Raw genomic sequence first — 144,179 nt, 5'->3', positions numbered from 1 at the left:
ATAAGTAACCAAACGCGCTCGCTATCGTTACACAATCAATCATAAGATTGATTGGACGCTTTAAGTTATCTGTATACGGCAAAATAAGCCTAAAAGCCCCACAAACCTATAAAACAGGAGAAAAGATGAAGCAACGAAACCAGTGCTTCTGCCTACTACAGCTCCGCTCGACAAAATGAAGGAGAGGCACCAGGCTGCGTGCGAAGTGGGTCCAAAAATTAATGTCTGTTACATTAAGAAAACTTAAAGCTTTAATAAAAATAATATATACATTCGTACCTCGGTACTCGAACTCATTAGAACTCGAATTTCTTAAAAGTCGAACCAACCAGTTCGAAAAAATTACCTAGCACTCGATCTGAACCTCAGAAGTCGAACCAAAAGATAACTTGTACGCGCGGGGAAATGAGTCGCGCGGCACGGCTCTCAGCGGAAACAAAGCGTAACGCTTCAGTCTCAGCCTCGCATTCGCTGTGAATTTTTGTTGATAGTGCTTTTTAAAAATATTACTATTAGTGTTATTCGTGCATTTTTTCCAATGTTCATATTGTACACTCAATTTTTTTCTCATTTTTAAAATGTTTTGCTTTTGTTCCTGCATTAAATACAAACCATTAGTACAGTATGACTCAAGGTAGTAGAGCTGTGCCTGGGTTTATAAAAAGGTGTCATTGTGTCATGCACTAAATCAGGGAAGCATGAGCAGAGATGGGAAATACGGTATTTAATTACAGGAAAAGCAGACAAACCGCAGATGGACAATACAATGATCGTACTAGGGAAACTGAAACGCGGACTCAATACAGAGGACTAATGACAAGAACCAGAAACAGCTCATAACACGGGGATTTCACACGAGGTTAACGAGGGGGCGTGGCTCACGGAAGAAGCGGACGGGGCAGGACACATTGTTGTTTTTTTTAAAAAAACTTTACACATTGTTTGGATATATTGATTTTCTTGCTTTACAAATTACTGTTTTGATAAATGAGCTTAGATGTGTTTAGTACAGTATATACTATTCTTGTTTTATCCTGTTCATTTTGTGTTTAAGTGCTACAAAAAAAAAAAAAAAAAAAACATATTTACGTGTAATTTTTTGGGACCGGGAACCAATTAATTGGTTTTCCATTATTTCTTATGGGGAAAATTCGGTCAGAACTCGAACTTTTTAGGATTCAAACCTGAGCTCTGAATGGATTAAGTTCGAGTTCTGAGGTACCACATACTGCATAAAGTCATTCAGGTAAAATACAAAATCTCCCAATAATAAAGTGATCATACATTTTATGTGTGTCACAATAGCTCAGGTACGCTTGTGCAATTGTCTAACGCTGCCATATTGGTGCATTGCCAGTTTTTTTAACTGCAAATTGTATATTACATTCTAATACTTGCAGAGGATGAAAGCTAACATTGACAACGTGTCTTAAAAGAGGGTAAAGATACAGTAAAGATAACAAAAGTTTCAAGCAAGCATGAAAGTAATGCATAATCAGGGATGTGCAATTTCTGAGGTATATATTTAAAAAAAAGTATTTTAACTGGAAAATTGTATTTTATAATTCATATTTGACTTATTGTGTATAATTGTTTTTTCTAAAGACTTTGATCAGTGTTTTTGTATTTTGTAATATACAAGAAATACTATATGCATGGTAATGTCCATCCATCCATCCATTTTCCAAACCGCTTATCCTATTGGGTCGCGGGGGGTCCGGAGCCTATCCCGGAATCAATGGGCACGAGGCAGGGAACAACCCAGGATGGGGGGCCAGCCCATCGCAGGGCACACTCACACACCATTCACTCACACATGCACACCTACGGGCAATTCAGCAACTCCAATTAGCCTTAGCATGTTTTTGGACTGTGGGGGGAAACCGGAGTACCCGGAGGAAACCCCACGACGACATGGGGAGAACATGCAAACTCCGCACACATGTGACCCAGGCGGAGACTCGAACCCGGGTCCCAGAGGTGTGAGGCGACAGTGCTAACCACTGCACCACCATGCCGCCCCTGCATGGTAATGTCATGTGTGCAAAATATTTGTGCATACAAAGGGCACAGAGCCCCTAGAATGGCACAGAGCCACTAGAAGGGCACAGAGCCAGGCTGAGCACCACAGCGCTATCCAGCCCATGACTGCCGATGGTCACATTCCACCAGAACCCCCCCCAACACTAACTCCCCGGGGAACTTCCAAGCAGCAGAGCAGATTCCAACAACCGAGGATCATTTACATTTACATTTACAGGATTTGGCAGACGCCCTTAGCCAGAGCGACTTACATAAGTGCTTCGAGACTCTGCAATGAATTTCCGATGCTAGCTCAATAAGGACCCAAGCTATGAATACTATCTCTGAGAACTCCATTGAGTAGTGTGTCACGACCGGTCGCGGAGGTAAGCGGCGATCGTGCGGTAGGGCGTGGAAGGAGCAGGCAGGCAAGCGGGATAACAGGAAAACGGGGGTTTAATGAGGTAACGGGGAGCAGGAGACATGTAACGCCACTAACATCAATGACAGACCAGGCAAACTGGGGAGACCAGGACTTAAATACACCAGACTGAATGACAGCAAACGGAAACAGCTGGGTACAATTCGGGAAACACACGTGGGTAAGCAGGGGGCGTGGCACACAGGAGGAGCGGACGAGCCGGGCGTGACAGAACCCCCCCCCCAAAGGCGCGCTACACCGGGCGCGCCCAGGAGGAGGCGAAGGACGGGAGAGAAGGAGGAACACGAGGAGCAGAGACGGGAGGAACAAAGGAACGAGGAACGGAGAAAGGAGGAAAGATGGGAGGAGGAGCAAACAAAGGAGGGACCAGGGCAGGAGAGAAGGGAGAGAAGGCGGGGGAACAAAGGGGAGCCCGTGGGAGCCCCAGCGGGCGACGGGCAGCAGCCGGAGGGGCCGCAGGCGGCCGGGAGGCCGGAGCCGGAGGGGACCGAGAAGGGGCTGAGGAGGCAGGGCGAGGGACCCGCGGAGGGGCCAGGGAGGGAGCAGGAGGGAGCACCAGGGAAGGGGACGAGGGAGCTGGAAGGGGCCAGGGCGAAGGCAAGGCGAGGGGGGGAGCCGCTGCAGGCGGCGACGTCCTCCGACGGGCCGCAGGTAGGGGCCCCGCAGGCGACCGAGGAGCCGCCGTCGGGAAACCCCCAGGCGATCGACCAGGTACCGGAGGGGGGAGCGAGTCAGGGCGACGAGGCACCGGAGAGGGACTCGCAGGCGACAGCCGACCCGGAGGGCCAGGACCCGCAGGCGCCAACCGAGCCCCAGCGCAGGCGAGGCAGGGCGAGCCAGGGGGCAGGGCGGGCGGGACCCCAGCCCTGCGTCTGTGTCCCCTCCCTTTACGGGACACAGACATGACCCCAGGTCGGGGTCGAGTTCGCCGGGGCGAGGGAGAAACTGTCCCAGGGGGAGAAGGAACAGGAGCACGGTCAGGGCTTGGAGCGCGGTCAGGAACAGGAGGTGGCTGCAGTGGGGGCGCCGGCCCGGGAGCTGCAGGTGGCTGCAGTGGGGGCGCCGGCCCGGGAGCTGCAGGTGGCTGCAGTGGGGGCGCCGGCCCGGGAGCTGCAGGGTGCTGCAGTGGGGGCGCCGGCCCGGGAGCTGCAGGGTGCTGCAGAGGGGGCGCCGGGACAGGAACAGGAGCGCGGTCAGGAACAGGAGCGCGGTCAGGAACAGGAGCTAGCTGCAGTGGGGGCGCCTGCCCGGGAGCTGCAGCAGGCGGCTGCAGAGGGGGCGCCTGCCCGGGAGCTGCAGCAGGCGGTTGCAGAGGGGGCGCCTCTGCAGGAACTGGAGCGCGGTCAGGAACAGGAGCGCGGTCAGGAACAGGAGGTGGCTGCAGTGGGGGCGCCGGCCCGGGAGCTGCAGGTTGCTGCAGTGGGGGCGCCTGCTCGGGAGCTGCAGGTTGCTGCAGTGGGGGCGCCTGCCCGGGAGCTGCAGCAGGCGGCGGCGGCTGCACGGGAGCGGGGTCCGCCGGCAATGGCGGCTGCGCGGGAGCGGGGTCCGCCGGCAATGGCGGCTGCGCGGGAGCGCAAGCCGCAGGTGGAGGAAGCTGCGCAGATCTAACGGACAGCGGCGATGGCTGCTCCGGCTGCGCAGGTTGCAGAGGCTGGCGCTGCGCTGTTAGCGCAGGCAGAACTGGCACGTCCTGGGAGGGGGAGACGGGCGCGGTCCTCTTCGGGACCCGGGGTATCGAGTCCCTTACGGCCCTAATACCTCCCCAATTAGCCAGGTGTTCGGGCCGGTGATTATACCGGTACAGGGGCGGTAGTTCATCCGGAGCGAACGGCTCCAGCTCGGGAAACGAGAAAGGAAAGTCCTCCTCGTCGCTGCTGGAAGCCCCGACTCTCACCAGGAAGTGGACTCCCCTATGGAGCGGGTCAGGGACGGAGCCCTGGACGAGCCCCTCTCTCTCGTCCTCAGCGAGAGACCAGGAGTCGGCGAGGGAGCATGTGCCCAGTCGGATGGGCTCAGGCAGGGGCTTCCCTCTCCTCTGCTTCCTCCTTTTCCGGTCTGTCATTCTGTCACGACCGGTCGCGGAGGTAAGCGGCGATCGTGCGGTAGGGCATGGAAGGAGCAGGCAGGCAAGCGGGATAACAGGAAAACGGGGGTTTAATGAGGTAACGGGGAGCAGGAGACATGTAACGCCACTAACATCAATGACAGACCAGGCAAACTGGGGAGACCAGGACTTAAATACACCAGACTGAATGACAGCAAACGGAAACAGCTGGGTACAATTCGGGAAACACACGTGGGTAAGCAGGGGGCGTGGCACACAGGAGGAGCGGACGAGCCGGGCGTGACATAGTGCAGAATTTTTTTTTTTTTTTTTAAAACACACCAGAATAAGAGTCGAGAAAGAATATAGAAGTTCTACGTCAAGTATTTCTGAAAAAGAAATGTTTTGAGTCGTCGCTTGAAGACAGTCAAGGATTCAGCTGTTCGGACATCTAGGGGGAGTTCATTCCACCAATTAGGTGCCAGGACAGAGAAGAGCCGAGATGCGTGTCTTCCTTGTGCCTTGAGGGGAGGAGGGATCACAGGAAAGGAAAGATTCTGGCAGGAAGAAGAAGATCTTGTGGCCAAAGGTTAAAAATGTAGAAGTTTGGAGAACAAATGTGTTACAAATGAAATATCACATTAAGCCTGGGTAATTTCACCATTTTCATTACAGGGATATTTGTGAAACTTGTATTTGAAATAAATGTATGTGTTACAGCTTAATCATTTTTTTCATACATTATTTTGTATTTTCAAAATGTCTTTATTGTAAACTGCACAGCATGTGCCGCTGTGAGCACTATCCCCCGTACAGGGAGTGTGGAGAAGAAGCCTTTAACCTGGGCAGGAAAAACATTGTTTGTAAGTCGGTATTAATGAAAGAGGACCAATTTCAGAGGGCTTTAAGGTGAAATATCTAATAAAAATATTTGAATATTCAAACAGCATACAACTCAGTACACGAATTCAAACAATTTCATTTTAAAGAACTTTTTAATATCAGAGCCAATTGCCATGTGGCCACAAATATTTGAATTATTGTTTATGATTATAAATGCCGAATACCTTCCTGGAGCCTTCGATTTAGCATACACAGTGCCCTCTACAGGATTCTGTTGAAACAGCATCTCTTTCAACCTCGTTAACAAAATGTGCGTCTTTTTCACAAACCGTTTTTCTTTGTAAGTCCTAAAATCTTCCCATAAATGAATGTATGAATGCTTCTCGTCTTTTTCAGTCACACAGAGCCTTTATAAATGAGCTCCCCGATGAATCTGTTTACATGAAAACATCTTAATTGCGTTAAGGCATGTAAATGTAGCCACCTAACAAAAGGTAACATCATGACTTAGCAGACTGCATGTTCCTCATGTCCTCTGTATGGATAAAACCACAAGTAAAATACCTTGTAAAATAATAGAAATATAGATGGTGCTGAACCATGCTGAACAGTGGAGTCATAACAGAGGCTGTGCGTTGTGTTCAGTCACCTTTCACTGTAAATCACACATGGGTTCACAATCTATTGTGTCTGCTCTGAATCCCTCAGGGCTGGAGTGAAAACTCCATTCACACTAACATGGTGCCAAGGGGTATTGGGTATATTGTGTGATAGTATACATGTGTGACGGCCTGTATTCTGTTACTCATTGTTTGCCCTCTTCATAGATTTCAACACTAGGATTCTTGGTCAGATTGGGGTATTTTCTTTTTGTTTTCCGTTTGTTTGTATACCAGTGGCTGCCTCGATTGATCTGTCTGACTAAGATTTGATTGGTCTGGGGTGGTGGTGTTCACACTTTCACCGTGTGCAGTATATTTGTGTGGGGATCAGTGTGGTGGAGCACAGGTGTGTGTGTGTGTGTGTGTGTGTGTGTGTTAGTTTAGGGGACTCCATTCCCCCTTTTGATCAACTTCACCGGACACCTGTTTCTTGCTTGCATTTTGTCAGCCGGTGGTCAAAGGCTGGTTGCTGGTTTATTTTTTAAGGTTATTGATGCTAAAGCGCTTGTCTTGTTTCTTTGTTTTATATTTTCAACAAACTGTTAATAGTACAAACACGTCCAGCTCCATTCAGTAAATGAACTTGTGTGCTCTTAATTTAGAGTAATTTTTCCTGTGGTGAAATTCCCCAGGTGGTGAAGTCGTGTCCTTGTACTACTCACCACTCTCTACCACAAACATTTTACCCTAAACCTAAGCCTAACCTAACCCTAGCCCTAATCTTAACCCTAACCATAGCCCCAAACATCATGCCCTGCCACCTCCCTGACGTGGCTCTAATAAGCCATGCCTGCTGCTCGTTGGTCTCACATCTCGTTCCATCCCTCATGTTAAACACTCCCAGCTGCCTCCAGTCTGTTCCCTTGTTATTCCTGTATAAGTGCTTCCTGGCCCTGTGTTCCCCATTGATGTGGTGCCCTCCATGTTGCCCGTTCCCTAGCCTCCCATCTTGATCCCAGTAAATCCCGGTTTATTGTCTGACATCACCTGCTCCCAGAGTCGTTCATCCAGGCACCCGACAGAATGATGGAACTCGACAAGCCCCAGTAGATTCCCCAGGTCCCTACAGCCGATCACTGCTGCTTGTGTCAAGCATACCTAATGTCACTGGTTCAGGCCGCAGTACATCTTTCCCCAGAGAGAATGGCCCATCTCTGACAGAGGGCATAGCCGCCCTCTTCCCGGACTCCCAGGTGGAGGGTGTGACAGCTATAGCAGAGATCCTCAGGGCCCTCTGGAATGGAGTGAGTGTGCTGAACCCCGCAGCGGTGGGGTGCTCTGGAGAAAAGGTGCCCGCCGACTCCATGTCGTTTGCCGTAGGGCGACCTGCCTCCTCATTGTCACTTGAAGTCTGACAACATGATGCTTCTCCGGGATTTACTGTGGTCCCCATGTTCGCCAAAACATGCTCCCCAAAGCTCTCCAACACAGAAGAACAGGCTTCACTCCTAGTTCTATGGTTGTCAGAGTGCTGGATCACAGTAGAGGTCGGACTTTGCTTCAACATGGTTTTATAGGAAGTCTGCACACAATACAGATGTTTCCTACCGTCCTTCGTTCCATTTAAATGTGGAAACGTTTTGTCAGCTGGCTGGACAAGACCCTACTGCCTCTTTAAATAGTACACATAGTAGTGAGTAGTGGTGATTTAATGGTTAGGGAAGCGCACTCGTGATTGAAAGACACTGCATCTACAGCATCTGGCCCAGGAGAGCCAGCCGTTGCAGTCGTTACATCCGCACTTAAGGCTCCCGGCCCAGAAAGGGCACCCCAGGCCACACCCACAGTGTCCAACACAGGTGAGGCCTTGGTTGCCTCTAGGCTTCTCATAGAATCTGACACGGTTCCCTGGTAACCAGCCGACACCTGCCACACTGCTCCATAATGTCAGGCCAGCATCCACCTCTCTGTCCCCTGATGCCTGGCCAGCACCCACCTCAATGTCCCCAGATGTCCAGCCGGTGCCCAGCTCATCTCCAGCCGGTCTGCTCGTGCCCACTTTCTATCCTGACGTCCCACCGGCACATGCCTGCAGGCTGCCACCAGCCCAGAGAAGATGGATCCAGAGGATGTCCTGCTAGAGTGCCCTGGGTCCTGATATGTGGGTCCCTCCTTCATCCCAGACTCCGGTTACTCTGGTCCCAGTTTCTGGGTTGGTCACCAGTATCAACAGGAGCCCAAGAAAGCGGCAGGCAGAATGTCTGTCTCCCAGAGAGGGTTTGCCAGTCTCTGCTCTTGCCCTGTATGTCCCTTGTCATCTTCCTGTTCCTGTTCTGTTGTCTCCTTGCTGCTCTACTGCTCTGCGGTTCTCTCATCACCTCCCAACCCCTCATGTCCTCCTGCCCTGCTGGCCCTCCCAGACCCTCTGGTCCTGTGATTCGGCAGAGTTCAGCCTCACCTGGAAAGGGGCCTAGGAGGGTCCCCAGCCCCGAATCTTCGCCTGGCTTCCCCGGATGCCCCATGTTATTCCATTTTGTGCCTCAATGTTTGTCTTGTTGCTCTGTCCCACCTGTATCTCTCCTTGTCTTCTGCATCCTGTGCCCCTGTTCTTGTTGACCCTCCACCTGTCCGTCCTGTTTTGGGGTCTGACAGGACTGCTGTACCTGTGGTTCCTAGCTTTTCCTTTATCCGCTCCATGTCCTTAGTGGTGTCCTGCAACTGGTCTTATGTCTGGTGTTGCTGTCTGTCCAGTGTTCTGTCTAGTCTTGTCTGGCCTTGTCCTGTCTACCATCTGTTCTGTCGTCCCCTGTCTAGTCCAGAGTCCAGTCTGGTTCCATCCCTGTTGTCTAACCCCTTTGGACTTCATGGCCGGAGCGCATGCTTTTGGTAGGTTGGGGGGGGGGGGGGGGGTACTGTCACATTAAGCTATGCCATTTTTATCCACTATGCTTGTCCATTTATGTGTCAACGCATGTTCTGACCATCCATGCACTCTGCCTCCCCACATTTCCAGGTGCTGCCCGGGGGGGGCACCATCTGAGCTGGAGTCCTGGTTCAGTCCCATGGAGGGGTGACACTGCGAATTGGACCTGCTAACTGTGTCATCCTGGGTGCAGCCTTCAGTGCCACCCTACACAGGCCAGCGTGGAGAACAGGCTTATTGACAGGCTTTAATCACACCTCACACCCGGCCTTTAGCAAGCAGCTCCACTCTTTTCTGTTCTCAGTAATATTAGTCTGCCTGGGGGGGTTGGGCAGCCAGTTGTCCATGGACCCCCAGAGGTCTTTTTTTCTCCTTACTTGGGGTTTTTTGGTTCCTCTCCTCCGTTGTCATCTGGCTTTTTATTTAATATCTTTCTTTCCTTCTTCCCGTTGTGTATTTCTGTCTTTAATGATGTTGTAATGTATCACTACACATCTATGTAAAGTGCCTTGGGACGACTCTGTGAGGCGCTATATAAAAATGTAATTAAATATCCCGCCTCCTCCCTGACGTGGCTCTAACAGGCCATGTTTGCTGCTTGTTGGTCTCACGTCTCGTTCCAGCCCTCGTGTTAAACACTCCCAGCTGCCTCCAGTCTCTTCCATCATTAGTCCTGTATTTAAGTGCTTCCTGGTCCTGTGTTCCCCAGTTTGATCACTGATGTTGTGCCTTACGTGTTGCCTGTTCCATAGCCTCCCATCCTGATCCCAGTAAGTCCCTGTTTGTTATCTGACAAACACCTGCTGCACGAGTCTTTCATCCCGTTGACCACGACACCAACCACCAGTCATGTCTGTGGAGCCCAGAAATACCAGCCTAGCTGCACTAGTGCCCAGGCAGCACCTTGACAGCGGCATGTTTGCAGTGTCATGTTTGCCTCACTTGTTCACCACTTTCGGTAACAGTATCTGCTAAGTACTAGAACTGTAATCATATGTGAGTGAGTATGTCTGCTTTGAAGGAGCAGAGATCACAGCTCCTTACTGTAGGTACAGGGCACAGAAACAGGTAAATCCTGTAAGGTAACATTCTTAACGTCAGCATAAATTCCAACACAGTTCTGGAATATGAAGTTCATAGTCAGTCATAATTTTGTAGTATTATAATGTAACTTTTAAATAAATCCTAACAGTATGTGTGATTGTGGGGGGGTGTGGGGTCTCGGGGTGTAACCTCTGTCTCTGGGCTTGTTTCCTGTCCCTCCTGCTGTATGTGTGAAGTCTGCATGTTCTTCCAATGTGGGCTTTCTCCTCCTACTTTGGAGAACATGAAACTGCGATCAGCCGATTGGGATCTCTAAGCTGCCCTTAGTGTGAGTCTCTATGTGTAAGTTTGTGCTCTGCTATAAACTAGTATCCTGTCCATCGTGTCCCCTGCCCTGTGCCACCTGGGACAGGCTCCAGGCTCCCCACGCCCCTGTACAGGATAAGCAGTCATGGAGGACGGCTCCACACTGTTCCAAAGAAAGGGCGCTCCAGCTCCCTTCAGGACTTCAGACCAGCTGCTCTCACTTCACACTTCCAGGCTTGTGGGTGTGGTTCCCACTCCTGGTTCTGCATGTACAGCTTGCATGTTCTCCCCATGTTCCTGTGGGTTTCCTCAGGTTTCTTCCTGCTGTCCAAGATCATGCAGTTTGGTGAATTAGTGTCACTAAATTGTCCTCAGCATGTGAGTGAGTGTTTGCCCTGTGATGGACTGGCATCCCATCCAGGGTGTCTCTGCCTTGTGCCTTGTGCTTCCTGTGATGTGTGTGTCCCATAACCCTGTACTGGATAAGCGGTAATTGGAATTAGTTGGTATGGGGCGCCGTTTGTAAAGGTAGCAAACATTTTTGTACTCGCCACTTTTTCAACATTTAGTGCAATTTTCTGACATTTAGCTAGAAGTCAATGGTGTTGTGGATCATCAGGTTTTTTTGCTGTGTAAATTATGTTCAAAATTGTTCATCATATGTAAATATAAAAGGTTTGTCTATATATAAATATTAAATGTAAATGTTAAATATAAATGTAAATATCCATCCATCCATTTTCCAAACCGCTTATCCCATTGGGTCGCGGGGGGTCCGGAGCCTATCCCGGAAGCAATGGGCATGAGGCAGGGAACAACCTAGGATGGGGGGCCAGCCCATCGCAGGGCACACTCACACACCATTCACTCACACATGCACACCTATGGGCAATTTAGCCTCAGCATGTTTTTGGACTTTGGGGGGAAACCGGAGTACCCGGAGGAAACCCCACGACGACATGGGGAGAACATGCAAACTCCACACACATGTGACCCAGGCGGAGACTCGAACCCAGGTCCCAGAGGTGTGAGGCAACAGTGCTAACCACTGCACCACCATGCCGCCCCATAAATGTAAATATAAATGTTAAATATAAAACTTAAATATAAATGTTAAATCTAAATGTTGAGAACGTATGCAAATTAGCCACGCTCATTTGCATAAAATGGGTGGTACCGACGAGAGCGCAGGTTAGGGCTGATGCGGGACAACATGGCGAATTCTGCTCACTTAGAGGCCATAGAACGTGCCGTTTTGGCAGGTGTTCGCGCTGCGTTACATGGTATTGCTACACAGCCGGGAGCAACATCATGTACACCTTCCACTGTGACATCGGGAAGCTCTGAATGTACATTTAAGTTTTATATTTAACATTTATATTTATATTTATATTTATATATAGACAGACCATTTATATTTATATATGATAAACAATTTTGAACATAATTTACACAGCAAAAAAACCTAATGATCCACAACACCATTGACTTCTAGCTAAATGTCAGAAAATTGCACTAAATGTTGAAAAAGTGGCAAGTACATAAATGTTTGCTACCTTTACAAACGGCGCCCCATAGGTTGGATACTTTTTTGATATATGATCTTTCTGTTAGTGGGGATGGCTGAAGCTGGTCTATTAACTTTTGGCTTAAATATGAGACTAGTGTTCAATGAATATCTAGAATAAATTTTCATTATTAGAGTATGGAATTATTTTGGATGATAAAAATTTTCACTCTGAACCTGGTCACCTGACTCTCCTTCCTGACACAAATACACTCCTAGCACAAACACACAGAAAGAAAAGGAAGAAATGACATATATGTGCTACACACTTTATTTTCATGAATATTATATATAGAATAATGTAAAAATCAAATCTGTGGATTGACAGCACTTGTCAAAGCTTGTTCTGTCTAATTTTGACACAGTTTGTCTATAACTGCACATCCCTGCATGTTTCACCTGAAACCATATGATCCCAAAAATGTTTCTAAACAGACACAGAAATTCATTCTCAGTTGATCTACTCTCTTATACCTTTATACATAATTTCTATCTACTGTACAAAATCAAAGAGTAGGATTATAGTTTGTATACAGAAAAACAATGTTAGTAGCTGTTATTCTCATAAAAGATAAATAAATGTTCGCTTTGGGTACAGTTTATATAATGTACTATTTTGTTCATAAACTCCAGCTCCAGTGTTTGCCCAGTCTGCTCTTCTCAGTCTGACCTCAGCCCAAAACCACACCTGCTGCAGCCTGACAAGCAGAAAGTTCCTCCCACTGTCACACACAGACGACTGTGAGAGAAAACTAAACTGAATCCTATCAGTGTTCGTGGTAAAATGGCAGAAGCCAGAGTTGCAGTGGATGTAAACGAGTTCAGTTGTGCAGTCTGTCTGGATCTACTAAAGGATCCAGTGGCTATTCCCTGTGGACACAGTTACTGTATGAGCTGCATTAAGAGCTGCTGGGATCAGGAGGATCATGTTGGAGTTTACAGCTGCCCCCAGTGCAGACAGACCTTCATACCCAGACCTGTTCTGGGCAGAAACACCATGCTGGCTGAAGTGGTGGAGAAACTGAAGAAGACTGGACTACAAGCAGCTACTCCTGCTGACCAGTATGCTGGACCTGGAGATGTGGAGTGTGATGTCTGTACTGGGAGAAAACACAAAGCTGTCAAGTCCTGCCTGGTGTGTTTGGCCTCCTACTGTGAAACTGACCTGCAGCTTCACAATAAACTCCACCATGCAAAACAGCACAAGCTCATTGATGCCATCGGCCATCTGAAGGACAAGGTTTGTTCCCAGCATGACAAACCCCTGGAGATCTACTGCCGTACCGACCAGCAGTGTATCTGTTATCTCTGTTCGATGTATGAACACAGAGGCCATGATACAGTCTCAGCTGCTACAGGAAGGGCGGAGATACAGGTAAGGCTAATTTAAAAGAATTTCCCCAAAGGGATCAGTGAAAGTATCAATTATTGTTATTATCTAAAAGTTACTTTTAAATAAATGGATTTTGTCTTAACACATGTTAGTGTAATTGCTACGAAACACTCAGAACAAGTCTGGTTCGGTAAAGTTGTCGTGACCTGCTTATCCGGTCTTACTAGCAGGGTTACTAACTTGTCGGATTTAAGGTAGTCTGGGAAAAATGTAGGTGAACGAATATGAAGTCAATTTAAACTGTGGTACCTTAAATCCGACAAGTTACCCCGACAAGCCAGTAACCCTTCATAGTACAGAAGAACTCACTAGGGCCACAGTAGTACAGGCCACTGAAGTCAGAGGAATCTACAGAACCCTGACCTCAGAATTCAAGATGGCCGTGCCCTTTATCAGCAGAAGCTAAAGCTGTACTTTTATACTGTTTATTAGCACTTATGTCTTATTTTTAGCTCATTAAATCAGTCATACACACAGTATTGTATAGCTGCTATCTGTGGAGGTGTTGCTACTGTATGGTGTTTTTGGGTGCAAAATATCATGGAATGTGTTGTTACCAACTGATATTGCTAACAATGGCTAACAATTAGCCAGGCTGGAAATGGGGCCCGTTTCAGCCAGTAGGATTTCTTGCTTAGCCAGACAGCTTGTCGGGCTAAATATAAGTCAATGAAGAAAAAGGCCATTTAAACTGGGACACATTAAATCCAACAAGTAATCTGGCTAAGGAAGAAATCTTGCTTTTTGAAACCGGTCCCTGGTTTTGCTAAATTGCTCTCCTGGCTGCACTGGAACGTGTTTAACTCGTCTGTGACGTCATTCCCAGCTCCGAGTTCCGACCTCCGAGGTAAATGGAGCTCAGCATAAGAGTAGCGGCTCCATCACCTCAGAAACAGCCTCCGTCCTGGGATTTTAATTTCACACACTCCAGTGTGTAGAGTTTACTGAGAATGGTGCAGTAAACATGAAACCCCCAGAGTGTGATAGTTCTGGGGCAGCCTGTGGCTGAGTGGGCTAAGCCTCTCTGCCTATGATCAGAAGATTGTCAGTTCAAGCCTGGCCTTGGTTTATCTGGGGGTCCCTGAGCAAGGCCCTTAGCCCCCAGCTCTCTGGGTACTGCTATGGGTGGCTGTCCTTTGCAGCCAGCTGGCTCTCACCGACAGAGTGCCAGTTGTGGGGGGGGGGGGAGTTTAAAAAACTGTTTAAAGAAAAAAGAATAAATTTGTAGTTTTATAGTGTATTTTCACAACATTACATTGTCTCAAAGCGCTTTAAATTATCTCTGCTCAAAGTCCCCAGAGAGACAGTCAGAGGTGACAGTGGCAAGGAGAAACATAGGAAGAGACCTTGGGAGGAGCCAGACTTAAAGGGGGAGCTCGTCCTCCAGGGGGCTGGCAGAGAGTCAACAACAACAACAACAACAAATTTATTTTTATATAGCGCATTATCACAACATTACATTGTCTCAAAGCGCTTTACAGTATCCTCACCCAAAGCCCCCAGTGAGTAAGCCATAGGCGACAGTGGCAAGGAAAAACTCCCTAGAAGGAAGAAACCTTGAGAGGGACCAGACTCAAAGGGGAAGCCCATCCTCCAGGGGCCGGCAGGGATAGTCAAATAGAGAGAGGAGAGCAAGGAAGATAAGCCAATGCCGAAGCCGAGTCTTCTTCCAATTGCCAGGCAACCAGAGGTAAGGCAGCGGGTCATACATGGAAGATCAGAACGGCGAGCTGGATGCAGGGACGTCACTGGTGGTGGTCGGGTGTGCTGGATATCTTGATAGATTGAGGTCTCCAGGCATCACCCCCAGGAGGAGTAGGGGAAATAAAATGTACAATTAGGCATAGTAGAGGAGGCTATTGGCAGTGCTAAAAGCTAGGTGAGTACAATATGAAGTGCAATCTGCAAGCTCCGGCAGATATGGCTATGGCAGCATCAGTAGGAGGGCGAGGCAAGTGGGAATGCCGGCATGGGGAGTCCCTGAAATGTCAGCACTCCAGTTCCACAAGAGATTGCAAAGCTAGAGTGACAGCACTGACAATCCAGTTCATCCAAAGCCAATGGCACCGATCCCCACCCAGCTCTACACCTCACACTACAGGTCTGACTGGGAGTGAAGAGTTAGCTAGGGCTAGAACTAGTGTCCCTATACGCTAAACTAAACAGGTGTGTTTTTAGTCTGGACTTGAATATTGAGAGTGAACCTGAAACCCGCACATCCGGTGGAAGACCATTCCACAGCAGAGGAGCTTTGTAGGAGAAAGCTCTGCAGCCTGCCGTAGCTCTTTCTACCCTAGGCACTAACAGATATCCCATGGCTTGAGAGCGAAGCAAGCGTGGAGGGTTGTATGTGGTCAGCAGTTCACTAAGGTATTCTGGTGCAAGGCCATTTAGTGCTTTATAAGTTAATAGCAGTATTTTATAGTCAATTCGAGACTTAACTGGCAGCCAATGAAGAGAGGATAAGACCGGTGTAATATGATCAAATTTTTTAGTGTTTGTTAGAACTCTGGCTGCAGCATTCTGTACCATCTGAAGTTTATGCAAGGATCTAGAGGGCATTACAGTAATCCAGTCTGGAACTTACGAAGGCATGTATTAGTTTTTCTGCATCATTAAGTGAGAGCATCTTACGAAGCTTGGCTATGTTCCGTAGATGATAAAATGCAGTTCTAGTAATACTTCTTATGTGAGCATCAAAGCATAGATCTGAATCGACAAGAACGCCAAGATTTCTAACTACCATGTTAGGTTGTGTAGGAAGGTTACCAACGTTGAGTCAAATGATAAAGATGGCAAAATCCTAATTTATAAAGCATAAATTTTAAACGTGGGGTGGTGCAGTGGTTAGCACGGTTGCCTTACACCTCTGGGACCCGAGTCTCCGCTTGGGTCACATGTGTGTGGAGTTTGCATGTTCTCCCCATGTTGTCGTGGGGTTTCCTCCGGGTACTCCGCTTTCCCCGCACAATCCAAAAACATGCTGAGGCTAATTGGAGTTGCTAAATTACCCGTAGGTGTGCATGTGTGAGTGACTGGTATGTGAGTGTGCCCTGCAATGGGCTGGCCCCCCATCCTGGGTTGTTCCCTGCCTCGTGCCCATTGCTTCTGGGATAGGCTCGGGACCCCCCGCAACCCAGTAGGATAAGCGGTTTGGAAAATGGATGGATGGATGGATGGATCAGTGAAAGTATCAATTATTGTTACTATTAAAACACCTTCAGTCAAAAGCTCCGGTTCTAACATGCGTCTCCACGTCCATCTTGACCATCCGTTTGTAACTGGATCTCACTTTCCAAAGTAACTTAAATAAGCACGTAAATACAGTCGAACCTCGTTACTACGTACCCCGGATACAACTTTTTCACTTTTTCAACGTACAGGTTTCTAATTCCCGTTTTTAGCCTATGTATTATTCCAATAGCAGCCATTGTTAACAGCGTACAGCGTAAACTTCGATACAACATCCAAATTTCTAGAGAAAATACGAAAACTAACCATCGTTACAACGTGCAGCGCTCTCCCCGCCCACCACAACTTGTGTCGCTGCATCTACCTATATCTACCCGATCTTCGCCCGACAATGCACATTTGTCTATTGCGTTGCTTGGCAATGCTGGCTTTATTCCGTCACGGCCGGACTCCGGTAATAACAGCAGGGCGCCCCGTACGTTTTTCCTCTTGTCATTCAGCACGTGTCAAAATGTCTCCAAAACGAAAGCAGAAATAATTAATTTGACCAATATTTCATTAATATTTTCAGGCCAAATGCCAATTTGGATGCGAATGTTTATTTTAAAAATCCATTTTGACCAGCCGTTGTGTATTTTCGTTGCCGTTTATCGCCGGCCGGCACTAAGTAATCGTGAGTAATTTAAGGAAAATTTCAAGGATCCAAATGAGCTTTGTTGAATTATTTAACAAGTAATAATGTGTTCGTTTGTTTTGTAGTCAATTTAAGGGTCTGTTCTATTAAAGTTTGATCATTTACATGGATATTTCGTGAGTTCTTTCATCCATCTTGCACTAAGTGGTTACAACGTTCTGTGCTTATAACGTACATGTTTTTGATATCCCGTCTTGTACGTAGTAACGAGGTTCGACAGTAACGTACATATGCAGAATCTGCTGAACATTAAAAGAAGGACAGGAAGAAATCAGAAGCTATTAGTACATTTTATGGTAACAAAACCGCCTGAGATGTTTGTACGGAACACCATGATACTCAAAATAAAATAAATAAGTATATCAAAAAATATAAATAAAATGATGAATATTTCAATAATGTATCCTTTTATTTTTAAATAATTTCATAAAAGGTATTATATTTCATAATAACACTTGCCTTCCATGTATAATTTTAAAATTTACATATCGTATTAAGTTTCGTAATAATGTTGCGATATTCATTAGACAATCATTATTATAAAATAATATTTTCACAATAAAGTTTAACTTTTCACATTATCCACATGCATATTTATACTGCATCAAGAGGTGTTTTGCAGGATTGGCACTGCAGCCACCGGATAAAACTCACACTGTTCCATTGGGACTGGTGTGGTGCTGAGGTGTCACCCACTGCACGGCTGCACTCAGGTTCTCATCCCTGAGGTGGTTCGTCGTGTGGTGGGTGCGGTAAGGCACTGTACTCAGTGTGTGCTCCTTACCTCCGTACCTTACCTTACCTTACCTTACCTGCATCAACACAGTACAAATGTACATGTTAAAAAAGGTCTTTCAGTACTAAGAAATACGTAGATTAATACTTTTCTATTCAAGGTTAAAGGGCTCAGCCTTTAATGCATTGTGTTGGTTGCCATAGGATAATATTTTGGCTTTTAACGATAACCAGTGAAGCTCAAAATTTATGAAAATATTAACAAAGAGGTTCATTGTTTTGTCTGATATGCTGAATTATATGTCTGACTTGGAACAAGTGAAGTAAAAGTAGTCAGGGCTGGAGTGGGACTGAATATCTAACCAGGAATTCAAGCCCCCGGACAGCCCAATATAAAACTACATAAACAATTACACTGTTATTATATGTTTCTATTCACACATCCATTTCTAGGCTACTGAACACACAATCTTACCTACACACTTTAATTTTACCTTCATGTCATTTTTACCAGCACATTTCACTAATATTAATAACGCGTGGAGCAGCTTTGACATAAATAATGAAGCTTCGTCTCAGTGCCTGTCCTTGTGTCTCTTCCCCGTGTGGCCAGCAGCCATCGCTGTCCATCCCCTTTGTCCTCTCATTGTCTTTGGCCCTAGTGTGTTCTTCCTTTTCCCCACATGGCTGCATTTGGCTCATTGGGATGAGTGTGTGACATAGAGGCTGGGACCAGCTGGTCATGGGTTTGAGGCAGGTCAGGAACCAACCTCACCTCTTTCATTTAATTATTGCTTTTCTATTCTTCCCAGTGTTTGTTAGTTCTCTGTTCTGCTTGTGAAGCTTGTCCCTTGTTTTATTATGTTCCACATGTTTCTGTACTTTCTAAGTATTGAATTCCTTGTGTGTGTTTCTTACTTTCAGTGTTTGTGGGAGTTTTCCTAGTCTTGTGTTCATTAATATAAGTTACTGCACTTGTTGCCTGTTTTCCTTGCACTGTTGTTATTGGTTAATTGTCTTATATGTCACATCTGCTTCTTTATTAGTTCGGTACAGCAGCCTGAGCATTAGATTGGCTACAGAAACCTGCAGTTTTATATCTTGGACCCAGCAGTGTGGCCAGTGTCATTATGCTATGTGAGCTCTGTCTTCAGAGTGACCAATGCAGCTCCAACTGGCTCTGGGAATTTTCCGGCTCCCAATAATACATTCGATAGCTCAGTCTTATCATTTATAAAATGGCATTTGACTGCTAAATAAGCTTCCATATGTATGGATGTCCGCATGTCAGATGTTAGTCTTACTGCTTTGGCCTTTCTCACCTCTTCCTTTGCTTTCTCTTTTTCTATCTTAAATGTTTCTGTCACCAAACCCTTTCATGTTTGCCTGTATGGGAGAATGTAGGTTGGATCCAGGATGCCCACAAACTCCCTAAATCCAGCGTTATCCACTATGGTGAAGGGTTGTGCATATTGACCAAAGCCTCATCAATCATTTGTTTCTTGGTCTCCATACTGGGAAAATTATACAGATTATTGGGTAATACCCTCACCCAAATCTGATATTATGTATTCATACAATTAAACTGAACCTTGGACACAATAATGACTAATAATTGTTGTGTTCGCCGAAAAGCGGGTAGCGCACGGACAGGCAGGCAGGCAGGATACAGGGCAGAACTCGAGGTTTAATCAGCGAACGAAGCACGAACATCGACTAACATCAATGACAGATCAGGGACACAGACAAGACTTAGACTTAAAAAGACAGGATCAAATCAAAATAACAAGACACAGCTGGGTACGATCAAGGAAGCACACGTGGATAATCAGGGGGGCGTGGCACACACGAGGATATTAAATATTAAACCAACATCCCAGCAGATTCTAATTTTTCAGTATTGCAGGAGAAAAGATGGAATAGAATAGAATAGAATACATCTTTAATGTCCATCAAATTTACATCAGATGGAAATTCATCTTTGACAGTGACGAATTCAACACACAATACAAGCAACACTATACACAATGAACATATGTCAATGCAACTAAAAGTATCAGTCCAGTTTACTCCAAGCGAGAAAGTTAACATAAATAAATGCATTTAAAACAAAATACATAAGATACCAATAAAATAAAACTAGCTGCTAATAAATTTATCTAAGAAAAATAGTCTTTGTTCAGGATGGTTACAGCCAATGGGATAAATGACCGCTTGTAGCCTTTTTTCCTAGCTAATGGGACTACAAGTCTCCTGCCTGATGATTGGAAGGTACAGTGAAGTGGCTGAGTGAAATCTTGATAGACCTGTTGTGCCTTTTTTGTCAAAATCTGTGAGTACAGGTGGGAGAGTTGATGTTGTTTATGTCCAATGATTTTCCACTCTTCAGTTTCTCCTCAACCTTGTCTTCATAATTCAATTGGGCTTTTTTATTAATCGTCTAGTGTCCTTTGTCAGCTCCTTTATTCTTCCTAAATCACCCTGCATAAAAGATATTTTCTTCACATTTAGATGGTATTTAAGTTTCTTACTAACCCATGGTTTGTTATTTTGGTAGATTTTAATTTCTTTTGTTCCAATTACTGAGTCCACACAAAAATTAATATAGCTAGTTACGGTGTCATTTAATAGTTCATAATTGCTCTGACAGTCCTTATCGCTTAGAAACAAATCCCATTCCGCTGCCTCAAAACAGCCCCTCGGTATGTCCACCGAGCTTTCTGTCCAGGCTTGACAGTGCAAAACAGTTGGTTTAGTTCTCTTTAAGGATTGTCGATACTTTGGTAAAAGGTGGATGACGTTGTGATCTGACAGTCCCAAAGGTGGGCGGGACCGGGAAGCATAAGGACCTTCCACGTTCCCGTAACATAAATCTATAGTTCTGTTCATTCTTGTAGGACATGTGACATATTGTTCCAAATTAGGCAGTAATGCAGAGACATCACATCTGTTAAAATCTCCCAGTAGGAAGACGGGATCATCAGCAGAGTAATGTAGAGCCTTATAATACTTAGCAGCAATCCTCTCTGCCGCGAGTTTAAAGTCTGGCCTCAGCACATACATCAAGATCACTGTTATCTGACCAAACTCACGAGGTAAATAATACGGTCTGAATGAAACAGTCTTTAATTCATAATGAGTGGTGCAATCAATGTCACGTACCGTGAAATTTGTTCCCCAGCTGTAGTTTATGAACATACACAGTCCACCTCCAGTTTGCTTTGCCGTCTGTATTATATCCCGGTCACAGCGAACTAGAGAATATCCATCTAAACTGATATTATTGACATCCTCGTTCAACCATGTCTCAGTAAAGCAGATCAGGTTAGCCTTGCTGAAATCCCTATCGTACTTTATCAGTGCAGCACGTTCATGCATTTTGTTCAGTAGTGAGCTCACGTTGGAAAGAGTTACTGTCGGAAGGGGGAAGCGGCTTCCACGGCGTTTAAGCCTGTTCCGAATCCCACCTCCTTCTTAATGCTCCATCGAGGATAGATTATTCCAGGAGGGCTAAGGGGAAATTTCGGAGGTCCTTTGAGGGAATACCGGAGATTCAGTAGTTCCTCCCTGGTATAGACACGAGCGTTGGATACCGGATCGCCATGCCTCGAGTAACACATTTCTCCTCCATGTCCGCTTACAATATCCCAAACTATTACAAGGGCAAAAAATAAGTATAGCAATCTTAATCAGCGTATTGTCAAATATAATTATCATGCAAAGAAGTAGACAAACATACACAATGTCACTGCCGCGGGTCAGCACTCGCGCATGCACCCCTGCATTATTGTTGTTCAGAATACCGTTTACTACACAGTGGCCCATTCTCAACTGACATGCGATCTGACATCAATCTAATAGGACATCAGTTGAGTAGCTGGTCCTGCAGAGCAGCCCAGGACACATTCGCCTTCACATTGCTATAAGAATGTAGCCATATGCAGCCCAGACCACCTCCCAATGTGGGTTGAGTGATCGGATCTCAATGCATCTTCAATGCATCCTGGGTAATTAGCGCTGTCCACTTGTGATTGGATCACCCAGGACGCATGTTAATACCAGGTGGAAACAGGACCAAAGGGTCTATGTCCATTGAATCATACCCACAGTCAATAAATCATTAATGAGTATCCATCCATCTATCCATCCATCCATCCATCCATCCATGTCCTAACCGGTAATCCAGGTCAGGGTCAGGGGGAGTGCCTGGAGCCTTTCCCAGGCAGCATAGGGCCCAAGGCTGGGGTCCACCCTGGGTAGGATGATTAATGAATGTGATCTCAGCTAATGAAACAAACTTGTTTTGTCGTCTTGTTTCCTATCTGTAGAAACAAATGGGTGAAACACAGAGGGAATTTCAGCAGAGAATTCAGATGAGAGAGAAGGAGCTGCAGGAGCTGAGAGAGGCTGTGGCCTCATTCACAGTGAGTATGAACCTGAGGAGAAGATAACAGCTGGCTTGTGATCATATTGAATCTTCTTTCAGATTCAACAGATTGCAGATTTACAGACTTGCGTGGATTAATCAAATTAATGCTGCTGTGGGTTATTCTGGGTCAGTGGGATAAAGTTGCTAGATTACAGAGTTTAACCTAGTGTTGCAGCAGTAGTAGCTTATTTATTTAAAAAAATACCATAAAAGGCCCATCTGAGAAAAATGCAACTTTTCACAACCCAGCATAATGCAAATAAACACTAAAAAAGTCACCTATTAAACTGAGACCTCATGGTGACAACCAACCTGCCCCATACAGCCACCAGTCTCTGCCAAATCCCTGCAGCTGACAGTGTATGAGCTTAATGAGTGATCATTTCCAATCAGTGCTGGCTGGGTTTCAGTACCTGAGCCATCCAGCATGGTGACGCTCCAAACCCCAGTCCTGTGCTGATTTTATACCTCCTGTCAGCTCACAAAGTCTCAAAAGGGGCCAATTGTAATTTACCGTCCACTGCTCCCTGTATTACCAACAGACCTCAGCACAGTCAGCAGTGGAGGAGAGCGAGAGGATCTTCACTGAGATTATCAGCTCCATTGAGAGAAGACGGTCTGAGGTGACAAAGCTGATCAGAGATCAGGAGAAGGCTGCAGTGAGTCAGGCTGAAGGAGACATGGAGAGACTGAAGCTGGAGATTGATGAACTGAAGAGGAGACACTCTGAGCTGGAGCAGCTTTCACACACAGAGGATCACATCCATTTCCTCCAGGTAACAGAACAGCTACTTTGGCAATAAGAAAACCAGAGTATTCAAATGGATGCATATTGTCATTGGTATTTCAACTAGTCTGTCATTGGTCAGATATTAATGGTTCTGTTAATTAGATTGCAATACACATTTGTATTGATGAAGCTGTTTAATCAGACTGTGTGTCTGTAGAGGCGCCAGGCTCTTCCTGTCACTCCTGAAGCTGGATTTGGACCCAGAATCTCTGTCAGTCCAAGATCTGATTTTGGGAATTTGAGGAAGGCGGTTTCTGAACTGAAAGATCAACTGGAGAATGTTTGCAGAATGAAAATGGCAGAGATCCATCACCCAGGTTAATACATTTTCTAGTCTGTTCATGTTAATATAGACCAGGGCTGGCCAATCAGGGCTGTCTGTGGGGTTTTGCTGGATTACTAATTAGAGGACTGATTGGCTGAAGGGTCTCACACCTGGGGTTGAACAGCTAACCAAAAGGTTACCCCAAAGACCTACGTACACACTGGCACTTTGCGGGTAAGATTGGCCACCCCCCTTCCTGATGTAGACCATGCAGAGAGAGCATGCAGTGCAGTCAGCCTCACATTTGTGTGACCAAGTCAGTTTGTTTTCAATAAGTTTAAATCTTTGTGATAACTGGTGAAAGAGCCTCACATTCTACCTGCTGCAAAACCCAGATTACATGAAACATGTTTCTTCTACATTACAAAAACCAAAAATATGTATTATGTGTAATTTACCATGATTTGCAGTTTGTTAAAATGCCTGTTATTGTCCCTCATAATGATAATACCCTACTGCTGTTATCTCCACAGTGAGTGAAGTCCATCTCCCACAAGTAAATTCCTTTTACTCACATCCCTGTTTCTATCTGTCTCCTTCTAGTTACCAAAGACACTGTCCTACCAGTATTAGTGCCCAGGACCAGAGCAGAATTCTTACAATGTGAGTCTGTTCACACACTCGCTTCTCTCTCCCTGTATGAGGTGGACTGTGTTTTATTGTGTTTTATTGTGTTTTATTATGTTTTATTGTGTTTTATTATGTTTCATTTTCTTCTGCTAGTGGAGCTTCTCTTTCTCTCTCCCGCTGCCTCCTGGTCTTTCACATTTACATGAGCTTTTTATCTCAGTAGACTTTGAATCCAATTGCTAAGTAAGGCAAGTTTATTCAGGGTGCTTTTCCACTGCACCAGGTACGGTACTTTTGGTTCTTTCCCTTTTCCATTGACTTCCGGTCAAGTACCAGTACCAGACGTTCCAGTACCAAAAGCACCATTGGAGCTGGGATACTTTGTCAGTACTTCGGAACTTTGGTGTGGGACTTACAAACACGTTCATTGTTCTCTTCTCATATGTCATTGCTTAATTATACTGCAGTCATAAAGCATTCTAAACACAGCTATTAATATTTATAAAAAAGCATAACATATTATACCCATCATTATAATGCTTTATGAATGCTTTATGACACACTCAACTATAAGGCACTATAGATACCTTCATAATGCAATACAAAGCATCCTTAATGCTTATACCGACCATTTTAATGCATTATGAAGGTATTTATAGTGCATTAAAAATGAGGGCTTCTTAAATAATTCATTATGCATAATAAGCATGCCCATAATGTGTTATGCCTTTTGATAAATATTTAAAGCCATGATTATAATGCATAACAATGGATTATTATTTGTTGTGAATTTACTAACAACATGGCCTTAAGTGTTCCAGAGATTTTATAGTGTTCCGTAATCTGAGCAAATGGAAGCATGTAGATGTTGAACAAAGAGGCTCAGTGAGGATTAGAATTGTAATTGGTGATCAGTGTTGACACACCACAGCACACAGTGTACAACACCGAAATGTGTCCTCCGCATTTAACCCATATGTGACATGGTGACATAACAAGGGGCAGCTAATTCAGCGCCCAGAGAGCAGTGCTTTGCTTAGGGTCCCTCAGTGGTGCCTTGCTGGTCGGGGATTCAATCCAACAACCATTAAGCCACCACTGCCCACTGCCAATAACGGACCCTTTAGAAACTCCACATGTAATTTCTGTTCATTCAGATTCATAATTACCCTTCTGACAGAAAGTAGTGCCTGACTTGTAAAAATAATTCAAACCCATTAAATAAGGCGGCTGCTCCACCTCCTTCCCTAAGTGCTCTAGTCTCACTGATAAAGGGCAAGTAGGAGTAGCTGGTTTGATCAGGGCTGCTGCATAGTTTTCATTTGACCCCATTTCAGTTTAAAGCATAAAAATCAAGGTTTATCTTGATAATAAAATCAGTCATTAATAATGATTTTCCAGCCACAGACCTGATATTCAGTAAAGATCAGTTTAACGTATTAAACACATTGTCTGACCCAGTGTGTAGGTGACACACAACTGGAGTCAGATGAGAGAGAGTAGCTGTGGGCTTTGATGCACTTTGTTCCCCCTGAAGTCAGTCAGAGCAGGAATGGCTGACACTGGGACTGCTCCTCACTGCCTAGTGTGGGCTGTAGCTACAGCAGGGGATCCAAACCAAGTAAGTGGGGGGCGGGGGGGTTAGGGCCCAGTCTGTCCTAGATGTCATCATGCACTGTAATGCTGAAAGCTGGGAAACTGCCCTTGCTTTGTTTGGATAGCAGGAACTTTTGGTATCACTCAGTAACAGCTCATCAAGGCCTTTTATCTGCATCCTTATCCTGTGTGAGCTACGGTATCTATGGGCAGTGAGGTCCGGGGCAGGGGGGGGGGGGGGGGGGGGGGGCTTCCTTCCTTTACGTTTGCTTCATTAAAATTGTCCTAAGATGGCAATCACAGTCTTCCCCAAACTGGTTGTGACACTGAACATCTCCTAAGTCTGTGCATTAGGGCCATGACTTCACACGACACGCCTACACCTGCGTGCGTAGTTTACATCTATCTGGAGGACTGAAGGTCATGTCCACCAGGGGGCAGTGCGAGAAAACCATCTTGGTCGGTTCCTTCGTTTCCAATCTCACTTGTTAGTATGAGGTTGTGGCATTAAATGTTGTACAAGGACGAGGGAGTCAAGAAGGCGCTCTGACGAACGCGCTTTGAGTAGAGCTGCAAACCGACTTGTTTTGTTTACCGTGTAGTATGAACTACATGCAGTTTTACTACTGTCTGGTTTTATTTAATCATCCAGTGACTGCAATAACTATACATAGTCATGATGACAGGCTGTGAAAAAAGAAAAAAATGATGGAAGAGATTAAACAAGAGATAAAACAGTAGCACCTTTTCAAATCAGCCGCAAACTGATTTTTGGCTTATTTCTAATGAATTAGGAAATATTTAAACAAACATTATACCTTCACCATTTTCTGACCACCGAGCCATTGACATCCATGTATCCATATTGTCATCGTCTATCCATCCATCCATCCATTTTCCAAACCGGAAAATCCTTACTGGGTCGCGGGGGGTCTGGAGCCTATCCCAGAAGCAATGGGCACGAGGCAGGGAACAACCCAGGATGGGGGGCCAGCCCATCGCAGGGCACACTCACACACCATTCACTCACACATGCACTCCTATGGGCAATTTAGCGACTCCAATTAGCCTCAGCATGTCTTTGGACTGTGGGGGAAACTGGAGTATCCGGAGGAAACCCCATGACGACATGGGGAGAACATGCAATCTTTGTCATCGTCTACTGGATATAAAATATCTTCAAACGGGAAATTAAACAGTTCAATCTTGAAAAATAAAGAAGCTATTTTAAATACAGAATGAATAATTGACTTACACTAGAACAGACCCAATACAGAAAAAAAGTATTGCAATAATAACATGATGTAACTAAATTTGTCAGAAGGTTTAGTAGTGACTTGGCGTGAATTGGAAGAGATGAAGAAAACTAAATTATAAATCAGATTTACTGCTTTAACCTGCAAACCAGTCAACCGTCTTACTGATACAGAAAATAATGTAGGAGGTGACTTACAGAATAAATTGGATGATTATATATAAACATAAGGCAGAAGGAGCCTTTGTTAGATTGTGGCAAAAATGTGCCTTGTGCCTTGTGGCTTGAACAAGGTGAGCAGAACTCAGCCTATTTCTTTAGGCTGGAAAGTCAGCAAGTCAGGAACAACTGCATTATGCGGGAGAGGATTTATGGAAATGCTGCAGATGACATCAAGAAAATTCTGCTTTACTTTAATAATTTGCATGTCATTAGTCTTGATTGAAGATTTTTGATTTCTTCTCAAACATCATGGGAATAACTGATGCGGATCGTGAACTTTGTGACGTCCCAATTGATTTAACTGAGATGTCTGCAGCAATAAATTACTTAAAAAATAATAAATCGCCGGGAACAGACAGTCTAACCTCAGAATTTTATAAACCTTTCACTGAAAATCTTGCTCTTTTCTTACGGCAAATATAAAATGAGAGCATAATAAACTCAGTACTTCCTGCCAAATTATGCCAAAGCATAATCAATATAATTTTAAAACCTAATACAGACTTTCTTTTAGTTGATAATTGGCATCCAATATAAAGTTCTAGCTTTGATTCTAGGCAAAAGTGTGGAAAATGACTTTGAACTGTATTTGCCCTCTCCCTCTCTTTCCTTCATTCTTTTTTTTGTCCTTTCCTTATTCTTTCTCTTCTCTTTTCTCCCGCTTTCGGCTAGTATAAAAGTATATGAATAATTTCATCATGCATTACCTGCTGCGATGGGCTGGCCCCCCATCCTGGGTTGTTCCCTGCCTCGTGTCCATTGCTTCCGGGATAGGCTCCGGACCCCCCACGACCCAGTAGGATAAGCGGTTTGGAAAATGGATGGATGGATGGATGTTTAATAAAGCTGGGGAAAAATGTTGTACAATCGCAGCCCCCACAGTGAGCTGCTAATTTTGTAGCCCTGCTGCAGCATCTCTAAACAGACACTCCTCACTTAACCACCGAGTTCCAATCCTACAACTACGTCCTTAAACTAATCCAGAGTCTTTTTTCATCATTGCTGAAGACTTCAATCAAGCAAATCTGAAGCCAGTTTTACCCAAATTCCTCCAACATGTGAACTTCCCAGCTAGAGAGAATCTGTCTGGACAATGTTCACACAAACGTTTGTGAGGCCTACAAGGCCCTTCCCCCCCCACCTCGGCTACTCAGACCATGTCACTGTGTTCATGGTTCCTGTGTATAAATCCCTGATGAAACACAACAAACCAGTCAGTCAGAGTGTGGCCAGCTGGTGTATATAAACTCTGTGATCGATGACCACGAGAGCCGACCAAAGGCCCTGGATGACGAGGGAAGTGCTCACATAGCCCTCACTCTGCCTCATCACTACCTTAACCCCCCCTTTACCCCATAACTAAAGGCCACAGACCGACCCTTAAGCGCTGCACTGCACTTAACACTTTGTCACTCTGACATGGGGGCAATAATAAGAATCCCCATTATTCTTTGTCTGCCCCATCATTCTGCTTCTATTCCTATTTTCGGTAGTTAGAAATATTAGACGTGTTACTGCTGTTACTACTATTATCATACACTGTTTTGCACTGTGAACTCAGGCTGTTACAGTGTGCATGATGGTAAATTCAGGTCTAACTGACTGCAGAAAAAACATCATATTTTTAATATAGTTCTAACAATATTGCACATTACTGTATATTGGACAATCTACTCCTCTTCCTCAGTTGCACTGTCCTGTAAGTCCTTTGCACATTGTCTTGTCTTGTTTTCTATATTGGACTAAGTTTATGTTTACACTGTGGGCCCTGAGCTTCGCCATTTCATCTCTCTCTATACTTATATATGGTGCAGATGACAATAAAGTTCAATTTGACTTTGATCTCGGAGTCTTGATCACGGTGCAGCAATTTGGAAAAAGAGGGAACTGAGCTGGAAGGTGAAGCTTTTAATTTACCGGTTGATCTACGTTCCTATATAATACTACATTATATATAGATTATGTTATATATTAGATAAGTGGCAAAAAAATCGATGGATGGATGGAACTGTATGAAAAATAATGCTGCTCATGAAAGTAGGCAAGTAAGAATTTCAGGTTAGAATTTCATTGTACCTTGTACGCATGACACTGCTTTCTTAGAAACTTATACTGCCATTGAATTTTGAAGATGCTGTACAAAGAAGGACACAATAGTGTTCGGAATATTTTTTTCTTGTCTGTGAAAATATACAGCTCTTCTGGACACTCATTCTTAAAAAAATCAAATGCTACTGTAATACTATCTGTACCGTAAGTAAAGAAAATGTTCCGTGACAAAACGTGACCATACTGCCACCCCAATTTCTGGTGGTACTGCACGTCGCGCATGCGTCTTGCTATCCTCATGTAAGTGCACAGAAGAAGCCGGAATCAACACAGAAAACATGTGGCGGCCAGACTGGTACCTCTGCACGCACGTACAAGTGGACGTGTTTGTGTAGACTTTTATGATGCATTTTACTCCTCCGCGGACGACCGCCTGCCGCACTCCAAATTCGTCTTTAAACGCCAACATAGATTATTTTGATGAGGATTGTTGTAGTTTGCATATACATATAAATGTGTATGCATATGTGTGTAGACTTGTCCCGAATTGAAAATCTCACGCCAGCCAGTTGATCAAAGTTGGCAGCCCCGTGAACTGTCGCTCTGAATTTGTAAAACGTAGGGAAACATAAATAGACCTCGCGACTGTGGTACGTGTGCAGGGAATATCAGAATTACTACTAATAATACTTAAATAGGACACGTGCGCATGTGCAAAGTACACAGCTTGACCAGAGAAATATGAACGTTTCCATGTACGCATACGCGGTGTAATACGCGAGTGACGCGCTTTGCGGAGAACCAGCCTAGATGCGTCCGCGTTGGGAGCGTCGCGTCGGCGCGCTGCTGGAGAGAGTTGTGTGTCCAAAGTGGATTAAAAGAAATTCATATTGTGGTCTAAAGAGAAACTCACTTTTAGTGGTAATCTTTGTCGTATGATTTTATGGTTAATATGTTTGATGAATGCTGTTTGTAATTTTATTTACCTGTAATTAAGGCCATTAGTTTAACACGCGCATTATTTTGGCGCGTGTTCCCGCCGGCGTCGCGCGGGCGTCCAACATTTCCTGAGGTATTTCACATATTTGACTTTTTATATTTTATGTATCGTACAGAATAATAGAGCGCAGGCTAAAGTGCAGTTGGGTCCCCAGCGAGTCTCTCAGCGCGGCGTGTCTCACAGCGCAGGGGGCAGCCGGAGCGCCGCAGACTCGGGCAGCTACATGAGTATATTGGGAATAAAATGTGTGTATTGGAGCGAGTTCTGTGTTAGTGAGTGTGTGAGGTGTGACAGTGATAATGATGGAGATGCTGGGCTTCGTCATGGGATTAATCGCTCTTCCTCTTGCCTACAGACTCCTGCCAGCTGACGCTGGACCCCAACACAGCAAACAGACGCCTGTCTCTGTCAGAGGGGAACAGGAAGGCGACACGGGGGGCAGAGCATCCATATCCTGATCATCCAGAGAGATTTGACTTCTGTCCCCAAGTTCTGTGCAGAGAGAGTCTGACTGGTCGCTGTTACTGGGAGGCTGAGTGGAGTGGAGTTGGAGTCTGGATAGGAGTGACTTATAAAGGAATCGGGAGGAAAGGAGGGAGGGCTGACTGTGGGCTTGGATTCAATGACAAGTCATGGAGTCTGTTCTGCGATCCTGAGAGTTACTCTGTCTGTCACAATAATAAAGAGACTGTCATACCCATAAAGCCCTCAGGCCCCCGCAGAGTAGGAGTGTATCTGGACCGGGCGGCTGGTACTCTGTCCTTCTACAGAGTCTCCTCTGATGGACTGACCCTCCTGTACAGCTTCACCTCCTCATTCACTGAACCCCTCTATCCAGGGTTCGGGGTTAATTATACAAACTCCTCCGTGTCGCTGTGCATGCTGGGATAGCTCACTGTGTGCTGGAGGAATCATTTTTACCGTATCAGAGTGTCACATGTCGCTGCTTCTCCGTGGCAAAAAGGTAAAATCTCTGCTTTATAACCAGTATAACCCTTTTTACTCTGTCTGCAGTGTGACGTAGGTTAATAAAACAAGTAATTGGGTTCTGTAAGCTGAACAAACATGGAAAATTACTCTTTTTCTCTGACTTATGTTCTATGTTGTCTGTAAATGCACCTAAACTGCCAAAACTAATTCATAGTACATGCAGTTGTACCAATAGAGTGAATTCTGATTCTGAATAAAATAAAATGTAATGAAATCTAAGCCTGATGAGTGGGGGGAGCTTTTCCCCTCCCCTCTATATGTATATTTTATATTTCTGTCTATATATTGTATTTGCTACCTGTACACTGACAATAAAGGCTTCCTATTCTATCCCATTAATGTCCCGGTTCCGCGCTGCCCAGAACGTAACTGAGTAACAGACTTAATCCGCGCTCTCTGCTCACTGAGCGCAGCAGCCTGATATCGCAGCGGCGACGCTTTGGCCAGCAGGGGGCGGCAGACGGCAGACAGTTTATTAACTCAAAACCTACAGCGGTCCTGAGGTAACTTAGTAAAGATAATAATATAATCAAATTAATCATATATTAACTAAGTAAACATAAATAACATAAAATCTTAATAAGGCACGTTAGTACAACAACAGAAAAGCACCTGATCATCAATGAAGTAGTGTAGGTGATTACCAGTTACCAGAAAAAACACATAAGTCATGTTTCATTAGGAATCCTGAGATATATACAGTACTGTGCAAAAGTCTTAGGCAGTCATAGGAAATGTTTAAAGCTATTTATCTGGGTAGTAAATTTATATTTTCTCAGTATGAAAAAGAAAATTTAATATTAGAACGTGCAAATTATGTGTAAAACAAAAAAACTAAAAGTAATTTCTTATGTTCTCAAAAAAGTTACTGATATCTTGTTGGATGGCTAGATGAACACCAATATGGTTCCTAAACCTCTCCTCAGGTTCACCTCAGCCATTTCATGTATTTGTTAAATTTCACCACCAGCTCACTTAATTAATTAATGAAACTAGTTTTAAAAAGTCACTGAGGCATTGATTAGCTATATGAGGTGAGCTAGTGGTCATGTCAAAAAATACATGAGTATATTGAAAATACTGCCAATACTGGGATGACTTTAGGAGTGATTTTGAAATGGTTAAGGGCAAACAGTTTGACAGACATAATATCATAGGTTTAAATCAACATGGAGATCATTTTGCACAGTACTGTATATATATATATATATATATATATATATATATATATATATATTAGTTCTTTTTTTATTCTACACAGTTTAAGAATAAGATTATCAGCCACAATATGACCCACAATACACTCACAGTGGCACTGCAGTAATACAGATATACCCCTGAACACAATAGGAAAGTGGATTCTGACTCCCTCTAGTGACGAGCTCCACATTCTGTGCTGCTGCCTCTGCTGGCGGCGTGTTTGTTTCTCTCCCCCCTGTCTAATTTAGACGTGGTGCACTTGTTCCCCTGGGGGTGGGTGTATAAGGTGGGTCCCCGGCTAAGGGGGGAGGAATCGATCCTGTGGCAGCCACCACGCCGGCTTCGGCTCTGCATCAGTGTTTCATTCTCCTTTTCTGTTCTGTTCTCTCCTGTTTGTGCTCTTTGTTAATAAATCACCCCTGACAATCCAACCATCTCCGGTCTGAGTCCGTTTATGCTGCGTCTGACAGCAGCCGGAACAAAACACTTACAGAGACTGAAATGCATGAGGGTTTACAGCCTATATGCACAAGCATTTCTCTCACATCTGTGATACACTTACAGACGGTGACACACATGCAAACAGGGAGATTTATCCCTCTGGTGACAGAAACACAGACATTTTTGTCTCCAAAAGCATACAAATTATCACAGTTGTGTCCAGTTACTGTGACACACGTGTGACACGCATGTAAACTGTCCTTTCACAGTCACAGGACTGACTATCACTGTCATTCCTCTGGGCAAACCCCTAATCCTAACCAAGGTAACCGTATCTTTTATCCAGCTCTAACCTGAACCATAAGTAACCAAACAAAATATAAGACTTTTGGCTAAATTCATTGTTTGATTGCATTCATAGATTTTTGTAAAATTGAAGGTTATATTGCGAAGAGCTGAAAAATGTTCCCACACGCTAAAAAGTAACCGGTTTTGACACATTGTTGGGATGTTTGTTCCTCACAAATGCAGTAAATACAAACCCCTACACACACACATTCACATACACACTCTGAAAGTCCACATATTTCATTCCATTCACCCTATTCATGTACACCATCGCAGTGGCCAGCGTCCAGGCAGGATGTTCACCAGACTGAGGAAATCCCTAATTTCCATTTTAAAACTAAAGGCAAGTAAACTGCTGATTCTATTTCCACCTGCACTCCTCGGTATTCTAACATTTTTGGTGCAAAACTGATATCTTTCTTTTTTCTACATGTCTCCACCAGGCTGTTGTAAGATCATCCCTGGGTGCATCAAACTTGTGGACCACTGCCTGCAAGGGAGCGGAAATTGACTGGAACCCTGTCATAAGCAAAGTTTGAGCCTCATAAATTTGTTTAGAATCAATGTTTCTAATTAAATAGTTTAATTTCTGTGTTTTACTTGTATACCACATACATAAAGCACAATGAGCGCTTAAAATTTCAATTCACAGGGTAAAACGTCAAATAAAGTGTTTTAACAGAATATTTCATGTAATTTCAAGGTCACAGCAAAGTTGCCCTGCAGCCTCATCGGCAAAGAGCAGGAAACTGATGATGTTTCAATGATCCGTGTGTTGGCCAGTGAAACTGACAATGTACTGTATATTGGGAAATTTTTTAATTTATTATAAACACAGTACTGTATATTAATCTGCAAAACAGTCTGAAACTTAACTGAGATACAGAGGTTATACACTGATCAGCCATAACATCATAATAGGTGAAGTGAATAACATTGATCATTTGGTTACAGTGCAATCTGGCTGTGGGGGGGTTATATTAGGCAGGAGGTGAACGCTTTGTCCTTGAAGCTGATGTGTTGGAAGCAGAAACAATGTGCAAGTGTAAGGATGGGAGTGACTTTGACATGGGCCATTTTGTGATGGCTAGAGAGCTGGATCATAGTGTCTCCAAACCCCCAGCTCTTGTGAGATGGTCCTGCAGTGGTCAGCAGGTTCATGGTGGGGCCCAGGCTCACTTTTGTGCCAAAATAGCCTTGACTCGTCAGGGCGTGGATTCCGCTAGACCTCTGAAGGTTTGCTGTACTATCTGGCATGTAATGAGCCTCCGTTACCCGTTCACATATTTTCCTTCAGTTTTGGAGATGATATGAGTCATCTAGCCATCACAACTACGCCCTTGTCACTCAAATCTTTAGACTTGCCCATTTTTCTGCATCCCAGTATATACTACACATTGTTTATTTGCTGCCTAATAGGTCCCACCCACTACTAGGTGCCACTGTTGCCAGGTAATCAATATTATTCACTTCACCTGTCAGTGGGCGAAATGTTTGATATATAGTTTCAAATATCAGTAATTTAACCAAATTCCAAAATAATAAATGTGGACTGGAAATAATGGAGGCTATTGCTTGTGAGGAGTGAATTGAACTTAATTTTGAACAATGTTTCAAATTGCTACATACCTGAAATGTTTGTGGTTTCTTGTAGAAAGAACAGAAGCACTTGAGGTTTGCCTCCAGGACATCACACCTCCATTTAAGCACCTTTACAAAGTAAGTAATTTCCTTGAAATATCATAATTTTTTTTTTTCTGGACAGCTCTAAGACTGGGTTTCCGTGGGACATTATAGGAATTAGGAGTAATTAAACCAATTTAGTGAAAATTATGCTCTTACATAGCATTAAAAATGGTTTAATTGACAAATAAGGCCTTAAATGGCTTTAAAAAGCATTACATTTTATTGTCATGTGCACTAAACATTTAATATACAAACAGGACCATTTGGCTAAGTTCTCCAGCCTGTGATTGGCTGGTTTGTGATGCATTTATAATGCTTGTGGGTATCACTGTGCTCTCAGAATGGAGTTACAAATATACCAGTGTAACATATACAGTGTTAAGGGGGAATTTGCTTCTTGGTTAATTAGTGACAATTGCAAATGTTTTGTGTTGATTCTTCAGCTTCATATTCAGATTCGCAGATTCATCAATTCTACAGAAGGGGAAGTAAAGTTTGTGCTATTTAAAAGCCAGACATGTTAAATTACTGCAGGACACATTAACATGTCCACAGTGCCTGTTGTATGAGACCATCATGATTATTAAAAATATACACTGTGTTTCAAAAGGACCTGTGGGAGTAAAACTGAGAGTTAGCAACACACACCTTGCTTATACCTCTATACCACTGTGAGTCCACACAAGTTAATGTAAAGAAACATCAGCTAGTTTCGGGGAGCACATTTTGACATGACCATGATTCCATGTTTAGTGAATACTTTATGTATAGAACATAATATGGACTTTCTGACACCTACAGAAACCCTGTAAGAACAAGCAAAAGTCTATATAAACTTTCACCAGCTGTTTCGTTTTTTTATCTCATTTTTATCTCATACATCTTACTGACTGATCCGAATGTTAATACATTTTGATGTACAAGTTGTAGTAATTGCATGTTTGAACAACCTCTGTCCTCCTAATATTTTTCCTTCTTTACCGTTATAGGCAGGAGAAAGAGTGAGGTGGAGGTAACAACACATAGATGGGTCAAGTAAGCAGCAGGAGCAAGGAGCAGAAGAGGAAATAGGAAAGAAGAATGGAGAGGAAAAGAGAGAGAGAGGAGAGAAGACAGATGAGGAGGAAAAAGCAGTGGAAGAAGGAAGCAACAAACGTAAAGGAGGAAGAGGCTATGAAGACGGAACTTATAGCCCAGCGAAGGCTTTCCAAGCCCAAGGGGGCAAGCGGCCGGTAAAAGGAAGGAAGCAACAAATGTAAAGGAGGAAGAGGCTATGAAGACGGAACTTATAGCCCAGCGAAGGCTTTCCAAGCCCAAGGGGGCAAGCGGCCGGTAAAAGGAAGGAAGCAACAAACGTAAAGGAGGAAGAGGCTATGAAGACGGAGCTTATAGCCCAGCGAAGGCTTTCCAAGCCCAAGGGGGCAAGCGGCCGGTAAAAGGAAGGAAGCAACAAACGTAAAGGAGGAAGAGGCTATGAAGACGGAGCTTATAGCCCAGCGAAGGCTTTCCAAGCCCAAGGGGGCAAGCGGCCGGTAAAAGGAAGGAAGCTTTTCTCATTGTAATTCATTCATGCATGATAATAAAACGATACGTTTATCATATTGGTTTGTGATTTATTATGCTTTATTTTTTACATAAACATTTCAGCGCACAATTAAAATGAAGTGGTGATATAAGGATATTTTAAGTGCTTAAAAACTTAAAACAGTCTTAAATAACCACCTTAATTAATAAACATTGATGGGTGAAATTATGAATTTTTAAGGTTTACGGACCCTTGTAATAATATTAAACTATCCCTTTATTAGAATTAAGGGGAGATTTAAGTAATTTTAAGTAGTAAAGGAACCTTACAATACTCTTAAACTGCCCCTTAATTAATCAGAATTAAAGGGCAATGTTATGTTATTACATACCTTGAAACAATCTTAAATTGCCCCTTAATTCATAAAAAAACACTAAAATAATATAACTCCCCAGAGAGCACACATGCATTGGTACTATGTCTCCGCGATGCTTGAAAATCCATCGGCAAACATCTGTGTTGCAGAAACATCGCTACCGAACATTTGATTCCATATTCCCCCGATGTCTGCGCCATGTATTAGAACAGCGACGCGATGTTAATGTGATCACTACCTTTAGCCCACTGTTATTTACCTTGATTATGTTATTATACAGGGCAGGTCAGGCCGGGGGAGCAGGCGCTGATGTAGTGCGTTGCCGCACCAACCACAAGTTCAAACTGCTGGAAATCCCGGCCGGCGACCCCCCAGGCAGACACACGGTCCAGTCCCACCCTTATTATAATTACTTTTATATGCAGTAATTGGTAACTAATAATTTTCAGTAACTTGCACAAGGTTGCTGACTAGTAACGTTACCTGTTGGCTGAATCCGAAATAGCTGTAGTGCTACGATGCTGGATTGTTACAGGGACTGTGGTAAAAGCAAATGCAGATCCCTCTATTCTGATTGGGTTAAAAATCAAATGTTTTACCTCAGATTTCATCCATTTGGTGATGTGCTCTTTATAATATGCCATGTTTTCCTAAAAGATTTTCTAAAAAGAATGGCAAAATAGCGCAGCGCACTGAATTGTAATGCCTGTATTTTGAAACGTATCGTGTTGTCAGACTCTCCGATACACAGCTCTATGGTCCATACAGAGGAGATGAGGAACATGCAGTCTGCTAAGTCACGAAGTTACCTTTTGTTAGGTGGCCACGTTTACAGGCCTTAATGCAATTAAGATGTTTTCATGTAAACAGATTAATCGGCGAGCTCATTTATAAAGGCGTCGTGTGACTGAAAAAGACAAGAAGCATTCATACATACATTTATAGGAAGATTTTGGGATTTACAAAGAAAAACGTTTTGTGAAAAAGACACAAATCTTGTGAACGAGGTTGAGAGATGCTGTTTCGACAGAATCCTGTAGAGGGCACTGTGTATGCTAAATCGAAGGCTCCAGGAATGTATTCGGCACAGTGTTGCCAACTTAGCGACTTTGTCGCTAGATTTAGCGACTTTTCAGACCCCTTGACGACTTTTTTTCAAAAAAGCGCCTAGCGACTTTTGGACAAACCTTAGCAACTTTCCAAATGTCGCCAGTACTGTCCTGTAAGCGCGAGGTCTTGCTTTCCCGGTACAGTTACTCATCTCCCTGTGTCTGCCCTGATCAGTGAGCGCTAGCTCCGGCTTAAAAATGATTAAGCTGTAGCACATACATTTATTTAAAATACAAGTTTCACAAATATCCCTGTGTAACCGGTGATCGCTAGGGATGACGTCATCCACGGATCCCGTATCCGGCGGTATGTATGAGACGCTGATTAGGTAAATGGGGGCGGTTCATGATGGCGTCTTAATTGGGTCAAAACAGCGGTACACCCAATGAATTGGGATCAGCGTGGATAAAAGCGGTGGGAAGCCGCTAGTGGGGGAGGTTCGATTGCTGCCGCGATACTTCTGCGAGCGACGGAAATGGTGGTGAGCGGCTGGTTCCGTGTCCCGGCTGCGGCATAAGGCTGGGTTCGGGGTGACAAGTGTGTCCGGGTCTATGCTGATGCTCAGGAGCTGGTCACTGCTGTTTTGCCTGTGTTTGATTTTGTTTTGTAAGATTATGTGCGTTGTACTGGCATTGTTGTGAATAAGGGGGGGGGGGCGTGGTTATCGGGGCTAACTGGGTGCTGGCTGGTATAGTAGGAAGACTGGAGGGTAGTTTAGTCTCTTCCCCATTTACAGCAGAGAGCCAGTGAATGTGGTGCTGGAGTTTGGGGGTTGGAGGTTGTATTCTTGCACTGCATGGAGTGAATGTGGGGTGAGTGAGAAGTATTAACTCCAGGATGTGGTTTGCTGTGATTTTGATATTAACTCCCACTTGGATATGTGTGCCCTTGCGGTGTATGTGTGTGGTGTCTCCCCTTCCTTTTTCTTCTTCCAGGTAAGCACCTTCCCTTGCTGGCTAAGGGGTTAAGGCGTGATTATAGTATTGGACCACCAGCACCTGGGTTTTGCTCTCAGCCCCGTTTGTCTATGTTTTAGTGGTGTCATATGCTGGTAATTGTTTACTGACTGGGAGGGTTCATTTTTAAATTATTGTTAATAAATTGTTTTAATTCTGGGATATGCGTCTCTGTGTGTTCATGCAAAGGGAAGTTGTGGGGTTAATTTGAAGTCCTGAGGGGCAGGGCCTCTGGTGGCGTAGTCGGGGTTACGTAACCTTGCAGCCCAAGGTTACAATCTGGCGTAGTCGGCAGGATTCTGCATCTTCTTACCAGAGACAAGTATTCCAGTTTTTGGCGTGTTATTAGTGGATTGATTTGAGATTGGTAGGCAAAACAGCAGTGGCCCATCGAGGGACATTACCTGTACCAGCTGGGGCTGGAATTGTGTTATATCCTGCAGTGTGGGGAGGAGCCATGTCTGAAGAGGTTTAAGGACTTGGTGCAACAGCTGCAGGCCGAGAATGAACATCTTCGGCGGGAGCATACCACCGTACAGCCAAGCACCAGCGGGTCATCGGCGAGGACTGACGGGCATTTGGTTAACACTGGGATGGAACGGTTGTATATTCCCAGGGAGCGGAGGTGCCCGGTGTTTCGGGGAACTTTTGGGATTGGGGTGGATGAATGGTTGGAGGAGGTAAAGGCTAGCGTGAGGGCCCGACATCTGAATGGATTGGAGGAAGCTTATTTTATGTATGATCATCTAGATGGGGAGGCTAAGGCTGAAATTCGGTATCGGAGTAGGGCTGAAAGGGAGGACCCTGCTGTGATCGCTGCCATTTTGAAGGACTTGTATGGTTGTGCTAAGTCCTATGTTGAGTTACAGGAGGGTTTCTTTTCACGTAAACAACATGAGGGGGAATCATTGCAGGAATATTCTCATGCTCTTTGTTCATTGATGGATAAAGTGTTACAACGTGCTCCTGATTCTGTCCCTAATTCAGATTGTTCATGTTGTTGCGTGATCAGTTTGTGGAGTATGTGTATGATCCAGCTCTGCGTAGGGAGTTGAAACGTTTTGTCCGCCAGGCCCCCCAGTTGTCCATGCTTGATGTTCGGGCCGAAGCCATCCGATGGGAGCGGGAGGGGAGGCCCAGTGAATGTGGGAGGGGTAGGAGTCATTCTGTGCCCTCACTGTGTGCTATGCATTACACTCGACCCCCACCTAAGGTTGAGTCTTTACCTCCTGCACCTACTGGTGTAGAGTTAGCAGAGCTAAAGAGAATGTTGCTAAAACACCAGGAGCAATTGAATTTCCTGACCAAAAGTGTTTCGGCCCTATCAGGTTCGCAGCAGCCGAGGGGCCCGAGTCGCTCCGGTACTGTTATTTGTCGTAGGTGTCAGCAGCCAGGCCACTATGCACGGGAGTGTGATAATGAACGGGTTGAGTTGTCAGGTTTCCGGGTTTCTGCTGGCCAGGCCGGTGTTGCGTCCCAGCCTCCGGAAAACTAGGCCCCTCCAATGTGCTGAGCCACTCATTGGAAGGGGGCAACATTGGCTCCTGACGGCCTACCCCGGTAAGTCAGGCCATCTCCTCATTGGTAGGCCAGTGCCCTACAGTAACTGTTAAAGTAGGGGGGTAGGGGTGAAGTGTTTGTTAGATACAGGGTCAATGGTGTCAACACTACCGGAGAGTCTCTTCCGGGAGCATATGCAGGGCCAATTGAAGGAGTGTAATTGGTTGCATTTACAGGCGGCAAATGGTCTTGAAATACCCTATGTGGGCTATGTTGAGTTGGCAGTTGAGGTTTTGGGTAAACATCTACCAAAGAGGGGCTGGTTGGTGGTTAGGGATCCTCCCGGGTCAGGTGGCTCTAGTACACCAGGGGTGCTGGGGATGAATGTGATCAGGGAATGTTATACTGAATTATTTGTCCAGCATGGTTCAGCCCTCTTTAATGGTTCCACCATTAGCCTAGAGGCTCAACGGTGGAAGGAGGCGTTCCAGTTTTGCCAGCAAGCTCCTGTTAATGATCCTCCCTCCAGGGGATTGGTAGAAGTAAGAGGACGAAAGGCTATTTATATACCTGGGGGAACAGTTACATTTGTGGCAGCAACCTGTGCCGAAAAGCTGGGTGGGGCTTTAGGGGAAGTTTTATTTGAGCCCGCCAGTGCCGCTCGGCAGCTTCCAAGTAGTTTGTTGCCCCTTCCGGCTTTCCTCAGAGTAACCAAGGGGACTGTGTATGTTCCCATTTTGAATGTCAACAAAACTATGGCCACTCTTTATCCGCGCTGTCCAGTGGGTATAGTGACACAGGCCCAAGTAGTAAGTCTGCCTCCCGGGGTGACAGAGAAGGTGGGGCCGGTAGATCAGCCCCTTGGGGAGGGGAGTACCTTGGGTGGGGTAACCCTTTCTGTGAATGCCCATATGGGTGCTTACCATTCAGTGTTGGAGCAAATTCAGGGACTTGACCTGTCAGCATTGTCCTCAGTAGAGCAGGAACGTGTTAGGGGTGTGTTGAGGCAATATGCTGGAGTGTTTTCGTCATCGGAGGGTGACTTGGGATGTACTACGCTCCTATCACATGATATTCCCCTTATGGATGATAAGCCGGTCAGACAAAGGTTTAGACGTATCCCCCCGTCGGATTATGAGGCTGTGAGGGCTCATATTCATCAATTGTTAGATAGTCAAGTTATTCGGGAAAGTTGCAGCCCCTTTGCCTCTCCCATTGTGCTGGTGAAAAAGAAGGATGGCCGCTTGAGGATGTGTGTGGATTATCGGCAGTTGAACAGCAAAACCCGTAGGGATGCATTTCCCCTGCCTCGCATCGAGGAGACATTAGACTCTCTATCCGGGGCTCAGTGGTTTTCCACTATTGACTTGTCGAGTGGATACCATCAAATCCCTGTAACCGAGAGTGATCGTCCGAAGACAGCTTTTTGTACCCCCTTTGGGCTATTCGAGTTTAATAGAATGCCCTTTGGGTTGTGTAATGCGCCTAGTACATTCCAGCGATTGATGGAATGGATTTTTGGGGATCAGAATGGGCAGTCTTTATGGTTGTACTTGGATGATATTATCATCTTTTCCTCTGATGCAGGTGAACATCTGAAGCGTCTGGAGTTGGTGTTGGGACGACTACAGAGGGAGGGAGTGAAGGCTAATTTAGAGAAGTGTTGCTTTTTTGGGAAGGAGGTGCGCTACCTTGGCCATCGGATCTCCCGTGATGGCGTCTCTACTGACCCGGAGAAGGGGTCTGCAGTAGCAAATTGGCCTAGGCCAAGGAACATCCAGGAATTGCGGTCTTTCCTGGGTTTCGCCAGTTATCGCCGTTTTGTAGAGGGATTTGCCAGACTGGCGGGCCCCCTACATCGCCTGGTAGCAGAACAAGGGGGGGGGTAGGGGTCGTAGGGGCCAGAAATTGAGGTTGGCGGAGGTGTGGCCAGACGGATGCGAGGAGAGCTTCCAGCAGCTGAAGGTACAACTGATTAATGCTCCGACTCTGGCTTTTGCAAACTTTTCTCTGCCTTTCATCTTGGAGGTGGATGCTAGTCATCATGGACTAGGGGCTGTGCTTTCACAGGAGCAGGAGGGAAAGGTGCGTCCTGTGGCCTATGCTAGCCGGAGCCTCAATCCAGCTGAGAGGAAGTACAGTTCTATGAAGCTGGAATTTTTGGGGTTGAAGTGGGCAATGACCGACAAATTCCGGGAATATTTATGGGGCCAGCAGTGTGTAGTGTGGACCGATAATAATCCTTTAAGCCATCTGAGCACTGCCAAGTTGGGGGCCACTGAACAGAGGTGGGTGGCTGAGCTGGCAGCGTTTAATTTTTCGGTTCGCTATAGGCCTGGCAGGACGAATAGAAATGCTGATGCACTGTCACGGCAACAACTAGAGCTTAATTCTGGGAGTTTGGTATCCCTGTTCCCGGAAGGTGTGTTGCCATCCCCTCTACAGGAGGCCATTTCGGGAAGGGTGCCACCGGTGACGCAATCAGCTATGACAGTGCTCCCGCAGCGTTCCTCGGCGGAGTTGAGGAAGCTTCAGGAGATGGATCCTACCATTAGTGCTGTTCTTCCTTTTTGGGAGGCAGGACGTAAGCCGAGTCAAGCAGAACGAGAGGGTTTGTTGCCTGCCGCACGACTGTTGTTGCGGGAGTGGGACCGCCTCACAGTGGCAGATGGTCTCCTGCACCGTAGGGTCTTTAGGCCGGATGGGGGAGAGGGGTGGTTGCAATTCCTGCTCCCGGCATCTTTAATGAGAGAGGTGTTGTACCAGTTGCATGATGCCCAGGGACATCAGGGCAACGAGCGGACAGCGGCTTTGGTCCGCCAGAGGTGTTTTTGGCCAGGGATGGCCAAGGACATTAGGGAATGGTGTGAGCAGTGTGAGCGTTGTATGCTCGCTAAGTCTTCTCAGACACAGGGACGAGCGCCGATGGGCCATTTGCTAGCAAATAGGCCAAATGAAGTGTTAGCCATAGACTTCTCATTTTTGGAGCCCTCTAGGGATGGGTTGGAACAAGTGTTGGTATTAACTGATGTATTTTCCAAGTTCACGCAGGTTATACCCACTCGGGACCAGCGAGCTTCTACGGTGGCTGGTGTTCTCCTCAGGGAATGGTTCTATCGTTTTGGAGTTCCAGCAAGGCTCCATTCTGATCAGGGTCGGTGTTTTGAGAGTGCGATTGTTCATCAGTTGTGTGATCTGTATAACATCCAGAAGACTCGCACTACCCCTTATCATCCACAAGGGAATGGTCAGTGCGAGCGCTTCAATCGCACAATGCATAACTTATTACGCACCCTGTCGACAGAACAGAAGAGCCACTGGCCACAGTATCTTCCACAGTTGGTGTTTAGTTATAACACAACCCTACATCAGACTACTGGTGAGTCTCCACACTTCCTGATGTTTGGTCAGGAACCTCAGTTACCAGTGGATTTTCTCTTGGGTAGGAGGTCGGACCCATGGAGGGGTATGATGTGTGAGTGGGTGCAAGAACATCAGAGGCGCCTGGAGGTGGCATTTAGTAGCGTCCAGGGGAAGTTGAAACGTGCAGCCGATCATCGGAAAGCAAGGCATGATTCAAGGGCCCTGTGTGCACCTTTGGAGGTGGGTCAATTGGTGCATTTGCGTAACCATTCAGTGCGGGGCCGGAATAAAATCCAGGATGTTTGGTCCCCAGTGGTGTACCAAGTGTTGCGAGCACCTGCGCCTGGGGGAGTAGTGTATATTGTGGCACCCCTTCAGGATTTGGAACAGGTACAGCAGGTACACCGGATCATGATGAAGTGTGTTCCGCAGAGCAGGCATCCGCCCCCGGGGCCCAGGGAGGAACCCAGGGGACCGGGGCTTGGGGATCCTTGCCAGCTAGACATGGCCGATTATGATGAAGGGTCAGTTTCGGGGGTGATCGTGACTGTGCCAGGGGTGTCTGAGGGGGAGTCGACAAGGGCACTGCCTAGGCCCTGTTCCACTGGGGTACAGGAAGTTGACCTTGGGGTTGAGGACCCTAGCTCGGGTGCAGGAGGAGGTGGTTGGTCCCTGGATAGTCCATCTGCCAGGGTTGAGGCTGGAGCCCTGCGCCGGAGCACTCGGGTAACGGCGGGGCAACATTCTAATCCACATCGCCTTCCAGCTTCTGTGGTGAGCACTAGCATTGGGGCTGTAACCTCGGGGGCACTGGGTTTGGCGGGGGAACCCTCAGAGGGGAGTCTTAGGGCATCGAGGGATTGACTTGTCTGTCTCCCGGGGTGGCTACGGGAGTGGGATCGACGGGACGTCGATTCAAATGGAGGGGGTAGAATGTAACCGGTGATCGCTAGGGATGACGTCATCCGCGGATCCCGTATCCGGCGGTATGTATGAGACGCTGATTAGGTAAATGGGGGCGGTTCATGATGGCGTCTTAATTGGGTCAAAACAGCGGTACACCCAATGAATTGGGATCAGCGTGGATAAAAGCGGTGGGAAGCCGCTAGTGGGGGAGGTTCGATTGCTGCCGCGATACTTCTGCGAGCGACGGAAATGGTGGTGAGCGGTTGGTTCCGTGTCCCGGCTGCGGCATAAGGCTGGGTTCGGGGTGACAAGTGTGTCCGGGTCTATGCTGATGCTCAGGAGCTGGTCACTGCTGTTTTGCCTGTGTTTGATTTTGTTTTGTAAGATTATGTGCGTTGTACTGGCATTGTTGTGAATAAGGGGGGGGCGTGGTTATCGGGGCTAACTGGGTGCTGGCTGGTATAGTAGGAAGACTGGAGGGTAGTTTAGTCTCTTCCCCATTTACAGCAGAGAGCCAGTGAATGTGGTGCTGGAGTTTGGGGGTTGGAGGTTGTATTCTTGCACTGCATGGAGTGAATGTGGGGTGAGTGAGAAGTATTAACTCCAGGATGTGGTTTGCTGTGATTTTGATATTAACTCCCACTTGGATGTGTGTGCCCTTGGGGTGTATGTGTGTGGTGTCTCCCCTTCCTTCTTTTTCTTCTTCCAGGTAAGCACCTTCCTTGGCTGGCTAAGGGGTTAAGGCGTGAGGTAGTATTGGACCACCAGCACCTGAGTTTTGCTCCCAACCCCGTTTGTGTGTTTTAGTGGTGTCATATGCTGGTAATTGTTTACTGACTGGGAGGGTTCATTTTTAAATTATTGTTAATAAATTGTTTTAATTCTGGGATATGCGTCTCTGTGTGTTAATGCAAAGGGAAGTCGTGGGGTTAATTTGAAGTCCTGAGGGGCAGGGCCTCTGGTGGCGTAGTCGGGGTTACGTAACCTTGCAGCCCAAGGTTACACCTGTAATGAAAATGGTGAAATTACTCAGGCTTAATGTGATATTTCATTTGTAACACATTTGTTCTCCAAACTTCTACATTTGGCCACAAGATCTTCTTCTTCCTGCCAGGATCTTTCCTTTCCTTTGATCCTCGGTTGTTGGAATCTGCTCTGCTGCTTGGAAGTTCCCCGGGGAGTTAGTGTTGGGGGGTTCTGGTGGAATGTGACCATCGGCAGCCATGAGCTGGATAGCGCTGTGGTGCTCAGCCTGGCTCTGTGCCCTTCTTCTTTCATCTACCCGGGCAGTGCCAGGTTGCCTGTGGTCGTCCCCGAGACACTTTGTCTTCCCTTGGTATCCTCTCAAGCCTCTGAGATAAGCACAATTTAAGCTCTTCACTCAGGAAGATCTTTAAAAGTTCAAACATGAATAGGCCCTAAAAATGGAGCCTGCAAGTCTTTTGGCCTTTTGTTTTCTTTACTGCAACCCTCTTGTAAGACACGTTGTCAATGTTAACTTTCATCCTCTGCAAGTATTCTCTAGTGCCTTTAATACAATTCGGCCCTGTCTGCTCCATGAAAAAATGTCCAGAATGCAGGTAGATCCCTGCCTAGCTGCCTGGATCCACAACTATCTCACGGATAGACATCAGTACGTCAGGCTGAAGGACGTCACCTCTGACACTGTAGTAAGTAGCACAGGAGCACCACAGGGAACTGTGCTATCCCCTCTGCTCTTCACCCTGTACACCTCAGACTTCTGCTATAACTCGGAACTATGTCACATTCAGAAGTTTGCAGATGACACAGCCATCATGGGGTGTATCAGGGACGACCAGGAAGAGGAGTACAGAGGTCTGGTGATGAACTTTGTAGCTTGGTGCCACACAAACCACCTGCAGCTTAACACCTCAAAAACTAAGGAGCTGGTCATTGACTTTGGGAGGTCCAGACCAAGTCCACGACCAGTTCTGATCAGGGAAGAGGAAGTGGAGGTGGTCAACTCATACAAGTACCTAGGACTGTGGGTGGATAACAAACTGGACTGGACAATCAACACACAGCACCTGTACAAAAAGGGTCAAAGCAGACTGTACTTCCTGAGGAGGCTGCGGTCCTTCAACATCTGCAGGAAGCTCCTGTGGATGTTCTACCAGTCTGTGGTTGCCAGTCTCCTCTTTTACGCTGTTGTGTGCTGGGGGAGCAGCACAGCAAAGAGGGACTTATCCAGGCTGGAAAAACTAGTCAGGAGGGCCGGCTCGGTAGTCGGCATGAAGCTGGACTCTCTGTTGACAGTGGCTGAGAAGAGAACTCTCAACAAACTGCTGTCCATTATGGACAATGTTAGGCACCCTCTGCACACTGTCATAAACGAACAGAGGAGCCTGTTCAGTGACAGGATGCTTCTCCCCAAGTCGAGAACCAACAGACTTAAAAACTCCTTTGTCCCGCACGCCATCAAACTGTTCAACTCCTCACTGAGGGGAAGGAGGAGGAGGGGAAACAGGAGGTCAGAGTAGGATGGGGAGAAACAGGAACAATAAATTGCACCGACAATCGAACATTCGGACTGTGCAATGGACCACATAACTGTGCAATCTCATGTGCAATACCGCAATATCTATTACTTCTACTACTATAACATATATGTTCAATTTTTCTCCTGTGCAATAATGCAATAACCGCAATTTGTCATGTGCAATAATGCAATATCTATTTATATATACACCTTATAGATTATTGGCATATACATATCACAATCTCTATACACACTGTGTCTCTACATAACTGCTGCTAAATCCCTCTATTTCCCTTTTATTGTGAATAGTTTTTTTTCCCTTTCCCCCCTCCCTACTCGTATCCTTATCTGTATGTTGGCTCTTACCTTAGTATTTGAATTTTAAATTCCTCCTCTTATCTCTTATATTGTATTTGTTTATTGTATTTTTATAACTTGTAATATGCTGGTGTACTGCTGCTGGAAACTAGAATTTCCCAGAGGAACCTTCCCGAGGGATTAATAAAGTTCTATCTATCTATCTATCTATTGGAATGTATTATACACTGTACAGTTAAAAAAATATCTGACAATGCACCGAGACTGAACATGCATAAAAATGGCAGCGTGAGACAATTGCACAGGTTTACCTGAGCTATGCACTGGGCCGGGTTGTACAAAAGGCAGAGATTGTTTAAATAGTTCTGAGGAACAATGATGTAGGATTAAGGGACATACAGACAGCTGTAACTGACAACACCGAAATGTACAGCAAACAGTCAGCATTTGTTTTATCATTTTAAATAAAAGACATTATGTCATGCCCGGCTCGTCCGCTCCTCCTGTGTGCCACGCCCCCTGATTACCCACGTGTTTTCTCCCGATTGTACCCAGCTGTATCCAGTTCATTTGCTCAGTCCTGTCTATTTCAGTCCGTGTCTTACCTGAGTCCTTCGTCCGTCATTGATGTTTCCTGATGTCTGTGGTCGTGCTGTGTTCCCTGCCCTGGATTACGATTAAACCCTTGTTTCGTCCCGAATCCTGCTTGCCTGCTTCCTCCTTCCACGCCTGCCTGCACGATCGCCGCTTCGCTCGTACCCGATCGTGACAGAATGACGGACCACAAAAAGAAGCGGAGAGGGAGGAGGAGGCTCCCAGAAGAGCCGATCTATCTCGGCGCCTGCTCGCTCTCCAGGATTTGGCTCCCGACGGAGGGCGAGAGAGAGGTACCTGCCCTACCTCCAGCCCGGGGGCCGACCACATGCGTCCCCGATCCCGCGTGGAAGTACTGGCTCTCTAGTGAGGACGAGGACGAGGACGAGGAGCCCTTCCACTACCCGGAGCCGGAAGCCTTTCTTCCACCGTCCGTTTCCACGGACATCGCGCCGCCTCCCGCAACCGCCAGGCGCCAGCGAGGGAGACGGAGGAGAACGGCGATCGCCAGTACGGAGGACCTCCCTCCGTTGCTGCCGGCGGACCCCGCTCCCGTGCGGCCGCCGCTGCCTGTGCAGCCGCCTTCGTTGCCGCCGCTGCCTGCGCAGAAGCCTTCGTTGCCGCCATTGCCGGCGGACCCCGCTCCCGTGCAGCCGCCATTGCCGGCGGACCCCGCTCCCGTGCAGCCGCCATTGCCGGCGGACCCCGCTCCCGTGCAGCCGCCGCCGCCTGAGCAGCCGCCTTCGCTGCCCCCTTCGCCTGCTGCAGCTCCCGGGCCGGCGCCCCCACTGCAGCAACCTGCAGCTCCCGGGCAGGCGCCCCCACTGCAGCCAGCTCCTGTTCCTGACCGCGCTCCTGTTCCTGTCCCGGCGCCCCCTCCGCCTGCAGCAGCTCCCGGGTCGGCGCCCCCACTGCAGCCACCTGCAGCTCCCGTCAGCGCTCCAGTTCCTGACCGCGCTCCAGTTCCTGCAGAGGCGCCCCCTCTGCAGCCGCCTGCTGCAGCTCCCGGGCCGGCGCCCCCTCTGCAGCCGCCTGCTGCAGCTCCCGGGCCGGCGCCCCCTCTGCAGCCGCCTGCTGCAGCTCCCGGGCCGGCGCCCCCTCTGCAGCCGCCTGCTGCAGCTCCCGGGCCGGCGCCCCCACAGCCTGACCGTGTTCCTGTCCCGGCGCCCCCTCCTGTCCCTGGCCCCGCTCCTGTCCCTGGCCCCGCTCCTGTGACCCCTGGTCCCTCGCCCCGGCAGCGTCGACCCCGACCTAGGGTCGGCCTGTCTGTGTCCCGCAGGGGAAGGGGACACAGACGCAGGGCTGGGGTCCCGCCCACCCTGCCCCCTGGCTCGCCCTGCCTCGCCTGCGCTGGGGCTCGGTTGGCGCCCGCGGGTCCTGGCCCTCTGGGTCGGCTGTCGCCTGCGGGTCCCTCTCCGGTGCCTCGTCGCCCTGCCTCGCTCCCCCCTCCGGTGCCTGGTCGGTCGCCTGGGGGTTCCCCGACGGCGGCTCCTCGGTCGCCTGCGGGGCCCCTACCTGCGGCCCGTCGGAGGACGTCGCCGCCTACAGCGGCTCCCCCCCTCGCCTTACCTTCGCCCTGGCCCCTTCCAGCTCCCTCGTCCCCTTCCCTGGTGCTCCCTCCTGCTCCCTCCCTGGCCCCTCCGCGGGTCCCTCGCCCTGTCTCCTCGGCCCCTCCGGGGTCCCCTCCGGGGTCCCCTCCGGCTCCGGCCGCCTGCGGCCCCTCCGGCTGCCTCCCGTCGCCCGCTGGGGCTCCCTCGGGCTCCCCTTACTTCCCCCTCCTTCTCTCCCTTCTTTCCTGTCTCTGTCCCGCCTGTCTTTGTTCCTCCTCCTGCCTTTGTCCCGCCGTCCTCTGTTCCTGGTCCCTTTGTTCTGCCCCGCTCTGTTCCTGGTTTCCCGTCGTTCCCTCCCGTCACTCCCGCTCCTTTTGTTCCGCCTGTTCCCTCTGTTTCTCCCTTTCTGATCTGTCTCTCCGCTTTCCCGGCCCTTTGTCAGCTCCTGTCCTATGTTCTGTCTCTTGCCTTGTTTTGTGCTTCGGTCCTGTTCCCCGTCGTGCGTTAATTCTGTTCTTGTTTTTCAGGTCCTGTTCTGCCTCGTCCCGTCCGTCGCCCCCTTCCTTGGCGCGCCCGGTGTAGCGCGCCTTTGGGGGGGGGGTTCTGTCATGCCCGGCTCGTCCGCTCCTCCTGTGTGCCACGCCCCCTGATTACCCACGTGTTTTCTCCCGATTGTACCCAGCTGTATCCAGTTCATTTGCTCAGTCCTGTCTATTTCAGTCCGTGTCTTACCTGAGTCCTTCGTCCGTCATTGATGTTTCCTGATGTCTGTGGTCGTGCTGTGTTCCCTGCCCTGGATTACGATTAAACCCTTGTTTCGTCCCGAATCCTGCTTGCCTGCTTCCTCCTTCCACGCCTGCCTGCACGATCGCCGCTTCGCTCGTACCCGATCGTGACACATTATATATACAAAATATTAATTCTGTCCAAGGTTAGAGGTGTGCGTATGGACGAATATAGGCCACAACATGTGTGCCCCCACATATAATAGGTATATAAAGACCCCCGTCTAAATGTGCCACATGCGGCATCATTGCAGCATACAGTATTTACCTTTGTTTGAGGACGGTGTGTGTGGCCAAATATGAAGAGAGGGAGTATTTAGAGATCACAGTGATTATTTTCCCAGTGATGATTTGGCCCTGGAACATACCAACAGGAACCGACAGATCAGGGATCCCAGCCCATTCTCAGTTCCATTAAACCTTAGGCTGTGGCTGGTTTTAACCGACTATCAACACAGTGTTTTAATTTTCTCTAGTGTGGATGTATGGGCCAACATTACAGTGCAATTTGTAACATTTGTCCAGCTCCTAATGCTGTCTGCGCTCTTGTTTGCATGCAAACACATTGCAAATAGTACTAGAACTACTGAGCTTTGTAATTTCTGGTGGACTGGGCTGGTGGCTCCCTGTCCGGTGTCCTCTGGTGGGGCCCCTCATGTGGGGGGGCTGTTGTCCTGGTGCTGAAATATATGGAATTGAAATACTGTCCATCTCTTTACAAAAGCAGCTTCAATCTCTGATGGTAGAACTACTAAGCCTGCGCAAATCTGCGTAAATTTACTAGAACTACTTAGCCTACGCAGATTTGCGCAGGCATTCAGCTCCATTGTCCTCCTGCTTTTGTTGTGCAAACACACTAACTACCTGTGAACTCTGGCACATTTGCATTTATTTACTCAGACTCCTAACTCAAATCCATGGCAGCCCAGACCTATGTGTGTGACATGGAAACCTTCACAAAAGCCTGCCATATCTATACAAAATATCCCACACACTGACTAACCTGCAAATATGTAAGACACACAGTCACAAAATATATGGAAACACAAGTGTTTTATTCATAAAAAAATAGAGTGAAAATAGAATGAAAAGTTGCTAATAGAATGAAATGAATAGAATGAAAATATACTAACACATCAGTCTCGAAAGTATGTTTGTACACAAATGTCATAAGCTGAGTGTAGTCATGGTCCATGGTTGATAACATGCTCGTACACGTACAGAATGAAATAATGTCATTTCATTTTGATTGGCCATCACTGAATTATAAAACCAAAAGTGAGTTTTGTTTTTCTGTCATCTCTCCAGCTTTAAATGTTCTCTCCTCTGGCTGTTCATGTAAAAAATTGTGAAAAAAAAATGTAAAAAAAAAAAAAAATTCAGTCCCTCAGTTCCAGGTTCATCTCTTCATCATCTTTCTGCCTCTTGTCTCAGTGGTTACTCTCCCACACAGCGTTTGCAGACCCAGTGACTATCGTCCCTGCATTTGGCGCCGGTGAATTTGTGACACTTTACGCAGGTAAACCAGCTGTGGTTTCTGTTGCAGCTCTCTTGTACCTGGCACTGAGTTATCTGTACAGGTCCTGTCACAGCAGCAGCAAACGCTGCAGCAGCCTTCCTCTGTCTCAATTGCCTTTTGCTGCATGAATCGGCAACGGAGTTCCTTGGCTAGAAGACTCAGGAACAATCTTCTTTTGCCTTTCCACCCTGTACACGCCTTGTACAGAACGTAGGCATTCACCGCCGCCAGGTCAAGCATGTTATAAAATACAGCTACTGGCCACCTGCGTGTTGCTGCTCGTACTGAATACATGCACGACGATGGAGGAAGTTCACGGCGAACTTTATTCACTGTGCCCAGTAGAGTCGTGTTGCGCTCTAGCAGTCTGTCTGACAGTGACAGTGAGGTAAAGAAACTGTCCGTTGTAACATTTCTCCCGTCGTCCAGAAATGGCTCCATCAGACTCATGACCACGTTCTCTGCCAGCGTCTCCCCCTTCTGACGACTGGGGTCCTTTCCCAAGTAAGGGGACACGTTGCAGACGTATTTGGTCTCCAAATCCATCGTCATCCAGAACTTGATCCAAATTTGTCCGGGTGGGACGCAATATACTGTGTGAATGGACAACGAACCTTGGTTGGGAACAGCTGTTCGTGTATGAACACATGTTCTCCTGGCGTGAAACTCTCTGCACAGTTCTTAGTGAAGCGTGTCCAGATGTCAGAGATGGCAGAAAATCTGTCTGTTTTCACCCGTTTTGCCCGCGTGTCCTTGTCATCAAATTGAAGGTGTTGCATAATTGACAGGAATCTACCTCGGGACATTGTCTCTTTGATTACTGGCACCAGAAAGTTTTCCGACCAGCAATCTGTAATGGCACCAATGGGACACATAGTCGCTCTCACAAACAGAATAGAAATGAATGCCATCAGTTCATTAATTGCCAGCTTCCAGTCCGGCTCTGTTCTGCGGGCTTGATGGACCGTACACTCTGTGATGGTCTGCAGCATTCCCACGTTTAGCAGGCAGAGGAAGCTTTGGAGCACGCTTGTAATTTTACGCTGTCGGAAGATAAACAAATAGGAAATGGTAAATTTACATGAAACTCACTCTAAATGGGTTTATATAAATAATACATGGGTATATATAAGTATCATATGTAATATGGGAATGACAAACCTTAGCAGACTTTGTGGGTCTAGCTGATGCACTGGGCGTTCGACTTCCAATGTCCTCCTCTACCCACACAGTGCCGTCTTTTGCCGTCTGACTCGGACAGGGCTTCCTGGTACCACGGCGCATCTTCCGTGGAGGCATGTCGGGTTCTTCTTCCATCTCCATTTCGGAGTCATTTGTTCATAGGTTCTGGGTCTTTTCCCCATTTGCGCTATAAAATAACTGGGAAAGCAGTAAGATTTAAGCTTATTGCCAAGACAATCAGCTGCTGCTGCTTCTCAATCTAACATATTTGTATGAACGGAGCTTGATATACTTACTGGCCTACGGTTAAATATCATGATAGCGCGAAACAACTCTTCTAAATCTTCTAATTTTTTAAACGCACTTTCGTCTCGCGCATGCTCAATACGACGGAACACAGGTGTTTGGAGACGACTTTGACGAAGAAGAATAGGCTGAACAGCACGTTTTCGGGATGTGGTAGCACAAGAAGTAAGTATGCTCGTGATGAGCTGTTTATAAACCCCAGTGTCATTGTATTACTCATTAAAAACTTAAATATAATTTTCATTTGCTAGTTGTGAGGAAAGAGGAAAATACATAAAAAGGCACATTGAAGTAGTTTTATGTGGAATGCGACCAATTGCTTACTAGCTACGTTGCAAAAATCGATTTTTACTGAACACTCGTTTTATTCACAGCTTGTAAGCTATTTTGATCGGTTGTAAGTTCATGGTTTATCATTAATGATGTGTAAAAACCCGTGCGGCCTTCATGAACATTCTTTCAAGAACTGGACAAGTTCACTCAACGTTTCATCGATATCTTCAGGACTAAAGGTGGAGAGATTTTCGCCAAATTTAAGATGATTCTGCACCAGATTGAAAATGATGCAAGCTCCTCAGACACATCACAGTTTTTTTATATTAAAACAACTGTTTCTTTTGCTGTTGTTCTTTGCTGTGTTTTGTGTTAGTGTCATGAGCTCTATTAAGTAGTAATTTTTATCATGACTTTCCAGAAATCCAACATCAACGCGAGACGAACCTCCGTTCTTCATGGACTACCATTCCTTCTCGCTGAGGACCCCACAGATTTTTACAAGACCTGTTTTGTAAGTATTTTTGTCTGTGATGTGATTCTTATTTAACATTCAAATTGCTCTTTAAACAGTTTTGAGATCTGAACAGTCAGGAAACTGAAACAAACAAAGGGGTAGGCAAGGACGGAAAAAAAGAAAGAACCTGGGACCGAATTTGTCTACCCCAGGGGTAGAGCAAAGAAAGTTAAGATAAATTAAGAAAAAAGACAGTAAGAAGGCACATTTTATATTACATAAAGAAAGGAAATGAAAAACAATAGTAAGAAGGACAATAGACAGGAGGTTGGAAATTTAGGCAGGTAGGAAGAATAAAGGACAGACACAAGAGATAAGGTAAGAAAAAGGTAAGAAAGTACAGTAAAATAAATATAAAATACAGAAAGGAGATTAGATTGAAAGAAGGAAAAAATGGATATTTATATTTGACATTTATAGGTGATTTAAAAAAAAATCAATCAATTCTTCTCCATAATGATGTATTTTGATAATTTTTTGAATAGCAAATTATTGGTTGTAGAATAATTATTAATTAATTTATATAGCTGGCTTTCAGTTTGATTTATTTTGAATGTCTTTTCATTCAGTGGTTTGAATGTCTGCATTCTTTCCTGCATCCACTGATGTGTCCTGATTGGAAAGGCCTTTATATTTAAACATATTATGGTGTTATTAATTTAGTTTCACATTTTAATGTGCATATCTGCTCTTAAAGATGTTTTGTGGCTTACTTTGTCCTCACTATTGCTATTTGCCCTGTTTTTAGGACTGTGACGACAATGAAGACCTGTCTGACATTACAATTGGAATACTGACGGTGATTCCCAAGCACTCTGCAACCGCAACACTACCCTACTCCCTGCGTCTTGATACCGCAACAGCAGCTATCATTTTGGAAGGTACCGTCGTTGTGGATAACGTGGAAAATCTTCCACAAGCAATGTGTCTGCTCTTTGGACTGATTTATGCTCTAAACTTAGAATATCCTGTAGCTATGAAGAGCACATTTGATTTCATACAGAGAGTGATTTTGTCTCTTGGCCATAAGTCACTCAAACCTAAAATCCAATCACTAGAAAATCAGAAAGTAATATGTCTATATGACTAAGTAATATGTCATTGCCATGATGTGAATGTTCAGTACTGCACTGATAGTGTTTTACAGTTGTTGAAAAGGAAAAAAAGTTTACTTAATGTTAAAGTTAGTTTTAAAAGACTTTTATTAGAAGACAATTTTGAAGGGAACTATATTAGGAAAGCTTTACTAAATTTACAGACTGTTCAGTGTTTGCAAGCTCTGCTTTTGACCACTTTGTAAAGATGTTAAAAAAGAGAGAAGAATTTTATTGTCCTTTATTTTAAGTGCAGTATGTGTTTTTTTTTTGTTGTCTAAATTGTTCTTGGCAGCCCATGTTGACAGGCAACAGTTAAGTAATGTCTATAGAGCAAATAAACGTTCTAGTGTCGTGCTAAATCTGTGTCTTTGTATTCTTAGATCAGCAGTACATTCTTAGATGTGTACTTAGAACTTTGAGTACACCTTGCTTGAGAAATTTAAGGCAATCAGTTTACACAAATTCTTCTAGTAAAATGAACAAGCAGGTATGTTCAAATATAAGTTCTGCTTATAAAGCTCAACTTAAAACTGTAAGTTAGCTTAACTTTTGAAATTTAGTTACCAGTACTGAAGTTTTATGGTAACATCTACAAATACACAAGTTAGCTCTACAAAGATGAGGTAAGTAGTATCGAGTCAAAAAGTATGACCTAATTTGCTTGAGAATTTTGAGGCAATCAGTTTCCATGGCTTTTCTAAGTAAAGTCAACTTATTACTTTTTACAGTGTAGAGAAACTTAAAACACTGTGTTGATAGTCAGTTAAAACCAGCCACAGCCTAAGGATTAATGGAACTGAGAATGGGCTGGGATCCCTGATCTGTCGGTTCCTGTTGGTATGTTCCAGGGCCAAATCATCACTGGGAAAATAATCACTGTGATCTCTAAATACTCCCTCTCTTCATATTTGGCCACACACACCGTCCTCAAACAAAGGTAAATACTGTATGCCGCAATGATGCCGCATGTGGCACATTTAGACGGGGGTCTTTATATACCTATTATATGTGGGGGCACACATGTTGTGGCCTATATTCGTCCATACGCACACCTCTAACCTTGGACAGAATTAATATTTTGTATATATAACGTCTTTTATTTAAAATGATAAAACAAATGCTGACTGTTTGCTGTACATTGCGGTGTTGTCAGTTACAGCTGTCTGTATTTCCCTTAATCCTACATCATCGTTCCTCAGAACTATTTAAACAATCTCTGCCTTTTGTACAACCCGGCCCAGTGCATAGCTCAGGTAAACCTGTGCAATTGTCTCACGCTGCTATCTTTATGCATGTTCAGTCTCGGTGCATTGCCAGATATTTTTTTAACTGTACAGTGTATAATACATTCCAATACTTGCAGAGGATGAAAGATAACATTGACAACGTGTCTTACAAGAGGGTTGCAGTAAAGAAAACAAAAGGCCAAAAGACTTGCAGGCTCCATTTTTAGGGCCTATTCATGTTTGAACTTTTAAAGATCTTCCTGAGTGAAGAGCTTAAATTGTGCTTATCTCAGAGGCTTGAGAGGATACCAAGGGAAGACAAAGTGTCTTGGGGACGACCACAGGCAACCTGGCACTGCCCGGGTAGATGAAAGAAGAAGGGCACAGAGCCAGGCTGAGCACCACAGCGCTATCCAGCCCATGGCTGCCGATGGTCACATTCCACCAGAACCCCCCAACACTAACTCCCCGGGGAACTTCCAAGCAGCAGAGCAGATCCCAACAACCGAGGATCAAAGGAAAGGAAAGATCCTGGCAGGAAGAAGAAGATCTTGTGGCCAAATGTAGAAGTTTGGAGAACAAATGTGTTACAAACGAAATATCACATTAAGCCTGAGTAATTTCAACATTTTCATTACAGGGATATTTGTGAAACCTGTATTTGAAATAAATGTATGTGCTACAGCTTAATCATTTTTAAGCCGGAGCTAGCGCTCGCTGATCAGAGCAGACACAGGGAGACGAGTAACTGTCCCGGGAAAGCAAGACCTCACGCTTACAGGACAGTACTGGCGACATTTGGAAAGTTGCTATGGTTTGTCCAAAAGTCGCTAGATTTGTCGCTAGGCGCTTTTTTGAAAAAAAGTCGTCAAGGGGTCTGAAAAGTCGCTAAATCTAGCGACAAAGTCGCTAGGTTGGCAACACTGTGCCAACTGTACATACATTCCTGGAGCCTTCGATTTAGCATACACAGTGCCCTCTACAGGATTCTGTCGAAACAGCATCTCTCAACCTCGTTCACAAGATTTATGTCTTTTTCACAAAACGTTTTTCTTTGTAAATCCCAAAATCTTCCTATAAATGTATGTATGAATGCTTCTCGTCTTTTTCAGTAACACGAAGCCTTTATAAATGAGCTCCCTGATTGATCTGTTTACATGAAAACATCTTAATTGCGTTAAGGCATTTAAACGTAGCCACCTAACAAAAGGTAATTTCGTGACTTAGCATCCTGCATGTTCCTCATCTCCTCTGTATGGACCATAGAGCTGTGTATGGGAGATACTGGCAACACGCTACGTTTCAAAATACAGGCATTACAATTCTGTAATGCGCTGCTCTATTTTGCCATTCTTTTTAGAAAATCTGCTTTCAGGAAAACATGGCATATTATAAAGAGCACATCACCAAATGGATGAAATTTGAGTAAAAACATTTGATTTTTAACCCAATCAGAATAGAGGGATCTGCATTTGCATTTACCACAGTCCCTGTAACAATCCAGCATCGTAGCACTACAGCTATTTTGGATTCAGCCAACAGGTAACGTTACTAGTCAGCAACCTTGTGCAAGTTACTGAAAATGACTAGTTACCAATTACTGCATATAAAAGTAATTATAATAAAGGTGGGAATGGACCGTGTGTCTGCCTGGGGGGTCGCCGGCCGGGATCGCCAGCAGTTTGGACGTGTGGTTGGTGCGGCAATGCGCTGCATCAGCGTCTGCTCCCCCGGCCTGACCTGCCCTGTATAATAACATCCATCCATCCATCCATTTTCCAAACCGCTTATCCTACTGGGTCGCGGGGGGTCCGGAGCCTATCCCGGAAGCAATGGGCACGAGGCAGGGAACAACCCAGGATGGGGGGCAGCCCATCGCAGGGCACACTCACACACCATTCACTCACACATGCACACCTACGGGCAATTTAGCAACTCCAATTAGCCTCAGCATGTTTTTGAACTGTGGGGGGAAACCGGAGTAGCCGGAGGAAACCCCACGACGACATGGGGAGAACATGCAAACTCCACACACATGTGACCCAGGCAGAGACTCGAACCTGGGTCCCAGAGGTGTGAGGCGACAGTGCTAACCACTGCACCACCATGCCGCCCCCTTTGTATAATAACATAATCAAGGAAAATAACAGTGGGCTAAAGGTTGCATAGTGATCACATTAACATCGCGTCGATGTTGAAATACATGGCGCAAACAAAAGTAGTGGAATTACACTGACGAGTTACTACCAACACTGCTAGGCAGCTAGGTTTGCTAATGCTAATGTTAGCAGCGCACCCATATGCTACTTCCTCTCGCAAGATAAGGCAGCGTTACTGTCACTGTGTAAATACAATGAGATCTCTTTGGAGCAAGCCTGTCGATACCATGTTAAGTGTAAAACCACAAGTAAAATACCTTGCAAAATAATAGAAATATAGATGGTGCTGAACCATGGTGAACAGTGGAGTCATAACAGAGGCTGTGCGTTGTGTTCAGTCACCTTTCACTGTAAATCACACATGGGTTCACAATCTATTGTGTCTGCTCTGAATCCCTCAGGGCTGGAGTGAAAACTCCATTCACACTAACATGGTGCCAAGGGGTATTGGGTAGACATGATTCTATCCTTTTTGGAAGTAATTTGTTTTACTGATTTAAATAAATGTAAAAAATTTTAAAAATATAAGGATAGCTCATTGTATCCAAAGCGAAAGAGAGACCTTATCCTTGGCCTCCAAGCCTGGAAGTACCCTGAGCTCTAGACCCAAGCTTAACCCTAACCCATAAGCATAGGTTCGCAGCATGAACAGATCTCACCTGATACCAGAAAACCATACATGTTCTTAATCTGAAAATCAGTTCATCGTTTTCCCAGAAGGTGGCAGCACATCAACACTGCAACCTTGGACAAGGATCGCCGCCCCTTTTCCTGCATTTGGAGCTGTTTCATTCCCTAGTTTTGCGACTTAACAGACTTTGGGCCGCCCTTTCTTTCTGTTTGGGACTGATACAGAGTGACGGCCTGTATTCTCTTACTCATTGTTTGCCCTCTTCATAGATTTCAACACTCAGATTCTTGGTTAGATTGGGGTGTTTTCTTTTTGTTTTCCGTTTGTTTGTATACCAGTGGCTGCCTCGATTGATCTGTCTGACTAAGATTTGATTGGTCTGGGGTGGTGGTGTTCACACTTTCACCGTGTGCAGTATATTTGTATGGGGATCAGTGTGGTGGGGCTCAGGTGTGTGTGTGTGTGTGTGTGTGTGTGTGCGTGTGTGTGTGTGTGTGTGTGTGTGTGTGTGCGTGTGTGTGTGTGTGTGTGTGTGTGTGTGTGTGTTAGTTTAGGGGACTCTATCTATTCCCCCTTTTGATCAACTTCCCCGGACACCTGTCTCTTGCTTGGGTTTAGTCAGCCAGTGGCCAAAGGCTGGTTGCTGGTTTATTTTTTAAGGTTGTTGATGCTAAAGCGCTTGTCTTGTTTCTTTGCTTTATATTTTCAACAACCTGTTAATAGTACAAACACGTCTCCAGCTCCATTCGGTAAATGAACTTGTGTTCTCTTAATTTAGAGTAATTTTTCCTGTGGTGAAATTACCCAGGTGGCGTAATCGTGTCCTTGTGCTACTGACCGCTCTCTGCCACAAACATTTTACCCTAAACCTAATCCTAACCCTAACCCTAATCCTAACCCTAACCCTAATCCTAACCCTAACCATAGCCCCAACCGTCATGTCCTGCCACCTCCCTGACGTGGCTCTAATAAGCCATGCCTGCTGCTCGTTGGTCTCACGTCTCGTTCCGTCCCTCATGTTAAACACTCCCAGCTGCCTCCAGTCTGTTCCCTTGTTATTCCTGTATAAGTGCTTCCTGGCCCTGTGTTCCCCATTGATGTGGTGCCCTCCATGTTGCCCGTTCCTTAGCCTCCCATCTTGATCCCAGTAAATCCCAGTTTATTATCTAACAACACCTGCTCCCAGAGTCGTTCATCCTGGCACATTATGTGTCAATGCGTGTTCTGACCATCCATGCTCTCTGCCTCCCCACATTTCCAGGTGCTGCCCTGGGGGGGGCACCATCTCAGCTGGAGTCCTGGTTCAGTCCCATGGAGGGGTGACACTGCGAATGGGACCTGCTAACTGTGTCATCCTGGGTGCAGCCTTCAGTGTCACCCTACACAGGCCAGCGTGGAGAACAGGCTTATTGACAGTCTTTAATCACACCTTACACCCGGCCTTTAGCAAGCAGCTCCACTCTTTTCTGTTCTCAGTAAAATTAGTCTGCCTGGGGGGGTTGGGCAGCCAGTTGTCCATGGACCCCCAGAGGTCTTTTTTTCTCCTTACTTGGGGGTTTTGGTTCCCCTCCTCCGTTGTCATCTGGCTTTCTTTATTTAATATCTTTCTTTCCTTTTTCCCGTTGTGTATTACTGTCTTTAATGATGTTGTAATGTATCACTACACATCTATGTAAAGTGCCTTGGGACGACTCTGTGAGGCACTATATAAAAATGTAATTAAATGTCCCGCCTCCTCCCTGACGTGGCTCTAACAGGCCATGTTTGCTGCTTGTTGGTCTCACGTCTCGTTCCAGCCCTCGTGTTAAACACTCCCAGCTGCCTCCAGTCTCTTCCATCATTAGTCCTCCATATAAGTGCTTCCTGGTCCTGTGTTCCCCAGTTTGATCACTGATGTTGTGCCTTATGTGTTGCCGGTTCCATAGCCTCCCATCCTGATCCCAGTATTTCCCTGTTTGTTGTCTGACAAATACCTGCTGCACGAGTCTTTCATCCCGGTGACCACGACACCAACCACCAGTGATGTCTGTGGAGCCCAGAAATACCAGCCTAGCTGCACTAGTGCCCAGGCAGCACCTTGACAGCGGCATGTTTGCAGTGTCATGTTTGCCTCACTTGTTCACCACTTTCAGCAACAGTATCTGCTAAGTACTAGAACTGTAATCATATGTGAGTGAGTATGTCTGCTTTGAAGGAACAGACTCCTTACTGTAGGTACAGGGCACAGAAACAGGTAAATCCTGTAAGGTAACATTCTTAAAGTCAGCATAAATTCCAACACAGTTCTGGAATATGAAGTTCATAGTCAGTCATAATTTTGTAGCATTAAAATCCATCCATCCATCCATTTTCCAAACCGCTTATCCTATTGGGTCGTGGGGGGTCCGGAGCCTATCCCGGAATCAATGGGCACAAGGCAGGGAACAACCCAGGATGGGGGGCAGCCCATCGCAGGGCACACTCACACACCATTCACTCACACATGCACACCTATGGGCAATTCAGCAACTCCAATTAGCCTCAGCATGTTTTTGGACTGTGGGGGGAAACCGGAGTACCCGGAGGAAACCCCACGACGACACGGGGAGAACATGCAAACTCCGCACACATGTGACCCAGGCGGAGACTCGAACCCGGGTCCCAGAGGTGTGAGGCGACAGTGCTAACCACTGCACCACCATGCCGCCCCTTAGCATTAAAATGTAACTTTTAAATAAATCCTAACAGTATGTGTGATTGTGGGGGGGTGTGGGGTCTCGGGGTGTAACCTCTGTCTCTGGGCTTGTTTCCTGTCCCTCCTGCTGTATGTGTGAAGTTTGCATGTTCTTCCTATGTGGGCTTTCTCCTCCTACTTTGGAAAACATGAAACTGCGATCAGCCGATTGGATCTCTAAGCTGCCCTTAGTGTGAGTCTCTGTGTGTAAGTTTGTGCTCTGCTATAAACTAGTATCCTATCCATCGTGTCCCCCGCCCTGTGCCACCTGGGACAGGCTCCAGGCTCACCACCCCCCTATACAGGATAAGCAGTAATGGAGGACGGCTCCACACTGTTCCAAAGAAAGGGCGCTCCCGCTCCCTTCAGGACTGCAGACCAGCTGCTCTCACTTCACGCCTCCAGACTTGTGGGTGTGGTTCCCACTCCTGGTTCTGCATGTACAGCTTGCATGTTCTCCCCATGTTCCTGTGGGTTTCCTCAGGTTTCCTTCTGCTGTCCAAGATAATGCATTTTGGTGAATTAGTGTCTCTTGATTGTCCTCAGCATGTGAGTGAGTGTTTGCCCTGTGATGGACTGGCATCCCATCCAGGGTGTCTCTGCCTTGTGCCCTGTGCTTCCTGTGATGTGTGTGTCCCATAACCCTGCACTGGATAAGCGGTTATTGGTATTAGTTGGATACTTTTTTGATATATGATCTTTCTGTTCCTGCGGATGGCTGAAGCTGGTTCATTAACTTTTGGCTTAAATATGAGACTTTAACTTAATAGTGTTCAATGAATTCCTAGAATAAATTTTCATTACTAGAGTATGGAATTATTTTGGATGATAAAAATTATCACTCTGAACCTGGTCACCTGACTCTCCTTCTTAACAGAAATACACTCCCAGCACAAACACACAGAAAGAAAAGGAAGAAATGACATATATGTGCTACACCCTTTATTTTCATGAATATTATATATAGAAGAATGTAAAAAACAAATCTGTGGATTGACAGCACTTGTCAAAGCTTGTTCTGTCTAATCCTGACACAGTCTGTCTATAATTGCACATCCCTGCATGTTTCACCTGAAACCACATGATCCCAAACATGATTTTAAACAGACACAGAAATTCATTCTCAGTAGATCTGCTCTCTTATACCTTTATATCTAATTTCTATCCACTGTACGGCCAACAATGTCAGTAACAGTTATTCTCATGAAAGCTAAATAAATATCTGTTGTGGGTACAGTTTGTATAATGTACTATTTTAGTTATAAACTCCAGCTCCACTGTTTGCCCAGTCTGCTGTTCCCAGTCTGGCCTCAGCCCAAAACCACACCTGCTGCAGCCTGAGAAGCAGGAAGTTCCTCCCACTGTGACGCACAGATGACTGTGAGAGAAAACGAAACTGAATCCTATCAGTGTTCATGGTAAAATGGCAGAAGCCAGAGTTGCAGTGGATGTAAACGAGTTCAGTTGTGCAGTCTGTCTGGATCTACTAAAGGATCCAGTGACTATTCCCTGTGGACACAGTTACTGTATGAGCTGCATTAAGAGCTGCTGGGATCAGGAGGATCATGTTGGAGTTTACAGCTGCCCCCAGTGCAGACAGACCTTCATACCCAGACCTGTTCTGGACAGAAACACCATACTGGCTGAAATGGTGGAGAAACTGAAGAAGACTGGACTAGAAGCAGCTACTCCTGCTGACCAGTATGCTGGACCTGGAGATGTGGAGTGTGATGTCTGTACTGGGAGAAAACACAAAGCTGTCAAGTCCTGCCTGGTGTGTCTGGCCTCCTACTGTGAAACTGACCTGCAGCTTCACAATAAACTCCACCATGCAAAACAGCACAAGCTCATTGATGCCATCGGCCATCTGAAGGACAAGGTCTGTTCCCACCATGACAAACCCCTGGAGGTCTACTGCCGTACCGACCAGCAGTGTATCTGTCTGCTCTGTGTGAAGGATAAACACAGAGGCCATGATACAGTCTCAGCTGCTACAGGAAGGGCGGAGATACAGGTCATGCTAATTTAAAAGAATAGCCCCTTTCTATCTAAAATAATTTCCCCAAAGGGATCAGTGAAAGTATCAATTATTGTTATTATCTAAAAGTAAATTTTAAATAAATGGATTTTGTCTTAACACATGTTAGTGTAATTGCTATGAAACACTCAGAACAAGTCTGGTTCGGTAAAGTTGTCATGACCTGCTTGTTTGGTTACTAGCTTGACGGATTTAAGGTAGTCTGGGAAAAATGTAAGTGAACGAATATGAAGTCCATTTAAACTGTGGTAACTTAAATCCGACAAGTTACCCCGACAAGCCAGTAACCCTTCATAGTACAGAAGAACTCACTAGGGCCACAGTAGTACAGGCCACTGAAGTCAGAGGAATCTACAGAACCCTGACCTCAGAATTCAAGATGGCGGTGCCCTTTAAGGCCGTGCCCGCCTAAGATGTTGGTACGGAACGCCATGATACTCAAAATCAAATAAATAAGTTGTCAGGTTCGCCTTGTAAGCGGGTAAGCGGACGGGCATGCAAGCTGGTATTTTTGATATTTTTATATTAAAAAATAAATAAAATGATCAATATTTCAATAAGGGGCGGCATGGTGGTGCAGTGGTTAGCACGGTTGCCTCACACCTCTGTGACCCGGGTTCGAGTCTCCGCCTGGGTCACATATGTGCGGAGTTTGCATGTTCTCCCCATGTCGTCGTGGGGTTTCCTCCAGGTACTCCGGTTTCCCCCCACAGTCCAAAAACATGCTGAGGCTAATTGGAGTTACTAAATTGCCCATAGGAGTGCATGTGTGCGTGAATGGTGTGTGAATGTGCCCTGCGATGGGCTGGCCCCCCATCCTAGGTTGTTCCCTGCCTCGTGCCCATTGCTTCCGGGATAGGCTCTGGACCCCCCCGTGACCCAGTAGGATAAGCGGTTTGGAAAATGGATGGATGGACGGATGTTTCTTACTTTCAGTGTTTGTGGGGGTTTTCCTAGTCTTGTGTTCATTAGTATAAGTTACTGCACCTGTTGCCTGTTTTCCCTACACTGTTGTTATTGGTGAATTGTCTTATTTGTCACATCTGCCTCTTCGTTAGTTCAGTTGTCTGTTGCATTTAAGTGCTTGTCCTCCTTTTTCATGCTGATTCATTGTTTGTCTGTTGGTGGTGGAATGTTAGGTCATTGTCTTTAGTTACAGCCTGTTTTTCTACCTGGTTGTTTTTCCTGGTTTTCTTCCCTTAGTTGCCCATAGTGATGGCAAAACAAAGCTTTCCGAAGGAAGTGTGTCGAAAAATGGTTCAGTATTCGAAGTTTTTCTGAATGGTGAACATTAATAATACTAGGTGGTCAAATATGTAAATAGCATTTTGAGTGAGTGCACAACTTCTCCCACTTTAGAGAACACCTACTAACATGGAACGGAGGTCGCTGGAGAGCATAAAAACTGTAAAGGGTCTTCAGAACGCAGTATATTTGGGTCACTGAGGTACTGCCAAACCTCCGGAGTAGCATCTGCTGTTGAACTGTTGACCCATCTGCTCTCCCCCTGTCACTGTCCAGAAGACCTGGAACTAAAATGACAAAGCATGAGTCATTATATACACTATGCATTTTGTACTGTGCAATAATAATTGTACCTCCAAATTCAGTGTAATTGAACATTCAGATTAAAATGTGAAAGGTTGCAGTACTGGTGTGCATTGCAGTACCAGATGAAGTTCCTCCAGGCTCTGGTTCTGGTGGCTGGATGCATGTTGGTGTGCATGGGTTCTGCTGGGCCTCCTGTAACCTTATGCTGGACACACACTCTGCTGTAAGGCGTTTCACAGCAGCCTGAGCATTAGATTGGCTACAGAAACCTGCAGGTTTATATCTTGGACCCAGCAGTGTGGCCAGTGTCATTATGCTATGTGAGCTCTGTCTTCAGAGTAACCAATGCAGCTCCAACTGGCTCTCCTTGATCATGTGATCACTGCAGCACTGAATAGGTGATATTCCAGTTGGTTTCCACTTCTGTAATTATTCTCAGAGTGGGTCTGCCCATCTGTTGTTGGACTTGACAAAGCCTTTATCTCGCAGTTGTACTGGTTCTGAAGTAGGTCACACAGAATCTGTCTTACCTTGGGTCTGATGTCATCGGGTCCTTGTGTCTGATCCATGGTCTTCTTCACAGCCAAATTCAGTGCATGTACAATGCAGGTTGTGTGTCTGACACAGACAATCACATATTGTGCAGCGTCAGTGTGAGCCATCGGACTTTATTCTGTATTCCCCACTCCTCCATCAGGCTGCCTCGACTGCAGCCATGTTTTCTGCAGAATGAGACTCTGGGAATTTTCCTGCTCCCAATAATACAGTCGACAGCTCAGTCTTATCATTTATTATGTATTCATACAATTAAACTGAACCTTGGACACAATTATAATTGACTAATTATCATTATTCATCCATCCATTTTCCAAACCGCTTATCCTTCTGGGTCGTGGGGCTCAAGGGCCCATGGACATATGACTGTTCTGCTGAGGCGGGGGCTCAAACCAGCGATCTTCCAGTCATGGGCACAGATATTTAGCCCTCTGAGCCACTCACCGCCCCCTTTATTATCACTATTATTATCATTATTATTATTATTATCATTATTATTAAATTGTTTAATTATTGAAAATAAATTATTAAATTGTTATTATGATTAAAACTTATGCTGCAGTGTGTGTGCGCTGAAATATGTGCTGTACAACAGGTTTGAAAGCGGTAATGAGGATTGTGCCACATTTTCAATTTCCAAAGCAGTCACATGGTTGAGTGCAGAACGAAGCTTCAGATGACCATGGTCACATGTTCAGGGTGGAACGGAGGAAACCTTGAAGTTGTGCTTCAGAATGCAGTGAATCGTTTTTTTTTTTTGGTGTCAAGCTTAACATCATTAGCTGCCCCATTCCCTCTGTTAGTCTACATGCCATTTTCTTAGCTACTTTTTCCCTGGTGAGTTTTGACCCCTTATTGTTCTTTTATTGTGTGTCTTTCCAGTTTGGTTCAGTCTCTTTAATTCCCTTTGTCTTTGTGCTTTTAAGTGCATCGTCACCTTGTTTCCCTGCCTGCACCAGGCTGCGCCCCAACATGCACATTAAATATATGATCTGTTCAAATTCTGAAGCATCTTTAATGAATCTCATTTTACACATTTTCCTTTCTGAATTTGCGTGGAACATCAACGATGCAGACTTTGACACAGTTTACATATGAATGGGTCACAACAGTCCAATATTAAACCAACTTCCCAGCAGATTCAAAGTTTTCAGTATCGCAGGAGAAAAGATGCATTATTGTTGTTCAGAATACAGTTTACTACACAGTGGCCCATTATCAACTTACATGCGATCTGACATCAATCTAATAGGACGTCAGTTGAGTAGCCGGTCCTGCAGTGCAGCCCAGGACACAATCGCCTTCACATTGCTATAAGAATGTGGCCATATGCAGCCCAGACCACCTCCCAATGTGGTTTCAGTGATCGGATCTCAATGCATCTTCAATGCATCCTGGGTAATTAGCGCTGTCCACTTGTGATTGAATCACCCAGGACGCATGTTAATACCAGGTGGAAACAGGACCAAAGGGTCTATGTCCAGTTTATCCTACCTACAGTCAATAAATCGTTTACAAATATCCATCTATCCATCCATCCATCCATCCATCTCCTATCTGGTAATCCAGGTCAGGGTCAGGGGGAGTGCCTGGAGCCTTTCCCAGGCAGCATAGGGCCCAAGGCTGGGGTCCACCCTGGGCAGGATGATTGATGAATGTGATCTCAGCTAATGAAACAAACTTGTTTTGTTATCTTTTTTCTTATCTGTAGAAACAAATGGGTGAAACACAGAGGGAATTTCAGCAGAGAATTCAGATGAGAGAGAAGGAGCTGCAGGAGCTGAGAGAGGCTGTGGCCTCATTCACAGTGAGTATGAACCTGAAGAGAAGATAACAGCTGGCTTGTGATCATATTGAATCTTCTTTCAGATTCAACAGATTGCAGATTTACAGACTTGTGAGGATTAATCAAATTAATGCTGCTCTGGGTTATTCTGGGTCAGTGGGATAAAGTTGCTAGATTACAGAGTTTAACCAAGTGTTGCAGCAGTAGTTGCTTATTTTTTTAAAAAAAATACCATAAAAGGCCCATTTGAGAAAAATGCAACTTTTCACAACCCAGCGTAATGCAAATAAACATCGAAAAAGTCACGTATTAAATTGAGACCTAATGGTGACAACCAACCTGCCCCATACAGCCACCAGTCTCTGCCAAATCCCTGCAGCTGACAGTGTATGAGCTTAATGAGTTATCATTTCCAATCAGTGCTGGCTGGGTTTCAGTACCTGAGGCATCCAGCATGGTGACGCTCCAAACCCCAGCCCTGTGCTGTTTATACCTCCTATCAGCTCACATCTCTATTGTACAATGAGACTCTCTGGAGTCTCAAAAGGGGCCAGTTGTAATTTACCGACCCTGTGTCACCAACAGAGCTCAGCACAGTCAGCAGTGAAGGACAGCGAAAGGATCTTCACTGAGATGATCCGCTCCATTGAGAGAAGACGCTCTGAGGTGACAAAGCTGATCAGAGATCAGGAGAAGGCTGCAGTGAGTAAGGCTGAAGGAGACATGGAGAGACTGAAGCAGGAGATTGATGAACTGAAGAGAAGACACTCTGAGCTGGAGCAGCTTTCACACAAAGAGGATCACATCCATTTCCTCCAGGTAACAGAACAGCTACTTTGGCAATAAGTAAACCAGAGTATTCAATTGAATGCATATTGTCATTTGTATTTCAACTAGTCTGTCATTGGTCAGATGTTAATGGTCCTGTTAATTAGATTGCAATACACATTTGTATTGATGAAGCTGTTTAATCAGACTGTGTGTCTGTAGAGGCGCCAGGCTCTTCCTGTCACTCCTGAAGCTGGATTTGGACCCAGAATCTCTGTCAGTCCAAGATCTGATTTTGGCAATTTGAAGAAGGTGGTTTCTGAGCTGAAAGATCAACTGGAGAATGTTTGCAGAATGAAAATGGCAGAGATCCATCACGCAGGTTAATACATTTTCTAGTCTGTTCATGTTAATATAGACCAGAGCTGGCCAATCAGGGCTGTCTGTGGGGTTTTGCTGGATTACTAATTAGAGGACTGATTGGCTGAAGGGTCTCACATCTGGGGTTGAACAGCTGACCTAAAGGTTACCCCAAAGACCTGCGTACACACTGGTACTTTGCTGGTAAGATTACCCCCCCCCCCCCCCCGATGTAGACCATGCAGAGAGAGTATGCAGTACAGTCAGTCTCACATTTGTGTGACCAAGTCAGTTTGATTTCAATAAGTTTAAATCTTTGTGATACCTGGTGAACGAGCTTCACATTCTACTGTATGCAAAACCCAGATTACATGAAACATGTTTCTTCTACATTATAGAAACCAAAAATCTGTATTATGTGTAACTTACCATGATTTGCAGTTTGTTAAAATGCCTGTTATTGTCCCTCATAATGATAATACCCCACTGCTGTTATCTCCACAGTGAGTGAAGTCCATCTCCCACAAGTAAATTCCTTTTTCTCACATCCCTGTTTCTCTCTGTCTCCTTCTAGTTACCAAAGACACCATCCTACCGGTATTAGTGCCCAGGACCAGAGCAGAATTCTTACACTGTGAGTCTGTTCACACACTTGCTTCTCTCTCCCTGTATGAGGTGGAGTGTGTTTTATTGTGTTTTATTGTGTTTCATTTTCTACTGCTAGTGGAGCTTCTCTTTCTCTCTCCCGCTGCCTCCTGGTCTTTCACATTTACATGAGCTTTTTATCTCAGTAGACTTTGAATCCAATTGCTAAGTAAAGCAAGTTTATTCAGGGTGCTTTTCCACTGCACCAGGTACGGTACTTTTGGTTCTTTCCCTTTTCCATTAACTTCCGGTCTAGTACCAGTACCAGAAGTTCCAGTACCAAAAGCACCATTGCAGCTGGGGTACTTTTTCGGTACTTTGGAACTTTGGTGAGGGACTTACAAACACGTTCATTGTCAATTTAAAAAACAATTTTAAAAAGTCTAAAAGCCCAAAAAACAAATAAACAGTTAACTAAAAAGAAGTGACATTGTAGAGGCAGCATATGACTAAACTCCTGCTGATTTAATTTATTGAAAAGCTGCAGCAAACAGTAACGTTTTAAGCCCTGATTATAATGAGCTGACAGTGTTAGCAGACCTCAGGTCTTAAGGAAGCTTGTTCCACAGACAGGGAGCATAGAGACTAAAAGCTGCTTCAGCCTGCTTGGTCTTCATTCTGGGACACTGAGTAAACTTTCAGGGGTCTGGATGCTTCACAAGGTTCAAGGAAGTTAGTGCCATTTAGTGCCTTGTACACAAGTAATATTTAATTATTAATCCTATGATGCTCAGGAAGCCAGTGTAGTGATTAAGGAGCTGTGTGATATGCTCCACTTCCTTGGTGTTAGTGAGGACTCTGGTGGCAGCATCCTGGATGAGCTGCAGCTGTCTGACTGATTTATTACCAAGACCTGCTGGAAATAAACACATGAACAAGCTTTTCCGTATTTGGTTTACAGAGAAATCCTTCTCTCTCTCTCTTATTGGGCTGGTTTCAGCTTCCGTTGGGTGGATTTTAAGCAGAACTTGGGCAGGACCTGGGAACACTGTACTGATGCCTCATTTCCACCAACATGGAGCCGGTGCTGGGCTGGTTGTCACTTGATGCCTTTTCAGAACCTGCCTGCGTCTCCACCAGTTTAGAAAATGAACATAGGTGACAGTGAGAGTAAAGGTTCATATGTATTCCGTTTTGTTGGATTTATTCTTATCTGTTTCCAAATAAGTTTTTATAAACTGCCAACTGTCCTTTTAACGATCGCGCTATTAAAGATGCCAATAACTGAACTTTGCAATCTGCCTCATGATCTCTTCGCCACTCGAGGGCCACAATATTTTATTTATCAGACCTGCGGCATGGTTTTCATTTACAATGCAAAGTTACTCCAATAATAAAATGGCTAGTTGTTTTACTGCTGCCACCGGAAATATTAGACAAAACTATATTGGTTATTGACTGAATTATCCAGCTATGTGGATGGTTTGGACACGATGGCCCCTCCCATTTGCACTGATGTTATCAGAATTATATATTTTTTTTGTTGTGTCCCCAAACTGGTTGTGACACTGAACATCTCCTAAGTCTGTGCTTTAGGGCCATGACTTCACACGACACGCCTACACCTGCGTGCGTAGTTTACATCTATCTGGAGGATTGAAGGTCATGTCCACCAGGGGGCAGTGCGAGAAAACCATCTTGGTCGGTTCCTTCGTTTCCAGTCTCACTTGTGGCAGTCAAGATGGCGCTCTGAAGAACACGCTTTGATTAGAGCTGCAAACCGACTTGTTTTGTTTACCATGTACTGTGAACTATATGCAGTTTTACTACTGTCTGGTTTTATTTAATCATCCAGTGACTGCAATAACTATACACAGTCAAGATGACAGTTTCTGAAAAAAAAGAAAATGATGGAAGAGATTAAACAAGATAAAACAATAACACCTTTTCAAATCAGTTACAAACTGATTTTTGGCTTATTTCTAATGAATTAGGAAATATTTAAACAAACATTTTACCTTTACCATTTTCTGACCACCCAGCCATTGATATCCATATATCCATATTGTCATCGTCTATCCATCTATCCATCCATTTTCCAAACCGTTTATCCTTACTGGGTCGCGGGGGGTCCGGAGCCTATCCCAGAAGCAATGGGCACGAGGCAGGGAACAACCCAGGATGGGGGGCCAGCCCATCGCAGGGCACACTCACACACCTTTCACTCACACATGCACTCCTATGGGCAATTTAGCAACTCCAATTAGCCTCAGCATGTTTTTGGACTGTGGGGGGAAACCGGAGTACCTGGAGGAAACCCCACGATGACATGGGGAGAACATGCAAAATTGTCATCGTCTACTGGATATAAAATATCTTCAAACTGGATATTAAACAGTTCAATCTTGAGAAATAAAGTAGCTATTTTAAATATAGAATAATTAACTGACTTACACTGGAATAGACCCAATACAGAAAAAACTATTGCAATAACATGTAACAAAATTTGTCAGAAGGTTTAGTAGTGACTTGGCGCGAATCGGATGAAGAAAACAAAATTATAAATGAGATTTACTGCTTTAACCTGCAAACCAGTCAATCATCTTACTGATATAGAAAATAATGTAGGAGGTGACTTACAGAATAAATTGGATGATTATATATAAACATAAGGCAGAAGGAGCCTTTGTTAGATTGTGGCAAAAATGGCTTGAAGAAGGTGAGTGTCACGACCAGGCGCGGGGGAGAGCGGCGATCGTGCAGGTGCGGCGAGCAAGCAGCAGGCAAACAAGCAAAGTTGGGGCAAAACTAGGGATTTAATAAGGGAACCAGGACAGGAGAACATCGCACACCGACTAACATCAATGACAGACACGGAAAGAGGGGAGACCAGGACTTAAATACGTTAAAGCAGGGCAACATAATCATCCGGGGCTGGAAACAACTCGGGGAAGCACACGTGGGTAATCAGGGGGCGTGGCACACATGAGGAGCGGACGGGTCAGGCATCACAGAACCCCCCCCCCCAAAGGCGCGCTGCACCGGGCGCGCCAGGGAGGAGGCGAGGAATGGGGGACAGGAACCAAAACCTAGAAGACAAGAAGCAAAACCATTAACGAGGGACCGGGAACAAGACAGAGACACAGAACAAGGCAAGGGACAGGACGCAAGACAGGAGCTGAGACAGGACAGGGAAAGCGGACGAATAAACTAGAAAAGGGGACACAGAGGGAACAGGAGGAACAAAAGGACTGGGAGTGAACGGAGGGAACCCAGAGGGAGAAGGAGGAACAGGAGGAGCGAAGGGACGAGGGACAAAGAAAGGGGAAGCAAACAAAGGAGGGACAGAGGCAGGGAAGAAGGGAGAGAAGGGGAACAAAGGAGAGCCCGATGGAGACCCAGCGGGCGATGGGCGGCAGCTGGAGGGGCCGCAGGCGGCCGGGAGGCCGGAGCCGGAGAGGCCCGCGGAGGGGTCAGGGAGGGAGCAGGAGGGAGCACCGGGGAAGGGGACGAAGGAGCAGGAGGGGACCCTGGCGAGGATAAGGTGAGGGGGGGAGCTGCCGCAGGCGGCGACGTCATCCGCCGCGGACAAGTGGGCGGACCCGCTTGCGACGGAGGAACCGCCGTCGGGGAGCCCTCAGGCGACCGACTAGGCACGGACGGGGGGAGCGAGTCAGGGCGACGAGGCACCGGAGGGAGGCCCACAGGCGACGGCCGAACCGGGAGACCAGGGCCTGCGGCCACCAACCGAGCCCCAGCACAGGCAACGGAGGGTGAGCTAGGGGGCAGGGCGGGCAGAACCCCAGCCCTGCGTCTGTGCCCCCTCCCCTTGCTGGACACAGACATGCGGGCTTTAGTCTGGGGTTTCTCGCACCGGGGCGAGGACAAAGGAGTCATGAGTGAGGTCCCTGAGGGGTCCCATTCCAGCTCCTCCACCTCCGGAGGGGGAGGAGCCAAGATGGAGTCCTCCGGGACCTCCTCGGGGACTTGGACAGAAGGGACTGGAACCGCTGCAGGCGGAGGGGGCGCCTCGGGAGCCGCTGCAGGCGGAGGGGGCGCCTAGGGAGCCGCTGCAGGCGGAGGGGGCGCCTCGGGAGCCGCTGCAGGCGGAGGGGGCTGTAGTGGGGATGCCTGCCCGGGAGCTGCAGGCTGCTGCAGTGGGGGTGCCGGCCCGGGAACTGCAGGCTGCTGCAGTGGGGGCGCCGGCCCGGGAACTGCAGGCTGCTGCAGTCGGGGCGCCTGCCCGGGAGTTGCAGGACGACGAGGGAGCTGCGCAGGCGTAGGAGCCGCGGGCAGTGGCGGCTGCACGGGAGTGGGGTCCGCGGGCGGCGGCGGCTGCACGGGAGCGGAGACCGCCGGCAGTAACGGAGGGAGCTCCTCCGTACCGGCGATCGCCGGTCTCCTCCTTCTCCTCCTCTGGCGCCTGGCGGTGGTGGGAGGCGGCGCGACATCCGAGAAAGCGGACGGCGAGAGAACAAGCTCCGGGTAAGGGTAGAGGAAGGGCTCTTCATCCCCGTCCTCACTTGAAGGCCAGTATCTCCACACGGAGTAAGCGTCCTGTGGGCTCGGCCTCAGGGCTGGAGTCAGGATGTGCTGCTTTATCTCCGGAGACTGCCACATGCGGGAAAGCGCGCAGGCTCAGAGGGAGATCGTCGGCTCCCTCACTCTCCTTCTCCTCTGCTTCTTCGTCTTTTGGTCTGTCATTCTGTCACGACCAGGCGCGGGGAGAACGGTGATCGTGCGGGTGCGGCGAACAAGCAAAGTCGGGGCAAAATTAGGGATTTAATAAGGGAACCAGGACAGGAGAACATCGCACACCGACTAACATCAATGACAGACACGGAAAGAGGGGAGACCAGGACTTAAATACATTAAAGCAGGGCAACATAATCAGACGGGGCTGGAAACAAATCGGGGAAGCACATGTGGGTAATCAGGGGGCGTGGCACACATGAGGAGCGGATGGGTCAGGCATCACAGTGAGCAGAACTCAGCCTATTTCTTTAGGCTAGAAAGAGAGCAAGTCAGGAACTGCATTATGTGGGTGAAGATTTATGGAAATGTTGCGGAAAATTTTTTATTTCTTCTCAAACATGATGGGAATAACTGATGTGGATCGTGAACTTTGTGACGTCCCAATTCATTTAACTGAGATGTCTGCTGTAATAAATTGCTTAAAAAATAATAAATCGCCGGGAACAGACAGTCTAATCCAGAGTCTTTTTTCATCATTGCTGGAGATTTCAATCAGGTAAATCTGAAGCCAGTTGTCCCCAAATTCTTCCAATATATGAACATCCCAGCTAGAGGGAGAATCTGTCTGGACAATGTTCACACAAACGTTTGTGAGGCCTACAAGGCCCTTCCCCCCCCACCTCGGCTACTCAGACCATGTCACTGTGTTCATGGTTCCTGTGTATAAATCCCTGCTGAAGCACAACAAACCAGTCAGTAAGAGTGTGGCCAGCTGGTGCCATCTCAGCTCTCCAAGGCTGCTTTGGATCTACTGACTGGGACATTTTTAAGGAGGCTGCTATAAATGGTGATGCCATCAACCTGGAGGAGTATATAAACTCTGTGATCGATGACCACGAGAGCCGACCAAAGGCCCTGGATGACGAAGGAAGTGCTCACATATCTAAGAATCAGAAATGCAGCTTTCAGATCTAAAGACAAGGCTGCCCTCAGGACGCCCAGAGGCAACCTGTCCCAAGCTATGAGGATAGCCAATCAGGCACATGCACAGAGGATCAATGAACACTTTAAATGCACTAAAGACACACGCCGCATATGGCAGGGCATTCAGCCAATCACGATCTGCAAGCCCAACCCACACATCAGTGGCGGTGATGTCTCCCTTCCAGATGAGCTAAACAACTTCTTTGTACAGAATAAGGAGCCGACACCACCACCCCGGCCCCCCCAGTGAGGAGCTACTCCGTCTGTCCACAGCTGATGTGAGAAATCTTCTATCCAGAGTCAATCCATGCAAGGCTGCAGGACCTGACAACATACTTGGCTGAGTGCTGAGAGAATGCTGACCACTGACCACCTAGCTGGTGTCCTCACAGAATGCACCTCTTTAAGCCAGTGGTCTGTCCCAGCATGCTTAAAATTAACCACCATCATCCCAGTACTGAAGAAGCCATCAGTGACAGGCCTGAATGACTACTGCCCCGTTGCACTCAGGTCAATCATCATGAAGTGCTTGGAAAGGCTGGTCATGGCAGTAATACATAAAGACCAATCTTCCTACCTCTCTAGACCCTCTCCAATCTGCATACCGGTCCAACAGGTCTACTGAGGACACCGTAGCCTCTGCCCATCTCCTTTCCCTGACACATCTGGATAAGAGAGTCACATATGTCAGGATGTTATTCATAGACTTCAGCTCTACCTTCAATACATCCCTCAAAAACTGAGGGGGTTAAGCTTGAACACCACTCTCTGCGGCTGGATCTTGGATTTCCTGACAGAAACGCCCCAGTCAGTATGTATGGGCTGCAACACGTCCAACACCATCATCATCAAGTTTGTGGATGATACAACTGTGGTGGGACTGATAAACAGAGAAGATGACTCAGCATACAGAGAAGAGGTGGAAAGTCTTTCCACAAGAGACACAGTCTATCTGTCAATGCTGACAAGGCAAAAGAGATGATTGTGGACTTCAGAAGGACACGTCCTGCCCACACCCCACTCAGCATCAACGGTACTGCTGTGGAGATTGTAAGGAGAACCAAGTTCCTTAGTGTGGACATAACTGAGGAACTTACATGGACAAATAACACCACCTACTTATTCAAGAAAGCCTAGCAAAGACTAAACTAAACTTTCTGAGGTGGCTGAAATAAGCAAACCTTCCCCTCCCATCCTCACCATGTTCTATAGAGGCACCATCGGCATTGTTCTGACTAACTGCATCACCATCTGGTATGGCAGCTGCAACAAATCTGATCACAAATTCCTGCAGAGAGTAGTGAAGACAGCAGAGAACATTATGGGATGCCTCTCCCTTCCCTATAAGCCGCTTTTTGCAAATGCAGGGAACTGAGCTGGAAGGTGAAGCTTTTAATTTACCGGTTGATCTACGTTCCTACCCTCACCTATGGTCATGAGCTCTGGGTGATGACCGAATAAATGAGATTGTGAATAAAAGCAGCAGAAATCAGTTTCCTCAGCAGGGTGTCTGGGCTCAGCCTTAGAGAGGGTGAGGAGCTCAGACATCCGGGCTCAAAGTAGAGCCGCTGCTTCTCCGCATTGAAAGGAGTCAGTTGATGGTTCTAGGATACCTCTTGGACGGCTCCCTGGGGAGGTGTTTCAGGGCATGTCCAACCGGGAGGAGGCCTGGGGGCAGACCCAGAGATTGTATATAATATTAAAATCTCTATATATAATATATATATATATATACCCTGAGAGATTATATATAATATATACTACATTATATATAGATTATATGTTATATATTAGATCAGTGGCAAAAAAAATCGATGGATGGATGGAACTGTATGAAAAATAACGCTGCTTATGAAAGTAGGCAAGTAAGAATTTCAGGTTAGAATTTCATTGTACCTTGTACGCATGACACTGCTTTCTTAGAAACTTTTACTGCCATTAAATTTTGAAGATGCTGTACAAAGAAGGACACAATAGTGTTCGGAATATTTTTTTCTTGTCTGTGAAAATATACAGCTCTTCTGGACACTCATTCTTAAAAAAATCAGATGCTACTTTAATACTATAGGTACCGTAAGTAAAGATAAAGCTCTGTGACAAAACGTGACCATATTGCCACCCCAATTTCTGGTGGCACTGCACGTCGCGCATGCGTCTTGTTATCTTCATGTAAGTGCACAGACGAAGCCGGAATCTACACAGAAAACACGTGGCGGCCAGACTGGTACCTCTCCGCGCGCGTACAGGCGGACGTGTCTGTGTGGACTTTTATGATGCATTTTACTCCTCCGCGGACGACCGCCTGCCGCACTCCAAATTTGTCTTTAAACGCCAACATAGATGATTTTGATGAGGATTGGGGTAGTTTGCAAACCCTGCAGCCAATTTTCAAGGTAATAAAACTGTTACATACATATAAATGCGTATGCATATGTGTGCAGACTTGTCCCGAAATGACAATCTCACGCCAGCCAGTTGATCAAAGTTGGCAGCCCCGTGAACTGCCGCTCTGAATTTGTAAAACGTAGGGAAACATACACAGACCTCGCGGCTGTAGTACGTGTGCAGGGAATATCAGAATAATAATTTACTAATAATAATACTTAAATAGGACACGTGCGCATGTGTAAAGTACACAGCTTGACCAGAGAAATATGAACGTTTCCATGTACGCAAACGCGGTTGTAATACGCGGGTGATGCGCTTTGCGGAGAACCAGCGAGATGCGTCCGCGTTGGGAGCGTCGCGTCGGCGCGCTGCTGGAGAGAGGTGTGTGTCCAAAGTGGATTAAAAGAAATTCATATTGTGACCTAAAGACAAACTCACTTTTAGTGGTAATCTTTTTTGTGTAATTTTATGGTTAATATGTTTGATTAATGCTGTTTGTAATTTTATTTACCTGTAATTAAGCCTATTAGTTTAACGCGCGCATCATTTTGGCGCGTCTTCCCGCTGGCGTCGCGCAGGCGACAACAACAACAACAAATTTATTTTTATATAGCGCATTATCACAACATTACATTGTCTCAAAGCGCTTTACAGCATCCTCACCCAAAGCCCCCAGTGAGTTAGCCATAGGCGACAGTGGCAAGGAAAAACTCCCTAGAAGGAAGAAACCTTGAGAGGGACCAGACTCAAAGGGGGAGCCCATCCTCCAGGGCCCGGCAGGGATAGTCAAATAGAGAGAGGAGAGCAAGGAAGATGATAAGCCAATGCCGAAGTCGAGTCTTCTTCCAATTGCCAGGCAACCAGAGGTAAGGCAGCGGGTCATACATGGAAGATCAGAACGGCGAGCTGGATGCAGGGACGTCACTGGTGGTGGCGACGTCACATGTGGCCGGGTGTGCTGGATATCTTGATAGATTGAGGTCTCCAGGCATCACCCCCCAGGAGGAGTAGGGGAAATAAAATGTACAATTAGGCATAGTAGAGGAGGCTATTGGCAGTGCTAAAAGCTAGGTGAGTACAATATGAAGTGCAATCTGCAAGCTCCGGCAGATATGGCTATGGCAGCATCAGTAGGAGGGAGAGGCAAGTGGGAATGCCGGCATGGGGAGTCCCTGAAATGTCAGCACTCCAGTTCCACAAGAGATTGCAAAGCTAGAGTGACAGCACTGACAATCCAGTTCATCCAATGCCAATGGCACCGATCCCCACCCAGCTCTACACCTCACACTACAGGTCTGACTGGGAGTGAAGAGTTAGCTAGGGCTAGAACTAGTCCCTATACGCTAAACTAAACAGGTGTGTTTTTAGTCTGGACTTCAATATTGAGAGTGAACCTGAAACCCGCACATCCGGTGGAAGACCATTCCACAGCTGAGGAGCTTTGTAGGAGAAAGCTCTGCAGCCTGCCGTAGCTCTTTCTACCCTAGGCACTAACAGATATCCCATGGCTTGAGAGCGAAGCAAGCGTGGAGGGTTGTATGTGGTCAGCAGTTCACTAAGGTATTCTGGTGCAAGGCCATTTAGTGCTTTATAAGTTAATAGCAGTATTTTATAGTCAATTCGAGACTTAACTGGCAGCCAATGAAGAGAGGATAAGACCGGTGTAATATGATAAAATTTTTTAGTGTTTGTTAGAACTCTGGCTGCAGCATTCTGTACCATCTGAAGTTTATGCAAGGATCCAGACGGGCAACCCGATAGGAGGGCATTACAGTAATCCAGTCTGGAACTTACGAAGGCATGTATTAGTTTTTCTGCATCATTAAGTGAGAGCATCTTACGAAGCTTGGCTATGTTCCGTAGATGATAAAATGCAGTTCTAGTAATACTTCTTATGTGAGCATCAAAGCATAGATCTGAATCGACAAGAACGCCAAGATTTCTAACTACCATGTTAGGTTGTGTAGGAAGGTTACCAACGCTGAGGTGGTGGAACTTATTTCTAGCAGCCTTGGGACCAATTACCAGAACTTCTGTTTTTTCTGTGTTTAACATAAGGAAATTTTTTGCCATCCAGCACTGGATATCTAATAGACAGTCTTCTAACCGAGATAGCAGTGATATATCATCAGGGTTAACAGATATGTACAACTGTGTATCATCTGCATAACAATGAAACCCAATACCATGATTTCTAATAATGTTACCAAGAGGTAGCATGTATAGGGTAAACAGTAGCGGGCCCAGGACTGATCCCTGTGGGACACCATATTCAACTTTAGTGGCCTTGGATGATTCATTGTTCACATGGGCATACTGATAGCGATCAGACAAATATGAGCGGAACCAAGAAAGTGCTGTCCCTGTAATGCCAACTACACCTTCTAACCGGTCCAAGAGGATATTATGGTCCACAGTATCGAACGCTGCAGTTAAATCTAGCAATACCAACAGAGATACACAGCCACGGTCAGAAGCCACAAGTAAATCATTCATTACTTTGACTAGAGCAGTTTCTGTGCTATGGTTTGGTCTAAAGCCAGACTGATATAATTCATTGGCATTAGTTTTTTGTAGGAAAGAGGACAACTGACGAACTACAACCTTTTCCATGATCTTTGAAATGAAAGGAAGATTTGAGATAGGTCTATAGTTTCCTAAAACACTGGGTTCAAGATTTGGTTTCTTTAGGACGGGTCTGATAACAGCCATTTTAAAAGGTTTTGGAACATATCCAAGGCTAGTAGAGGATTTACAGGAGAAAATTAAGCTCAAAAGTTCTGAGTGTGTAATAGGAATGAATGATTCAAAGGTCTCATTATTGGTAGGCATAAGACTAGCAGGAGGCAGGCAGCCGTAAGTAGGTAAAGGTGTGCACTGTATAGTCTGTCTAATTGTAGTTATCTTACCATTAAAAAATGTAAGAAAGTCATCACTCTTAAGAGCTTGCAGGATTTGAAAGTTTAATGAGGAATTCTGTGTTATCCTAGCCACGGATTCAAATAGGAATTTAGGATTGGTTTTGTTCATGTCTATTAATCTGGAGAGATACACAGACCGAGCAGTTACTAGTGCTTGTCTGTATTTAGAGAGGCTCTCTTTCCAGGCAGATTTGAAAACTTCCAGTTTAGTTGAGCGCCATTTTCGCTCTAGCTTGCGTGATGCCTGTTTGAGTTCACGTGTATTATCAGAGTACCAGGGGGCAGGTATGTTATTGCTATGCTTTATACTCCTAAGGGGAGCCACAAGATCTAGAGTGCTGCGAAGGGATTTTTCCATGTTTGAAGTTGCCTGTTCAAGTTCATTTACACACGATGCTTCAGATGTAAGGCTGAAGGACTGTGGAAGTTGTTTCATAAATGTTGTTGTAGTTAGTGCCTTAATAGAACGTCTGATTCTATACTTTGGAGTGGTGGTCAACAGGAGGCTATACTGGATTTCAAATGTTAACAAGTAATGATCTGAGAGCAGAGGACTCTGTGGCATAATAGACACATGTTCTACCAGGATGCCATGACTAATGATCAAATCAAGGGTATGGTTACAGACATGAGTAGGCCCGACTACATTCTGACATACACCTACAGAGTCAAGAATAGCTGCAAATGCTGTTTTTAAAGGATCATTATCCTTCTCCATATGAATGTTAAAATCACCCACAATAACGGCTTTGTCAGTACTGACCACCAGGTTTGCTAAAAAATCAGCAAATTCCTTAAGAAAATCACTGTACGGCCCAGGCGGTCTATACACAGTAACCATGGTGATTTGGGGTGACGAACTACAAAGAGATGAGCCAGCAAGGCTAAGAACAAGAGTTTCAAATGTGCTGAAACTCACACCACATTTCTCAGACACTCCTAAGTTGGACTGAAAAATTGCAGCAACACCACCACCTTCGCGATTTGGTCGCGGGTTATGCTTATAACTGTATTCCGCTGGAGTAGATTCATTTAGTGCCATGAATTCATCCAGTTTAAGCCAGGTCTCAGTAAGGCACAGGGCACCAAGACTAAAATCAGTAATTATTTCATTTATTAATAGTGCTTTAGGGGCCAGTGATCTTATATTCAGAAGTCCAAGTTTAAGTTTAAATATTGCATCACAACTGTTTTCTAGTAACGGATTCATTGTGATTTTAATTAAGTTATTATGGCAAACTCCACGGTGGAATAGTCCTCCATGATTAAAGAAGTCTCAATGAAATGAAAATGAAATGAACCCTAGGCGACGACTCTAAGCGACTAGCAGGCGGTCGGTTATGCCGGTTTACCTGCCGCCTGGACTTGGCTCTAGTTAGTCAACGATTTGCCTGTAGACTACGAGCTATGCTTTTAGACAGGAGGTCGGCACCAGCCCGCGAGGGGTGAATACTGTCCCTCTTCAAAAGCCCAGGCCTACCCCAGAACATCCTCCAGTTGTCTATATAACCTACACCATTTATCGGGCACCATTCCGACAGCCAGCGATGTAGCGACGATAATCTGCTGTACATTTCATCGCCACGTCTAGCATGGATGGGGCCAGAGCACGTTACTGACACACACATCTTCTTCGCAATGTTGCACACCTCTTTAAAATTTGCCTTTGTGATCTCCGATTGCCTCAATCGGACATCATTAGTGCCGACCAACATTTCCTGAGGTATTTCACATATTTGACTTTTTATATTTTATGTATCGTACAGAATAATAGAGCGCAGGCTAAAGTGCAGTTCGGCCCCAGCGAGTCTCTCAGCGCGGCGTGTCTCACAGCGCAGGGGGCAGCCGGAGCGCCGCAGACTCGGGCGGCTACATGAGTATATTGGGAATAAAATGTGTGTATTGGAGCGAGTTCTGTGTTAGTGAGTGTGTGAGGTGTGACAGTGATAATGATGGAGATGTTGGGCTTCGTCATGGGATTAATCGCTCTTCCTCTTGCCTACAGACTCCTGCCAGCTGACGCTGGACCCCAACACAGCAAACAGAGAAGTGTCTCTGTCAGAGGGGAACAGGAAGGTGACAGCGGGGGAAGAGCAGCCATATCCTGATCATCCAGAGAGATTTGACTGCTACCCCCAAGTTCTGTGCAGAGAGAGTCTGACTGGTCGCTGTTACTGGGAGGCTGAGTGGAGTGGAGATGGAGTCTGGATAGCAGTGACTTATAAAGGAATCAGGAGGAAAGGAGACAGTGCTGACTGTCAGCTTGGATTCAATGAAAAGTCATGGAGTCTGTTCAGCTCTCCTGACGGTTACTCTGTCTGGCACAATAATAAACACACTGTCATACCCATAGAGCCCTCAGGCTCCCGCAGAGTAGGAGTGTATGTGGACCGGGCGGCTGGTACTCTGTCCTTCTACAGAGTCTCCTCTGATGGACTGACCCTCCTGTACAGCTTCACCTCCTCATTCACTGAACCGCTCTATCCAGGGTTTTTGGTTTATTATCCAAACTCCTCTGTGTCCCTGTGCATGCTGGGATAGCTCACTGTGTGCTGGAGGAATCATTTTTACCGTATCAGAGTGTCACATGTCGCTGCTTCTCCGTGGCAAAAAGGTAAAATCTCTGCTTTATAACCAGTATAACCCTTTTTACTCTGTCTGCAGTGTGACGTATGTTAATAAAATAAGTAATTGGGTTCTGTAAGCTCAACAAACATACAAAATGACTTATGTTCTATTTTGTCTGTAAATGCACCAAAAATACCTAAACAAATTCATAGTACATGCAGTTGTACCAATAGAGTGAATTCTGATTCTGAATAAAATAAAATGTAATGAAATCTAAGCCTGATGAGTAAGGGGAGCTTTTCCCCTCCCCTCTATATGTATATTTTATATGTTTGCCTATATATTGTATGTGCTACCTGTACACTGACAATAAAGGCTTCCTATTCTATCCCATTAATGTCCCGGTTCCGCGCTGCCCAGAACGTAACTGAGTAACAGACTTAATCCGCGCTCTCTGCTCACTGAGCGCAGCAGCCTGATATCGCAGCGGCGACCCAGACATTTTATTAACTGAAAACCTACAGTACAGCGGTCCTGAGGTAACTTAGTAAGGATAATGCAATCAAATTAATCATATATTAACTAAGTAAACATAAATAACATAAAATCTTAATAAATCACGTTAGTACAACAACAGAAAAGCATCTGACCATCAGTGAAGTAGTGTAGGTGATTACCATTTATCAGAAAAAAACACATAAATCCTGTTTCATTAGGAATCCTGAGATATATACTGTACTGTGCAAAAGTCATAGGCAGTCGCAGGAAATGTGTAAAGCTGGGTAGTAAATGTATATTTTCTCAGTATGAAAAACAAAATTTAATATTAGAACATATGCAAATTATGTGTAAAACAAAAAAACTAAAAGAAATTTCCTATGTTCTCCAAAAAGTTACTGATATCTTGTTGGATGGCTAGATGAACACCGATATGGTTCCTAAACCTAAACATGAGTATAATGAAAATACTGCCAAAACTGGGATGACTTTAGGAGAGATTTTGAAATGGTTAAGGGCAAACACAGTTTGACAGACATAACATCATAGGTTTAAATAAACATGGAGATCATTTTTAAAAGTTTATGTGACTGCCTATGACTTTTGCACAGTACTGTATATATATATATATATATATAGTTCCCTTTTTATTCCACACAGTTTAGGAATAAGATTATCAGCCACAATGTGACCCACAAACACTCACAGCGGCATTGCAGTAATACAGATATACCCCTGAACACAGTGGGAAGGTGGATTCTTACTCTGAAGTCCCTCCCCATCCTCTAGTGACGAGCTCCACATTCTGTGCTGCTGCCTCTGCTGGCCGCGTGTTTGTTTCTCTCCCCCCTGTCTAATTTAGACGTGGTGCACTTGTTCCCCTGGGGGTGGGTGTATAAGGTGGGTCCCCGGCTAAGGGGGGAGTGTTAGGTTGAAGAAACTGTTATTAATCATTTTGTTATCATTTTCGTATAATCAGCGATGAGTGTAAATATGTATATACATTATTTTGTTTTCTTCTAACCTCATACTCTAGATTATATTAATAATAGCGTTCAGCTTGCACGTACCCTGAGTATGTGCTCAACAGCTGCCCACTTAAGCAAAAACAGAACTGTCTCTTCTTGGCCTCACCTCCCTATCTTGCGTGACTCTTGCGCCTCCCACTGACTATAAATAAAGGAGCCAAGGGGAACCACACTCTGTAACACATTCTGCTGTAGCTCGCATTGCAGAGAGTGTGGGTACCCTTGCGTAAGTAAAACTTTAAAGTGTGTTGTCTTGTAATTCATAGTGTAGTGTGAAGTTGGGGTGGAAACGCCGGGCGCTTTCCCCAACAGGGAGGAATTGATCCTGTGGCAGCCACCACGCCGGCTTCGGCTCTGCATCAGTGTTTCATTCTCCTTTTCTGTTCTGTTCTCTCCTGTTTGTGCTCTTTGTTAATAAATCACCCCTGACAATCCAACCATCCCGGGTCTGAGTCCGTTTATGCTGCGTCTGACAGCAGCCGGAACGTAACACTTACAGAGACTGAAATGCATGAGGGTTTACAGCCTATATGCACAAGCATTTCTCTCACATCTGTGATACACTTACAGACCGTGACACACATGAAAACAGGGAAATTTATCCCTCTGGTGACACAAACACAGACATTTTTGTCTCCAAAAGCATACAAATTATCACAGTTGTGTCCAGTTACTGTGACACACGTGTGACACGCATGTAAACTGTCCTTTCACAGTCACAGGACTGACTATCACTGTCATTCCTCTGGGCAAACCCCTAATCCTAATTAAGGTAACCGTATCTTTTATCCAGCTCTAACCTGAACCATAAGTAACCAAACAACATATAAGACTTTTGGCTAAATTCATTGTTTGATTGCATTCATAGATTTTTGTAAAATTGAAGATTATATTATGGAGAGCTGAAAAAAGTTCCCACACGCTAAAAAGTAACCAGTTTTGACACATTGTTGGGATGTTTGTTCCTCACAAATGCGGTAAATACAAACCCGTACACACACACACACACATTCACATACACACTCTGAAAGTCCACATATATCGTTCCATTCACCCTATTCATGTATACCATCACAGTGGCCGGCGTCCAGGCAGGATGTTCACCAACATACGCAAAAACTTCCGGAGGAAAAACACCGAACCACCCCCATATGTGCACTCATGGTACAACCTCAGCTGCCAAAAAGCAGCTACCATTAGTATTCCATGGGGAGGGGAGGAGAGGACAGGCACTCAGGCTGGTGATAAGGCTGTCCTCCTGGTATTGCAGGCAATCTTTGCTTCCATTTGGGAGTCATGCGTCATCCAAACTGACTGGAAAACGGGACTTGTAGTCCTTATCTGGAAAGGGAAGGGTGATCGCCTGCATTGTGGCAACTACAGGGGGATAACACTGCTCTCAGTGCCTGCCGGGTAAGGTCCTTGCTAGGGTCATCCTGAACAGGATCTGTGATCACTTGCTTGCCTGTCAGTGACCGGAGCAGTCTGGGTTTATGCCTAAGAAATCTACCACCAACAATCTCTGCCTCTTGTACAACCCGGCGCAGTGCATAGCTCAGGTAAATCTGTGCAATCGTCTCACGCTGCCATCTTTGTGCATTTTCAGTTTTTTTAACTGCACAGTGTTTAATACATTCTAATACTTGCAAAGGATGAAAGTTAACATTGACAGGGTGTCTTAAAAGAGGGCTACAGTAAAGAAAAGAAAAGTTTCAAGGCAGCATGAAAGTAACGCACAATCAGGGATGTGCAATTTCTGAGGCACATATTCAAAAAAAGTATTTTAATTGTAAAATTGTATTTTATGATTCATATTTGACTTAGTGGAGGCGGCATGGTGGTGCAGTGGTTAGCACTGTTGCCTCACACCTCTGGGACCCGGGTTCGAGTCTCCGGCTGGGTTACATGTGTGGAGTTTGCATGTTCTCCCCATGTCATCGTAGGGTTTCTTCCGAGTACTCCGGTTGCCCCCCACAGTCCAAAAACATGCTGAGGCTAATTGGAGTTACTAAATTGCCCGTAGGTGTGCATGTGAGAGTGAATGGTGTGTGAGTGTGCCCTGTGATGGGCTGGCCCCCCATCTTGGGTTGTTCCCTGCCTCGTGCCCATTGCCTCCAGTATAGGCTCCGTAGTCCTTATCTGGAACCCAGTAGGATAAGCGGTTTGGAAAATGGATGGATGGATGGATGTCGAATACATTCCTGGAGCCTTCGATTTAGCATACACAGTGCCCTCTACAGGATTCTGTTGAAACAGCATCTCTTTCAACCTCGTTCACAAGATTTGTGTCTTTTTCATAAAACGTTTTTCTTTGTAAATCCCAATATCTCCCTATAAATGTTTGTGTGAATGCTTCTCGTCTTTTTCAGTCACACGAAGCCTTTATAAATGAGCTCCGCGATTAATCTGTTTACATGAAAATATCTTAAATGCGTCAAGGCACGTAAACGTAGCCACCTAACAAAAGGTAACTTCCTGACTTAGCAGACTGCATGTTCCTCATCTCCTCTGTATGGACCATATTGCTGTGTATCGGAGAGTCTGGCAACACGCTACGTTTCAAGATACAGGCATTACAATTCAATGTGCTGCTCTATTTTTGATATTAAAAAATCTGCTTTTAGGAAAACTTGGCTTAGTATAAAGAGCACATCAGCAAATGCATGAAATCTGAGTAAAAACGTCTGATTTTTAACGAAACCAGAATAGAGGGATCTGCATTTGCATTTATCACAGTCCCTGTAACAATTCAGCATCGTAGCATTACAGCTATTTCGGATTCAGCCAGCGGGTAACGTTACTAGTCAGCAGCCTTGTGCAAGTTACTGAAAATTACTTGTGACCAATTATAATTACTTTTATATGCAGTAATAAGAGTGGTACTGAACCGTGTGTCTGCCTGGGGGGGGGGGGTCGCTGGCCAGGATCACCAGCAGTTTCGACATGTGGTTGGTGCGGCGATGCGCTACATCAGCGCCTGCTCCCCCGGCCTGACCTGCCCAGTATAATAACATAATCAAGGTAAATAACAGTGGGCTAAAGGTAGTGATCACATTAACATCGCGTAGCTGTTGAAATACATGGCGCAGACATGGAATATGGAATCAAATGTTCGGTAGCGATGTTTCTGCAACACAGATGTTTGCCGATGGATTTTCAAGCATCGCGGAGACATAGTACCAATGCATGTGTGTGTACAAGAACACGATATGACAGTTACATGGTGTACATTGTCCCTCAAAGTTTAATGCTTAAAGCACACGTAAGTAGACTTCTGGATCGTTTACGTTCATACTTAATAGTCGATAAATATTAATATTATAAATATTAGATATAAATCTAAATAAAGATATAAATGTTTTGTATTTCAAACGGACATGGCACAGTCATTAATGTTTTGCAGGATCTCGCAAATGTTTCTCTTTTTTTCCCCTCCTGGGCTCTGTAGAAGACAACTGTCATGCCCTGCTCGTCGGCTCCTCCTGTGTGCCACGCCCCCTGCCTACCCACGTGTGTTTCCCGGATTGTACCCAGCTGTGTCTGATTATTTTCAATCAGTCCTGTGTATTTCAGTCCGTGTCTTACCCGAGTCCTGTGTCCGTCATTGATGTTCCTGATGTTTGTTTGCGTGAGATCCCCGTCTTCACGAATAAACCCCGTTCGTCCCGTATCCTGCCTGCCTGCTTCCTCCTTCCGCACAATCGCCGCTCTCCGCCGCGCTCGCGCACCACGACCCGTGACAACAACTTTATTAAGTTTTAAGATTTTGATTAAAACTTTGAAGTGGACTGTCACAAGCCACTTTTTCCCTTAAGTTTTCCTCTTTTCTTTTTCAGCAGCGTTAATGCCTCATCTCTTTTTAAACAACCTTGGGGGAAAAACAAAATCTATTCATTCTTTTTCTAAAAACTCTGGGACCAAGCAGCCTTCTGGCAGTCACTGGTTTCCCGGATCTTGAAGCGCATTCGGTGGCATTGCCGGCACAGGCGTCAGACTCGATTCGGTTCCCTCGTTTGCTGAGGAGCTTCATTTACATCACTGGCATCGTTGGCTCCTCCCTCCTCCTCCTCCTCACTGCTAGACTGCAGTTGTAAGCTTTTGTCCAATTCACTGACCATCGGAGGTTGGGGCTCCAAGCATCTAAGCTCACGCAGGGCTTTTACATTAGCCTGCCATTTTGCCTCCCACATGAGACATCGTCGATCTTCTTTCTGGAACGACATATAAATATTGCAGCGATGTTAATTCATTTTCATATAGCACCTTTAGGGCGTCTCGTCACGTATCGCTACATCGTAGAGACGAAATGAGACAGGGGAAAGGACAGAAGGCCAGACGACATCTGCATTCAATGAACTGCAAGAGGATGCTTCACTAGGAGCACATTAACCCTAACCCTAACCCCATCCTACGGGGAAGCAGAACTGTCATAAAAACAGATGCTGACGTCTGAAAATGCCATGTTTTTTCTAACCCTAAACCTAGCCTCAGTTTGCTAACCCTAACACGAATTTGGGGCCTTAGGGTAATACTTCAGGCTGTTGACAAGTAGCTAATATGCTACTAAAACATGCTAAGCTGTGGTTTGGTATCCTATGTGAGTATAGTCTTGTCATAAAAACACATGCTGATGCCTGAAAATGCCATACTTTTGCTGACCCTAACCCTAATTTGGGGCCATAGGGTGAAACAACAGGCTGTTCAAAAGTAGGAAATATGCTATGAAAGTATGCTAAATTGTGGTTTCCTATCCAACAGGGCCCCAGACCTCTCATAAAAACATATATTGATGGCTGAATATGCCATACTTTTTCTGACCCTAACAAAACGTGCTTATTTTGCGAGCCAAGGCATAGCATTTCAATGAATAGCAAAAGGCAGAAATGTAGACTTAACAAAACGAATGCACAGGCAATGATGATACCTGATTGACTTTTAGGATTATATGGATATTACACATGCAAACACACACACATATATATATACATATTGAACATGTTCTGTAAACACGCACTACTTGTAAGGTCATTTTGAGGGATGACAGCTCAAAATCCATAACAGTACATCCATTCTTGGGATGTATATAAATGAAACTTACATTAGCTAGCGCAAGTGTTACGACTTTGTTTAGTGTGTTAGATTCAGTAAACGGAATACGTTTCGATTTATATTTTGCTTTTGGAATGGTTAGACGTTAGGATACAGCTCGCCGGAAAGCTACGGAGCTTTGAATTGATCCCCACCGCAAACACAGCCCAGATGTCGCCTCCGAGGTAGAAATAAGCGCGGCGCCACAGCAGGTCATTTATATATTCGAGGCTGATTATGAATTCCTTGTGTTTGCTGCCTATCTGCATAAGAAACCTGTTGAATCATGGGATATTTTAGCGATTTTATTTGACTAGCTGTGGGGTATTCCAAAAGAGAAATGACGCCTTTAAAGTCTTAAGCGCTAATGAGCTTTAATTGTCAATGGATTTCAATGTTATTACCACCAATTACAACTGGCTTACAATTCCAACTTTTTGTCTTTTTTTTGATAGAAATTTAACTATTTTCACCTTTTCATTGCCCCTTTGAATTTGAATATTGTCATTTTGGAAACGTTATATAAAATAACTCGAGACACATCGCCTTCCGGAATGGCAGGGCCCCACTGACTACATTGGTGAATATAGTAATTTCAGCACACCATTGATAGGACTGGACTCCTGAGGCATTACACACCTATTCTGACATCTGTCTAGTGTTTCTCCAGCTAATTTCAGACATCTAGCTATACCCCACCTGGACCCATGACCTGACAAACGATAGGTGGGTATGCCCCAATCGCTTTACATCAGCCAATGATATTTTTCCTCCTGAATGGCTCCCGTTGCACCTCGATGGACCACTCAGGTGATTATATTTGTCCTCAGGAATGTTGGGGCCCATTGATTGTATTGGTGACTATGATGATCTCCACAAATAGTTAATAGGTTTCTATACGCTCATAATTCCTTATCTGCTTATTCTGGCATGTATCTACTGTGGCCTCAGCAAATTTCAGACCTTTGCCTTGTATGGCCCAGCTCTCAGGTACCTACCTGTCCTCTAGAGACCTAAGGTAGGCCAGGCCATCACTAAAAGGTATCCATGAGCTCTGCATTCATGACCTGATATTTGTCTACTGTGTCTGCAGCAAATTTCAGACATCCAGCTTTACCCCACCAGGACCTATGACCTGACAAATGGGAGATTTTAATAATTTACACCTCACAATAATTTATCACCAAACAGCTTGACACTGCCACTTGTCTAGTTACCCTTATGGAAGATGAAGAAGTACCATCAGACACTGATGAAACTCAACTCGCTTTTATTCAAACACACGTACACAAACACAAACATCAAAGCACAGCATCGTGATTTCTGATGTGGAGCGACTCAAGTAGTTGGCCTGGGAACCATCTTTCTACATCAGGTTGAGGGGCCTTGATGTATTCTTCAGCCCTACAGTCGATCATCCCCTTGGTCATTGCTCCCACACACCAATAAACGTGCTGGTTTGACATGAAGAAGGCATAGTTTTAATGGACATATCTAGATGGGATTAAAAAGCAGACTGTCTAGTTTCAGGAACACTTTGAACCGTCTTCCTGCATCACTCCTACTTGGAGTTATATACTGTCAAATGACAGGTGGGGTGTCTCTATTCACTTAACGTTGCCGACTCCAAACTTCGCAGGCATGCTTGGCTATGGCCCTAGTATGTGCACAGCAAATTCAGCCCTCTAGCTTACAGAACTCAGGGTCAAGGCACATTAATGTACTTTGCAGGCCAATGATGAGGGCTACATCCATGGGACTTCAGAGTGCTGTTTGGCCATGGATCTAGCTTGTCTGTGCCAAGTTTCAGACCCCTAGGTTGTACGGTTCAGCCGTGAGATCCCCTGAAGTAAGCTTGCCCTTTTTCCCATTTCTGTACATTAAGAACTTAAATTCAAAAGTCCACCAAATATGTCGTGTAAGGTGTGAACTCATGAAACTTTGCACACTTCATCAGGCATGTGTCCAGCACGTCCACACCAAATTTCACTAGATATATGTGTAAGGCGTGAACTCATGAATATATCGCATATATCTAGTTTCTCTGTGCCACATTTCAGACATCTGGCTAAGTGCTTGCTGGAGTTAAGTGCTGACAAAGGATGTCGGGTGGCCCCAATCACTTTAAGGGGATGTCTTATTTTCCCAAGTATAACAAACTACAGTACATTTACCGGTATTCATGAACAAAAATCCACATTTATTCAAAAACATGTCTTTCCATGTAGAAAAATATGTTCCAATTTAATGGTGCATTAATTCATGAACAAAAATCTGTGTACTGTATATGTTTATTCAAATAAAGTCGTCATGTCATCTTCTTCTGGAACATCATCATAAATCTCCAAGCTCCAAATTCCGTCCTGAATATCTCACAACTCAGTTTCCTGTAGAACCAGTGGCCCCAATCTGTCATGTTTAGCAATAGCTCTGTCCTTAAATGAGCGCCTCTTGTCCATGTAGCCTTATCGTAGTATAATCGCACCCCCTTTAGTTACCGTACAATCCATGGGACAATAACTAGGACGTATTTTTGGAGTAGGGCTTATATTACGAGCATCCTGAAAAAGTCATGCTAGGACTTATTTTCGGGGAAACGCAGTAGTAATCAGGAAAAGCGGAAATCTTAGTTTCGGTACCTTGAGAGTGAGTAAATAATGTAACTTATGGAAAGTGTAAGATATGTAAAGGATTTGACTTAATAGTCAGTTGTTGATGCCAGCATTTGGATTGAGTGGGCTGCTATATTTGATGCACATGAACCTTTCCAGTGTTGTTTTTCGCTGTTGTTCTGCGTATCAGGGAATCTGTGCACAAACTGGCTTGTTTTTATAGCTCAGGTTCCCCTGCTGAAACGCAGACGGCCCAAGTCAAGATCAGCGCATAAGTTTCCCAAGCGTGTGTTTCCTGTATCGAATAAAGACGGCAGAATTTTTCTCAGTGTGCAATACCGACTGCCGAGTGTGATATCTGTGATGGTTGTGATGTAGTGTTGTTGTACAGTGACATAAGGATTCATTTTAATTAAATATGCTGTCCTCTGTCTTTATAATCCCAAAGGACAAACCAGTTCCAGTGATGCTGGCCGTCGGAAGAAGTGCCGCACCGGGCCGCCGGCAGCCAGCTCCCTGACCAAGTCTGTCTCCCCTGGATCTGCTGCCATCCCGGTGGCAACCAGCAGGGCACAGGCCGCCGTAGAAATACGGCGGGAGGCCGGTCAGGGCGAAGAAGGAGGTATGACCAACAGAAGGGGTTAGAGCCTGAGCCCAGCTCACCAACCTTCTCCTCCTCTTCATTTTTATTTCCGTCTTCAGTCCCCTCCCCTTTTGTTTCATCCCCATCTCTTTTTATGGGCTCTTCTCTTTTATCACCACACTTAGTTACACCTGTAAGCCCAGCTCCACATCCATATTCAGCTCCAGGCCTGGTTCATCTGACCCCTCTGCATCAGGCTCCAGCACATGCTGCAGCCGCCTCATCTCACCTGGAAAAATTCAATTGGTTGTATAACTTTTATGTAACCAAGTACTCTAAAATGACCTATGACGCCAAGTGCTTTACTTATTGTCATGCCCAGCTCGCCCGCTCCTCCTGTGTGCCATGCCCCCTGCTTACCCACGTGTGTTTCCCGGATCGTACCCAGCTGTGTCCGTTTGCTTTCAATCAGTCTTGTGTATTTAAGTCCTGGTCTCCCCAGTTTTCCTTGTCTGTCATTGATGTTTGTGAGCGTCAGTACCCGGTTCTTGTCCTGCTTTCCTTAATAAATCCCCTGTTTGTCCCGATCCTGACTGCCTGCTTGTTCCTGTTCGCTCGCCTGCCCGACGATCGCCCGCTTCCAGCGCCATCGTCACACTTATTACTGGTGTCAGGAATTTTGGAACAGATATTTAAATGAAATTAACTTAGCAAAACAGGGGAAGAATGAGGATAATGAGGGTACTCATGCAACCAAGAGGCGTAGGATTGATGAAGATGAGTTCATCTTTCCTATTAATGCACTGGACCAGCTAAGTACCATGCCCAGGGCTCAGGAGCTGGCTGTGGAGATGGGCTATCAGCCAAATGCACATAGCTACATTTCACTATAGTTTCAGCACATAATTAGACGAGATTTGTGATAAGTACTTAGGATATGTTAAGATGTAGTTCTATAGCATAAGATAACATAGGATAAGATTAAGATAGGACAGGTTATGATAAAATTGTTGAACATAGGATGAGATTAAGATAGGACAAGTTAAGATAGTTTATATGCTATTTTATGTTATACAAAGTCATAATAAATTACCATAAATTTAAGATAAGATTATATGATATAAGATAGGATTGTATAGCATAAGATAAGAAAGATAGGATAACATAGAATAAGATTATGATAGGATAGGTTACGGTAAGGTTAAGATTGTATAACATAGGATTAGATGAATTATAAATAAAGCAGTCCTCCTTAGAGGGGGGGTGGTGGAGGGAATATATATATAAAAAATAGAAATAGTTAGCATAAGGTTACGATAAGATTGTATAACATAAGATAGCAAATCAGTTAAGACTAAGATAGGATAAGTTATGATAAGGTTAAGATAAGGTTGCATGACACAATAACATATGTTAAGACTAAGGTAGGATAAGTTATGGTTAGGATAAGATTGTATAACATAGGATTAGATTAATTATAAATAAAGTAGTCCTCCTTAGAGGGGGGTTGGTGGAGGGAATATTTAAAAAAATATATAGGATCAGTTAACATAAGGTTAAGATAAGATTGTATGACATAAGATAGAATAAGTTATGATAAAGTTAAGATAAGATTGTATGACAGAACGGGGCGGCATGGTGGTGCAGTGGTTAGCAGGTTAGCACTGTTGTCTCACACCTCTGACAGTCTCCGCCTAGGTTGCATGTATGTGGAGTTTGCATGTTCTCCCCATATCGTCTCTTCTGGGTACTCTGGTTTCCCCCCACAATCCAAAGACATGCTGAGGCTAATTGGAGTTACTAAATTGCCCATAGGAGTGCTGGTCCCCTGTCCAGGGTTGTTCCCTACTTCATGCCCATAGCTTCCGGGATAGACTATGGACCCAATAGGATAAGCCCAATAGGATAAAAAATTCATTTGTTAAATGGATGGATATGACAGAATATAACATAGGATAAGATAAGATTAAGAAGTTCGTGAGCACAGCACTGCTGTTTGCTAATTGCTCGATTTTTCTGTCCTTTAATGGCATTCAGTGAGCAATACTCGTGAGCGTATTATGAGACTTAGGCTAAGGCACTCATAGGGTGTCTTGTCTGTTGTTTCACTGTATGCTCCGACCGCGGTGAGTGATCTCTCGTTGAGGGAGACATTTTACTCGCAAATTCACTCGGTGGTTAGAGGGTGCCCACGAGGTGACACTCCTCTGGGGCTGCGGGTGGCTGGATCCTGGTTCGTACGCCCTGAGCTGCATCATTGGACTTGGTACTCCAATACTGGTGATGCAGCGAAGGAGATCGACCACATCCTTGTGGGCAGATGCTGGAGGCTCCTGCAGAACTGCAGGGTCTACAGAAGTGGCCAGTTTGTGAATTCTGATCACAGACTTGTTGTTGCTACTCTGAAGATTCAGCTTAGGTCCAGTAGGCTGGATCACCTACTAGGAGTATGAGGCTGGACTTAGCCAGACTCCAAGATCAGGCTGTTTCTGATGAGTTTGCACACAGTTTCTGTGAGGAACTTGCAGACTTGGGTGCGATTGCTGACTCTAATGTGATGTGGGAGACCTTCTGTGGTAAGATCCTGAAGGTTGCCGAGGGTTGTGTCGGTGTTGCCAGTGTTCCAAGAAGGAGATGTATCATCTCGCAGGGCACCCTGGATATTATAGAGAGCAGTCGCAGTGCCCGACTTGGTGACAACTCTCAGTGGAACTAAGAAGGACAGCTGTGAGGGCAGATAAAAAGGCATTTGTTAGACAAATCTACGAGCAGGTGACACTCCATCTGTGGCCTAGTGACCCACGTCCTGCTTACAGAGGAATCAAAGCATTACGCACATCTGAAGCTGTTCCTCGGAGGCTTGCAGTCAGGGCGGGTGACACTGCAGTTGTGATCCGCTGGGCTGGTCCTTCTGGTATTGCAGGCAATCTTTGTTTCCATTTGGGAGTCATGCATCATCCCAACTGACTGGAAAACGGGACTTGTAGTCCTTATCTGGAAAGGGAGATCACCTGGATTGCGCCAACTACTGAGGGATAACACCGCTCTCAGTGCCTGCTGGGTAAGGTTCTTGCTAGGGTCATCCTTAATTAGACACTACGTTAACTGTATACAGCAAAACAAGCCCCACAAACCTGTAAAAACAGGAGAAAAGATGACGCAGCGAAACCGGTGCTTCTGGTTACTACAGCTCTGCTGGGTAGAATGAGGGAGAGGCACCAGCCTGCGTGCAAAGTGGGTCCAAAAGGGGGCGCCACACTGACTCCTTGTGGAATGATGGAATTAATGTCTGTTACATTAAAGAAGCTTAAACCTTTAATAAAAAAATATACATATATAGGACTGCATAAAGTCAATCAGGTAAAAAAATCTATATCTCCCAATAATAAAGTGACCATCCATTTTATGCATCACACTCCCTGACAAAAATAAAATGGCTCCAGACATTTCATAATCTAACTTTAGAACCTTTCATAACCTCATAATCTTTTCAAGTAAGTGTGTGTAGATTTAACATCCAACTAGTTGTGCAGTGCATGGTATGGTATGGAAGTAGTGCAGTGGAAAATTTGACAAAGAGCGGTATATGGCATTGTGTTCACGGGTGAGCAGTACGCCATGGGGTACTTCTGGATCGCCCAGTTTGGTAGGGGCCCCTGGGCTCCCACTGTGTTGCATACTGTCCAGAGCTGGTATGAAGGTTGGGCCAATGAGTCGTAAGTGAGCCTCTGGGTAGGCCTCCTTTCACGAATGGACCTCCACACCTGGGGAGGGCTATGTGAGTCATCAGGAGGTTGTATACTGACTGTCGATGGGAACACCAACCTTTCTTCTTCCTGCATCTCACTGTCAGGCTCAGTTTATGTTGTTTTCCCTTTCGGATCTCAGCAGGCGGTTTGGGACTATATGGGTGGTCATCCCATAATTGGGCCTCCTCTGAGACTTAAGTACAGGCTGTGTGCTTGCAAATTCTTGTCTTTCAGGTATCCTTAGCCAATAACGTGATTCATCATCATCCGAGGAGTCACTACTCAAATACCCTGTGTTTGAGGCAGGTTTATGTGGCTGACTGTTTCTCGTCCTCTTTCGATGCTGGGGCTCTGCAGGTAGAGTAGGAGTGTCTCCTCTCTGCTGTACAGATGGAAGTCTCTGGGGCTGTGGATCTATGGGCAAGGTGAAGCAGGTTTCGGTGTAAGGTTCTTACACATTTTCCACCAGCTACTGGTGCCACCATGTAAATAGGACCTTCAGCAATTCTCTCCACCACATAAACTGTTTTCCCAGTAGGGTCTTAGCTTACCGGGGCCTCCCCTGTTGCCCAGATTGCGTACCAAAACCCAGTCACCAGGTTCAAGGACAATACCTTTCCCATGGCGGTCATAGTACCCCTTGGCGCGAGAACTGGACTGCTGACTGTTCTTGGATGCAACTCTATAGGCTTCTTTCATTCTAGAAGCCCACTTCTCTGCATATCGTCTGGGGCAGGTTCTTTCTTGATCTGTAGCCAGTCCAAAAACAGGTCCACTGGCAGATGCGGTTGACGGTCGCACTTCAGATGACCGCCTATCTGGTTTGTTGGTATACTGGCATGAACACTGCAGTTGAGAATCAGATGTCGATGGCTTTGTCTGTGCTGCTGCTTTTGTCTGCAGAGAACTGTCTACCTGAGTTAGGGCCTGTACTTGAATGCTCAATTGGTGGATGAGCTCATCTTTACCAGCTGTCAGGGTTACACATCCATTTACTTACTTCACTGGTATTCACTGCACTACTTCGCACATGGGTCAGTTTTGGGGCGAGCGCTGTGTCCCAGACACAGTTTTCTTTCATGCTCCTCACTTGTTATTTTAGTGACTTGCCAGAGAAGGGTCTCATCAGTGACCATAGAGTTGGAGAGGAGTGGCCTCAACTCCCGCCTGAAGCCGTTATGCTTCTCACTCAAGCCTTGACAGACTGTACGCAGAAATACATGCTGTGCTGTACGTGCTTCATATTTGATATCTGAGTCTGTCTGGATGTGAATATCACCTTTTGCTTGAGTCCCATTATTCTATACAGAAACTGCTGTGGTGTTTCATAATCATGCTGCTTAGCGTTCATGAGTTCTTGAAAGAGCTCAGTGCTACTTTTCTTTCTCAAATGTAACTGTAAAAAGCTCTTTATCTCTGTAATGGACATGTCATCTTTACTAGCAAGCATATCCTGTTTTATAATGCAAAACACTGCTCAACTGATCTCATCCTCTGTATACTTTTCTTTCAGTCCCTCGTCAATCAGTTGGCTAATGTTTCTGAAGCATGTTTCAGATGCATAAAAATTCACCATTTGTCCTCCATGAATTTTTAATCCTTTCCTCTGCAGGAGGGGGAGGTCCTTGAGGGCAATCATGCTTTTAGTGGTGTTGGTGGCAGCTTAGTCAGCAGTACAGACAGGTGAATGTACAGCAATATTAGACTGGGCGTCATCGTTTTCATTTGTACATGAATGAATTGTAACACTACCCTTGTTAAGCTGTTGACACAATTCGCCATAACTTGACATTAACTTAGTGAGCTGCAACTCAAGAGCCTTACTTTGGGAGGCTAACTCTGCTGTTGATGATTCTGTGTGCATGTCTATAGGAAGAGCGTTAGCATGAGTCACATTACATGGCGGGGGAGACAAAACATTAGCATCTGGCACAGTAACATGACCTCCCATCTCAACAGAGAGTATATCTCTACCATGTTTACCAATAATGTCAGTAATCATCTCGTTTACAAACCACAATTGTGACATTCCTTCATTCTCTAAATCTAATAATTGTGAGCTTTCTGTTTATGTGCATACGTATTCAATACAACTTTCTTCATCATTAATGTCTAACTTAACTGGGTCTTCGTCAGATGTCCCCGGAATGCTGGTTGCAACTTGAAAGACCTCCTCCAATGAGAGGCGGAAGAGTCCCTTCTTCACCATCCAGATCAGATTCTTTCTGCTGTCTGCCATTGTGATCAATCATCAGATGCCCTTGGCCTTGAGAAAGTCCCTTGCTCTGGAAACAAATGTACTGGACTCTCTCAGCCCTGCTGCTTCTATGATGTAGGTCATGCTGGTCCACAGGTTCATGGATCATTGGATCAACGACGTCCTCCAAACACAGGCGGCGCTGATCCTGGACGAGCCCCCAAAAATCTGTAACAAGTCCCAGTCACGGACCATTATCAGATTGAATCCCTGTAAAAATAGGAGAAAGGATGACGCAGCGAAACCGGTGATCCGCTCAGCAGAATCTTTAATTTCACGGATGGCAGACATACATTTTGTTTTCCCCCCATACAGCTTTTCTTGCATTTTCTTTACAATATCTTAATGTCGTTTTCACAGGCAACTTAGGCCAAGGATTAAAACTGTAAGTCAAATAACAAATAAATAATAAAACAGTACTGTAACAATAAGTCTGCATGTACAGTTCGTACTGTTCCTTAATAGCTTCCACCATCCACCATGGCAGTTAAAATAAAGAAAACTGGCACACGGCCAACATCTTCTGTTACTACTGAAACTGTATTGCACGAGCTGGTGGCTGAACAAAAAAAAACCTTGCATACGTCTGAGATATTTTCAACACATTTATACTCATATAACCCTCAAACACAGCGTTTCTACGCGGCGCCTGCACCCTTAACATAAACACAACCAAACTAAATCTGAAGCCATCAATAAAATTATATTTCATTAACGGGCGGCGCCATTTTGGTTGGCTAAGTGATAGCCAAACCGCCCGTTTACATCAGTGGTCTAATAAGTAACCAAACGCGCTCGCTATCGTTACACAATCAATCATAAGATTGATTGGACGCTTTAAGTTATCTGTATACGGCAAAATAAGCCTAAAAGCCCCACAAACCTATAAAACAGGAGAAAAGATGAAGCAGCGAAACCAGTGCTTCTGCCTACTACAGCTCCGCTCGACAAAATGAAGGAGAGGCACCAGGCTGCGTGCGAAGTGGGTCCAAAAATTAATGTCTGTTACATTAAGAAAACTTAAAGCTTTAATAAAAATAATATATACATTGGTACCTCGGTACTCGAACTTATTAGAACTCGAATTTCTTAAAAGTCGAACCAACCAGTTCGAAAAAACTACCTAGCACTCGATCTGAACCTCAGAAGTCGAACCAAAAGATAACTTGTACGCGCGGGAAAATGAGTCGCGCGGCACGGCTCTCAGCGGAAACAAAGCGTAACGCTTCAGTCTCAGCCTCGCATTCGCTGTGAATTTTTGTTGATAGTGCTTTTTAAAAATGTTACTATTAGTGTTATTCGTGCATTTTTTCCAATGTTCATATTGTACACTCAATTTTTTTCTCATTTTTAAAATGTTTTGCTTTTGTTCCTGCATTAAATACAAACCATTAGTACAGTATGACTCAAGGTAGTAGAGCTGTGCCTGGGTTTATAAAAAGGTGTCATTGTGGCATGCACTAAATCAGGGAAGCATGAGCAGAGACGGGAAATACGGTATTTAATTACAGGAAAAGCAGACAAACCGCAGACGGACAATACAATGATCGTACTAGGGAAACTGAAACGCGGACTCAATACAGAGGACTAATGACAAGAACCAGAAACAGCTGATAACACGGGGATTCCACACGAGGTTAACGAGGGGGCGTGGCTCACGGAAGAAGCGGACGGGGGCATGACACATTGTTGTTTTTTTAAAAAAACTTTACACATTGTTTGGATATATTGATTTTCTTGCTTTACAAATTACTGTTTTGATAAATGAGCTTAGATGTGTTTAGTACAGTATATACTATTCTTGTTTTATCCTGTTCATTTTGTGTTTAAGTGCTACAAAAAAAAAAAAAACATATTTACGTGTACTTTTTTTGGGACCGGGAACCAATTAATTGGTTTTCCATTATTTCTTATGGGGAAAATTCGGTCAGAACTCGAACTTTGTAGGATTCAAACCTGTGCTCTGAATGGATTAAGTTCGAGTTCTGAGGTACCACATACTGCATAAAGTCATTCAGGTAAAATACAAAATCTCCCAATAATAAAGTGATCATACATTTTATGTGTGTCACAATAGCTCAGGTACGCTTGTGCAATTGTCTAACGCAGCCATATTGGTGCATTGCCAGTTTTTTTAACTGCACATTGTATATTACATTCTAATACTTGCAGAGGATGAAAGCTAACATTGACAACGTGTCTTAAAAGAGGGTAATGATACAGTAAAGATAACAAAAGTTTCAAGCCAGCATGAAAGTAATGCATAATCAGGGATGTGCAATTTCTGAGGTATATATTAAAAAAAAAAAGTATTTTAATTGGAAAATTGTATTTTATAATTCATATTTGACTTATTGTGTATAATTGTTTTTTCTAAAGACTTTGATCAGTGTTTTTGTATTTTGTAATATACAAGAAATACTATATGCATGGTAATGTCATGTGTGCAAAATATTTGTGCATACAAAGGGCACAGAGCCCCTAGAATGGCACAGAGCCACTAGAAGGGCACAGAGCCACTAGAAGGGCACAGAGCCAGGCTGAGCACCGCAGCGCTATCCAGCCCATGGCTGCCGATGGTCACATTCCACCAGAACCCCCCAACACTAACTCCCCGGGGAACTTCCAAGCAGCAGAGCAGATTCCAACAACCGAGGATCAAAGGAAAGGAAAGATCCTGGCAGGAAGAAGAAGATCTTGTAGCCAAAGATTTAAAATGTAGAAGTTTGAAGAACAAATGTGTTACAAATGAAATATCACATTAAGCCTGGGTAATTTCACCATTTTCATTACAGGGATATTTGGGAAACTTGTATTTGAAATAAATGTATGTGTTACAGCTTATTCATTTTTTTCATACATTATTTTGTATTTTCAAAATGTCTTTATTATAAATTGCACAGCATGTGCCGCTGTGAGCACTATCCCCCGTACAGGGAGTGTGGAGAAGAAGCCTTTAACCTGGGCAGGAAATACATTGTTTGTAAGTCGGTCTTAATGAAAGAGGACCAATTTCAGAGGGCTTTAAGGTGAAATATCTAATAAAAATATCTGAATATTCAAACAGCATACAACTCAGTACACGAATTTAAACAATTTCATTTTAAAGAACTTATTAATATCAGAGCCAATTGCCATGTGGCCACAAATATTTGAATTATTGTTTATGATTATAAATGCCGAATACCTTCCTGGAGCCTTCGATTTAGCATACACAGTGCCCTCTACAGGATTCTGTTGAAACAGCATCTCTTTCAACCTCGTTAACAAAATGTGCGTCTTTTTCACAAACCATTTTTCTTTGTAAGTCCTAAAGTCTTCCCATAAATGAATGTATGAATGCTTCTCATCTTTTTCAGTCACACAGAGCCTTTATAAATGAGCTCCCCGATGAATCTGTTTACATGAAAACATCTTAATTGCGTTAAGGCATGTAAATGTAGCCACCTAACAAAAGGTAACATCATGACTTAGCAGACTGCATGTTCCTCATGTCCTCTGTATGGATAAAACCACAAGTAAAATACCTTGTAAAATAATAGAAATATAGATGGTGCTGAACCATGCTGAACAGTGGAGTCATAACATTGTGTTCAGTCACCTTTCACTGTAAATCACACATGGGTTCACAATCTTTTGTGTCTGCTCTGAATCCCTCAGGGCTGGAGTGAAAACTCCATTCACACTAACATGGTGCCAAGGGGTATTGGGTATATTGTGTGATAGTATACATGATTCCATCCTTTTTGGAAGTAATTTCTTTTACTGATTTAAATAAGTTTAAAAAATTTTCAAAATATAAGGATAGCTCATTGTATACAAAGAGATGTGCCAAGCTTGCAGTGTTCAAGTGCTGTCACCTTCAAGCCAACAACTGCTGCTTGAAGCTCCTGATCCTCGGTGGGACATCGGCGATGTGCTGGGAGCCCTGGAACGCACTAAGGATCGTCGCACCTTTTCCTGCATTTGGAGCTGTTTCATTCCCTAGTTTTGCGACTTAACAGACTTTAGGCCGCCCTTTCTTTCTGTTTGGGACTGATACAGAGTGACGTCCTGTATTCTGTTACTCATTGTTTGCCCTCTTCATAGATTTCAACACTCAGATTCTTTGTTAGATTGGGGTATTTTCTTTTTGTTTTCCGTTTATTTGTATACCAATGGCTGCCTCGATTGATCTGTCTGACTAAGATTTGATTGGTCTGGGGTGGTGGTGTTCACACTTTCACCGTGTGCAGTATATTTGTGTGGGGATCAGTGTGGTGGAGCACAGGTGTGTGTGTGTGTGTGTGTGTGTGTGTGTGTGTGTGTGTTAGTTTAGGGGACTCCATTCCCCCTTTTGATCAACCTCACCGGACACCTGTTTCTTGCTTGCATTTTGTCAGCCGGTGGTCAAAGGCTGGTTGCTGGTTTATTTTTAAGGTTATTGATGCTAAAGCGCTTGTCTTGTTTCTTTGTTTTATATTTTCAACAAACTGTTAATAGTACAAACACGTCCAGCTCCATTCAGTAAATGAACTTGTGTGCTCTTAATTTAGAGTAATTTTTCCTGTGGTGAAATTCCCCAGGTGGTGAAGTCGTGTCCTTGTACTACTCACCGCTCTCTGCCACAAACATTTTACCCTAAACCTAAGCCTAACCTAACCCTAATCTTAACCCTAACCATAGCTCCGAAAAGTCATGTCCTGTCACCTCCCTGACGTGGCTCTAATAAGCCATGCCTGCTGCTCGTTGGTCTCACGTCTCGTTCCATCCCTCATGTTAAACACTCCCAGCTTCCTCCAGTCTGTTCCCTTGTTATTCCTGTATAAGTGCTTCCTGGCCCTGTGTTCCCCATTGATGTGGTGCCCTCCATGTTGCTCGTTCCCTTGCCTCCCATCTTGATCCCAGTAAATCCCAGTTTATTGTCTGACAACACCTGCTCCCAGAGTCTTCCATCCTGGCACCCAACAGACTGACGGAACTCGACAAGCCCCAGTAGATTTCCCAGGTCCCTACAGCCAATCACTGCTACTTGTGTCAAGCATACCTAATGTCGCTGGTTCAGGCCGCAGTACATCTTTCCCCAGAGAGAATGGCCCATCTCTGACAGAAGGCATAGCCGCCCTCTCCCCGGACTCCGAAGTGGAGGGTGTGACATCTATAGCGGAGATCCTCAGGGCCCTCTGGAATGGAGTGAGTGTGCTGAACCCCGCAGAGGTGGGGTGCTCTGGAGAAAAGGAGCCCGCCGACTCCATGTCGTTTGTCGTAGGGCGACCTGCGTCCTCATTGTCACTTGAAGTCTGACAACATGATGCTTCTCCGGGATTTACTGTGGTCCCCCTGTTCGCCAAAACATGCTCCCCAAAGCTCTCCAACACAGAAGAACAGGCTTCACTCCTAGTTCTATGGTTGTCAGAGTGCTGGACCACAGTAGAGGTAGGGCTTTGCTTCAACATGGTTTTATTGGAAATCTGCACACAATACAGATGGTTCCTACCGTCCTTCGTTCCAATTAAATGTGGAAACGTTTTGTCAGCTGGCTGGACAAGACTCTACTGCCTCTTTTAATAGTACACATAGTAGTGAGCAGTGGTGACTTAATGGTTAGGGAAGCGCACTCGTGATTGAAAGACACTGCATCTACAGCATCTGGCCCAGGAGAGCCAGCCGTTGCATTTGTTACATCCGCACTTAAGGCTCCGGCCCAGAGAGGGCCGCTCAGGCCGCACCCACAGTGTCCAACACAGGTGAGGCCTTGGTTGCCTCTAGGCTTCTCATAGAATCTGACACGATTCCCTGGTAACCAGCCGACACCTGCCACACTGCTCCATAATGTCTGGCCAGCGTCCACCTCGCTGTCCCCTGATGCCTGGCCAGCACCCACCTCAGTGTCCCCAGATGTCCAGCCAGCACCCCCCTCATTTCCTGACAGCCTGCTGGTGCCCACTTTCCATCCTGATGTCCGACATGCCTGCAGGCTGCCACCAGCCCAGAGAAGATGGATCCAGAGGATGTCCTGCTAGAGTGCAACCCTCTGGACTTGCCCTGGGTCCTGCTGCGTGGGTCCCTCCTTCATCCCAGACTCTGGTTACTCTGGTCCCAGTTTCTGGGGTGGTCACCAGTATCAACAGGAGTCGAAGAAAGTGGCAGGCAGAATGTCTGTCTCCCAGAGAGGGTTTGCCAGTCTCTGCTCTTGCCCTGTATGTCCCTTGCCATCTTCCTGTTCCTGTCCTGTTGTCTCCTTGCTGCCCTACTGCTCTGCGGTTCTCTCATCGCCCCCCAACCCCTCACGTCCTCCGGCCCTGCTGGCCCTCTCAGACCTCTGGTCCTGTGATTCGGCGGAATTCAGCCTCACCTGGAAAGGGGCCTAGGAGGGTCCCCAGCCCCGAGTCTTCGCCTGGCTTCCCTGGATGCCCCATGTTATTCCTTTTTGTGCCTCAGTGTTTGTCTTGTTGCACTGTCCTGCCTGTATCTCTCCTTGTCTTCTGCATCCTGTGCCCCTGTTCTTGTTGACCCTCCACCTGTCCGTCCTGTTTTGGGGTCTGACAGGACTGCTGGACCTGTGGTTCCTAGCTTTTCCTTTATCCGCTCCATGTCCTTAGTGGTGTCCTGCAACTGCTCTTATGTCTGGTGTTGCTCTCTGTCTAATGTTCTGTCTAGTCTTGTCTGGTCTTGTCCTGTCTACCATCTGTTCTGTCGTCCCCTGTCTAGTCCAGAGTCCAGTCTGGTTCCATCTCTGTTGTCGAACCCCCTTGGACTTCATGGCCGGAGCGCATGCTTTTGGTGGGGTGGGGGGTTGGGGCATACTGTCACATTAAGCAATGCCATTTTTATCCACTATGTCTGTCCATTTATGTGTCAATGCGTGTTCTGACCATCCATGCTCTCTGCCTCCCCACATTTCCAGGTGCTGCCCAGGGGGGGCACCATCTGAGCTGGAGTCCTGATTCAGTCCCATGGAGGGGTGACACTGCGAATGGGACCTGCTAACTGTGTCATCCTGGGTGCAGCCTTCAGTGCCACCCTACACAGGCCAGTGTGGAGAACAGGCTTATTGACATACTTTAATCACACCTCACACCCGGCCTTTAGCAAGCAGCTCCACTCTTTTCTGTTCTCAGTAATATTAGTCTGCCTGGGGGGGTTGGTTAGCCAGTTGACAATGGACCCCCAGAGGTCTTTTTTTCTCCTTATTTGGGGTTTTTTGGTTCCTCTCCTCCGTTGTCATCTGGCTTTCTTTATTTAATATCTTTCTTTCCTTTTTCCCCTTGTGTATTACTCTCTTTAATGATGTTGTAATGTATGACTACACATCTATGTAAAGTCCCTTGGGACGACTCTGTGATGCGCTATATAAATATGTAATTAAATGTCCCGCCTCCTCCCTGACATGGCTCTAAGAGGCAATGTTTGCTGCTTGTTGGTCTCACGTCTCATTCCAGCCCTCGTGTTAAACACTCCCAGCTGCCTCCAGTCTCTTCCATCATTAGTCCTGCATTTAAGTGCTTCCTGGTCCTGTGTTCCCCAGTTCGATCACTGATGTGGTTCCTTATGTGTTGCCTGTTCCATAGCCTCCCATCCTGATCCCAGTAAGTCCCTGTTTGTTATCTGACAAACACCTGCTGCACGAGTCTTTCATCCCGGTGACCACGACACCAACCGCCAGTGATGTCTGTGGAGCCCAGAAATACCAGCCTAGCTGCACTAGTGCCCAGGCAGCACCTTGACAGCAGCATGTTTACAGTGTCATGTTTACAGTGTCATGTTTACAGTGTCATGTTTGCAGTGTCATGTTTGCCTCACTTGTTCACCACTTTCGGTAACAGTATCTGCTAAGTACTAGAACTGTAATCATATGCGAGTGAGTCTGTCTGCTTTGAAGGAGCAGAGATCACACCTCCTTACTGTAGGTACAGGGCACAGAAACAGGTAAATCCTGTAAGGTAACATTCTTAAAGTCAGCATAGATTCCAACACGGTTCTGGAATATGAAGTTCATAGTCAGTCATCATTTTGTAGCATTAAAATGTAAATAATTTTTTAAATAAATCCTAACAGTATGTGTGATTGTGGGGGGGTGTGGGGTCTCGGGGTGTAACTTCTGTCTCTGGGCTTGTTTCCTGTCCCCCCTGCTGTATGTGTGAAGTTTGCATGTTCTTCCAATGTGGGCTTTCTCCTCCTACTTTGGAGAACATGAAACTGCGATCAGCCGATTGGAATCTCTAAGCTGCCCTTAGTGTGAGTCTGTATGTGTGACTGTGTGCTCTGCTATAAACTAGTATCCTGTCCATCGTGTCCCCCGCCCTGTGCCACCTGGGACAGGCTCCAGGCTCCCCACCCCCCTGTACAGGATAAGCAGTAATGGAGGACGGCTCCACACTGTTCCAAAGAAATGGCGCTCCAGCTCCCTTCAGGACTGCAGACCAGCTGCTCTCACTTCACGCCTCCAGGCTTGTGGGTGTGGTTCCCACTCCTGGTTCTGCATGTTCAGCTTGCATGTTCTCCCCGTGTTCCTGTGGGTTTCCTCGGGTTTCCTCCTGCTTTCCAAGATCATGCAGTTTGGTGAATTAGTGTCTCTTGATTGTCCTCAGCGAGTGAGTGAGTGTTTGCCCTGTGATGGACTGGCATCCCATCCAGGGTGTCTCTGCCTTGTGCCCTGTGCTTCCTGTGATGTGTGTGTCCCATAATCCTGTATTGGATAAACGGGTTTTTGGAATTAATTGGATACTTTTTAAATATATGATCTTTCTGTTCCTGGGGATGGCTGAAGCTGGTCCATTAACTTTTGGCTTAAATATGGGACTTTAACTTAATAGTGTTCAATGAATATCTAGAATAAATTTTCATTATTAGAGTATGGAATTATTTTGGTTGATAAAAATTATCACTCTGAACCTGGTCACCTGACTCTCCTTCCTGACACAAATACACTCCCAGCACAAACACACAGAAAGAAAAGGAAGAAATGACATATATGTGCTACACCCTTTATTATCATGAATATTATATATAGAAGAATGTAAAAAAACAAATCTGTGGATTGACAGCACTTGTCAAAGCTTGTTCTGTCTAATCCTAACACAGTCTGTCTATAATTGCACATCCCTGCATGTTTCACCTGAAATCACATGATCCCAAACATGTTTCTAAACAGACACAGAAATTCATTCTCAGTAGATCTGCTCTCTTATACCTTTATACCTAATTTCTATCTACTGTACAAAATCAAAGAGTAGGATTATAGTTTGTTTACAGAAAAACAATGTCAGTAACTGTTATTCTTATGAAAGAAAAATAAATGTTCGCTTTGGGTACAGTTTGTATAATGTTCATAAACTCCAGCTCCACTGTTTGTCCAGTCTGTTCTTCTCAGTCTGGCCTCAGTCCAAAACCACACCAGCTGCAGCCTAACAAGCAGAAAGTTCCTCCCACTGTCACACACAGACGACTATCAGAAAAAACGAAATTGAATCCTATCAGTGTTTGTGGTAAAATGGCAGAAGCCAGAGTTGCAGTGGATGTAAACGAGTTCAGCTGTCCAATCTGTCTGGATCTACTAAAGGATCCAGTGACTATTCACTGTGGACACAGTTACTGTATGAGCTGCATTAAGAGCTGCTGGGATCAGGAGGATCATGTTGGAGTTTACAGCTGCCCCCAGTGCAGACAGACCTTCATACCCAGACCTGTTCTGGGCAGAAACACCATGCTGGCTGAAGTGGTGGAGAAACTGAAGAAGACTGGACTACAAGCAGCTACTCCTGCTGACCAGTATGCTGGACCTGGAGATGTGGAGTGTGATGTCTGTACTGGGAGAAAACACAAAGCTGTCAAGTCCTGCCTGGTGTGTCTGGCCTCCTACTGTGAAACTGACCTGCAGCTTCACAATAAACTCCACCATGCAAAACAGCACAAGCTCATTGATGCCACCGGCCATCTGAAGGACAAGGTCTGTTCCCAGCATGACAAACCCCTGGAGGTCTACTGCCGTACCGACCAGCAGTGTATCTGTTATCTCTGTACGATGGATGAACACAGAGGCCATGATACAGTCTCAGCTGCTACAGGAAGGGCGGAGATACAGGTGAGGCTAATTTAAAAGAATTTCCCCTTTCTATCTAAAAGAATTTCCCCAAAGGGATCAGTGAAAGTATCAATTATTGTTATTATCTAAAAGTTAGTTTTAAATAAATGGATTTTGTCTTAACACATGTTAGTGTAATTGCCACGAAACACTCAGAACAAGTCTGGTTCGGTAAAGTTGCCATGACCTGCTTATCCGGTCTTACTAGCAGGGTTACTAACTTGTCGGATTTAAGGTAGTCTGGGAAAAATGTAGGTGAACGAATATGAAGTCCATTTAAACTGTGGTACCTTAAATCCGACAAGTTACCCTGACAAGCCAGTAACCCTTCATAGTACAGAAGAACTCACTAGGGCCACAGTAGTACAGGCCACTGAAGTCAGAGGAATCTACAGAACCCTGACCTCAGAATTCAAGATGGCCGTGCCCTTTATCAGCAGAAGCTAAAGCTGTACTTTTATACTGTTTATTAGCACTTATATCTTATTTTTAGCTCATTAAATCAGTCATACACACAGTACTGTATAGCTGCTATCTGTGGAGGTGTTGCTACTGTATGGTGTTTTTGGGTGCAAAATATCATGGAATGTGTTGTTACCAACTGATATTGCTAACAATGGCTAACAATTAGCCAGACTGGAAATGCGGCCCGTTTCAGCCAGCAGGATTTCTTGCTTAGCCAGACAGCTTGTCGGGCTAAATATAAGTCAATGAAGAAAAAGGCCATTTAAACTGGGACACATTAAATCCAACAAGTAATCTGGCTAAACAAGAAATCTTGCTTTTTGAAACTGGTCCCTGGTTTTGCTAAATTGCTCTCCGACTGGCTGCACTGGAACGTGTTTAACTCGTCTGTGACGTCATTCCCAGCTCCGAGTTCTGACCTCCGAGGTAAATGGACCTGGGATTTTATCCTGTCCTGGGATTTTAATTTCACACACTGCAGTGTGTAGAGTTTACTGAGAATGGTGCAGTAAACATGAAACCCCCAGAGTGTGATAGTTCTGGGGCAGCCTGTGGCTGAGTGGGCTAAGCCTCTCTGCCTATGATCAGAAGATTGTCAGTTCAAGCCTGGCCTTGGTACATCTGGGGGTCCCTGAGCAAGGCCCTTAGCCCCCAGCTCTCTGGGTCCTACTATAGGTGGCTGTCCTTTGCAGCCAGCTGGCTCTCACCTACAGAGTGCCAGTTGTGGGGGGGGGGGAGTTTAAAAAACTGTTTAAAGAAAAAAGAATAAATTTGTAGTTTTATAGTGTATTTTCACAACATTACATTGTCTCAAAGCGCTTTACATTATCTCTGCTCAAAGTCCCCAGAGAGACAGTCAGAGGTGACAGTGGCAAGGAGAAACATAGGAAGAGACCTTGGGAGGAGCCAGACTTAAAGGGGGAGCTCGTCCTCCAGGGGGCTGGCAGAGAGTCAAATGATAAAGATGGCAAAATCCTAATTTATAAAGCATAAATTTTAAACGTGGGGGCGGAATGGTGGTGCAGTGGTTAGCACTGTTGCCTCACACCTCTGGGACCCGGGTTTGAGTCTCCGCTTGGGTCACATGTGTGTGGAGTTTGCATGTTCTCCCCATGTTGTCGTGGTGTTTCCTCCGGGTACTCTGGTTTCCCCACACAATCCAAAAACATGCTGAGGCTAATTGGAGTTGCTAAATTACCCGTAGGTGTGCATGTGTGAGTGACTGGTGTGTGAGTGTGCCCTGCGATGGGCTGGCCCCCCATCCTGGGTTGTTCCCTGCCTCGTGCCCATTGCTTCTGGGATAGGCTCGGGACCCCCCGCAACCCAGTAGGATAAGCGGTTTGGAAAATGGATGGATGGATGGATGGATGGATGGATGGATGGATCAGTGAAAGTATCAATTATTGTTACTATTAAAACACCTTGAGTCAAAGGCTCTGCTTTTAACATGCGTCTCCACATCCATCTTGACCATCCGTTTGTAACTGGATCTCACTTTCCAAAGTAACTTAAATAAGCACGTAAATACAGTCGAACCTCGTTACTACGTACCCGGATACAACTTTTTCAACGTACAGGTTTCTAATTCCCGTTTTAGCCTATGTATTATTCCAATAGCAGCCATTGTTTACAGCGTAAACTTCGATACAACATCCACATTTCTAGAGAAAATACGAAAACTAACCATCGTTACAACGTGCAGCGCTCTCCCCGCCCACCACAACTTGTGTCGCTACATCTACCTATATCTACCCGATCTTCGCCCGACAATGCACATTTGTCTATTGCGTTGCTTGGCAATGCTGGCTTTATTCCGTCACGGCCGGACTCCGGTAATAACTGCAGGGCGCCCCGTACGTTTTTCCTCTTGTCATTCAGCACGTGTCAAAATGTCTCCAAAACGAAAGCAGAAATAATTAATTTGACCAATATTTCATTAATATTTTCAGGCCAAATGCCAATTTGGATGCGAATGTTTATTTTAAAAATCTATTTTGACCAGCCGTTGTGTATTTTCATTGCCGTTTATCGCCGGCCGGCACTAAGTAATCGTGAGTAATTTAAGGAAAATTTCAAGGATCCAAATGAGCTTTGTTGAATTATTTAACAAGTAATAATGTGTTTGTTTGTTTTGTAGTCAATTTAAGGGTCTGTTCTATTAAAGTTTTATCATTTACATGGATATTTCGTGAGTTCTTTCATCCATCTTGCACTGAGTGGTTACAACGTTCTGTGCTTATAACGGACATGTTTTTGATATCCCGTCTTGTACGTAGTAACGAGGTTCGACAGTAACGTCCATATGCAGAATCTGCTGAACATTAAAAGGACAGGAAGAAATCAGAAGCTATTAGCACATTTTAGGGTAACTAAACCGCCTGAGATGTTTGTATGGAACACCATGATACTCAAAATAAAATAAATAAGTATATCAAAAAATATAAATAAAATGATAAATATTTCAATAATGTATCCTTTTATTTTTTAATTATTTCATAAAAGGTATTACATTTCATAATAACACTTGCCTTCCATGTATAATTTTAAAATTTACATATCGTATTAAGTTTCGTAATAATGTTGCGATATTCATTAGACAATCATTATTATAAAATATTATTTTCACAATAAAGTTTAACTTTTCACATTATCCACATGCATATTTATACTGCATCAGGAGGTTTTTTGCAGGATTTGCACTGCAGCCACCGGATAAAACTCACACTGTTCTATTGGGACTGGTGTGGTGCTGAGGTGTCACCCACTGCACGGCTGCACTCAGGTTCTCATCCCTGAGGTGGTTCGTCGTGTGGTGGGTGCGGTAAGGCACTGTACTCAGTGTGTGCTCCTTACCTCCGTACCTTACCTTACCTTACCTTACCTTACCTTACCTACATCAACACAGTACAAATGCACATGTTAAAAAAGGTCTTTCAGTACTAAGAAATACGTAGATTAATACTTTTCTATTCAAGGTTAAAGGGCTCAGCCTTTAATGCATTGTGTTGGTTGCCATAGGATAATATTTTGGCTTTTAATGATAACCAGTGAAGCTCAAAATTTATGAAAATATTAACAAAGAGGTTAATTGTTTTGTCTGATATGCTGAATTATATGTCTGACTTGGAACAAGTGAAGTAAAAGTAGTCAGGGCTGGAGTGGGACTGAATATCTAACCAGGAATTCAAGCCTCTGGACAGCCCAATATAAAACTACATAAACAATTACACTGTTATTATATGTTTCTATTCACACATCCATTTGCTAGGCTACTGAACACACATTCTTACCTACATGCTTTAATTTTACATTATTGTAAATTTTTACCTGCACATTTCACTAATATTAATAAAGCGTGGAGCAGCTTTGACATAAATAATGAAGCTTCGTCTCAGTGCCTGTCCTTGTGTCTCTTCCCCGTGTGGCCAGCAGCCATCGCTGTCCATCCCCTTTGTCCTCTCATCGTCTTTGGCCCTAGTGTGTTCTTCCTTTTCCCCACATGGCTGCATTCGGCTCATTGGGATGAGTGTGTGACACAGAGGCTGGGACCAGCTGGTCATGGGTTTGAGGCAGGTCAGGAACCAACCTCACCTCTTTCATTTAATTATTGCTTTTCTGTTCTTCCCAGTGTTTATTAGTTCTCTGTTCTCCTTGTGAAGCTTGTCCCTTGTTTTATTATGTTCCACATGTTTCTGTATTTTCTAAGTATTGAATTCCTTGTGTGTGTTTCTTACTTTCAGTGTTTGTGGGAGTTTTCCTAGTCTTGTGTTCATTAATATAAGTTGCTGCACTTGTTGCCTGTTTTCCCTGCACCGTTGTTATTGGTTAATTGTCTTATATGTCACATCTGCCTCTTTGTTAGTTCGGTACAGCAGCCTGAGCATTAGATTGGCTACAGAAACCTGCAGTTTTATATCTTGGACCCAGCAGTGTGGCCAGTGTCATTATGCTATGTGAGCTCTGTCTTCAGAGTGACCAATGCAGCTCCAACCGACTCTCCTTGATCATGTGATCATCGCAGCATTGAATAGGTGATATTCCAGCTGGTTTCCACTTCTGTAATCATTCTCAGAGTGGGGCTGCCCATCTGCTGCTGGATTTGACAAAGCCTTTCTCTAGCAGTTTACTGGTTCTGAAGTAGGTCACGTAGAATCTGTCTTACCTTGGACCTGATATTATCGGGTCCTTGTGTCTGATCCATGTCCTTCTTCACAGCCAAATTCAGTGCATGTACAATGCAGGTTGTGTGTCTGACACAGACAATCACATTTTGTGCAGCATCAATGTGAGCCATCAGACTTTATTCTGTATTCCCCACTCCTCCATCAAAGCTGCCTCGACTGCAGCCATGTTTTCTGCAGAATGAGACTCTGGGAATTTTCCTGCTCCCAATAATACGGTCGACAGCTCAGTCTTATCATTTATAAAATGGCATTTGACTGCTAAATAAGCTTCCATATGTATTGATGTCCACATGTCAGATGTTAGACTTACTGCTTTGGCCTTTCTCACCTCTTCCTTTGCTTTCTCTTTTTCTATCTTAAATGTTTCTGTCACCAAACCCTTTCATGTTTGCCTGTATGGGAGAATGTAGGTTGGATCCAGGATGCCCATAAACTCCCTAAATCCAGCATCATCCACTATGGTGAAGGGTTGTGCATATTGACCAAAGCCTCATCAATCATTTGTTTCATGGTCTCTATACTGGGAAAATTATACAGATTATTGGGTAATACCCTCACCCAAATCTGATATTATGTATTCATACAATTAAACTGAACCTTGGACACAATAATGACTAATAATTGTTGTGTTCGCCGAAAAGCGGGCAGCGCACGGACAGGCAGGCAGGCAGGATACAGGGCAGAACTCGAGGTTTAATCAGGGAACGAAGCACGAACATCGACTAACATCAATGACAGATCAGGGACACAGACAAGACTTAGACTTAAAAAGACAGGATCAAATCAAAATAACAAGACACAGCTGGGTACGATCAAGGAAGCACACGTGGATAATCAGGGGGGCGTGGCACACACGAGGATATTAAATATTAAACCAACATCCCAGCAGATTCTAATTTTTCAGTATTGCAGGAGAAAAGATGGAATAGAATAGAATAGAATACATCTTTAATGTCCATCAAATTTACATCAGATGGAAATTCATCTTTGACAGTGACGAATTCAACACACAATACAAGCAACACTATACACAATGAACATATGTCAATGCAACTAAAAGTATCAGTCCAGTTTACTCCAAGCGAGAAAGTTAACATAAATAAATGCATTTAAAACAAAATACATAAGATACCAATAAAATAAAACTAGCTGCTAATTAATTTATCTAAGAAAAATAGTCTTTGTTCAGGATGGTTACAGCCGATGGGATAAATGACCGCTTGTAGCCTTTTTTCCTAGCTAATGGGACTACAAGTCTCCTGCCTGATGATTGGAAGGTACAGTGAAGTGGCTGAGTGAAATCTTGATAGACCTGTTGTGCCTTTTTTGTCAAAATCTGTGAGTACAGGTGGGAGAGTTGATGTTGTTTATGTCCAATGATTTTCCCAGCCTGGTTTACGATTTGTGCCACTATATTCTTCTGTTTAACCGAAAGTTGCCCATACCATGACACTATGTTGAATGTCAGCACACTCTCAGTCAATGATTTGTAAATCATGGACATTGTGCGCTGGCTGGTGTTAAAACTCCTGAGCTTCCTCAGAAGATACAGACGCTGTCTTCCTTTCTTATACACATAATCCACATGGTTTTGGAAACTTAACTGATTGTCTATTATTGTCCCAAGATATTTGAATTCGGTGACTTGCTCCACTTCCTGACCCTTCATACTAACTGGCTTGAAGGTGGCGACAGCATTCTTGTCGCCTCCCGTCTTGCTGCTCACCAGCCACATCTCCTTGGTATTGCTTACATTAAGATCCAGAAAGCTGTTGTCAAACCACAAAGCCAGGGTGTCGATATACTGAAGGTAGGGAGAGCTGTTTAAGTCCCGAAGGCAGGCGACTAAAGCCATGTCATCTGCATGGAAAGGTGGCTGCTATTACACTGAATTTCATTTGCATATATGGAAAAAAGCAGGGGAGATAGTACACATCCTTGGGGGACACCTGTGTTTAGGACAAGAGCATCAGAGAGGCAGTTCTTAATACAGACTCGCTGGTGTCGGTCTCTCAAGAATTCCCTGATGAAAAGGATGAGACCACCGCTCACTTTCAGGTCACAAAGACGCCCAAGGAGGAGGTGTGGCTGGACTGTATTAAAGCCTGAGGAAAAATCCATAAGAAGAATACGAGCATGAGTGTTGGGTTTGTCCAGATGACTGTAAATGCTATTTAGCAGGGTGAGTGTCGCATCCTCCACCCTCCTGTGGTTTCGATAGGCAAATTGCATGGGGTCCAACGATCCTGCTACCTGGCGGGTCAGTTCATCCCAAACAAAGCGCTCCATGCATTTGCTAAGGAGGGGTGTGAGAGCGATGGGTCTAAAGTCATCTTTTGTTTTTGCGTACTGAGTTTTTGGTACAGGTATAATGATTGCTGCTGTATACCGGAGATTCAGTAGTTCCTCCCTGGTATAGACACGAGCGTTGGATACCGGATCGCCATGCCTCGAGTAACACATTTCTCCTCCATGTCCGCTTACAATATCCCAAACTATTACAAGGGCAAAAATAAGTATAGCAATCTTAATCAGCGTATTGTCAAATATAATTATCATGCAACGAAGTAGACAAACATACACAATGTCACTGCCGCGGGTCAGCACTCGCGCATGCGCCCCTGCATTATTGTTGTTCAGAATACCGTTTACTACACAGTGGCCCATTCTCAACTGACATGCGATCTGACATCAATCAAATAGGACGTCAGTTGAGTAGCCGGTCCTGCAATGCAGCCCAGGACACATTCGCCTTCACATTGCTATAAGAATGTGGCCATATGCAGCTCAGACCACCTCCCAATGTGGGTTGAGTGATCGGATCTCAATGCATCTTCAATGCGTCCTGGGTAATTAGCGCTGTCCACTTGTGATTGGATCACCCAGGATGCATGTTAATACCAGGTGGAAACAGGACCAAAGGGTCTATGTCCAGTTTATCCTACCTACAGTCAATAAATCATTTACGAACATCCATCCATCTATCCATCCATCCATCCATCCATCCATCCATCCATCCATGTCCTAACTGGTAATCCGGGTCAGGGTCAGGGGGAGTGCCTGGAGCCTTTCCCAGGCAGCATAGGGCCCAAGGCTGGGGTCCACCCTGGACAGGATGATAAATGAATGGGATCTCAGCTAATGAAACAAACTTGTTTTGTCGTCTTGTTTCCTATCTGTAGAAACAAATGGGTGAAACACAGAGGGAATTTCAGCAGAGAATTCAGATGAGAGAGAAGGAGCTGCAGGAGCTGAGAGAGGCTGTGGGCTCAATCACAGTGAGTATGAACCTGAGGAGAAGATAACAGCTGGCTTGTGATCATATTGAATCTTCTTTCAGATTCAACAGATTGCAGATTTACAGACTTGCGAGGATTAATCAAATTAATGCTGCTGTGGGTTATTCTGGGTCAGTGGGATAAAGTTGCTAGATTACAGAGTTTAACCAAGTGTTGCAGCAGTAGTAGCTTATTTATTTAAAAAAATACCATAAATGCCCATTTGAGAAAAATGCAACTTTTCATAACCCAGCATAATGCAAATAAACACTAAAAAAGTCACCTATTAAACTGAGACCTAATGGTGACAACCAACCTGCCCCATACAGCCACCAGTCTCTGCCAAATCCCTGCAGCTGACAGTGTATGAGCTTAATGAGTGATCATTTCCAATGAGTGCTGGCTGGGTTTCAGTACCTCAGGCATCCAACATGGTGACGCTCCAAACCCCAGCCCTGTGCTGTTTTTATACCTCCTGTCAGCTCACATCTCTATTGTACAATGAGGCTCTCTGGAGTCTCAAAAGGGGCCAATTGTAATTTACCGTCCTCTGCTCCCTGTATTACCAACAGACCTCAGCACAGTCAGCAGTGGAGGAGAGCGAGAGGATCTTCACTGAGATTATCAGCTCCATTGAGAGAAGACGCTCTGAGGTGACAAAGCTGATCAGAGATCAGGAGAAGGCTGCAGTGAGTCAGGCTGAAGGAGATATGGAGAGACTGAAGCTGGAGATTGATGAACTGAAGAGGAGACACTCTGAGCTGGAGCAGCTTTCACACACAGAGGATCACATCCATTTCCTCCAGGTAACAGAACAGCTACTTTGGCAATAAGAAAACCAGAGTATTCAAATGAATGCATATTGCCATTTGTATTTCAGCTAGTCTGTCATTGGTCAGATGTTAATGGTCCTGTTAATTAGATTGCAATACACATTTGTGTTGATGAAGCTGTTTAATCAGACTGTGTGTCTGTAGAGGCGCCAGGCTCTTCCTGTCACTCCTGAAGCTGGATTTGGACCCAGAATCTCTGTCTGTCCAAGATCTGATTTTGGGAATTTGAGGAAGGCGGTTTCTGAGCTGAAAGACCAACTGGAGAATGTTTGCAGAATGAAAATGGCAGAGATCCATCACCCAGGTTAATAGATTTTCTAGTCTGTTCATGTTAATATAGACCAGGGCTGGCCAATCTTACCCAGAAAGGGCTGCTTTTGCTGGATTACTAATTAGAGGACTGATTGGCTGAAGGGTCTCACACCTGGGGTTGAACAGCTAACCAAAAGGTTACCCCAAAGACCTGTGCACACACTGGCACTTTGCGGGTAAGATTGCCCCCCCCCCTCTAATGTGGACCACGCAGAGAGAGTATGCAGTGCAGTCAGCCTCACATTTGTGTGACCAAGTCAGTTTGTTTTCAATAAGTTTAAATCTTTGTGATAACTGGTGAAAGAGCTTCACATTCTACTGGCTGCAAAACCCAGATCACATGAAACATGTTTCTTCTACATTACAAAAACCAAAAATATGTATTATGTGTAATTTACCATGATTTGCAGTTTGTTAAAATGCCTGTTATTGTCCCTCATAATGATAATACCCTACTGCTGTTATCTCCACAGTGAGTGACGTCCATCTCCCACAAGTAAATTCCTTTTGCTCACATCCCTGTTTCTCTCTGTCTCCTTCTAGTTACCAAAGACACCTTCCTACCGGTATTACTGCCCAGGACCAGAGCAGAATTCTTACTATGTGAGTCTGTTCACAGACATGCTTCTCTCTCCCTGTATGAGGTGGAGTGTGTTTTACTGTGTTTTATTGTGTTTCATTTTCTTCTGCTAGTGGAGCTTCTCTTTCTCTCTCCTGCTGCCTCCTGGTCTTTCATATTTACATGAGCTTTTTATCTCAGTGGACTTTGAATCCAATTGCTAAGTAAGGCAAGTTTATTCAGGGTGCTTTTCCACTGCACCAGGTACGGTACTTTTGGTTCTTTCCCTTTTCCATTGACTTCCGGTCAAGTACCAGTACCAGAAGTTCCAGTACCAAAAGCACCATTGGAGCTGGGATACTTTTTCAGTACTTCGGAACTTTGGTGTGGGACTTACAAACACGTTCATTGTTGTCATGCCCGGCTCGTCCGCTTCTCGTGTGTGCCACGCCCCCTGATTACCTACGTGTGCTTCTCTGATCGTCTCCAGCTTTGTCCACCTACTTTGATTAGTCCCGTCCTATTTAAGTCCTGGTCTTACCTGTTTCCCTTGTCTGTCATTGATGTTAGTCGGCGTCAGATGTTTTTAGTCCTGAGTCTCCCCATTAAACCCCCATATTCCCTGAATCCTGCCTGTTTGCCTGCATTCCGCTCGCTCGCCCACCTGTGCGATTACCCGTGTCCAGCGAGATCGTGACAATTGTCAATTTAAAAGACAATTTTAAAAAGTCTAAAAGCCCAAAAAACAAATAAACAGTTAACTAAAAAGAAGTGACATTGTAGAGGCAGCGTATAACTAAACTCCTGCTAATTTAATTTATTGAAACAAAGCAGCAACAGTAACGTTTTCAGCCCTGATTATAATGAGCTGACAGTGTTAGCAGACCTCAGGTCTTCAGGAAGCTTGTTCCACAGACAGGGAGCATAGAGACTAAAAGCTGCTTCAGCCTGCTTGGTCTTCATTCTGGGACACTGAGTAAACCTTCAGGGGTCTGGATGCTTCACAAGGTTCAAGGAAGTTAGTGCCATTTAGTGCCTTGTACACAAGTAATATTTAATTATTAATCCTATGATGCTCAGGAAGCCAGTGCAGTGATTAAGGACCTGTGTGATATGCTCCACTTCCTTGGTGTTAGTGAGGACTCTGGTGGCAGCATTCTGGATGAGCTGCAGCTGTCTGACTGATTTATTACCAAGACCTGCAAAGACACCATTTCAATAGTCTAGCCTGCTGGAAATAAACACATGAACAAGCTTTTCCGTATCTGGTTTAGAGAGAAATCCTTCTCTCTCTCTCTTATTGGGCTGGTTTCAGCTTCTGTTGGGTGGATCTTAAGCAGACCTTGGGCTGGACCTGGGAACACTGTACTGATGCCTCATTTCCACCAACATGGAGCCGGTGCTGGGCTGGTTGTCACTTGATGCCTTTTCAGAACCTGCCTGCGTCTCCACCAGTTTAAAAAATGAACATAGGTGACAGTGAGAGTAAAGGTTCATATGTATTCCGTTTTGTGGGATTTGTTCTTTTCTGTTCCAGAATAAGTTTTTATAAGCTGCCATTGTGCCTTTGACCGAATCACAGCCATGATATATCAGAGTATCTTCTCATATGTCATTGCTTAATTATACTGCAGTCATAAAGCATTCTAAACACAGCTATTAATATTCATGAAAAAGCATAACATATTATACCCATCATTATAATGCTTTATGAATGCTTTATGACACACTCAACTATAAGGCACTATAGATACCTTCATAATGCAATACAAAGCATCCTTAATGCTTATACCGACCATTTTAATGCATTATGAAGGTATTTATAGTGCATTAAAAATGAGAGCTTCTTAAATAATTCATTATGCATAATAAGCATGCCTATAATGTGTTATGCCTTTTGATAAATATTTTAAGCCATGATTATAATGCATAACAATGGATTATTATTTGTTGTGAATTTACTAACAACATGGCCTTAAGTGTTCCATAGATTTTATAGTGTTCCGTAATCTGAGCAAATGGAAGCATGTAGATGTTGAACAAAGAGGCTCAGTGAGGATTATAATTCTAATTGGTGATCAGTGTTGACACACCACAGCACACAGTGCACAACACCGAAATGTGTCCTCCGCATTTAACCCATATGTGACATCGTGATGTAGCAAGGGGCAGCTAATTCAGCGCCCTGAGAGCAGTGCTTTGCTTAGGGTCCCTCAGCGGTGCCTTGCTGGTCGGGGATTCAAGCCAACAACCATTAAGCCACCACTGCCCACTGCCAATAACGGACCCTTTAGAAACTCCACATGTAATTTCTGTTCATTCAGATTCATAATTACCCTTCTGACAGAAAGTAGTGCCTGACTTGTAAAAATAATTCAAACCCATTAAATAAGGCGGCTGCTCCACCTCCTTCCCTAAGTGCTCTAGTCTCACTGATAAAGGGCAAGTAGGAGTAGCTGGTTTGATCAGGGCTGCTGCATAGTTTTCATTTGACCCCATTTCAGTTTAAAGCATAAAAATCAAGGTTTATCTTGATAATAAAATCAGTCATTAATAATGAGTTTCCAGCCACAGACCTGATATTCAGTAAAGATCAGTTTAATGTATCACACACATTGTCTGACCCAGTGTGTAGGTGACACACAACTGGAGTCAGATGAGAGAGAGTAGCTGTGGACTTTGATGCACTTTGTTCCCCCTGAAGTCAGTCAGAGCAGGAATGGCTGACACTGGGGCTCCTCCTCACTGCCTAGTGTGGGCTGTAGCTACAGCAGGGGATCCAAACCAAGTAAGCGGGGGGGGGGGGGGGGTAAGGGCCCAGTCTGTCTTAGATGTCATCATGCACTGTAATGCTGAAAGCTGGGAAACTGCCCTCACTTTGTTTGGGTAGCAGGAACTTTTGGTATCACTCAGTAAGAGCTTGTCAAGACCTTTTATCTGCATCCTTATCCTGTGTGAGCTACGGTATCTATGAGCAGTGAGGTCCGGGGGGGGGGGGGGGGGGGGGGCTTCCTTCCTTCACGTTTGCTTCATTAATATTGTCCTAAGACGGCACCTGCAGTCTTCCCCGAACTGGTTGTGACACTGAACATCTCCTAAGTCTGTGCTTTAGGGCCATGACTTCACACAGCGCGACTGCACTTGCGTGCTTAGTTTACATCTATCTGGAGGATTAAAGGTCATGTCCACCAGGGGGCAGTGTCAGAAAACCATCTTGGTCGGTTCCTTCATTTCCAATCTCACTTGTTAGTATGAGGTTGTGGCATTAAATGTTGTACAAGGACGAGGGAGTCAAGATGGCGCTCTGAAGAACACGCTTTGAGTAGAGCTGCAAACCGACTTGTTTTGTTTACCGTGTAGTATGAACTTATGAACGTTTTACTACTGTCTGGTTTTATTTAATCATCCAGTGACTGCAATAACTATACATAGTCATGATGACAGGCTGTGAAAAAAGAAAAAAATGATGGAAGAGATTAAACAAGAGATAAAACAATAGCACCTTTTCAAATCAGCCGCAAACTGATTTTTGGCTTATTTCTAATGAATTAGGAAATATTTAAACAAACATTATACCTTCACCATTTTCTGACCACCGAGCCATTGACATCCATGTATCCATATTGTCATCGTCTATCCATCCATCCATCCATTTTCCAAACCGGAAAATCCTTACTGGGTCGCGGGGGGTCTGGAGCCTATCCCAGAAGCAATGGGCACGAAGCAGGGAACAACCCAGGATGGGGGGCCAGCCCACCGCAGGGCACACTCACACACCATTCACTCACACATGCACTCCTATGGGCAATTTAGCGACTCCAATTAGCCTCAGCATGTCTTTGGACTGTGGGGGAAACTGGAGTATCCGGAGGAAACCCCATGACGACATGGGGAGAACATGCAATCTTTGTCATCATCTACTGGATATAAAATATCTTCAAACGGGAAATTAAACAGTTCAATCTTGAAAAATAAAGAAGCTATTTTAAATACAGAATGAATAATTGACTTACACTAGAACAGACCCAATACAGAAAAAAAGTATTGCAATAATAACATGATGTAACTAAATTTGTCAGAAGGTTTAGTAGTGACTTGGCGTGAATTGGAAGAGATGAAGAAAACTAAATTATAAATCAGATTTACTGCTTTAACCTGCAAACCAGTCAACCGTCTTACTGATACAGAAAATAATGTAGGAGGTAACTTACAGAATAAATTGAATGATTATATATAAACATAAGGCAGAAGGAGCCTTTGTTAGATTGTGGCAAAAATGTGCCTTGTGCCTTGTGGCTTGAACAAGGTGAGCAGAACTCAGCCTATTTCTTTAGGCTGGAAAGTCAGCAAGTCAGGAACAACTGCATTATGCGGGAGAGGATTTATGGAAATGCTGCAGATGACATCAAGAAAATAGCCAAATTCTGCTTTACTTTAATAATTTGCATGTCATTAGTCTTGATTGAAGATTTTTGATTTCTTCTCAAACATCATGGGAATAACTGATGCGGATCGTGAACTTTGTGGCGTCCCAATTGATTTAACTGAGATGTCTGCAGCAATAAATTACTTAAAAAATAATAAATCGCCGGGAACAGACAGTCTAACCTCAGAATTTTATAAACCTTTCACTGAAAATCTTGCTCTTTTCTTACGGCAAATATAAAATGAGAGCATAATAAACTCAGTACTTCCTGCCAAATTATGCCAAAGCATAATCAATATAATTTTAAAACCTAATACAGACTTTCTTTTAGTTGATAATTGGCATCCAATATAAAGTTCTAGCTTTGATTCTAGGCAAAAGTGTTGAAAATGACTTTGAACTGTATTTGCCCTCTCCCTCTCTTTCCTTCATTCTTTTTTCTTGTCCTTTCCTTATTCTTTCTCTTCTCTTTTCTCCCGCTTTCGGCTAGTATAAAAGTATATGAATAATTTCATCATGCATTACCTGCTGCGATGGGCTGGCCCCCCATCCTGGGTTGTTCCCTGCCTCGTGTCCATTGCTTCCGGGATAGGCTCCGGACCCCCCACGACCCAGTAGGATAAGCGGTTTGGAAAATGGATGGATGGATGGATATCAGTAATTTAACCAAATTCCAATGAGATTGCGAATACAAACAGCATAAATGAGTTTCCTCAGCAGGGTGTCTGGGCTCAGCCTTAAAGAGGGTGAGGAGCTCAGACATCCGGGCTCAAAGTAGAACCGCTGCTTCTCCGCATTGAAAGGAGTCAGTTGATGGTTCTAGGATACCTCTTGGACGGCTCCCTGGGGAGGTGTTTCAGGGCATGTCCAACCGGAAGGAGGCCCGGGGGCAGACCCAGAGATTATATATAATATAATAATCTCTATATATTATTATATATAAAAATATATATATATATATATATATATACCCTGAGAGATTATATATTGTACTACATTATATATAGATTATATGTTATATATTAGATAAGTGGCAAAAAAAATCGATGGATGGATGGAACTGTATGAAAAATAATGCTGCTTATGAAAATAGGCAAGTAAGAATTTCAGGTTAGAATTTCATTGTACCTTGTACGCATGACACTGCTTTCTTAGAAACTTTAATTGCCATTGAATTTTGAAGATGCTGTACAAAGAAGGACACAATAGTGTTCGGAATATTTTTTTCTTGTCTGTGAAAATATACAGCTCTTCTGGACACTCATTCTTAAAAAAATCAAATGCTACTGCAATACTATCTGTACCGTAAGTAAAGAAAATGTTCCGTGACAAAACGTGACCATACTGCCACCCCAATTTCTGGTGGCACTCCACGTCGCGCATGCGTCTTGTTATCCTCATGTAGGTGCACAGACGAAGCCGGAATCAAGACACAAAAAACATTTGGCGGCCAGACTGGTACCTCTCCACGCACGTACAAGCGGACGTGTTTGTGTAGACTTTTATGATGCATTTTACTCCTCCGCGGACGACCGATTGCCGCACTCCAAATTCGTCTTTAAACGCCAACATAGATTATTTTGATGAGGATTGTTGTAGCTTGCATATACATATAAATGTGTATGCATATGTGTGCAGACTTGTCCCGAATTGAAAATCTCACGCCAGCCAGTTGATCAAAGTTGGCAGCCCCGTGAACTGCCGCTCTGAATTTGTAAAACGTAGGGAAACATAAATAGACCTCGCGACTGTGGTACGTGTGCAGGGAATATCAGAATTACTACTAATAATACTTAAATAGGACACGTGCGCATGTGCAAAGTACACAGCTTGACCAGAGAAATATGAAAGTTTCCATGTACGCATACGCGGTGTAATACGCGGGTGATGCGCTTTGCGGAGAACCAGCCTAGATGCGTCCGCGTTGGGAGCGTCGCGTCTGCGCGCTGCTGGAGAGAGGTGTGTGTCCAGAGTGGATTAAAAGAAATTCATATTGTGATCTAAAGAGAAACTCACTTTTAGTGGTAATCTTTGTCGTATGATTTTATGGTTAATATGTTTGATGAATGCTGTTTGTAATTTTATTTACCTGTAATTAAGGCCATTAGTTTAACACGCGCATTATTTTGGCGCGTGTTCCCGCCGGCGTCGCGCGGGCGTCCAACATTTCCTGAGGTAATTCACATATTTGACTTTTTATATTTTATGTATCGTACAGAATAATAGAGCGCAGGCTAAAGTGCAGTTGGGTCCCCAGCGAGTCTCTCAGAGCGGCGTGTCTCACAGCGCAGGGGGCAGCCGGAGCGCCGCAGACTCGGGCGGCTACATGAGTATATTGGGAATAAAATGTGTGTATTGGAGCGAGTTCTGTGTTAGTGAGTGTGTAATGAGGTGGAGCTGGAGGGTGCATGGTAATTTCGTTAACCTGATTGCTTAATTGTTGCAGCTAGCACGCGTATATAGGACCCGGTTGTGGTTGCGTGTGTGACTGATTTGTAAGCGTGACGTGACTCTCCGTGCGCCAGTATCTCCTTTTCCGGAAGTTGTGGCTATATCCAACGCTGCAGGTAGGGCATCAGTGGACGGGGTCGTTTGCTTGCTGTATGGGTGGTTGTAATGTGCTTTGGTATCTTTCTTACAGTTGCAAGGGCTTGGTAAATCTAGCAGCTTGCGGTTGCTTCCGCTTTTAAGGTTTTCCAACTTTTACCGCGTGTAATCTGCCAGGTATGTCTCGTCTCCTTTTACCAACGTTTGGGTAGTAGGGGCATACCTAATACTGTGTTTGTATTTGTAGTGGATCGCGACTTGGAGTGTCCCGGACCGATGTGAGCCAGACGATCAACGGGATACTAAGTCACTACAATTGCTGCTGTTTTGCCCGGATGTTTTATGTTTTGTTTCATGTTTTAATTGGTTTTAAGTACTAATGTGTTTTATTTATTGGATGTAAATTGGGGGGGTGTCGTTGGGAAGGTTTGGTGCTGGGCGGTGAGGATCCGTGTCGGGGGATACCGCGCTGCGTGGTCGCGTTGCGTTCTTTTAGCCCACCCCTTGGGTGGATGTACGTGCGGCATGTGCTGCGGGACCCCTTAGAGTGTTGTCTGACTGTACGCCTCCCATTCCCCTCCCGACAACAGCTGCCTGGTTTGGGTTTCCTCTTTTTGTCGTGTGATTGGAGTGTTTTAAACATGATTTGATTTGTATTTGTGCTGTAATTTTGGTTTTGTAATCTGCTGTTTGGTTTCTTTGTGTTTTTATTTTGGAGTGTTAACAGCAGCCTAATAAAGGGAGTGTTTATGGTCTTCGAGTCTCCCCTATGGTGATCACGAATCTGTGTCCTTTTATATTGGAGTGGGTTTTGAACTCCGGTATTCTAATTCTCTGGGTGAAATTCCCAGAGTGGCGTAGTCGGCTTGTCCATTTCCGTATTCCCTCGCTACTTCCTCCCTCAGTGACGCCACAGATTTGGCGTAGTCGGCAGGATCTTCACCAGCATATGGTGGAGCCGTGATTTCCTGATCACTCCCTTGGAAGGATAGGTGAATTTTTATCTTTTGTTTTATGATTTGGTTTTGAATGTGTATGTAACCAAGAGGCAAAACAGTAGCATTTGTGTCCGTTGAGCCGGTATTTTACGTAAATTTGCTGAGTCTCGTAGTCCACCTACTTTTTATTATCATGGATGACGAAGTGCAACAGCTCTGGGATTTGGTGGGGCAGCTCCAGGCTGATATTGATCGTTTGCGCCAGGAGCGAGCAGAGGCTCCAGATCCCTTTGTCACCCAATCCGCCCCTGCACCGCCATCTGTTTCAGCCGAGCATCGTGTTTTTACCGACCGGTTTGCTTTTATTTCTAGGGACCGGAAGTGTCCCATGTTTGGGGGCTGGTCTGGGGTGAGCTTCGAGGAATGGGAGGACGAGGTGCAAGCGTGTATGCGGGCTCGGCATTTGTCATCTGCTGATCAAGCATTTTTTTCTGTTTGACCACTTAGAGGCGGGAGCCAAGGAGGAGATTAAACATCGCTCGGCGGTTGAACGGGGTGACCCGGAAAGGATACTGGCAATATTGCGTGAGCTGTATGGGTGTTCTTATTCTCATGTATTGTTGCAGGAAGCTTTCTTTTCTAGGAAGCAACAGGATGGGGAGGGTCTGCTTGAGTTTTCATTGGCCCTAATGAGTTTGATGGGTAAGATTCAACAGGCTGCGCCACATGCGGTACCTAATGCCGAGGTAATGTTAAGAGACCAATTTATGGAGCATGTTGCTGATTGTGCACTCCGTAGAGAGTTGAAACGACTGGTTCGGTGTCAACCCTCCATGAGGTTGTTGGATGTACGGAGGGAGGCTCTTAGATGGGAACGTGAGGGTACCCCCTTTGGTGGGCGCGGTCGCAGCTTGTCCGTTCCTGCTGCCTATGGTATCTCCTATGGGTTGCAAGGTCAGTCATACTCTGCTCCTAGGGTGGTAGCCTCAAATAGTGAGTTTCTAGAATTAAAGGACCTTCTGACACAGCAACAAGAGCAGATTAATTTGCTCACTCGGTCTGTATCACTTTTGCAGGCCTCTAAGCAAGTTCGCCCTCACGGCCCTGTCATTTGTCGCCGGTGTCAGCAACCTGGTCACTTTGCACGGAATTGTGAGGGACCAAGGGTTTCTGCTCCTAGGGACCCACCCTCTTCCGGCTCGGTGTCAAGCCTTGCCCAGTCTGGTCAGCAGCCGGGAAACGAGTACCCGCCGCGTTGTTGAGCCACAGCGCGGAGGGGGTTTCTACTGGCTCTGTAGTGGAGAATGTGGGGATGGTGTCTCAGTTAATGTCATCTTGTCCGCACATCAGCGTTAATATGGGTGGGGTGGAGGTATCCTGCTTGGTGGATACTGGATCGATGGTGTCCACGATTACGGAAAGCTGTTTTAGGAGCCATTTTGAACCATGGGGGCCTGATCGATTGAAGCTGTGTCAGTGGCTGCAGCTTCGGGCTGCCAATGGCCTGGCCATTCCGTATGTTGGGTATCTGGAAATGGATGTGACCCTTTGTGGTAGGGAGATACCAGGTTGTGGTGTATTAGTGGTCAAGGATCCGACCGGGGGTGTAGTTCCCCAAGCACCTGGTGTTTTAGGGATGAACATCATTAGTAAGTGTTATCGCGACCTGTTTGGTCAGCATGGGCCGCTTTGGGTTGAACATCCGCCTGTGGTGCAGGCCCCGAGGTCAGTCCGGCAGGCTTTGCAGCAGTGTCATCAGGTTGATGCGATCCCTACTGAGTCCTGTAGGACTGTGCGTGTAAGGGGAGGCAGGGCATCTCGTGTCCCTGGGGGTGTCCTTGCATTTGTTCCGACTACCTGTTCTGGTCACATTGCGCACGGCTCTGTCTTGTTTGAGCCGCATGCGGCTGGGTTGCCCGGAGGGCTTTTGGCCCCTTCAGCTTTGGTTCAAGTGGACCGGGGAACTGCTTATATTCCAGTGGTTAATGTGGGTACGGAGGCAGTGGTGTTGTATCCCCGTACCATTCTGGGGAGGCTGAGTGATGTTCTTATAACCAGTTTACCTACTGGAGTTGCTGAAGTGAGGGCGGTGGCTGGTTCGGTTACCGATCAAGTTGCCCATGCTTCCATTGAAACCCGGATCCAGGAACTTGATTTGTCAGCATTGCCTAGTTCAGAGCAGGATCAGGTAAGGGCCGTCTTGCTGAAGTTTAGCTCGGTGTTTGCTGCACATGATGGGGATTTGGGTTGCAGTAACCTCATTTCCCACGAGATTCCATTATTGGATGACATTCCGGTTCGTCAGCGTTATTGGCGATTACCTCCCTCTGAGTATGAGGTAGTGAAGGCCCATATCCAACAGCTGCTTGAGGCACAGGTCATTCGGGAGAGTTGCAGTCCCTATGCATCCCCCATCGTTCTGGTTAGGAAAAAGGATGGTAGCCCTCGGTTGTGTGTGGATTATCGGCAGCTAAATAGTAAGACCCGTAAGGATGCTTTTCCATTGCCTCGCATCGAGGAATCTTTGGATGCCCTTTCAGGTGCATGCTGGTTTTCTACCCTCGATCTAGCCAGTGGTTATAATCAAGTGCCCGTTGCGGAATCGGATAGGACCAAGACTGCCTTTTGCACGCCTTTTGGGCTTTTTGAGTGGAACCGAATGCCATTTGGGCTTTGTAACGCGCCTAGTACCTTTCAACGGTTGATGCAGCGAATCTTTGGGGATCAGCATTGTCAGGCATTGTTGCTCTACTTGGATGATGTGCTGGTCTTTTCCTCCTCTGTTTTACAGCATCTGGAACGGTTGGAGTTGGTACTTGGACGGCTACAGCGGGAGGGCCTTAAAGCTAAGTTGGAGAAATGTGCTTTCTTTCAGAAGGAAGTTGGTTACTTGGGTCATGTGATTTCAAGCCAGGGTGTCTCGACCCAGACCCTAAAAAGGTTGAGGCTGTGGCTACGTGGAAGAGGCCTTCTAATGTTTCTGAGCTCCGCTCCTTTTTGGGGTTCACTAGCTACTATCGCCGTTTCGTGGAGGGATTTGCACAGCTGGCGGCCCCTTTGCATAAGTTAGTGGCAGAGCTAGTTGGGACAAAGTCGCGAGGCGCTTCAGGTCGTTCTCTGGCTTCTGCATGGACTGCACAGTGTGAGCTTAGCTTTGAGGGCTTAAAGAGTAGATTGGTGGGGTCACCAGTGTTGGCCTATGCCGATTTTTCTTTGCCTTTTCGATTGGAAATAGATGCAAGCCATGGGGGCCTGGGTGCTGTCCTTTCTCAAGAACAGGGTGGCCTTATTCGGCCTATTGCATATGCTAGTCGGGGCTTGAGGCCCGCGGAGCGGAACATGTCGAACTACAGCTCCATGAAACTCGAGTTTCTTGCGCTGAAGTGGGCCATGACGGAGAAATTGTGAGTACCTGTTGGGCGCTAAGTGCATTGTGTTTACTGATAATAACCCCCTCGCCCATCTTTCTACCGCCAAGCTGGGTGCTACCGAACAGCGGTGGGCGGCTCAACTTGCGGTGTTTGATTATGAGCTGAAGTATCGGTCGGGTACTAGTAATAGAAATGCCGATGCTTTGTCTCGGCAACATCTACCGCCTAGTTCTGCCTCAGATCGTCCTGGGACGGCTGTCCCAGTTGTCGTGCAGCAGACCCCGGTACCCAGTAATTGCATCTTTGCGTCACAGGCGGTTGTTTCGGTCTTTCCGCAGTGTTCTTCGGTCGATTTGCGAGTTCAGCAAGAAGCTGACCCTGATATTTGTAGCATCCTGACCTTTTGGAATAGGAGGGAGCGTCCTACTGCTGTGGAACGGGGTCAGCTATCATCTTCAGCCTTGTTGTTGCGTCAGTGGGACCGTCTGGTGGAAAAGGATGGGGTGCTGTATCGGAGGATTCTCCGTCCTGATGGGGGTGAAGAGGTGTTCCAGCTGGTCTTGCCCAGGTCCTTGCAGGTGGTGGTGCTGAAACAGCTTCATCAAGATCATGGTCATCAAGGTATCGAGAGAACGAGTCAGCTAGTGCGGCAGCGGTGTTATTGGCCAGGAATGGCATCTGATATTACACGCTGGTGCCAGGAGTGTGAACGCTGCCAGGTCAGTAAAGTCTCTCAGCCTGTTCCCCACAGCTACATGGGACACTTATTGGCCTCACGACCCAATGAAATGGTAGCCTTGGATTTCACCATTTTGGAGCCAGCACGTAATGGGGTGGAGAATGTGTTGGTGATGACTGATGTCTTCAGTAAGTATACTTTGGCTATACCAACACGGGACCAACGCGCCTCAACAGTGGCGCATGTTTTGGTGACCGAGTGGTTTTACAAATTGGGAGTTCCGGGTCATATTCATTCCGACCAGGGCCGTAATTTTGAGAGTGTGTTGATGCATCAACTCTGCATTTTGTATGGTGTTGGTAAGTCACATACTACCCCTTATCATCCAGCGGGTAACGGTCAGTGTGAGCGTTTCAATCGTACTTTGCACAATCTTTTGCGGACACTCCCTGCGTCCCAGAAGAGGGATTGGTCAGCATGCTTACCCCAGGTGACATTTAGTTACAATACTACACCGCATCAATCTACTGGTGAGACACCATACTTTCTTATGTTTGGACAAGATCCCAAACTGCCTGTGGATTTTTTGTTGGGCAGGGTTCAAGAACCAGTGCCTGGTACAGTGAACGACTGGATAGTGGAGCATCAAACCCGACTTCAGTTAGCGTTTGAGGGTGCCAGGGAGCGTCTTGCTATGGCCGCAGGGTGGCGTAAGGAGCGCCATGATTACCGGGTGAAGGCTGCACCGTTACAGGAGAACCAGTTGGTGTATGTACGTGATCTTGGAGTCCGGGGCCGACATAAAATCCAAGACCTCTGGAGTTCAGTGGTGCATAAGGTATTGAAAACCCCTAGGTTGGGGGGTGTGGTTTATACTGTCGCACCAGTTGATGCTCTAGAGAAGGTCAAGCATGTTCATCGGACCATGCTTAAGCCCTGTGTTGGTTGTGAAGTCGAAGGTGATCCTCAGCCTTTTCCAGCTGAAGAGGTGGCTACCTCCGAGGACTCGTTTGAGCAGGAGCTCTGGGTTCGGATCCCTGCAGTGGAGGGGAATACGGTGTCATCTGCCCCTGGGGCTGCCTGTACAGGTCTTTCCCAGTGCCCCCAGTCGTTAGCTGCAGCGTTGCCTCCAGACATGCCAATTCACTCTGGGGTAGGCGGGGAGGAATATGCCTCTTGGCATACGGGTACTCCTTCAAGACCCTCTGTAGTCACCACTCAAGTGATGGAACAGCCAAGTACCAGTGGGGTAGGGATACGAAGAACCGCCAGGACCACTGCAGGCCGACATACTAATCTTTATCATCTTCCTAGGTCGGTAGGGGGCGTGGCCGTAGGGGCTGTGAGTTCTTCCGGACCTGTGTCTCATGCAGTAGGGGCTATGTTTAGACCTTGGCAGTAACCCTGGGTTTGGTTTTAGCTGTCCATCGTCGGGACGACGATGCAAAATCCTGGGGTAGATTGTAATGAGGTGGAGCTGGAGGGTGCGATCTGGTTGGGGCATGGTAATTTCGTTAACCTGATTGCTTAATTGTTGCAGCTAGCACGCGTATATAGGACCCGGTTGTGGTTGCGTGTGTGACTGATTTGTAAGCGTGACGTGACTCTCCGTGCGCCAGTATCTCCTTTTCCGGAAGTTGTGGCTATATCCAACGCTGCAGGTAGGGCATCAGTGGACGGGGTCGTTTGCTTGCTGTATGGGTGGTTGTAATGTGCTTTGGTATCTTTCTTACAGTTGCAAGGGCTTGGTAAATCTAGCAGCTTGCGGTTGCTTCCGCTTTTAAGGTTTTCCAACTTTTACCGCGTGTAATCTGCCAGGTATGTCTCGTCTCCTTTTACCAACGTTTGGGTAGTAGGGGCATACCTAATACTGTGTTTGTATTTGTAGTGGATCGCGACTTGGAGTGTCCCGGACCGATGTGAGCCAGACGATCAACGGGATACTAAGTCACTACAATTGCTGCTGTTTTGCCCGGATGTTTTATGTTTTGTTTCATGTTTTAATTGGTTTTAAGTATTAATGTGTTTTATTTATTGGATGTAAATTGGGGGGGTGTCGTTGGGAAGGTTTGGTGCTGGGCGGTGAGGATCCGTGTCGGGCGATACCGCGCTGCGTGGTCGCGTTGCGTTCTTTTAGCCCACCCCTTGGGTGGATGTACGTGCGGCATGTGCTGCGGGACCCCTTAGAGTGTTGTCTGACTGTACGCCTCCCATTCCCCTCCCGACAACAGCTGCCTGGTTTGGGTTTCCTCTTTTTGTCGTGTGATTGGAGTGTTTTAAACATGATTTGATTTGTATTTGTGCTGTAATTTTGGTTTTGTAATCTGCTGTTTGGTTTCTTTGTGTTTTTATTTTGGAGTGTTAACAGCAGCCTAATAAAGGGAGTGTTTATGGTCTTCGAGTCTCCCCTATGGTGATCACGAATCTGTGTCCTTTTATATTGGAGTGGGTTTTGAACTCCGGTATTCTAATTCTCTGGGTGAAATTCCCAGAGTGGCGTAGTCGGCTTGTCCATTTCCGTATTCCCTCGCTACTTCCTCCCTCAGTGACGCCACAAGTGTGTGAGGTGTGACAGTGATAATGATGGAGATGCTGGGCTTCATCATGGGATTAATCGCTCTTCCTCTTGCCTACAGACTCCTGCCAGCTGACGCTGGATCCCAACACAGCAAACAGCCGCCTGTCTCTGTCAGATGGGAACAGGAAGGCGACATGGGGGGCAGAGCAGCCATATCCTGATCATCTAGAGAGATTTGACTGCTGGCGCCAAGTTCTGTGCAGAGAGAGTCTGACTGGTCGCTGTTACTGGGAGGCTGAGTGGAGTGGAGATGGAGCCTGGATAGGAGTGACTTATAAAGGAATCGGGAGGAAAGGAGGGAGGGCTGACTGTGGGCTTGGATTCAATGACAAGTCATGGATGCTGTTCTGCTCTCCTGACAGTTACTCTGTCTGTCACAATAAGAAACAGACTGACATACCCATAAAGCCCTCAGGCTCCCGCAGAGTAGGAGTGTATCTGGACCGGGCGGCTGGTACTCTGTCCTTCTACAGAGTCTCCTCTGATGGACTGACCCTCCTGTACAGCTTCACCTCCTCATTCACTGAACGACTCTGTCCAGGGTTTTGTGTTTATCCAAACTCCCCCGTGTCGCTGTGCATGCTGGGATAGCTCACTGTGTGCTGGAGGAATCATTTTTACCTTATCAGAGTGTCACATGTCGCTGCTTCTCCACGGCAAAAAGGTAAAATCTCTGCTTTATAACCAGTATAACCCTTTTTACTCTGTCTGACGTGTGACGTATGTTAAAGAAAACAAGTAATTTGGTTCTGTAAGCTGAACAAACATACAATATGACTTATGTTCTATGTTGTCTGTAAATGCACCAAAATTGCCTAAACAAATTCATAGTACATACATATTCGAGTTAATTCTGATTCTGAATAAAATAAAATGTAATGAAATCTAAGCCTGATGAGTGGGGGGAGCTTTTCCCCTCCCCTCTATATGTATATTTTATATTTCTGTCTATATATTGTATGTGCTACCTGTACACTGACAATAAAGGCTTCCTATTCTATCCCATTAATGTCCCGGTTCCGCGCTGCCCAGAACGTAACTAACAGACTTAATCCGCGCTCTCTGCTCACTGAGCGCAGCAGCCTGATATCGCAGCGGCGACGCTTTGGCCAGCAGGGGACGGCAGACAGTTTATTAACTCAAAACCTACAGCGGTCCTGAGGTAACTTAGTAAAGATAATAATATAATCAAATTAATCATATATTAACTAAGTAAACATAAATAACATAAAATCTTAAGTCACGTTAGTACAACAACAGAACGACTGTTCCAGAAACAGAAGACCAGGAAAGCCGCAGGTCCAGACGGTGTCTCCCCCTCCTGCCTCAAAGCCTGTGCTGATCAGCTGGCTCCCATCTTCACCCGCATCTTCAATAGATCCTTGGAACTGTGTGAAGTTCCCACCTGCTTCAAACGCTCCACCATTATTCCGGTCCCCAAGAAACCCACCATCTCTGGACTGAATGACTACAGACCTGTTGCCTTGACGTCTGTAGTCATGAAATCCTTTGAACGCCTGGTGTTAGCCCATCTGAAGGACATTACAGGACACCAGCTGGACCCCCTGCAGTTTGCCTACCGGCCAAACAGGTCGGTGGATGATGTAGTGAATATGGGGCTGCATTACATCCTACAACATCTCGACCGCCCGGGAACTTACGCCAGGATCCTGTTTGTGGACTTTAGTTCGGCGTTCAACACCATTGTGCCTGAACTCCTCTCCTCCAAACTCTCCCAGCTCAGCGTGCCACCAGCTACCTGTCAGTGGATCACCAGCTTCCTGACAGACAGGAAGCAGCAAGTGAGGCTGGGGGAGATCACTTCTGTAACACGGTCACTCAGTACTGGTGCCCCTCAAGGATGTGTCCTCTCCCCACTGCTCTTCTCCCTCTACACAAATGACTGCACCTCCAGGAACTCAGCTGTAAAACTCCTGAAGTTTGCAGACGACACCACCGTCATTGGGCTCATTCAGGATGGTGATGAGTCTGCATACCGGCAGGAAGTGGAGCGGCTGGTACTATGGTGCAGTCAGCACAACCTGGAGTTGAACACTTTCAAGACGGTAGAGATGGCAGTGGACTTCAGGAGACATCCCACGACACTGTCCCCCCTCACCATAGCAGACAGCCCGGTGTCTATTGTGGAGACCTTCAAGTTCCTGGGCACCACAATTTCCCAGGACCTGAAGTGGGAGACCAACATCTCCTCCATCCTCAAAAAGACCCAGCAGAGGATGTACTTCCTGAGGCAACTGGAGAAGTACAGTCTTCCACAGGAGCTGCTGATCCAGTTCTACACTGCGGTCATTGAGTCTGTCCTGTGCTCCTCCATCACTGTCTGGTATGGAGCTGCCACTAAACAAGACAGGAACAGACTGCAGCGGACCGTACGGACAGCAGAAAGGATCACCGGTGCCCCCCTGCCCTCCATCCAGGACCTGTACCTCTCAAGATCCAAGAAAAGGGCAGGAAAAATCATCACAGACCCCCGCACACCCTGGACACAGACTTTTTGACCTGCTGCCCTCCGGCAGACGTTATAGAAGCCTGCAGACCAGCACCACCCGACACAGGAACAGTTTCTTTCCCCTCGCCATCTCCCTCCTAAACAGCTGAACTGTCGCACTGCCAAACACCTTCAGCACTGCACTGCACTTTATGTACACTCCTTGGTATATATCTGTATATATTCTGGTATCTATTCTGTAATCTCTGTTTTTTTCTTCTGCTTATAAGATTTAGATTATTTTATTGTACTGTTCATTGCTCATTTATACACACATATATATACTATGTACATACATACATATATTTATATTTATTATATATATATTTATAAATAGTATAAACATATTATTATACAATATGTACAAACAACACTTACATACACCTGTTAACACTTGTCTTATACTGTAGAACAATCCATATTCACAGTCATATTGTAACTGTATATTATAGTATTTACACTTGCTCTGGATATTGTTCATTGTATCCTTACACACTGCTGTTTTGTTTTTTGTTTTCTTTTTACACTACTTGAGAGACAACATCTACCGGAATCAAATTCCTTGTATGTGCTTGCACATACTTGGCCAATAAACACGATTCTGATTCTGATTCTGATTCTGAAAGGCACCTGATCATCAGTGAAGTAGTGTAGGTGATTACCAATTACCAGAAAAAACACATAAATCCTGTTTCATTAGGAATCCTGAGATATATACAGTACTGTGCAAAAGTCTTAGGCAGTCATAGGAAATGTTTAAAACTATTTATCTGGGTAGTAAATGTATATTTTCTCAGTATGAAAAAGAAAATTTAATATTAGAACGTGCAAATTATGAGTAAAACAAAAAAACTAAAAGGAATTTCTTATGTTCTCCAAAAAGTTACTGATATCTTGTTGGATGGTTAGATGAACACCAATATGGTTCCTAAACCTCTCCTCAGGTTCACCTCGGCCATTTCATGTATTTGTTAAATTTCACCACCAGCTCACTTAATTAATTAATGAAACTAGTTTTAAAAAGTCACTGAGGCATTGATTAGCTATATGAGGTGAGCTAGTGGTCATGTCAAAAAATACATGAGTATATTGAAAATACTGCCAATACTGGGATGACTTTAGGAGAGATTTTGAAACGGTTAAGGGCAAACAGTTTGACAGACATAATATCATAGGTTTAAATCAACATGGAGATCATTTTGCACAGTACTGTGTGTATATATATATATATATATAATGTTCTTTTTTTATTCTACAGAGTTTAGGAATAAGATTCTCAGCCACAATATAACCCACAATACACTCACAGTGGCACTGCAGTAATACAGATATACCCCTGAACACAATGGGATGGTGGATTCTTACTCCCTCTAGTGACGAGCTCCACATTCTGTGCTGCTGCCTCTGCTGGCGGCGTGTTTGTTTCTCTCCCCCCTGTCTAATTTAGACGTGGTGCACTTGTTCCCCTGGGGGTGGGTGTATAAGGTGGGTCCCCGGCTAAGGGGGGAGGAATCGATCCTGTGGCAGCCACCACGCCGGCTTCGGCTCTGCATCAGTGTTTCATTCTCCTTTTCTGTTCTGTTCTCTCCTGTTTGTGCTCTTTGTTAATAAATCACCCCTGACAATCCAACCATCCCGGGTCTGAATCCGTTTATGCTGCGTCTGACAGCAGCCGGAACAAAACACTTACAGAGACTGAAATGCATGAGGGTTTACAGCCTATATGCACAAGCATTTCTCTCACACTTACAGATGGTGACACACATGCAAACAGGGAAATTTATCCCTCTGGTGACACAAACACAGACATTTTTGTCTCCCAAAGCATACAAATTATCACAGTTGTGTCCAGTTACTGTGACACATGTGTGACACGCATGTAAACTGTCCTTTCATAGTCACAGGACTGACTATCACTGTCATTCCTCTGGGCAAACCCCTAATCCTAACTAAGGTAACCGTATCTTTCATCCAGCTCTAACCTGAACCATAAGTAACCAAACAAAATATAAGACTTTTGGCTAAATTCATTGTTTGATTGCATTCATAGATTTTTGTAAAATTGAAGGTTATTTTGTGGAGAGCTGAAAAATGTTCCCACACGCTAAAAAGTAACCAGTTTTGACACATTGTTGGGATGTTTGTTCCTCACAAATGCGGTAAATACAAACCCCTACACACACACATTCACATACACACTCTGAAACTCCACATATATCATTCCATTCACCCTATTCATGTACACCATCGCAGTGGCCGGCGTCCAGGCAGGATGTTCACCAGACTGAGGAAATCCCTAATTTCCATTTTAAAACTAAAGGCAAGTAAACTGCTGATTCTATTTCCACCTGCACTCCTCGGTATTCTAACATTTTTGGTGCAAAACTGATATCTTTCTTTTTTCTACATGTCTCCACCAGGCTGTTGTAAGATCATCCCTGGGTGCATCAAACTTGTGGACCACTGCCTGCAAGGGAGCGGAAATTGACTGGAACCCTGTCATAAGCAAAGTTTGAGCCTCATAAATTTGTTTAGAATCAATGTTTCTAATTAAATAGTTTAATTTCTGTATTTTACTTGTATACCACATACATAAAGCACAATGAGCGCTTAAAATTTCAATTCACAGGGTAAAACGTCAAATAAAGTGTTTTAACAGAATATTTCATGTAATTTCAAGGTCACAGCAAAGTTGCCCTGCAGCCTCATCGGCAAAGAGCAGGAAACTGATGATGTTTCAATGATCCGTGTGTTGGCCAGTGAAACTGACAATGTACTGTATATTGGGAAATTTTAAAATTTATTATAAACACAGTACTGTATATTAATCTGCAAAACAGTCTGAAACTTAACTGAGATACAGAGGTTATACACTGATCAGCCATAACATCATAATAGGTGAAGTGAATAACATTGATCATTTGGTTACAGTGCAATCTGGCTGTGGGGGGGTTATATTAGGCAGGAGGTGAACGCTTTGTCCTTGAAGCTGATGTGTTGGAAGCAGAAATAATGTGCAAGTGTAAGGATGGGAGTGACTTTGACATGGGCCATTTTGTGATGGCTAGAGAGCTGGATCATAGCGTCTCCAAACCCTCAGCTCTTGTGAGATGGTCCTGCAGTGGTCAGCAGGTTCATGGTGGGGCCCAGGCTCACTTTTGTGCCAAAATAGCCTTGACTCGTCAGGGCGTGGATTCCGCTAGACCTCTGAAGGTTTGCTGTACTATCTGGCATGTAATGAGCCTCCGTTACCCGTTCACATATTTTCCTTCAGTTTTGGAGATGATATGAGTCATCTAGCCATCACAACTACGCCCTTGTCACTCAAATCTTTAGACTTGCCCATTTTTCTGCATCCCAGTATATCCTACACATTGTTTATTTGCTGCCTAATAGGTCCCACCCACTACTAGGCGCCACTGTTGCCAGGTAATCAATATTATTCACTTCACCTGTCAGTGGGCGAAATGTTTGATATATAGTTTCAAATATCAGTAATTGGGGCGGCATGGTGGTGCAGTGGTTAGCACTGCTGCCTCACACCTCTGGGACCCGGGTTCGAGTCTCCGCCTGGGTCACATGTGTGTGGAGTTTGCATGTTCTCCCCATGTTGTCGTGGGGTTTCCTCCGGGTACTCCGGTTTCCCCCCACAGTCCAAAAACATGCTGAGGCTAATTGGCGTCGCTAAATTGCCCATAGGTGTGCATGTGTGAGTGGATGGTGTGTGAGTGTGCCCTGCGATGGGCTGGCCCCCCATCCTGGGTTGTTCCCTGCCTCGTGCCCATTGCTTCCGGGATAGGCTCCGGACCCCCCGCGACCCAATAGGATAAGCGGTTTGGAAAATGGATGGATGGATGGATATCAGTAATTTAACCAAATTCCAAAATAATAAATGTGGACTGGAAATAATGGAGGCTATTGCTTGTGAGGAGTGAATTGAACTTAATTTTGAACAATGTTTCAAATTGCTACATACCTGAAATGTTTGTGGTTTCTTGTAGAAAGAACAGAAGCACTTGAGGTTTGCCTCCAGGACATCACACCTCCATTAAAGCACCTTTACAAAGTAAGTAATTTCCTTGAAATATCATAAAAAAAAAAAAAATTTTCTGGACAGCTCTAAGACTGGGTTTCCGTGGGACATTATAGGAATTAGGAGTAATTAAACCAATTTAGTGAAAATTATGCTCTTACATAGCATTAAAAATGGTTTAATTGACAAATAAGGCCTTAAATGGCTTTAAAAAGCATTACATTTTATTGTCATGTGCACTAAACATTTAATATACACACAGGACCATTTGGCTAATTTCTCCAGCCTGTGATTGGCTGGTTTGTGATGCATTTATAATACTTGTGGGTATCACTGTGCTCTCAGAATGGAGTCACAAATATACCAGTGTAACATATACGGTGTTAAGGGGGAATTTGCTTCTGGGTTAATTAGTGACAATTGCAAATGTTTTGTGTTGATTCTTCAGCTTCATATACAGATTCGCAGATTCATCAATTCTACAGAAGGGGAAGTAAAGTCTGTGCTATTTAAAAGCCAGACATGTTAAATTACTGCAGGACACATTAACCTGTCCACGGTGCCTGTTGTATGAGAGCATCATGATTATTAAAAATATACACTGTATTTCAAAAGGACCTGTGGGAGTAAAACTGAGAGTTACCAACACACACCTTGCTTATACCTCTATACCACTGTGAGTCCACACAAGTTAATGTAAAGAAACATCAGCTAGTTTCGGGGAGCACATTTTGACATGGCCATGATTCCATTTTTAGTGAATACTTTATGTATAGAACATAATATGGACTTTCTGACACCTACAGAAACTCTGTAAGAACAAGCAAAAGTCTATATAAACTTTCACCAGCTGTTTCGTTTTTTCTCATTTTTATCTCATACATCTTACTGACTGATCCGAATGTTAATACATTTTGATGTACAAGTTGTAGTAATTGCATGTTTGAACAACCTCTGTCCTCCTAATATTTTTCCTTCTTTACCGTTATAGGCAGGAGATGGAGGTAAAAATACATAGATGGGCCAAGTAAGCAGCAGGAGCAAGGAGCAGAAGAGGAAATAGGAAAGAAGAAGGGAGAGGAAAAGAGAGAGAGAGGAGAGAAGACAGATGAGGAGGGAAAAGCAGTGGAAGAAGGAAGCAACAAATGTAAAGGAGGAAGAGGCTGTGAAGACGGAACTTATAGCCCAGCGAAGGCTTTCCAAGCCCAAGGGGACAAGCGGCCGGTAAAAGGAAGGAAGCAACAAATGTAAAGGAGGAAGAGGCTATGAAGACGGAGCTTATAGCCCAGCGAAGGCTTTCCAAGCCCAAGGGGGCAAGCGGCCGGTAAAAGGAAGGAAGCAACAAACGTAAAGGAGGAAGAGGCTATGAAGACGGAACTTATAGCCCAGCGAAGGCTTTCCAAGCCCAAGGGGACAAGCGGCCGGTAAAAGGAAGGAAGCTTCTCTCATTGTAATTCATTCATTCATGATAATAAAATGATACGTTTGTCATATTGGTTTGTGATTTATTATGCTTTATTTTTTACATAAACATTTCAGCGCACAATTAAAATGAAGTGGTGATATAAGGATATTTTAAATGCTTAAAAACTTAAAACAGTCTTAAATAACCACCTTAATTAATAAACATTGATGGGTGAAATAATGAATTTTTAAGGTTTACGGACCCTTATAATAATATTAAACTATCCCTTTATTAGAATTAAGGGGAGATTTAAGTAATTTTACGTAGTAAAGGAACCTTACAATACTCTTAAACTGCCCCTTAATTAATCATAATTAAAGGGCAATGTTATGTTATTACATACCTTGAAACAATCTTAAATTGCCCCTTAATTCATAAAAAAACACTAAAATAATATAACTCCCCAGAGAGCACACATGCATTGGTACTATGTCTCCGTGATGCTTGAAAATCCATCGGCAACCATCTCTGTGTTGCAGAAACATCGCTACCGAACATTTGATTCCATATTCCCCCGATGTCTGCGCCATGTATTAGAACAGCGACGCGATGTTAATGTGATCACTACCTTTAGCCCACTGTTATTTACCTTGATTATGTTATTATACTGGGCAGGTCAGGCCGGGGGAGCAGGCGCTGATGTAGTGCGTTGCTGCACCAACCACAAGTCCAAACTGCTGGCGATCCTGGCCGGCGACCCCCCAGGCAGACACACGGTCCAGTCCCACCCTTATTATAAATACTTTTATATGCAGTAATTGGTAATTAGTAATTTTCAGTAACTTGCACAAGGCTGCTGACTAGTAACATTACCTGTTGGCTTAATCCAAAATAACTGTAGTGCTACGATGCTGGATTGTTACAGGGACTGTGGTAAAAGCAAATGCAGATCCCTCTATTCTGATTGGGTTAAAAATCAAATGTTTTTACTCAGATTTCATCCATTTGGTGATGTGCTCTTTATAATATGCCATGTTTTCCTAAAAGCAGATTTTCTAAAAAGAATGGCAAAATAGAGCAGCACATTGAATTGTAATGCCTGTATCTTGAAAGGTAGTGTGTTGCCAGTATCTCCGATACACAGCTCTATGGTACATACAGAGGAGATGAGGAACATGCAGTCTGCTAAGTCACGAAGTTACCTTTTGTTAGGTGGCTACGTTTAAATGCCTTAACGCAATTAAGATGTTTTCATGTAAACAGATCAATCAGGGAGCTCATTTATAAAGGCTTCGTGTGACTGAAAAAGACGAGAAGCATTTGTGGTGGCCCAGGGTGTAGGACCCCCACTGCCTAATGACTATTTTTGTACTGAGTCTTTAATTCTTCCCCTTAACCCTTTCACACAGCACAATGCTACCCACACACCCTTTAGGATCTCCTGGGGCAATGACACAATGGGCAAACAACTGGGTGAGCTGGCACAGATTTATTTGGGGCTCGGTTACAGATACTCCAAACTCCCAGGCAACAACCACCTCCCTCCCACCAACAGGTAAATCACACTACCACTACAAGTGTTATTTCTCCTTCCCCAATACTACTCCAAAACAACCCCACAGCACTCACACCTCCCCCAATATCCACTACAACTAATCACACAGTGGCACAGCACACGGCACCCTTATATACAGCACACTTATGCAGCGGGGAGAGGAGGTCAGTTAACATAGGAGAGGACAAAACCGAAGGGTGACCTGCAAAGGTCCCCCCTACATAAACCTAACCCCCAAACAAAAATGTAATAATAATAATAATAATAACAATAATATTATTAATAATAATAATAAGAAACAAAAATGAAAAAAAAAGAAACTAAAGACTCAGTCCTGGGCCGGCGCACTTCCCTCGTCCGGCCCACAAAAACAACAAAAAATAAAAAATAAAAAAAACAAAGCAAAACTTAACTATCCCTTTTCAGCAATGCCGCTACCCTCCGGCCGCGTCCACCTCCTCCCGGAGCTCTCTCGGTCCCGTGGGAGATAACCGAACTCTTCCCACTGTCCTTCTCTTAGCCTGGTAGCTCGTACGCCGCTCACCGCCTCAATCCGTTGGCAGCGATATGCCCCAACCCGGTGCCTCCCAAGCCAGCCGACCCACGGCGGCGAGCTTAGACCTGTGGGGGAAACAAAGCCCAAAACAACCCCGGAACCACACCGTCCCGGCTATAACCCGAACGGATACGTCCTACACCCCACCGGTTAGGAACCTTCCCTTACTTCCGGGTTCTAAGCACAGTATCCCAGGCCACTCCCCCCCACCGTCATCTGCGTCGCCTTCCCACTGCTCTTACCTCCCCAGACGCTATGGCTGCACGCTCGCTATCCCTCTATCGATACCGCGGACCCGTGACTTGTAGCCTGGTACCTCAGCTCACTCACGTCCGCGGTCCTCTTGGGGAAAGCCCGCATCGCCCCACCGACGCCTCCTTAAACCAACCGCCGCGATTACCTTCCGTCCCCGGACCGCGCTCCCGTCCACTCTGATGTAGCCATCTTTAAAACCCGATCAAGTCCCCGCCTCCGCCAACCAATCTAGCAAGTCCCGCCCCTCAATTACCAATGAGGGACGGCGCAACCTCCCCAAGCTTTCGTGGCACTGCTGAAAGGAGAAGGAAAACAAAAAGAATAGGAAAAAACCAAACCATAAACAACCCATAAATTATAATTCCCCCTTCCCCTCACAGGGGACACCACACTCCCCCCCACTAAATGGGGGCTCGCCCCGAGCACCTACTCCCTATACCGGGCTGGCCTTATCCCAAAGTTGGCTCGCTGGGATCGACGCACGGGCTCCACAACCTCCGGAACTGGCTCAACCTCCCCAACCGGCTCCCCATCCTCTGCCGGTGGCCGCCTTTCTACTACCTGTTCAGCCCTCCCCGCCCATGGCTCTTCCCAATCACCAGGCCAACCCCTGGGACGAGACGGTCCTGGCCGAGGACAGACCCCAGCCCTCCGTAGCTCACCCCCCATCTCCGGTGTCACCGATATCCATCCTGGGGGGCATGGCCGCAGGTGCCGTCGATGGAGAGTCCGGAGAGGGCCCTCTCTTCCGTCCGGCCGCAGCTGAAACACTGGGCTCTCCAGATCCCGTTGTCGCACCACCACC

General features: G+C 45.3%; 4 protein-coding genes and 1 long non-coding RNA gene across 14 annotated transcripts in view; 4 read left to right on the top strand and 1 right to left on the bottom strand.

The window, feature by feature from the left end:
- LOC125724042 (tripartite motif-containing protein 16-like) overlaps nt 1-31,060 on the top strand; it is a 178,415-nt gene extending 147,355 nt beyond the window's left edge. Inside the window, exons 1-6 of one of the 8 annotated variants that reach the window (XM_049000969.1) lie at nt 12,556-13,033; nt 22,136-22,231; nt 22,779-23,012; nt 23,184-23,343; nt 23,895-23,954; nt 30,399-31,060. In XM_049000969.1, the coding sequence (XP_048856926.1) occupies nt 12,578-13,033; nt 22,136-22,231; nt 22,779-23,012; nt 23,184-23,343; nt 23,895-23,954; nt 30,399-30,934 (1,542 nt within the window). In that variant the 5' untranslated portion in view covers nt 12,556-12,577 and the 3' untranslated portion in view covers nt 30,935-31,060. Of the gene's footprint in view, nt 1-12,555; nt 13,169-22,135; nt 22,232-22,778; nt 23,013-23,183; nt 23,344-23,894; nt 23,955-30,398 lie in introns of those variants that run through there. The other 7 variants (XM_049000961.1, XM_049000963.1, XM_049000964.1 and 4 more) reach the window with 7 other exon arrangements.
- The window catches only part of LOC125724048 (tripartite motif-containing protein 16-like), an 80,960-nt gene extending 49,592 nt beyond the window's left edge, over nt 1-31,368 (top strand). Inside the window, exon 7 of the transcript XR_007387127.1 lies at nt 31,068-31,368. The gene's annotated coding sequence lies outside the window, so the exon portion shown is untranslated. The remainder of the gene's footprint in view (nt 1-31,067) is intronic.
- Nucleotides 14,589-21,408, bottom strand: LOC125724094 (uncharacterized). 2 transcript variants are annotated; one of them, XR_007387141.1, is made up of 4 exons: nt 20,970-21,408; nt 17,727-17,884; nt 16,685-17,311; nt 14,589-14,977 (listed from the first exon to the last, which is right to left on the bottom strand). It is a non-coding gene; the product is annotated as an uncharacterized LOC125724094 (long non-coding RNA). The 2 variants fall into 2 exon arrangements; XR_007387140.1 differs by lacking the exon at nt 20,970-21,408 and having other exon boundaries at nt 17,727-17,962.
- A 31,838-nt stretch (nt 31,369-63,206) lies between the features above and the next one.
- On the top strand, nt 63,207-83,638 carry LOC125724045 (tripartite motif-containing protein 16-like). Of its 2 annotated transcripts, none has more exons than XM_049000974.1 (6): nt 63,207-63,693; nt 67,670-67,765; nt 68,330-68,563; nt 68,735-68,894; nt 69,447-69,506; nt 82,451-83,638. In XM_049000974.1, exons 1-6 carry the CDS (start codon nt 63,238-63,240, stop codon nt 82,984-82,986), a joined length of 1,542 nt encoding a protein of 513 aa, XP_048856931.1. In that variant the 5' UTR covers nt 63,207-63,237; the 3' UTR covers nt 82,987-83,638. The 2 variants fall into 2 exon arrangements, with proteins under 2 accessions (XP_048856931.1, XP_048856930.1); XM_049000973.1 differs by having other exon boundaries at nt 63,207-63,828; nt 82,451-83,637.
- A 24,637-nt stretch (nt 83,639-108,275) lies between these two features.
- LOC125724049 (tripartite motif-containing protein 16-like) lies at nt 108,276-133,867 on the top strand. Its single transcript, XM_049000977.1, has 6 exons — nt 108,276-108,891; nt 116,723-116,818; nt 117,391-117,624; nt 117,796-117,955; nt 118,507-118,566; nt 133,120-133,867. Exons 1-6 carry the CDS (start codon nt 108,301-108,303, stop codon nt 133,650-133,652), a joined length of 1,674 nt encoding a protein of 557 aa, XP_048856934.1. The 5' UTR covers nt 108,276-108,300; the 3' UTR covers nt 133,653-133,867.
- The last annotated feature ends 10,312 nt before the right edge of the window (nt 133,868-144,179 follow it).

Source organism: Brienomyrus brachyistius, unplaced genomic scaffold (genome assembly GCF_023856365.1).
Source record: "Brienomyrus brachyistius isolate T26 unplaced genomic scaffold, BBRACH_0.4 scaffold54, whole genome shotgun sequence".
In the NCBI taxonomy this organism is placed as follows: Eukaryota; Metazoa; Chordata; class Actinopteri; order Osteoglossiformes; family Mormyridae; genus Brienomyrus; species Brienomyrus brachyistius.
The sequence above is the reverse complement of the archived record's forward strand: the minus strand, read 5'-3'. Positions and strand labels throughout refer to the sequence as shown.

Coding starts and splice junctions, on each gene's coding strand:
- LOC125724049 (XM_049000977.1), top strand. CDS start 108,301: ATGGCAGAAGCCAGAGTTGCAGTGGATGTAAACGAGTTCAGCTGTCCA. Junction 108,892..116,722: donor CAGGAAGGGCGGAGATACAG/GTGAGGCTAATT, acceptor TCCTATCTGTAG/AAACAAATGGGTGAAACACA. Junction 117,956..118,506: donor GGCAGAGATCCATCACCCAG/GTTAATAGATTT, acceptor GTCTCCTTCTAG/TTACCAAAGACACCTTCCTA.
- LOC125724045 (XM_049000973.1), top strand. CDS start 63,238: ATGGCAGAAGCCAGAGTTGCAGTGGATGTAAACGAGTTCAGTTGTGCA. Junction 63,829..67,669: donor CAGGAAGGGCGGAGATACAG/GTCATGCTAATT, acceptor TCTTATCTGTAG/AAACAAATGGGTGAAACACA. Junction 68,564..68,734: donor ATCACATCCATTTCCTCCAG/GTAACAGAACAG, acceptor GTGTGTCTGTAG/AGGCGCCAGGCTCTTCCTGT.